A 121,896-nucleotide genomic window follows, 5' to 3' on the forward strand; every position below is an offset into this window, starting at 1 on the left:
ATAAATTCTCATCTTTAATTTTTGATATGTGATTATGAATTATTTTTATAATTTATTGAAAATAAATTATTTATATTGAAAAAAAAAAATGGAAATAGAGCTTATGTAACTAGTAGTTGAATATAATTTCTATGAGTTGTCAGTGCTAATTAAAATTCTTACTAAATAATATATCAAAATACCTTAAACTTTATAAGTTTTTACAATTTCATCTTATATTGATCCATTTTGTCAATTTTATCCTAATTTGTCATTCTGTATCAATAACACCCTCAATTATAATTAAAAAAGGAATTGCAAATAAAAAGAATATTCACATGACTTTTTAAATTATCATCCGAATTTGATAGAAAAAATCAGATTAAATTTTTTTACATAACACCCTAAAAAAATAATTGCACATTAAATTTTAATTTTTAATATAAATGTGCTAAGATCGTTTTTTATAATGTATTTTTATGTATAATAATGTAAATGTTTCACATAGATTTATGATATAAAATTTTCATTTTTATTTGTTGGAAAATAATATTTTAATCCTAGATTTTAATATCACTTTTAAATATTTATCTTTATTTATAATCATGTAAATATTTCATAAATATTTGTGATATAATAATTTCATTTTTTCAATGCATACAATTTTAAAAATGGAGAAAAATAAAAGAACAATTATATATAACCTGAATGTATATATAGATTTTTGTTACTGTGTGCACGAATGTATGCTATTAATACTATTCCAACTAACTATATTTGCAGCTGAACAAATAAGTGTTGGGCCTTTGTTTAATTAGTCCCATTAGAGAAGTGGACCTTTATTATTTGTTTGAGTCCATTTACTTGTGCCACGTTATACACTAAACTTAGGAACCCTAACTCCATCTTTTGTTTTCTCATTTTCTTAGAAACCTTTGAGCGCCGCATCCATGAATATCTGGTTCACCATTTCCACAATACTCCCTCCCCGATCCGAGCAAGATTTGAACTTGGGATCTACTAGAAGAAATTGCAACTGTTAGGGTGTCCTTGGACAATATAAGCTTCAACTTAATTGGCTCTCCTTGAAAGATGCCATTAAAGAAAAGTTTACTGTCCTTGACAATGTTCAGTGGTTTGAGATTCTTGAAGGCAAGTAAGGGAATTCTATGCCTGCTATTGAGTTGATGGGGCTCAGAAGATTGGCAAGAGAGAGGCAAGAATGCTGTCAATGAGCCAATGGAAGAGGCTGCAATTTGCAAGACTACTGGCCATTGACCGACCAATTTGGTTTCTGGATGAGCCTTCTGTTGCATTAGATGATGAAGGGGTAAAATTGCTCGAAACATTATTCCAGAGCATAGAAAGAAGGGAGGGATTGCGTTTGTTGCAACGCAATTGCCAATTGAGACTGCCTCTGAGGTTCCCTAGAAAGATGACTTTAGAAGATATGCTTGATCGAGTCGAGATCTCATAAAATTGCATCACTGCAGGTTAGGCTAATTAACTTGCTCTCCCCAAGTTACCGTGTGTATGTGTTTTTTTTTTTTTTTTATTGTCCTATGCTTTTAATGTGAGTGACAGTAGGAGAAGTGAATTTTACGCGTATGATTTTATTTACCAAATTACCTTTAATTTAGTGCTCTCCTGAAGTTACCGTTATGCTCCACCGCCCAACGAAGGGTATCGCGGAATAAAAGGAAAATAAGAAGTTACCATAAAATGCAAGATGCGTACAAATCAAGCACTCTTGAGAATGAGGCTTTGCTCTCAGAGAGGCGGCAAAGAAGGCGGTTGCTCTGCCTATCTGAACGACTGCGGAGCCGATGATTTCTCCGTCATTTGTGCAATAGCCGCCGTTTGTATGTCTGCATTATCATCATCATTCTCTTCTTTTTCGGGCTTTCTTTCTTTCTTTGTTACAAAGAGGCTGTGACGATTTTTGTTCTGTTTTTATTTATTTTTTTTTCTTGGACAAAAAATTTGCAATTGCTTTTGCATGAAATATGCTGTGTGAATGGTTAAGTACGAGGCTTTGCTCTCAGTGAGAGGCGGTTGGTTTCAGGATGGTTGGCTCGGTCCTCCCTGATAGCTAGCGGAGCCGGTGACTGCTAATTACATTTTTTATGTTGGCAACAGCCCTTATACCAATATATTTACTTTCTTTCTTGTGTGTGTGAAAGGCTGTCTGGCGACTGGCGAGGCTATGATGATATATTCTTTGAGCTTGAAAAGTTGGACTCGAGGAGAAATACTCAATTTCGTGGCAAGGCAACTTTTTGTTGTTGCAGCGCCGATGTTGTGGTGTTTCTGTCCTGTCCAATTTGAAGGCATATCTGATCTGAGCCTTCTCTTTCTCCAGATTTCTCTATTTCCGTTTGGGCCTCCATCCTCTACAATCTCTCTCTTCATTTTCTTCGATTTTTGTTGTGTTATTTTTTTTCTAAAATGAAAAATTGGCAATTGCTTTTGCATGAAATATGTTTACCTTAAGATTTCTTTGTGAATTTTTTAAGTACAAGGCTTTGCTCTCAGTGAGAGGCGGTTGGTTTCAGGATGGTGGGCTCGGTCCTCCCTGATAGCTAGCGGAGCCTGTGACTGCTAATTACGTTTTTTATGTTGGCAACAACCCTTATACCAATATATCTGCTTTCTTTCTTGTGTGTGTGAAAGGCTGTCTGGCGACTGGCGAGGCTATGATGATATATTCTTTGAGCTTGAAAAGTTGGACTCGAGGAGCAATACTCAATTTCGTGCAAGGCAACTTTTTGTTGTTGCAGCGCCGATGTTGTGGTGTTTCTGTCCTGTCCAATTTGAAGGCATATCTGATCTGAGCCTTCTCTTTCTCCAGATTTCTCTATTTCCGTTTGGGCCTCCATCCTCTACAATCTCTCTCTTCATTTTCTTCGATTTTTGTTGTGTTATTTTTTTTCTAAAATGAAAAATTGGCAATTGCTTTTGCATGAAATATGTTTACCTTAAGATTTCTTTGTGAATTTTTTAAGTACAAGGCTTTGCTCTCAGTGAGAGGCGGTTGGTTTCAGGATGGTGGGCTCGGTCCTCCCTGATAGCTAGCGGAGCCTGTGACTGCTAATTACGTTTTTTATGTTGGCAACAACCCTTATACCAATATATCTGCTTTCTTTCTTGTGTGTGTGAAAGGCTGTCTGGCGACTGGCGAGGCTATGATGATATATTCTTTGAGCTTGAAAAGTTGGACTCGAGGAGAAATACTCAATTTCGTGGCAAGGCAACCTTTTGTTGTTGCAGCCCTGATGTTGTGGTGTTTCTGTCCTGTCCAATTTGAAGGCATATCTGATCTGAGCCTTCTCTTTTTCCAGATTTCTCTATTTCCGTTTGGGCCTCCATCCTCTACAATCTCTCACTCTTCATTTTGTTCGATTTTTGTTGTGTTATTTTTTTTCTAAAATGAAAAATTGGCAATTGCTTTTGCATGAAATATGTTTACCTTAAGATTTTTGTGTGAATAGTTATAGTACGAGGCTTTGCTCTCAGTGAGAGGCGGTTGTTTAAGGGTGGTTGACCCAGTGCTCTCTGATAGCTAGCGGGGCCGGTGACTACTAATTACGGTTTTTATGTTGGCAACAACCCTTATACCAATATATCTGCTTTCTTTCTTGTGTGTGTGAATGGCTATCGGGCGACTGGCGAGGCTATGATCCTATATTCTTTGAGCCTGAAAAGTTGGACTGGAGGAGAAATACTCAATTTCTTGGCAAGGCAACCTTTCGTTGTTGCAGCGCGGATGTTGTGGTGTTTCTGTCCTGTCCAATTTGAAGGCATATCTGATCTGAGCCTTCTCTTTCTCCAGATTTCCCTATTTCTGTTTGGGCCTCCATCCTCTACAATCTCTCAATCCTCATTTTCTTCGATTTTTGTTCTGTTATTTTTTTTCTAAAATGAAAAATTGGCAATTGCTTTTGCATGAAGTATGTTTACCTTAAGATTTCTGTGTGAATTTTTTTAAGTACGAGGCTTTGCTCTCAGTGAGAGGCGGTTGGTTTCAGGATGGTGGGCTCGGTCCTCCCTGATAGCTAGCGGAGCCTGTGACTACTAATTACGTTTTTTATGTTGGCAACAACCCTTCTACCAATATATCTGCTTTCTTTCTTATGTTTGTGAGTGGCTGTCTGGCGACTGGCGAGGCTATGATGATATATTCTTTGAGCCTGAAAAGTTGGACTCGAGGAGAAATACTCAATTTCTTGGCAAGGCAACATTTTGTTGTTGCAGCGCCGATGTTATGGTGTTTCTGTCCTGTCCAATTTGAAGGCATATCTGATCTGAGCCTTCTCTTTCTCCAGATTTCTCTATTTCTGTTTGGGCCTCCATCCTCTACAATCTCTCACTCTTCATTTTCTTCGATTTTGGTTCTGTTATTATTTTTCTAAAATGAAAAATTGGCAAATTGCTTTTGCTTGAAATATGTTTACCATAAGATTTCTGTGTGAATGGTTTTAAGTACGAGGCTTTGCTCTCAGTGATAGGCGGTTGGTTTCAGGATGGTGGGCTCGGTCCTCCCTGATAGCTAGCAGAGCTGGTGACTCCTAATTACGTTTTTTATGTTGGCAACAACCCTTATACCAATATATCTGCTTTCTTTCTTGTGTGTGTGAGTGGCTGTCTGGCGACTGGCGAGGCTATGATGATATATTCTTTGACCCTGAAAAGTTGGACTCTGAGGAGAAATACTCAATTTCTTGGCAAGGCAACCTTTTTTTTGTTGCAGGCCGATGTTGTGGTGTTTCTGTCCTGTCCAATTTGAAGGCATATCTGATCTGAGCCTTCTCTTTCTCCAGATTTCTCTATTTCTGTTTGGGCCTCCATCCTCTACAATCTCTCGCTCTTCATTTTCTTCAATTTTTGTTCTGTTATTTTTTTTCTAAAATGAAAAATTGGCAATTGCTTTTGCATGAAATATATTTACCTTAAGATTTCTGTGTGAATAGTTTAAGTACGAGGCTTTGCTCTCAGTGAGAGGCGGTTGTTTAAGGGTGTTGACCCAGTGCTCTCTGATAGCTAGCGGAGCCGGTGACTACTGATTATGTTTCTTATGCTGGCGAACTTTGGGTGGGTGACTCGTGAGCTTTTAATTTTTAGCTCTTTTGTGATGTTCAGTCTTCTGATTGAAAAAGGCAAATCGGAGCCTCCTTTTATATGCTTAAATCAAAGCTGGCTTGTGTTTACTTTGGTGGGTGACCCGTGAGCTTTCGATTTTGAGCTCTTTTGGGATATTCAATCTTCTGCTTGAAAAAGGCAAATGTGAGCCTCCTTTTATATGCTTAAATCAAGGTTGGCTTTAGATTGCTTTGGGGGGTGAGCCGTGAGCTTCCGAATTTGAGCTATTTTGTGATATTCAATCTTCTGCTTGACTATAGGCGAATTTGAGCCTCCTTATATATGCTTAAATCAAGGCTGGCTTTAGTTTGCTTTCGGTGGGTGACTCGTGAGCTACTGATTTTGAGCTCTTTTTCATGTTCAATCTTCTGCTTGAAAAAGGTGAATCTGAGCCTCCTTTTATACATAAATAAATGTTGGGTTTATTTTTACATTCTGTGAATGTTGTTCGTATGTAAAAGGTCGGCTTTGGTGAAAGGCCATTTGTGAGCATCTATTATTGAGCTCTTTTCCAATGTTCAATCTTCTGCTTGAAAAAGGCGAATATGAGCCTCATTTTATGTGCTTAAATCAAGGTCGGCTTTAGTTTTACATTCGGTGAATGTTGTTGGCATGTGAATAACGTTTTGCATAATTTTAATACTTGTTTCTCATGTTGGCAACAACCCTTATACCAATATATCTGCTTTCTTCTTGTGTGTGTGAGTGGCTGTCTGGCGAGGTTTTGGTGGGTGACCCGTGAGCTTCTGATTGTGAGCTCTTTTGGGATATTCAATCTTCTGCTTGAAAAAGGCGAATGTGAGCCTCCTTTTATATGCTTAAATCAAGGTTGGCTTTAGATTGCTTTTGGGGGTGACCTGTGAGCTTCAGAATTTGAGCTATTTTGTAATATTCAATCTTCTGCTTGACAGTAGGCAAATTTGAGCCTCCTTTTATATGCTTAAATCAAGGCTGGCTTTAGTTTGCTTTCGGTGGGTGACTCGTGAGCTACTGATTTTGAGCTCCTTTTTCATGTTCAACTTCTGCTTGAAAAAGGTGAATCTGAGCCTCCTTTTTTATAAAAAAATAAAGGTTGGGTTTATTTTTACATTCTGTGAAAGTTGTTCGTTTGTAAAAGGTCGGCTTTGGTGAAAGGCCACTTGTGAGCTTCTAATATTGAGCACTTTTCCACTGTTCAATCTTCTGCTTGAAAAAGGCGAATATGAGCCTCATTTTATATGCTTAAATCAAGTTCGGCTTTAGTTTTACATTTGTTGAATGTTGTTGGCATGTGAATAAAGTTTTGCATAATTTTAATACTTGTTTCTCATGTCGGCAACAGCCCATATGCCAATATATCTGCTTTCTTTCTTGTGTGTGAGTGGCTGTCTGGCGAGGTTTTGGTGGGTGACCCGTGAGCTTCTGATTGTGAGCTCTTTTGGGATATTCAATCTTCTGCTTGAAAAAGGCGAATGTGAGGCTCCTTTTATATGCTGCTTAAATCAAGGGTGGCTTTAGATTGCTTTGGGGGGTGAACCGTGAGCTTATGAATTTGAGCTATTTTGTAATATTCAATCTTCTGCTTGACAGTAGGCAAATTTGAGCCTCCTTTTATATGCTTAAATCAAGGCTGGCTTTAGTTTGCTTTCGGTGGGTGACTCTTGGGCTACTGATTTTGAGCTCCTTTTTCATGTTCAATCTTCTGCTTGAAAAAGGTGAATCTGTGCCTCCTTTTATACATAAATAAAGGTTGGGTTTATTTTGACATTCTGTGAATGTTGTTTGTTTGTGAAAGATAGGCTTTGGTGAACTTTGGTGAAAGGCCACTTGTGAGCTTCTAATATTGAGCTGTTTTCCAATGTTCAATCTTCTGCTTGAAAAGGGCGAATATGAGCCTCATTTTATATGCTTAAATCAAGGTCGGCTTTAGTTTTACATTCGGTGGATGTTGTTGGCATGTGAATAAAGTTTTGTATAATTTTAATACTCGTTTCTCATGTTGGCAACAGCCTTTATACCAATATATCTGCTTCCTTTCTTGTGTGTGTGAGTGGCTGTCTGGCGAGGTTTTGGTGGGTGACTCGTGAGCTTCTGATTGTGAGGTCTTTTGGGATATTCAATTTTCTGCTTGAGAAAGGCGAATGTGAGCCTCCTTTTATATGCTTAAACCAAAGCTGGCTTGAGTTTACTTTGGATGGGTGACTCGTGAGCTTCTGATTTTGAGCTCTTTTGTGATCTTCAATCTCCTGCTTGAAAAAGGCGAATCTGAGCCTCCTTTTATATGCTTAAATCGGGGCTGGCTTTAGTTTGCTTTCGGTGGGTGACTCGTGAGCTACTGATTTTGAGCTCCTTTTTCATGTTCAATCTTCTGCTTGAAAAAGGTTGAATCTGAGCCTCCTTTTATACATAAATAAAGGTTGGGTTTATTTTGACATTCTGTAAATGTTGTTCGTACGTAAAAGGTCGGCTTTGGTGAAAGGCCACTTGTGAGCTTCTAATATTGAGCTCTTTTCAAATGTTCAATCTTTTGCTTGAACAAGGCGAATATGAGCCTCATTTTATATGCTTAAATCAAGGTCGGCTTTAGTTTTACATTCGGTGAATGTTGTTGGCATGTGAATAAAGTTTTGCATAATTTTAATACTTGTTTCTCATGTTGGCAACAGCCCTTATAGCAATATATCTGCTTTCTTTCTTGTGTATGAGTGGCTGTCTGGCGAATTTTTGGTGGGTGACCCGTGAGCTTCTGATTGTGAGGTCTTTTGGGATACTCAATCTTCTGCTTGAAAAAGGCGAATGGGAGCCTCCTTTTATATGCTTAAATCAAGGTTGGCTTTAGATTGCTTTGGGGGTGACCCGTGAGCCTTTGAATTTGAGCTATTTTGTGATATTCAATCTTCTGCTTGAGAGTAGGCAAATTTGAGCCTCCTTTTATATGCTTAAATCAAGGCTGGCTTTAGTTTGCTTTCGGTGGGTGACTCTTGGGCTACTGATTTTGAGCTCCTTTTTCATGTTCAATCTTCTGCTTGAAAAAGGTGAATCTGAGTATCCTTTTATACGTAAATAAAGGTTGGGTTTATTTTTACATTCTGTGAATGTTGTTCGTATGTGAAAGGCAGGCTTTGGTGAACTTTGGTGAAAGGCCACTTGTGATCTTCTAATATTGAGCTGTTTTCCAATGTTCAATCTTCTGCTTGAAAAGGGCGAATATGGGCCTCATTTTATATGCTTAAATCAAGGTCGGCTTTAGTTTTACATTCGGTGAATGTTGTTGGCATGTGAATAAAGTTTTGCATAATTTTAATACTTGTTTCTTATGTTGGCAACAGCCCTTATACCAATATATCTGCTTTCTTTCTTGTGTGTGAGTGGCTGTCTGGCGAGGTTTTGGTGGGTGACCCGTGAGCTTCTGATTGTGAGCTCTTTTGGGATATTCAATCTTCTACTTGAAAAAGCGGAATGTGAGCCTCTTTTTATATGCTTAAATCAAGGTTGGCTTTAGATTGCTTTGGGGGGTGAACCGTGAGCTTCTGAATTTGAGCTATTTTGTGATATTCAATCTTCTGCTTGACAGTAGGCAAATTTGAGCCTCCTTTTATATGCTTAAATCAAGGCTGGCTTTAGTTTGCTTTCGGTGGGTGACTTGTGAGCTACTGATTTTGAGCTCCTTTTTCATGTTCAATCTTCTGCTTGAAAAAGGTGAATCTGAGCCTCCTTTTATACATAAATAAATGTTGGGTTTATTTTTACATTCTGTGAAAGTTGTTCGTATGTAAAAGGTCGGCTTTGGTGAAAGGCCACTTGTGAGCTTCTAATATTGAGCTCTTTTCAAATGTTCAATCTTTTGCTTGAACAAGGCGAATATGAGCCTCATTTTATATGCTTAAATCAAGGTCGGCTTTAGTTTTACATTCGGTGAATGTTGTTGGCATGTGAATAAAGTTTTGCATAATTTTAATACTTGTTTCTCATGTTGGCAACAGCCCATATACCAGTATATTTGCTTTCTTTCTTGTGTGTGAGTGGCTGTCTGGCGAGGTTTTGGTGGGTGACCCGTGAGCTTCTGATTGTGAGCTCTTTTGGGATATTCAATCTTCTGCTTGAAAAAGGTGAATGTGAGGCTCCTTTTATATGCTGCTTAAATCAAGGGTGGCTTTAGATTGCTTTGGGTGGTGAACCGTGAGCTTATGAATTTGAGCTATTTTGTGATATTCAATCTTCTGCTTGAGAGTAGGCAAATTTGAGCCTCCTTTTATATGCTTAAATCAAGGCTGGCGCTCCTTTTTCATGTTCAATCTTCTGCTTGAAAAAGATGAATCTGAGCCTCCTTTTATACATAAATAAAGGTTGGGGTTATTTTGACATTCTGTGAATGTTGTTCGTATGTAAAAGGTCGGCTTTGGTGACAGGCCACTTGTGAGCTTCTAATATTGAGCTCTTTTCCAATGTTCAATCTTCTGCTTGAAAATGCGAATCTGAGTCTCCTTTTATATGCTTAAATCAAGGTCGGCTTTAGTTTTACATTCAATGAATGTTGTTGGTATGTGAACAAAGTTTGGCATAATTTTGATTTTTGTTTCTCATGTTGGCAACAGCCCTTACACCAATATATCTGCTTTCTTTCTTGTGTGTGTGTGTGAGTGGCTGTCTGGCAAACTTTGGCTGCGTGACTCGTGAGCTTCTGATGTGAGCTCTTTTGTGATGTTTATTCTTCTGCTTGAAATTGCGAATTTCAGCCTCCTTTTGTATGCTTAAATCAATGTCGGCTTTAGTTTTACATTCAGTGAGTGTTGTTGGTACGTGAACAAAGTTTGGCATAATATGGATCCTTGTTTCTCATGTTGGCAAGAGCCCTTATACCAATATATTTGCTTTCTTTCTTGTGGTTGTGAGTGGCTATCTGGCGAAAATTGGGTGGGTAACTCGTGAGCTTCTGGTTTTTAGCTCTTTTGTGATGTTCAATCTTCTGCTTGAAAAAGGCGAATCGGAGCCTCCTCTTATATGCTTAAATCAAGGGTGACTTGAGTTTACTTTGGTTGGGTGACTCGTGAGCTTTTGATTTTGAGGTCTTTTGTGATGTTCAATCTTCTGCTTGAGAAAGGCGAGTTTGAGCCTCCTTTTATATTAAATCATGGTCGGCTTAGTTTTACATTCACCGAATGTTGTTGGTTAGTGAATAAAGTTTTGCGTAATTTTCATCCTTGCTGTTGTTAGTATGTTATCAGTGTTTGACATAATTTTGATCCTTGTTTCTCATGTTGGCAACAGCCCTTGTATGAATATATCTGCTTTCTTTCTTGTGTGTCTGAGTGGCGGTCTGGCGAACTTTGGGTGGGTGACGCGTGAGCTTCTGATTTTGAGCTGTTTTTTGATGTTGAATTTTCTGCTTAAAAAAGGCGAAACTTAGCCTCTTTTTTTTGCTTAAATCTAGGTCGGCTTCAGTTTTACATTCGGTGAATGTTGTTGGTATGTGAACAAAGTTTGGCGTAATTTTGATCCTTGTTGTTCCTGATATGTGAACAAAGTTTGGCATAATTTTGATCCTTGTTTCTCATGTTGGCAACTGCCCTTATACCAATATATCTGCTTTCTTCGATGTGTATGTGGCAGCTGACCATGATTTTGTACTTTTTTGTGATGTTCAATATTCTTCTTGAAAAAGGCAAATTTGAGCCTCGTTTTATATGCTTAAATAAATGTCGTCTTTACTTTTACATTTGGTGAATGTTGTTCGTATCTGAACAATGTTTGGCATAATTTTGATCCTTGTTTCTCATGTTGGCAACAGCCCTTATACCAATATATCTGCTTTCTTTCTTGTTTGTGTGAGTGGCTGTCTGGAGAACTTTGGGTGGGTGACTCGTGAGCTTCTGATTTTGAGGTTTTTTCTTATGTTCAATCTTCTGCTTGAAAAATGCGAATCTGAGTCTCCTTTTATATGCTTAAATCAAGGTCCGCTTTAGTTTTACATTCGGTGAATGTTGTTCGTATGTGAATAAAGTTTGGCATAATTTTGATCCTTGTTTCTCTTTTTGCCAACAGCCCTTATATGAATATATCTGCTTTCTTTCTTATGTGTGTGAGTGGCTGTCTGGCGAACTTTGGGTGGGTGACTTGTGAGCTTCTGATTTTGAGCTTGTTTGTGATGTTCAATCTTCTGCTTGAAAAAGGCAAATTTGAGCCTCGTTTTGTTTGCTTAAATCAAGGTTAGATTTAGCTTTACATTCGGTGAATGTTGTTGGTATGTGAACAAAGTTTGGCGTAATTTCGATCCTTCTTGTTGTTGGTACATGAGCAAAGTTTGGCATAATTTTGATCCTTGTTTCTCAAGTTGGCAACTGCCCTTATACCAAAAAATCTGCTTTCTTTCTTGTGTGTGGCTGTCCGGCGAACTTGGCGAACTTTGGGTAGGTAACTCGTGAGTTTTTTATTTTGAGCTCTTTTGTGATGTTCAATTTTCTGCTTTAAAAAGGTAAATCTAATCCTCCTCTTATATGCTTAAATCAAGGTCGGCTTTAGTATTACATTCGGTGAATGTTGTTGGTATGCGAACATAGTTTGGCATAATTTTGATCAGTCTCTCATGTTGGCCACAGCCCTTGTACTAATATATCTGCTTTTTGTCTTGTGTGTGAGTGGCTGTCTTGCGAACTTTTGGCGGGTGACTCGGGAGCTTCTAATTTTGAGCTCTTTTGTGATCCATTTTTTGCTTAAAAAAGATGAATCTTAGCCTCCTTTTATATGGTTAAATCTAGGTTGGCTCTGAGAGGTGGATGGTTTCGGGGTGAGATTTTTTATCATTAATTTGAGAATTAGTTTGCCCTGTGAGGTGGATGGTTTCGGGGTGATGGACTAGATTTGATTACAGCAGAGAGAGGTCAAAATGAAAACAGATCTCTCTAACAGCTGGTATGCATATTTTAGATCAAAAACGTAGAAAATGATACCACTAATGATAAAATTTTTCTTTAAAACTGTGACGATCTAACTTAATGCAGCAACGTGGTCAAGTATAATTAACTATAGTTGTTTAGTTTATGAACTTAATTAGTAGTTAATTGGCAATGTTTGGTAGTCTTTATGTGCTTAATTACATGTTACCATAGATAACTCTAGTTAATTAGTTATGTTACTAGTGAACTAATTAACTAAGTTGTTCAGTTTATGAACTTAATTAGTAGTTAATTAAAGTTAATTGGTAATGTAGAATTAACTCTAGTTAATTAGCAATGTTTGATGCTTTAGCTATTAATATATGAGCTTAATTACTAGTCAACTATAGTTAACAATTTTAGATAATCTTCTTAACCGTAATGACTTAGATAGTCTACTTAGTTTATGTAGTTAATTAATATAGATAACTATAGTTATCTAGTAATTAACCATAGTTGCTTAGTTTATGAACTTAGATACTCTTCTTGAACGTGGAGACTTAGATTAGTACAATTAGAAAATCTAACTCAATAGAGTAAGTAAGATATATAATTCTAGTTAAGAATAGGAGTATATTTGCTCATTTTTAATTGTTACATTTTTAATTATTAATAATTGTTAAGCTCTCAATTTTTACACGTCAGTAAATATGGGTACAAAAATCTGTTAGATTGGACAAAATAGGCACACAACAAATCTATTGTTCAGAGCCGAGACGCAAATTGGCTTTTTGCGTTCGCCTTCCTCACTTACGCCACAACTATCACCGTTTCCAAACTCTGCGTTTTGTTCCGATTTCCTTTTTTTTTTTTTTTTTTTTTTTAGATTGGCAATAGTATAAAAGATTTTATATTGCATGCGGTCAGTATTGGCTAAAATCGGAAGGAAGTATCAAAATTACTAAGCTTTAGGGTCCAATTTGGAGATAAAAAAAAAAAAAAAATCCCGTGTAATTGGTTGCTGTTTGGGCTCATTTTTTATTAATTGATTATTGATTATCTTCTACAGGAAAATGGAAGATCAGAAGGTAATTGTTTGTACGTGTTGACAAAATTAACTATTTTGATAGTCATTAGTTGTTTTGTGAAAAACTACTCAAATTGCCAGATACTCTCAAACGCTTTAAAATAAGTTACAGCTATCAAAATAGTTAACTTCACTAAACAAATAGCTAAATTTTTCTGAACAAACAGCTACCAATTTTAACGAACAACGTTATAAAATCTTGTTAGCTAGAAATATATAATTATTTTTGTTTGTGCGTCCAACATTTAATTTTGGAAAAATAATAATGCTAATTAAAGTTTCCTTCTTTGAAAGTTCTGAATTTTTTGCTTATCTTTCATATAATACAACATCATAAAAAATATATATACACAATGTTATGCTGGAATTTACTTACTGCTGCTGAAGTCCCCAAACAAACATTTGGCTTTTGTTTTTCATGCTAATTTAACTGTTTTAAGGAAGATTGAGTTGTTAGTGTGTTAGACATATGATGTGAATATAAAAATTCTATATTGATTAAACATAAAAATATAGAGAACTTATATGCATATAAATTCTTAAATTTAATTTTTGATATGTGATTATGAATTATTTTTATAATTTATTGAAAATAAATTATTTATATTGAAAAAAAAAAATTGGAAATAGAGCTTATGTAAGCAGAAGTTGAATATAATGTATATGAGCTTATACCAATATATCTGCTTTCTCCGTTGTGTGTGTGGCTGTCTATCGAAGTTTGGGTAGGTAACTCGTGAGCTTCTGATTTTGTACTTTTTGTGATGTTAAATCTTCTTCTTGAAAAAGGCAAATCGGAGCCTCGTTTTATATGCTTAAATAAATGTCGTCTTTACTTTTACATTTGGTGAATGTTGTTCGTATCTGAACAATGTTTGGCATAATTTTGATCCTTGTTTCTCATGGTGGCAACAGCCCTTATACCAATATATCTGCTTTCTTTCTTGTTTGTGTAAGTGGTTGTCTGGAGAACTTTGGGTGGGTGACTCGTGAGCTTCTGATTTTGAGGTTTTTTCTGATGTTCAATCTTCTGCTTGATAAAGGCGAATCTGAGCCTCCTTTTTATATGCTTAAATCATGCTTGGCTTTAGATTTACATTCGTTGAATGTTGTTGGTATGAGAACAAAGTTGGGCACAATTTCGATCCTTGTTTCACATGATGGCAACAGCCCGTGTACCAATATATCTTTTTTCTTTCTTGTGTGTGTGAGTGGCTGTCTGGCGAACTTTGGTGGGTGACTCGTGAGCTTCTGATTTTGAGCCCTTTTGTGATGTTCAATTTTATGCTTGAAAAGGCAAATCTGAGCCTGCTTTTATATGCTTAAATCAAGGTTGGGTTTAGTTTACTTTGGTTGGGTGACTCCTGTGTTTCTGATTTTGAGCTCTTCTGTGATGTTCAATCTTCTGCTTGAAAAATGCGAATCTGAGTCTCCTTTTATATGCTTAAATCAAGGTCCGCTTTAGTTCTACATTCGGTGAATGTTGTTCGTATGTGAATAAAGTTTGGCATAATTTTGATCCTTGTTTCTCTTGTTGCCAACAGCCCTTGTAACTCGTGAGCTTTTGATTTTGAGCTCTTTTGTGATATTCAATTTTCTGCTTTAAAAAGGTGAATCTAATCCTCCTCTTATATGCTTAAATCAAGGTCGGTTTTAGTATTACATTCGGTGAATGTTGTTGGTATGCGAACAAAGTTTGGCATAATTTTGATCAGTCTCTCACGTTGGCCACAGCCCTTGTACTAATATATCTGCTTTTTTTCTCATGTGTGAGTGGCTGTCTTGCGAACTTTTGGTGGGTTACTTGTGAGCTTCTAATTTTGAGCTCTTTTGTGATCCATTTTTCGCTTAAAAAAGATGAATCTTAGCCTCCTTTTATATGGTTAAAATGAAAACTGGTATGCATATTTTAGATCAAAAACATAGAAAATGATACCACTAATGATAAAATTTTTCTTTAAAACTGTGACGATCTAACTTAATGCAACAACGTGGTCAAGTATAATTAACTATAGTTGTTTAGTTTATAAACTTAATTAGTAGTTAATTGGCAATGTTAGGTAGTCTTTATGTACGTAATTAAATGTTTCCAAAGGTAACTCTAGTTAATTAGTTATCTTACTAGTCAACTAATTAACTAAGTTGTTTAGTTTATGAACTTAATTAGTAGTTAATTAAAGTTAATTGGTAATGTACTATTAACTCTAGTTAATCAGCAATGTTAGATGCTTAGCTATTAATATATGAGCTTAATTACTTGTCAGCTATAGTTATTAAAATTCTTGCTAAATTATCAAAATATCTTCAACTTTATAAGTTTTTACAATTTTATCATATATTGATCCATTTTGTCAATTTTATTCTAATTTTGTCATCTTATATCAATAACACCCTCAATTATAATTAAGAAAGGAATTGCAAATAAAAAGAATATTTACATACCTTTTTAAATCATCATCCGAATTTGATAAAAAAATCAGATTAAAATTTTTTACATGACACCCTAAAAAAATAATCGCTGCGTCAGTAGGTGGTCGCATTAATTAGGCGTCCCCTTCTCCTATAAATAGGAGAAGTTCGCAGCTCACAATACACACTAGCAAGAAGAATGAACACAAAAGAGAGAAAAATATGTGTTTTGAGAGGGAGAGAGTTGTCTAGTTTTAGAAAGGGTCCTAAGATAGGGAAAAATAATGAGGATAATTTTTGAGTCCTATTATTTTTGTATTACTCTCTTTGTAAGCCTAATATTTTTAATAGTGGAAGAAATATTCGGACTTGGTCCCGTGGATGTAACCCTAAATAGTTAAGGGTGAACCACGTAAATTATGTGTGTCGCAATTTTATTTTTCAGCTGCCGTAATTATTCTCGTAGTTTATTGTCGGGACCCTAACAAAAAGATCGTCGATTAATTTAGCATTGGAGTGTTGGGTTTGAGTCTAACAAATTTAGCATTATTCTTTACTATGGTTACTATGTCATGATCCACCAAAGTAAGAAATATAACAAAGGTATTACACTTTCTAGTTTTGAATTATACTTGATTAAATTTTCTCTGTTTTCAAAATTTTGAGTTTTCTCAAATCTTGCATGGCGAAACTTCTATGATGTTGTCTTGGACTGTCCTTACTGGTGCTGAATTGTTTAGACAAGTGTCAATTATGTTAGGCCTTTGTTCTTTGCCTGCTCCAACATTTATTTGACTATCATGAGGCAGCATTGACTTGTCTGGCCCTTTTTAACAGAAGCATCCAAATTTCATATTGATATGTATTAATTTTACAACTCTTGCAACCTACAGATTTTGTTGGACATCTGCTATCATGATCTGCAAATTACGATATTTATAAGTTAAAATCATCTGGTTTCAAAATATGGCCTTATGTTTATGTGGCAGAACAATTTATGCGGGAAATGCGCTTTGTACTGTTCGGTATACTGGCGCCAATCCTTGTATGTTGACCATTAGATCGACCTCTTTTCAAGTACCAGCTGTCTCAGCTGATTTAAAATCCAATGAAGCCCCAATTTCCCAGATTGATCTCTCAACCTTTGGTGAAGGTCTGTTTACCTTTATCTAATAATTTTGTTGGCTAGCACCTGCTTCGTGATAAGGCTCATGACCCTCTTCATAGTTCTTGCAAATATTTTCCATGCTAATTGATTATTTTTGTGGGTAAAATTACATATTTGTTTTATATGGAAGAGAAAGGATTTGTCTTATGGTTTTTCACAATTCTGTTGTAGATTCTATTGGTAAGTCTAGGTATCTGCAGCATACCTCTCAGGATACAGAGCGCCCTGACCTCGGAAGTGCAAGAATTGTGGTGACAGGGGGCCGGGCGTTGAAAAGTGCAGAGAACTTCAAAATGATTGAGAAGCTTGCAGAAAAGCTCGGTGCAGCTGGTACTGCGTTTTCCATTTGTTAAATTATTGGGGATTTCGCTCGCACACTGCAGAGAAAGCGAGAGTCTGTTCGAGCTCTCAAATCTGAACAAATTAGCACACAACAAATCTATTGTTGAGAGCCGAGACGCAAATTGGCTTTTCGCGTTCGCCATCCTCACTCACGCCACAACTATCTCCGTTTCCAAACTCTGCGTTTTGTTCCGAATTTTCTTTTTTAGATTGGCGATAGTATAAAAGAGTTTATTGCATGCGGTCAGTATAGGCTAAAATCGGAAGGAAGTATCAAAATTACTAAGCTCTAGGGTCCAATTTGGAGATAAAAAAAAAAGCCACGTGTAATTGGTTGCTGTTTGGACTTATTTTTTATTAATTGGTTATTGATTATCTTCTACACAAAAATGGAAGATTAGAAGGTAATCGATTGTACTTTTTGATAAAATTAACTATTTTAATAGTTATTAGTTATTTTGTGAAAAACTATTCAAATTGCCAGACACTGCCAAACGCTCTAAAATAAATAACAGATGTCAAAATAGTTAAATTTATTGAACAAATAGCTAAATTTTTCTGAAGAAATAGCTATCAACTTTAACGAACAATGTTATAAAATCTTGTTAGCATAGAAATATATAATTATCTTTGTTTGTGCGTCAAACATTTAATTATTTTGGAAAAATAATAATGCTAATTAAAGTTTCCTTCTTTGAAAGTTCTGAATTTTTTGCTTATCTTTCATATAATACAACATTATAAAAAATATATATACACAATGTTATGCTGGAATTTACTTACTGCTGCTGAAGTGCCCAAACAAACATTTGGCCTTTGTTTTTCATACTAATTTTACTGTTTTAAGGAAGATTGAATTGTTATTGTGTTAGACATATGATGTGAATATAAAAATTCTATATTGATTAAACATAAAAATATATAGAACTTATATGCATATAAATTCTCATCTTTAATTTTTGATATGTGATTATGAATTATTTTTATAATTTATTGGAAATAAATTATTTATATTGAAAAAAAAAATGGAAATAGAGCTTATGTAACCAGTAGTTGAATATAATTTATATGAGTTGTCAGTGCTAATTAAAATTCTTACTAAATAATATATCAAAATATCTTAAACTTTATAAGTTTTTACAATTTCATCTTATATTGATCTATTTTGTCAATTTTATCATAATTTTGTCATTTCGTATCAATAACACCCTCAATTATAATTAAGAAAGGAATTGCAAATAAAAAGAATATTCACATGACTTTTTAAATCATCATCCGAATTTGATAGAAAAAACCAGATTAAATTTTTTTACATAACACCCTAAAAAAAAATTTCACATTAAATTTTAATTTTTAAAATAAATGTGCTAAGATCATTTTTTATAATGTATTTTTATGTATAATAATGTAAATGTTTCAAATAGATTTATGATATAAATTTTCATTTTTATTTGTTGGAAAATAATATTTTAATCCTAGATTTTAATATCACTTTTAAATATTTATCTTTATTTATAATCATGTAAATATTTCATAAATATTTGTGATATAATAATTTAATTTTTTCAATGCATACAATTTTAAAAATGGAGAAAAAGAAAAGAACAATTATATATAACCTGAATGTATATATATATAGATTTACAGCTGAACAAATAAGTGTTGCGCCTTTGTTTAATTAGTCCAATTAGAGAAGTGGACCTTTATTATTTGTTTGAGTCCATTTACTTGTGCCACGTTATACACTAACCTTGGGAACCCAAACTCCATCTTTTGTTTTCTCATTTTCTTAGAAACCTTTGAGCGCCGCATCCATGAATATCTGGTTCACCATTTCCACAATACTCTCCCTCTCTGATCCGAACAAGATTTGAACTTGGGATCTACTAGAAGAAATTGCAACTGTTAGGGTGTCCTTGGACAATATATTGCAATTCTTTGCTCTATCTGTTTATATATTTCAAATTTTTATTCAAGTAAATTGTTGTACACATCCATGGCTCAATTAGCCTTCTAAAGCTATTTTCTTTTAGTTTTCCCCCTTTTTCCGGTCCACCTTCAAACAAATGATTTGTTTTCATTGTATATGATGCCCGGTTTCTTTTGTTTTTCCACCGATATAAGCTTCAACTTAATTGGCTCTCCTTGAAAGATGCCATTAAAGAAAAGTTTACTGTCCTTGACAATGTTCAGTGGTTTGAGATTCTTGAAGGCAAGCAAGAGAATTCTATGCCTGCTATTGAGTTGATGGGGCTCAGAAGATTGGCAAGAGAGAGGCAAGAATGCTGTCAATGAGCCAATGGAAGAGGCTGCAATTTGCAAGACTACTGGCCATTGACCGACCAATTTGGTTTCTGGATGAGCCTTCTGTTGCATTAGATGATGAAGGGGTAAAATTGCTCAAAACATTATTCCAGTTGCAACGCAATTGCCAACTGAGACTGCCTCTGAGGTTCCCTAGAATGATGACTTTAGAAGATATGCTTGATCGAGTCGAGATCTCATAAAATTCCATCACTGCAGGTTAGGCTAATTAACTTGCTCTCCCCAAGTTACCGTGTGTATGTTTTTTTTTTTTTTTTTTTTTTTTTTTGTCCTATGCTTATAATGTGAGTGACAGTAGGAGAAGTGAATTTTACGCGTATGATTTTATTTACCAAATTACCTTTAATTTAGTGCTCTCCCCAAGTTACCGTTATGCTCCACCGCCCAACGAAGGGTATCGCGGAATAAAAGGAAAATAAGAAGTTACCATAAAATGCGTACAAATCAAGCACTCTTGAGAATGAGGCTTTGCTCTCAGAGAGGCGGCAAAGAAGGCGGTTGCTCTGCCTCTCTGAACGACTGCGGAGCCGATGATTTCTCCGTCATTTGTGTAATAGCCGCCGTTTGTCTGTGTGCATTATCATCATCATTCTCTTCTTTTTCGGGCTTTCTTTCTTTCTTTGTTACAAAGAGGCTGTGACGATTTTTGTTCTGTTTTTTTTTTTCTTGGACAAAAAATTTGCAATTGCTTTTGCATGAAATATGCTGTGTGAATGGTTTAAGTACCAGGCTTTGCTCTCAGTGAGAGGCGGTTGTTTAAGGGTCGTTGACCCAGTGCTCTCTGATAGCTAGCGGAGCCGGTGACTACTAATTACGTTTTTTATGTTGGCAACAACCCTTATACCAATATATCTGCTTTGTTTCTTGTGTGTGTCAGTGGCTGTCTGGCGACTGGCGAGGCTATGATGATATATTCTTTGAGCCTGAAAAGTTGGACTCGACGTGAAATACTCAATTTCTTGGCAAGGCAACCTTTTGTTGTTGCAGCGCAGATGTTGTGGTGTTTCTGTCCTGTCCAATTTGAAGGCATATCTGATCTGAGCCTTCTCTTTCTCCAGATTTCTCTATTTCTGATTGGGCCTCCATCCTCTACAGTCTCTCACTCTTCATTTTCTTAGATTTTTGTTCTGTTAATTTTTTTCTAAAATGAAAAATTGGCAATTGCTTTTGCATGAAATATGTTTACCTTGAGATTTCTGTGTTAATGGTTTTAAGTACGAGGCTTTGCTCTCAGTGAGAGGCGGTGGTTTAAGGGTGGTTGACCCAGTGCTCTCTGATAGCTAGCGGAGCCGGTGACTACTAATTACGTTTTTTATGTTGGCAACAACCCTTATACCAATATATCTGCTTTGTTTCTTGTGTGTGTGAGTGGCTGTCTGGCAGACTGTCGAGGCTTTGATGATATGTTCTTTGAGCCTGAAACGTTGGACTCGAGGAGAAATACTCAATTTCTTGGCAAGGCAACCTTTTGTTGTTGCAGAGCCGATGTTGTGGTGTTTTTGTCCTGTCCAATTTGAAGGCATATCTGATCTGAGCCTTCTCTTTCTCCAGATTTCTCTATTTCTGTTTGGGCCTCCATCGTCTACAATCTCTCACTCTTCATTTTCTTCGATTTTTGTTCTGTTATTTTTTTTCTAAAATGAAAAATTGGCAATTGCTTTTGCATGAAATATGTTTACCTTAAGATTTCTGTGTGAATGGTTTAAGTACGAGGCTTTGCTCTCAGTGAGAGGCGGTTGGTTTCAGGATGGTGGGCTCGGTCCTCCCTGATAGCTAGCAGAGCCGGTGACTACTAATTACGTTTTTTATGTTGGCAACAACCCTTATACCAATATATCTGCTTTCTTTCTTGTGTGTGTCAGTGGCTGTCTGGCGACTGGCGAGGCTATGATGATATATTCTTTGAGCCTGAAAAGTTGGACTCGAGGAGAAATACTCAATTTCTTGGCAAGGCAACCTTTTGTTGTTGCAAGCCGATGTTGTGGTGTTTCTGTCCTGTCCAATTTGAAGGCATATATGATCTGAGCCTTCTTCTTTCTCCAGATTTCTCTATTTCTGTTTGGGCCTCCATCCTCTACAATCTTTCACTGTTCATTTTCTTCAATTTTTGTTCTGTTATCTTTTTTCTAAAATGAAAAATTGTATGTTTACCTTAAGATTTCTGTGTGAATGGTTTAAGTACGAGGCTTTGCTCTCAGTGAGAGGCGGTTGTTTCAGGGTGTTGACCCAGTGCTCTCTGATAGCTAGCGGAGCCGGTGACTACTGATTATGTTTCTTATGTTGGCGAACTTTGGTTGGGTGACTCGTGACCTTCTGATTTTTAGCTCTTTTGTGATGTTCAATCTTCTGCTTGAAAAAGGCAAATCGGAGCCTCCTTTTATATGCTTAAATCAAAGCTGGCTTGAGTTTACTTTGGTGGGTGACCCGTGAGCTTCCGATTTTGAGCTCTTTTGGGATATTCAATCTTCTGCTTGAAAAAGGCGAATGTGAGCCTCCTTTTATATGCTTAAATCAAGGTTGGCTTTAGATTGCTTTGGGGGGTGAACCGTGAGCTTCTGAATTTGAGCTATTTTGTCATATTCAATCTTCTGCTTGACAATAGGCGAATTTGAGCCTCGTTTTATATGCTTAAATCAAGGCTGGCTTTAGTTTGCTTTCGGTGGGTGACTCGTGAGCTACTGATTTTGAGCTCCTTTTTCATGTTCAATCTTCTGCTTGAAAAAGGTGAATCTGAGCCTCCTTTTATACATAAATAAAGGTTGGGTTTATTTTTACATTCTGTGAATGTTGTTTATATGTGAAAGGTCGGCTTTGGTGAAAGGCCACTTGTGAGCTTCTAATATTGAGCTCTTTTCCAATGTTCAATCTTCTGCTTGAAAAAGGCGAATATGAGCCTCATTTTATATGCTTAAATCAAGGTCGGGTTTAGTTTTACATTCGGTGAATGTTGTTGGCATGTGAATAAAGTTTTGCATAATTTTAACACTTGTTTGTCATGGTGGCAGTATACCAATATATCTGCTTTCTCTCTTGTGTACGAGTGGCTGTCTGGCGAGGTTTTGGTGGGTGACCCGTGAGCTTCTAATTGTGAGCTCTTTTGGGATATTCAATCTTCTGCTTGAAAAAGGCGAATGTGAGCCTCCTTTTATATGCTTAAATCGAGGTTGGCTTTAGATTGCTTTGGGGGTGAACCGTGAGCTTCTGAATTTGAGCTATTTTGTGATATTCAATCTTCTGCTTGACAGTAGGCAAATTTGAGCCTCCTTTTATATGCTGCTGCTTAAATCAACGTTTGCCTTAGTTTGCTTTCGGTGGGTGACTCATGAGCTACTGATTTTGAGCTCCTTTTTCAGGTTCAATCTTTTGCTTGAAAAAGGTGAATCTGAGCCTCCTTATAATAAATAAAGGTTGGGTTTATGTTTACATTCTATGAATGTTGTTCGTATGTGAAAGGTCGGCTTTGGTGAACTTTGGTGAAAGGCCACTTGTGAGCTTCTAATATTGAGCTCTTTTCCAATGTTCAATCTTCTGCATGAAAAAGGCGAATATGAGCCTCATTTTATATGCTTAAATCAAGGTCGGGTTTAGTTTTACATTCGGTGAATGTTGTTGGCATGTGAATCAAGTTTTGCATAATTTTAATACTTGTTTCTCATGTTGGCAGCAGCCCATATACCAATATATCTGCTTTCTTTCTTGTGTGTGAGTGGCTGTCTGGCGAGGTTTTGGTGGGTGACACGTGAGCTTTTGATTGTGAGCTCTTTTGGGATATTCAATCTTCTGCTTGAAAAAGGCGAATGTGAGCCTCCTTTTATATGCTTAAATCAAGGTTGGCTTTAGATTGCTTTGGGGGGTGAACCGTGAGCTTCTGAATTTGAGCTATTTTTTGATATTCAATCTTCTGCTTGACAGCAGGCAAATTTGAGATTCCTTTTATATGCTTAAATCAAGGATGACTTTAGTTTGCTTTCGGTGGGTGACTCGTGAGCTACTGATTTTGAGCTCCTTTTTTATGTTCAATCTTCTGCTTGAAAAAGGTGAATCTGAGCCTCCTTTTATACATAAATAAAGGTTGGGATTATTTTTACATTCTGTGAATGTTGTTCGTATGTAAAAGGTCGGCTTTGGTGAAAGGCCACTTGTGAGCTTCTAACATTGAGCTCTTTACCAATGCTCAATCTTCTGCTTGAAAAAGGTGAATATGAGCCTCATTTTGTATGCTTAAATCAAGGTTGGCTTTAGTTTTACATTCGGTGAATGTTGTTGGCATGTGAATAAAGTTTTGCATAATTTTAATACTTGTTTCTCATGTTGGCAGCAGCCCATATATCTGCTTTCTTTCTTGTGTGTGAGTGGCTGTCTGGCGAGGTTTTGGTGGGTGACCCGTGAGCTTCTGATTGTGAGGTCTTTTGGGATATTCAATATTCTGCGTGAAAAAGGCGAATGTGAGCCTGCTTTTATATGCTTAAATCAAGGTTGGCTTTAGATTGCTTTGGGGGGTGAACCGTGAGCTTCTGAATTTGAGCTATTTTGTCATATTCAATCTTCTGCTTGAAAAAGGCGAATCTGAACCTCATTTTATTTGCTGCTGCTTAAATCAAGGTTGGCTTTAGTTTTACGTTCGGTGAATGTTCTTGGTATGTGAATAAAGTTATGCATAATTTTGATCATTGTTTCTCATGTTGGCAACAGCCTTTATACCAATATGTCTGCTTTCTTTCTTGTGTGTTTGAGTGGCTGTCTGGCGAGGTTTTGGCGGGTGACCTGTGAGCCTCTGATGTTGAGCTCTTTTGTGATATTCAATCTTCTGCTTGAAAAATATGAATCTTCTGCCTGATAAAGTCGAATCTGAGCCTCCTTTTATATGCTTAAATCATGGTCGGCTTTAGTTTTACATTCGTTGAATGTTGTTGGAATGAGAACAAAGTTTGGCATGATTTTGATCCTTATTTCTCATATTGGCAATAGCCCAAATACCAATACATCTGCTTTTTTTCTTGTGCTGCTAGTAGTGCTGCCTCTTGCCATCCTTCAGTTTCACAGGCATGTTATTCTTTTCCATTTTTTTATTGGGCTAGGTTTAATTGTGTCATATGTTGTTTTTGTAATTGGTATGTTTTGTGTAGGTTCTTGTTGCTGATTCAGATAAATTTACTCATTCTTTAGCAGAACCATGGGCTAGATTAGTCCATTTGGTTCAGCAGAAAGGTGGCTACTCACATATAGTTGCTGCTTGAAATTCATTTGGAAAAAAACATATTGCCTCGTGCAGCTGCCCTTTTAGATGTTTCTCCAATAACTGATGTTGTTAATATTTCTAGTTCTAGTCAATTTTTCAGGTACTTATCATTGTCTTTTGGTTCCAATTATCTTATTAGTAACTGCTATTTTTTAGGGATAATTGATTGTTTGCCTTAGTTGAATTTTCCTGACACTGTAATTTTTATTCGAGTAAGCATCTCAGTGATATCTTTATGTAGGCTTGTGCAATCCTAGTCAATTAGTTGATACGATTAATCTTTATGCATACTTTTGTAATTAAATTTTATTCACATGCAGTCCGTGTGCTGTCAAGAGACATTAGCTTTTGTGTGTTAGGTTTTGAGTCTAACAAATTTAGCATTATTCTTTACTATGGTTACTATGTCATGATCCACCAAAGTAAGAAATATAACAAAGGCATTACACTTTCTAGTTTTGAATTATACTTGATTAAACTTTCTCTGTTTTCAAAATTTTGAGTTTTCTCGAATCTTGCATGGCGAAACTTCTATGATGTTGTCTTGGACTGTCCTTACTGGTGCTGAATTGTTTAGACTAGTGTTGAATATATTAGGCCTTTGTTCTTTGCCTGCCTGCTCCAACATTTATTTAACTATCATGAGGCAGCATTGACTCGTCTGACCCTTTTTAACAGAAGTATCCAAATTTCATACTGATACGTGAAATATAATGGAAATTATAGTTTCATGTGTGGGCGTTTTATGGGTGCAGTTTATGATTTGTCAAATGTTTATGACTGACTTCACTGTACAAATAAGTCGAAAATGTTGCAATTGGTTATAAATTGAGTAGTTTCAGTAAAAGGCATGGTGTCTGTCAAGTGATAAAGCTGACACGATAGTTTACAAGCTCTATTGCTCTCAAAAAGAAAAGAGAGAGAAACAAAGAAGAAAAAATAATTTTCAAAAACCTAAAATATGTATTAATTTTACAACTCTTGCAACCTACAGATTTTCTTGGACATCTGCTATCATAATCTGCAACTTACGATATTTATAAGTTAAAATCATCTGGTTTCAAAATATGGCCTTATGTTTATGTGGCTCACCAATTTATGCGGGAAATGCGCTTTGTACTGTTCGGTATACCGGCACCAATCCTTGTATGTTAACCATTAGATCGACCTCTTTTCAAGTACCAGCTGTCTCAGCTAATTTAAAATCCAATGAAGCTCCAATTTCCCAGGTTGATCTCTCAACCTTTGGTGAAGGTCTGTTTACCTTTATCTTTAATTTTGTTTGCTAGCATCTGCTTCGTGATAAGGCTCATTGACCCTCTTCATAGTTCTTGCAAATAATTTCCATGCTAATTGATTATTTTTGTGGGTAAAATTACATATTTGTTTTATACGGAAGAGAAAGGATTTGTCTTATGGTTTTTCACAATTCTGTTGTAGATTCTATTGGTAAGTCTAGGTATCTGCAGCATACCTCTCAGGATACAGAGCGCTCTGACCTTTGCTTTGGGTGACCCGTGAGCTTCTTATTTTGAGCTCTTTTTTATGTTCAATCTTATGCTTGAAAAAGGTGAATCTAAGCATCCTTTTATATGCTTAAATAAAGGTCGGGTTTAGTTTTACATTCGGTGAATATTGTTCGTATCTAAACAAAGTTTGGCATAATTTTGGTCCTTATTTCTCATGTTGCTAACAGCCCTTATACGAATATATCTGCTGTTTTTTATTTCTTTTGTGTGTGAGTGTCTGTCTTGCGAACTTTGGGTGGGTGAATCGTGAGCTTCTAATTTAGCTGTTTTGTGATGTTCAATCTTCCGCTTGAAAAAGGCGAATCTGAGCCTCCTTTTACATGCTTAAACAAAGGCCTGCTTGAGTTTACTTTCGTTGGGTGACTCGTGAGCTTCTGATTTTGAGCATTTTTGTCATATTCAATCTTCTGCTTTCAAAAGGTGAATTTGAGCCTCCTTTTATATGCTTAAATCAAGGTTGGCTTCAGTTTGCTTTGGCTGGGTGAGTCGTGAGCTTCTAATTTTTCAGCTCTTTTTTTATGTTTAATCTTCTGCTTGAAAAAGGCGAATCTGAGCCTCCTTTTATATTCTTAAATAAAGGTTAGACTTTAGTTTTACATTCGGTGAATGTTGTTGGCATGTGGACAAAGTTTGGCATAATTTTGATCTTCGCTTCTCATGTTGGCAACAGCCCTTATACCAATATATCTGGTTTCTTTCTTGTGTGTGTGTGGCTGTCTGGCGAACTTTGGCTGGCTGACTCGTGAGCTTTCAATTTTGAGCACTTTTGTGATGTTCAATTTTATGCTTGAAAAAGGCGAATCTGAATCACCTTCTATATGCTTTTAAATCAAGGTCGTCTTTAGTTTACTTTGGTTGGGTGACTCGTGAGTTTCTGATTTTGAGCTCTTTTGTGATATTAAATCTTCTGCTTGAAAAAGGCGAATCTGAGCCTCTTTTATACGCTTAAATCATCGTCGGCTCTAGATTGCCTTGGGTGAGTGACTCGTGAGCTTCTGATTTTGATCTCTTTTGTGATGTTCAATCTTCAGATTGAAAAAGTCGAATCAAGTTTACTTTTGTAGGGTTACTCGTGACCTTCTGATTTTGAATTTTTTTGTGATGTTCAATCTTCTGCTTGAAAAATGAGAATCGGAGTCTCCTTTTATATGCTTAAATCAAGGTCGGCTTTAGTTTTACATTCGGTGAATGTTGTTGGTATGTGAACAAAGTTTAGCATAGTTTTGATCCTTGTTTCTCATATTGGCAGCTGCCCTTACACCAATATATCTGCTTTCGTTCTTGTGTGTGTGATTGGCTGTTTGGCAAATGGGTGACTTGTGAGCTTGTGATTTGAGCTCTTGTGATGTTTATTCTTCTGCCTGAAAATGCGAATTTCAGCCTCCTTTTTGTGTGCTTAAATCAATGTCGACTTTAGTTTTACATTCAGTGAATGTTGTTGGTACATGAACAAAGTTTGGCGTAATATGGATTTTTACTTCTCATGTTGGCAACAGCCCTTGTACCAATATATTTGCTTTCTTCTTGTGGGTATGAGTGGCTGTCTGGCGAACTTTGGGTGGGTGACTCGTGAGCTTCTGATTTTTAGCTCTTTTGTGATGTTCAATCTTCTGCTTGAAAAAGGCGAATCTGAGCCTCCTTTTATATGCTTAAATCAAGGGTGGCTTGAGTTTACTTTGGTTGGTTGACTCGTGAGCTTCTAATTTTGACCTCTTTTGCGATGTTCCATCTTCTGCTTGAAAAAGGTGAATTTCAGCCTCCTTTTATATTAAATCAAGGTCGGCTTTAGTTTTACATTCATCGAATGTTGTTGGTTTGTGAATAAAGTTTTGCGTAATTTTGATCCTTGTTGTTGTTAGTATGAGAACAATGTTTGCATAGCTTCCCATGTTGGCAACAGCCCTTATACCAATATATCTGCTTTCTTTCTTCTGCGTGTGTGTGGCTGTCTGGCGAACTTTGGGTGGGTGACTTGTGACTTTTTGATTTTGAGTTCTTTTGTGATGTTTAATTTTATGCTTGAACAAGGCGAATCTGAGTCACCTTTTATATGCTTTTAAATCAAGGTCGTCTTTAGTTTACTTCGGTTGGTTGACTCGTGAGTTTCTGATTTTGAGCTCTTTTGTGATATTAAAATCTTCTGCTTGAAAAAGGCAAATCTGAGCCTCTTTTTATACGCTTAAATCACGGTCGGCTCTAGATTGCCTTGGGTGGGTGACTCGTGAGATTCTGATTTTGAGCTCTTTTGTGATGTTCAATTTTATGCTTGAAAAAGGCGAATCTGAGCCTCTTTTTATATGCTTAAATCAAGGTTGGGGTTAGTTTACTTCGGTTGGTTGACTCCTGTGCTTCTGATTTTGAGCTATTCTGTGATGTTCAATCTTCTGCTTGAAAAATGCGAATTTGAGTCTCCTTTTATATGCTTAAATCAAGGTCCGCTTTAGTTTTACATTCGGTGAATGTTGTTCGTATGTGAATAAAGTTTGGCATAATTTTGATCCTTGATTCTCTTGTTGCCAACAGCCCTTATATGAATCTATCTGTTTTCTTTCTTGTGTGTGTGAGTGGCTGTCTGGCGAACTTTGGGTGGGTGACTCGTGAGTTTCTGATTTTGGGCTGTTTTGTGATGTTCAATCTTCTGCTTGAAAAAGGCAAATCTGAGCCTCTTTTTGTTTGCTTAAATCAAGGTTAACTTTAGTTTTACATCGGTGAATGTTGTTGGTATGTGAACAAAGTTTGGCGAATTTTGATCCTTCTTGTTGTTGGTATGTGAGAAAATTTTGGCATAATTTTGATCCTTGTTTCTCGTGTTGGCAACTGCCCTTATACCAAAAAATCTGTTTTCTTTCTTGTGTGAACTTTGGGTAGGTAACTCGTGAGCTTTGATTTTGAGCTCTTTTGTGATGTTCAATTTTCTGCTTTAAAAAGGTGAATCTAATTCTCTTATATGCTTTAAATCAAGGTTGGCTTTAGTTTTACATTCGGTGAATGTTGTTGGTATGCGAACAAAGTTTGGCATAATTTTGATCAGTCTCTCATGTTGGCCACAGCCCTTGTACTAATATATCTGCTTTTTTTCTTGTGTGTGAGTGGCGGTCTTGCAAACTTTTGGTGGGTGGCTCGTGAGCTTCTGATTTTGAGCTTTTTTGTGATCCATTTTTTGCGTAAAAAAGATGAATCTTAGCGTCATTTTATATGCTTAAATCTCTGTTGGCTTTGAGAGGTGGATGGTTTCGGGGTGATAGACTAGATTTGATCACAGCAGAGAGAGGTCAAAATGAAAACAGAACTCACTAACAGTTAATTGGTAATGTAGAATTAACTCCTAGTTAATTAGCAATGTTAGATGCTTTAGCTATTAATATATGAGCTTAATCACTAGTCAACTATAGTTAATAATTTTAGATAATCTTCTTAACCATAATCACTTAGATAGTCTACTTAGGTTATGTAGTTAATTAATATAGGTAACTATAGTTATCTAGTAATTAACTATAGTTGCTTAGTTTATGAAGTTAGATATTCTTCTTGAACGTGGAGACTTAGATTAGTACAATTAGAAAATCTAACTCAATAGAGTAAGTAAGATATAATTATAGTTAAGAATTGGAGTATATTTGCTCATTTTTAATTGTTAAAAGTTATACTCATTTTTAATTATTAATAATTCTTAAACTCTCAATTTTTACATGTCAGTAAATATGGGTACAAAAATCTGTTAGATTGGACAAAATAGGCACAAGCTGATTTTGTGGCCCATGCAAAATCGAGTACCCCAGAGTCAAATCTGCGTAGATGATAGACGCCTGTTTACGTCAAACTGGACAACCTAAAATTCTGCTTTTACATTTATATAACCTTCGCTGTACGTTATACTTGTCTGTTTTACAGAATAAAGCATGCCCCACTTATTTTTTATTTTTAGTATGATATTACCTGAGGATGGTTCGCTTCGAACTATGTCATTGGCTTATTATTTTATTTAGGGTGAGAGGCGACTTGTCTTTGTTTACTTTTTTTTAAGAAGCAACTATATCATTAGCGTTTTTCTTTTATATAGGGTAAGAAGCGGCTGCTCTTTTATATCTTCCATCATTTCAAAAATTTTCCTTTATGGATTCTTCGATTGCTTTTCTGCTGAGAACATTACATCTTTTCAAATTAAAATTAATAATAACCATCTTTAGTTTTATATATAAAACAGAAAGCTTGTTTTGATATTTAGTTAATCCCACTATTGAAATAATAGTTTTTATGTTTTTGCAGCCATTTAAAAGTTTTTATGTTTTTATGTTTTTGAAATAATAGATAGTGACTTTTTGGATCAATTTAGCTATTGAATTTGTATAAAATGATAAAAGAGATTCCATTTCACTTTTTAGGTTAATTTAATACCTGAATTTATCTAAAATGACAAAAAAAAAATCATATTTGACATTTTGAGTTAATTTAATTTTCAATGTTTCATTGCACTTATAATTAAAAAATTAATTAAAAATATAGAAAAAAAAAAGATATGTGAATAGATTGAAGTTAGAAAGAATTTTTATAAATTTAATATATTATAGAAAAATATGTTTTATGAAATTAAATTTATATTCATAATTGTTGGAAAAGTTTGATCTTAGTGTTGGTAGTGTAAAAATGGCTAAAAAGTCATTGATGTTAAATTAAATTAATTATTTATTTATAAAAAATCAAAATAAGTTCAAAGATTAAATGGATTATATATATATATATATGTTGCTCCCTTAAATAGTTTCTTGATGATGATAACTTAAAATACGGTCTTGTCAAAGAATCTCGTGGATGATTGTTATTTTAATCTGCCGTTCATGGTTCAATTAGAAAGTCATAAAAATATATATATATATATATATATATATATATATATATATATATATATATATATATATATATATGTTGCTCCCATAAATAGTTTCTTGATGATGATAACTTAAAATACGGTCTTGTCAAAGAATCTCGTGGATGATTGTTATTTTAATCTGCCGTTCATGGTTCAATTAGAAAGTCATAAAAATATTAATATATATAAAAATAATTATAATATGATTATAAATAATTAAAAAATCAAAGAGTAGGTTTGAGTCGATTAGAACAATGCAGATCAATTGGTTCGACTACGATTCACTCGTTTAATTCGATTTTCTTTTTTAAATAATTCAAAAGTAATATTGATTCGATTTTTAATCTAATTTAATTGTTTCCAAATTGGCCATTGAAACCAAGTCGGATTCAATAATCATTCTTAAAATTATGATTTCATGTCACTTAGAAGTTTTTATTCAGGACTTAAAACTATAAAAATACCCTGAATTTTGTGACCTGTTGCAAAATTACTGTACTTTGAATTTTATATTTCAGGCACCACGATCTTGAAATTTAGATATATCGGCACCTCAAATTCAAAAGTAACAGATTTTTAAATAATATATTATATTACTAAGACCCATTAGTTATCTTTGGATTAACTTAATCCATCAAACTAAAACGCAACGTTTCCCTTGCTCCATCTCTTTTTTTTTTTTTTTTTTTTTATGTTTTTGAATTGTTAGTCTTGTTCCTTTCTTTTTATAATTAAGCCAAGTGTATGGTTGATTCCATATAATTAATAAAAGAGTCTTTTTTTTTTTAAAAAAAATGATATCATTTTGTTTTTTTTCTTAGTACATGGTCAAAAATACGCTCATTTAGAAAAAAATATTATTTATAATTGGTTTAGTGCATAGGTGAACTCATCCTCGGTAAGTCTTTCATTGCATTTTTAATTGGTTTATGGTTATGAATGTATAAATATATATTACTTAAATGTAAAATTAACTTCTATTATGTTAGTGCTTATGAAATCTATGCGTTTTTCATGGTGAATAGATTTTTCAAGGTGAATAGATTGAAGTTAGAATGAATTTTCATAAATTTAATATATTATAGAAAAATATGTTTTATGAAATTAAATTTATATTCATAATTGTTGGAAAAATTTGATCTTAGTGTTGGTAGTGTAAAAATGGCTAAAAAGTCATTGATGTTAAATTAAATTAATTATTTATTTATAAAAATCAAAATAAGTTCAAAAATTAAATGTATTAAATATCGAATATTTTTAATTATTTTATACAAGTTCAAGGGCTAATTGGTCCAAAAGGTCAAATTTGACCTTTTTGATTCTGCTAAACAAGTATATAGACTAAACTAACCTTTATTCCATAAATATACCTATACTACATATAAATGTGGGATGGGGAATAATGAATTATAGTTGTTTAGTTTATGAACTTAATTAATAGTTAATTATAGTTAATTGACAATGTTAGATAGTCTTTATGTACGTAATTAGTTATGTTACTGGTCAACTAATTAACTAAGTTGTTTAGTTTATGAACTTAATTAGTAGTTAATTAAAGTCAATTGGTAATGTGCAATTAACTCTAGTTAATTAGCAATGTTAGATGCTTTAGCTATTAATATATGAGCTTAATTACTTGTCAACTATAGTTATTAAAATTCTTGTTAAATTATCACAGTTTTTACAATTTTATCATATATTGATCCATTTTGTCAATTTTATCCTAATTTTGTCATTTTGTATCAATAACACCCTCAATTATAATTAAGAAAGGAATTGCAAATAAAAAGAATATTTACATAACTTTTTAAATCATCATCCGAATTTAATAAAAAAATCAGATTAAAATTTTTTACATAACACCCTAAAAAAATAATCGCTCATTAAATTTTAATTTTTAATATAAATGTGCTAATTAATAATTTAATAAAAATATTTTGTTACTTACCAAAAAGTCACCAACCGTTGCATGAAATTAAATTAATAAAATATAAGTTTCGATTACATATTTTATTAATATTATCTACAAATCCTAAATTTTGAATTGGTAATAGTCAAAATATTATTTTAAATACACATGTAGTTAATATCATACTTCTAAATATATAAACATATTACCCACTGGATGCGACTATAATTTGATATTCAAAATTTTACTTTTTATCATTAATTTCTTTAAAAATGGAAATATTTTTTTGTTTTCAATTCCTTCATTAATTATAATTGAAGGTGTTATTACTACGATATGTTGAAAATTAGGTTAAAATTGACAAAGTAAAATAGGGTGAAATTGTAAAGAAAACATAAAATTGTGGGTATTTTGATACATTGACCCTATATTTAATCAAATTGTTGGATGCAAATCAATCATCAATTGTATGAAATAATTAAATCGACCACTCTCTAATTACTTTTTTAATATTTGCAAAACCAAATACTTGTTTTTCTTCCTTACTATACAAAAAAAATTAACGTCTTCTAACTATTTTTTTTATATTACAATTAAAAAATTATTACTATTTAATTACTCATATTTAGTATTTAATTATCGTTTAGTCTTTTTGTTTAATAATAAAATATTTTTTTAATGGTGGACTAAATAGTTTAATGAAGTTAAATTTAATGATTGATTAGTGTATTTATTAAACAAGATGGATACAAAGATAATTATGGCCAACATATGTTGACTAAATAGTTATTTACTCTTATCCTTATCCAATCCAATTATTCCGACGTCGTTTGAGAATCTTTATATAACGCGACCAATTTTTGTCATCTGCATACCCATTTTCACATTCCGAAATCCGAACAGAAGTTGAATCAAACAAGAAATGGCAATGCTTAGAGCTTTCAAAACCACCACCTTCCGTCGATTTTCCTCTTCAATCTCCACGTTCAGATCTGTAAGCCCTTTCTGCTTGCCTGTCCACACAGAAAATGAAGCCCAAAAGATCGTCGATTAATTTTTAATGAGTTTCTCGATAGCAGTTATGCAATTTGAAGTACTAATTGATTATCTTGTTAATTATGTAGGTGAGCACACTAGTTGTAGCAGAACACGAAGGTGGTGCTATAAAGGCTCCATCTTTGAGTGCCATAGAGGCTGCAAAGGCTCTGGGTGGTGATAATTCAATTTCTATTCTTGTAGCTGGATCAGGTCCTTCTCTTCATGAAGCTGCTAGTAGTGCTGCCTCTTGCCATCCTTCAATTTCACAGGCATGTTATTCTCTTCCATTTTTTTATTGGGCTAGGTTTAATCGTGTCATATGTTGTTTTTATAATTGGTATGTTTTGTGTAGGTTCTTGTCGCTGATTCAGATAAATTTACTCATTCTTTAGCAGAACCATGGGCTAGGTTAGTCCATTTGGTTCAGCAGAAAGGTGGCTACTCACATATAGTTGCTGCTTCAAATTCATTTGGAAAAAACATATTGCCTCGTGCAGCTGCCCTTTTAGATGTTTCTCCAATTACTGATGTTGTTAATATTTCTAGTTCTAGTCAATTTGTCAGGTACTTATCATTGTCTTTTGGGTTCCAATTATCTTATTAGTAACTGCTATTTTTTAGGGTTCATTGATTGTTTGCCTTAGTTGAATTTTCCTGACACTGTAATTTTTATTCGAGTAAGCATCTCAGTGATATCTTTATGTTGGCTTGTGCAATCCTAGTCAATTAGTTGATACGATTAATCTTTATGCTTACTTTTGTAATTAAATTTTATTCACATGCAGTCCTTGTGCTGTCAAGAGACATTAGCTTTTGTGTGTTAGGTTTGAGTCTAACAAATTTAGCATTATTCTTTACTATGGTTACTATGTCATGATCCACCAAAGTAAGAAATATAACAAAGGTATTACACTTTCTAGTTTTGAATTATACTTGATTAAATTTTCTCTGTTTTCAAAATTTTGAGTTTTCTTGAATCTTGCATGGCGAAACTTCTATGATGTTGTCTTGGACTGTCCTTACTGGTGCTGAATTGTTTAGACTAGTGTCAATTATATTAGGCCTTTGTTCTTTGCCTGCTCCAACATTTATTTAACTAGCATGAGGCAGCATTGACACGTCTGACCCTTTTTAACAGAAGTATCCAAATTTCATACTGATACGTGAAATGTAATGGAAGTTACTTATTGGAAATTATAGTTTCATGTGTGGGCGTTTTATGGGTGCAGTTGATGATTTGTCAAATGTTTATGACTGACTTCACTGTACAAATAAGTCGAAAATGTTGCAATTGGTTATAAATTGAGTAGTTTCAGTAAAAGGCATGGTGTCTGTCAAGTGATAAAGCTGACACAATAATTTACAGCTCTATTGCTCTCAAAAAGAAAAAAGAGAGAGAACCAAAGAAGAAAAAATAATTTTCAAAAACCTAAAATATGTATTAATTTTACAACTCTTGCAACCTACAGATTTTCTTGGACATCTGCTATCATGATCTGCAAGTTACGATATTTATAAGTTAAAATCATCTGGTTTCAAAATATGGCCTTATGTTTATGTGGCAGACCAATTTATGCCGGAAATGCGCTTTGTACTGTTCGGTATACTGGCACCAATCCTTGTATGTTGACCATTAGATCGACCTCTTTTCAAGTACCAACTGTCTCAGCTGATTTAAAATCCAATGAAGCTCCAATTTCCCAGGTTGATCTCTCAACCTTTGGTGAAGGTCTGTTTACCTTTATCTGATAATTTTGTTGGCTAGCATCTGCTTCGTGATAAGGCTCAGGACCCTCTTCATAGTTCTTGCAAATATTTTCCATGCTAATTGATTATTTTTGTGGGTAAAATTACATATTTGTTTTATATGGAAGAGAAAGGATTTGTCTTATGGTTTTTCACAATTCTGTTGCAGATTCTATTGGTAAGTCTAGGTATCTGCAGCATACCTCTCAGGATACAGAGCGCCCTGACCTCGGAAGTGCAAGAATTGTGGTGACTGGGGGCCGGGCATTGAAAAGTGCAGAGAACTTCAAAATGATTGAGAAGCTTGCAGAAAAGCTTGGTGCAGCTGGTACTGCTTTTTCCATTTGTTAAATTATTGTGGATTTCTCCTATGTTATCTTCTTGTAATATGGGTCCTGACAGCTTCTTCATTTTTATTTAACAAATGACATGACATTTTGTGCTTCATTAAGTGGAGTGTTTTTTTCACCTTGTTTTTCTGTTTCTCTTTAGTTGGTGCTACCCGTGCTGCTGTCGACGCAGGATTTGTTCCAAATGATCTCCAGGTAACATTCATGGTGCTGGGTGCTTCTTTCCAACTTAAGCATAGGATATAACTTCAATGGAATATCAAATGTTTTAAGAATATATTAAATTACTGAAAAATGGGTATGCATTGTGAGGGTTTTACTGCTTCCTGCCCTTGTCATAGAAATGATAATATTGCAAATGTAGTTGAAAATGCATTCTGGCTTGAAATGAGCCTTTTGTTGAAGACCAAAGCTTTTTTTTGATATAAAGCGAAGGCTTTATTTCTGCCAGCCAAAATAAAATGAAAATACATCTATGGACATTGCAATTGGAATCTGAAGAGCTTTTGAAATGCGTTGCAATGATTGGAGGTGGCCATTTGTTCGTAGCCCATATCATAATTGGCAACTTTTGCTATTCCCAGGATTCGTACGTATTAATTACCCTGGTTTGGTTGTAACTGCTTTTCTTGCCAGGTTGGTCAGACTGGAAAAATTGTTGCCCCAGAATTATACATGGCTTTTGGTGTTTCTGGAGCCATTCAACACATAGCTGGCATGAGAGATTCCAGGGTCATTGTTGCTGTAAATAAAGATTCAGATGCACCTATTTTCCAGGTGATGGCTCTCTCTCTCTCTCTCTGAGATGTTGCCGGGTTTATAACACATTGAATATTTTTGTTTTCATGTGATATGAGTTTTCTCGTCTAGTGTGCTACAATGTAATAATCAGTGTCTAATGGGATTTGAGGCCTTTGTTACATGAACCCCAAATTCCATGTTAAAAGCCACAAGGAATGGTTGTCAACTTGTATATATGTGCAGATAGAGGTGAGGGGCTCCCTTTTAAAAAAATATAAGGAATTCATCCGTAGCTATCAAGGATATAACAACTTCCCTAAACCTTCAACTATTATACGCGTTGAAGCTCTTCTCCCATATTCCATTTTACAAGTGCCCAATTGTAACCATTCAAAATCCGAATATTGTAACTAAACTTTAAATCATTGTCATGCATTGATTTCATTTATTGCCTTAAGAGTCAAATTTTTGTAAATATATGCAATTTGCTATTTCCTAATCCTAAAAAGATTGCACTTGGACTGTTATATCTGTGGCAAAAATAAATATATGCCGAATGGTCCTCTAACAAATTGATAATTTATGCTATCTTGCTGGAAACCCCTCAATTCAATTCCCTGTGAGGAAGAAGGGGAAATAAGGAACAGGCCTAGGTTAAGCACCAGAAAGACCTTAAAGTGCAGAGAGAGTTATATTTGGAAAATGGAAACAAACCAGGAGTTTAGACAACCCTTCAAGGGATATTATATTTCTCATTGTATTTGTAAGTTGTGTACCTAGTTCTTCTCCTGGATGCAATGTGCTATAGCATTAGTATTTCAGTTTACATATAAATAACATAGCATGATGAATTCACGGTTGCCATTTTACTTGCTCCTGAATTGGTTGTACTTGACGAGTTCCACTTGGAGATGAAAGTGGTCCTTAACACAAAAATATGCAGGATTCTGTTATATTAACAAATTTGGGTATTACAACTGGGATCTATAATATAATTGGTTTCGAGAAGTGAAATCAATCATTTATGTTTTTTGCTTCCTAATTTACACCCGCTACTTTACGAATTAAGAGGATCCAAGTAGATTTGCATTCAATAGTTGATTCAATTTTATAAAATGTCAAAGTTTATCCATTAACTTTGTTTGCAATTCATTTTTTTCCTAAATGGATGGACCCTATGGCTGCAGGTAGCTGATTATGGACTAGTTGGTGATCTTTTTGAGGTGATACCAGGGTTATTGGAGAAGCTTCCTGAGAAAAAGTAGATCCTGTATACCTGAAAACTGAAAGTCTACATAAAGGAATACAATCTCTTGTTCAATAAGAATGTTTCAATTGGAAGATACTAAAAACAATAGCAATAATGAAAAGGGAATTTGATATCTATTTTACTAACTTGAACAATTCTAGTCTTTGGAAGAGCTGATTCTTTTTTTTTTTACCTTCTTTTCATTCTGGTCAGATATATTCAAGTTATGATATGCAATAATTTTTAAATCCTTTAGCTAATATCAGTAAGTTCTAGTGAAAAAGATAAATAAATACATAGAGGCTGTACCCTTTGGCATACAGCCAAACAAGTACACTTACAATGTAAACCAATTGATTCTTATTTAGAGATGTATGATAAGAGGACAATAAACAACAGACAGAGTAATAAATATGGATTTCAATGTTGTCCCTACAAATATCCCTTTCAAAGGCACTTCCAAAATTGGGAGCTTCCACTTTTTCCTTTTCCTTTTTTATCGCCTTATGCGATGAAGAAAATATATCACGAAAAAAAAGAGATCTTGGACCTATATTGAGAAATATAAATCAAAAAAAAGTACCAATGTCTCAAGCGCATCTGGTGTAGTGGTATCATAGTACCCTCCCACGGTACTGACCGGGGTTCGATTACCCGGATGCGCAAATTCGTTATATTTATTTTAATATTATATTTTCGGTAATTTCTAAATAAAAGAAATTTGTCATATTTCTTGACATATATCGGTATCAATTCCAACATTATTTTATTTGTTTTATTTGGCTGAAACATTTATATTTAGTTTTACTTCACATATTCTTATTTAATCAATTAGATATAGAATTATAAGTTTTAGATTAAAAGAAAATTATAATTGGTTTATATATTTTCAAAATATACTTGTATTTAATGCTTTTTTTATTTGAAAATAAAAAAAATAAGTCTTTTCATCAATAGATAAAAGTTTTTTCATAAAATTCAAAACCTAAGCTATTGGCCGTTTGGCCCTATGCCACACCATTCAAGCTTAATTATATTTTTTACCTTCGACGTGTTATCAATATAACAAATCGATATCAGTAGCAGTCCTTCAAACATTTTTTTTTTTTTTTAGCCAAATTCTCCATTGGCCACCGGTAAAATAAAGGTCTAAAAATGCATGGTGGATATTTAGAGCAGTAGACACAAATCCAAGAATGCCAAAAGTGGGGTTGCGGTCTTTTGGCAACTTTAAAATGCTGATAGAAAGAAACATTTGATTGGAAAATTGTTAACCCATATAAAAATAAAAACAGAAAGGTCTAAAAATTGCATGGTGGACATTGAAATTTTTGGAGGCACACCTGCCACCATTGAAATGACCATAGCCAAGCCAATCCATGGTGGGGTTAGAGCCAGAAGTTAGAGATCATATGGTGATCTTCTTGAGAGCATTTGATAATGGAGAAATGACTTTGATTGGACTTGGTTTGTGCTTGTAGCCACTCGAAGATAGTACAACGAAGATCGAAGGCAGGTAATACGTTTTTCTTCATAGATAATTTTTGAGCTTGGACTTGATGCCTTGATCTAACATAACATGTGTGTGTGTATTATTCCTTTTAGCATGTGAAAGATGGACCTATGACATGTTCAAATTGGTAGAAATATTGCCTTTTTAGCCTAATAAAGTTACTAGATAATAAGTTCTTGTTTCCCAAACAAAAACCATATGGGGACTCTGGTATTTGTTTTCTTTTTGGATTGATGAAAGACCTTGTGGACTTAGTTTGCACCAGAAGAGAACATTTTATAGAAAGAAAAGTAAGAAAATTTTTTCATTTTTTTTAGAAATTATAAAAAGAGAAGAGAATTATTCATTTCGAAGAGGGCAATTTTGAACTCAAGATCTGTTTTTCCTTTTATTTTTTTTTTTTATTTATACCAGGTACTTCTAACCCATTGAATTAAAACTGTTCCGCAATAACTTTTCAAATAGCTTTTAGACAAAACGCTAAATACTATTTTTTTACAATGTTCGGTAACATAGTGTTTGGACTAATTTTTAGAGGTTAAGCTACATTTTATGAAAAGTTAACCCATGTAACGTTTAACTTTTAGCATTTCATAAAAAATTACTCAAACAACTAAACGTTAAACGCTATTAAAACAGCTAATAGCTACTAAAACAACTAATTTTGCTGAACAAACCATAAGTCTCTAATCCTGTTTGCAACGCATCAAAGAGGGAAGTTGCCCTCGGTAAATATTTTCTCCATTTACAAAAATTGAACACTTAACCTCTTACTTAAAAATTCTGAATCATTTCCACTCAAATTTACCCATTGTTCAAACTCTATTTAATTTTTTTATATATAATTAGGAGGTGTAATCATTTTTGGACTGTACAACGTAAAAGTTTTTACCCTCCCAATAAAGCGTATTTTCGGAGATTAAACTTGTGTTATAATAGAAAATAGATTTCTACTTAATAATTCATTCCTAAGAAAATCAAGAAACATATTCGTCGCTAATATTTTTGAGGTTGACCATAAGAGGGAGAGGGATGATGATGATGAAGTGTCGGCAGTCGAGTCGGCTGGGTATGGGGTTTGGAATATTAATTACTGGCTGACAAAAGCATTTCTGACCCCTAAAATTATTTTGTGTTTGGTGTTGGCTTTTTTATTATGTTCATAAAATATTTAGTAGAAGTTCATCTTCAAATGAAACCTGAATGTACAGGCTGAGGTAATTATTATATAATATGCTTTTAATAATTTATACTTGAAGGTTAGTCATCTAGAAAAAGGTCCAAAGAAATTTCTTTATGCAAATGCAGGGTCTAAGGAACTCATTGAAATTTTTTAATTTTTTTTTCTCAAATCGGAGGCATTCAGGATCGTATTACCGTACATATAATTTGACTATTCTCATCCCTTTAGGAGGTAAGTAAAGTGCTAACTTCTAAGAGAATTTTATGTGTCGAGAATTTATGACGTCATAAATATCTCAATTGTGTTTAGCCATTATGTTATTTTCGTGGTTTATTGAAATTTAAAAATTTTTTTTTTTATATATAATGGAATCATTTAGGTTTGATTTTCTATATTTTTAACAGAATGGTCGTTTTCTAATTACCAAGAATATGCCTGAAATTTTATAAAATAGACCATGATTTAATCACATCACATGCATGATATTCAAAAAGTGGGACTTTGTTGCTTCCTGCTGTACAAATAAAATCAGCAACTCACCCAATTGTTCCACTATTCCAATTCTCATATTATTATTATTATTTTATAGTGGATTGCTAATAAAAACAACTAATAAAATTACATATACTTAAAAATAGTATTAATGTCTATAACCCGTCATGCTCTCCTAAGAATTAATCGTTCCTTGAAAAGAAAATACTAATTAAATAATTCTCAATTTTTTATATATATAGTGGTTAGTATTCACAAGTCAGTTATTTAACTAATCAAACACTAAAAGTTTAAGGAGCCAGAAAAGTTGAAATTTAAGTGTAAAAAGGAGAAATTAATTAAGCTAGATATACCCAACTGCGAAACTAATTAGTTTAATTGCTAGTTTGCGCCAAGCCCATAAAAGGGAAAATGCTCCCTTTTATAAAAATCGAACATTCAATCTCTTACTTAAAGAACTCGAATCATTTCCACTCAAATCAATTTTGTTTCGTTAAGGTACACGATTCTAACATTTCTAAATCAGGAGAAAAACGTTTATAATTACACAGTTAATCTATAACCAAATGCCTTACTTGTTTGGGTATAAATTAGGGCTCCAATCTTTAAAAGGAAAGGTTCCTCTATATATATAGCAATGCACGTATTAATTTTATGGCCTTTGACATAGAAAGCTTCCTAACATTGAAAACCATGTATAAGGAATATTTGTTTCGTTTGATGTCATTCTTTTAAATTATTTTTTAACATAAAAAATTGTCGTTTGTACATAATTAAAAAACCTACAATAATATTAAAATGAGCAGTGAAAATATCTCATTTTTTAAAAATTATATTTAAAAAAATAATCAAATTAAAGTCCGGTAAAAATTAAAACTAACTGAACGACTTTTAAAATAAATAATCAAAATAAATTTTTTTTTTTTTTGTTATTCTTCTGTGTAAAATAAAGTTTTCTTTTGTAGATAATGCTATTACAATAGTTTTGTCCAATGGCGTCTTTGTCGTTAACGTATTTTTCCTTGAAAAAAATCACGGGGAAGAGAAACTAGTTTGCATGAAATATACATATATTTCAAATGTTGCAGAAAATTTATGAAGGGTCTCAATCCTGCTATATACAAGAGAAACATCCATTTTTCTGCATGTGAATTTCACTGCCGTACGTACTGGTCTATTCTAATGGATAGAGAGACAGAGACGACTAATAATTAATTACGATATTGTAATTAATTGGCCAAAATAATTCACCGTTATAAAAAATAATAGGGTTTGAGTCGGTAGGCAATCTCCGTCCGGAAATATTATTTTCATTTCCAATCTCTATCTTTTATCCGATACCTTATCGAGAAGGTAATGTTATTTTTATTTTCAAACTCAATGGATTCAAGTGATATTAATAATGAATGCTATTTACCTGCAAGTACATATATGATCTATAACAAATAATTCATATCTAGCTATATATATTAAAGTATTAGAAAAAGGATTTGAATTTGGATTTATTACCGTATCGTACATGGAAGCTCTTAATTCAACTGTATAAAATTAATTATGTTATATTTTAAATTTATCTATTAAAATAAAATTTTGAAAATAAAAATTAAAATATATATAAAATTACAAAATATATATATATATATATATATATATATATATATATATATACAAATTTAGAGTGAAGCCATTTTACGTTATAATACATTGCAGTAAAAGTGCTATAATACATCCCAATAAAAGTAAAATTGTAGTTTTATACACACGGTTCACTACAAATATATATATATATATATATATATATATATATATATATATATATATATATATCTAAGTTTATGAAAAGTTACATGCTACAATCTTAAAAAAGTCACAGTATTTCTAATCTTGCAGGTTCTAGATTTCCAATTAGGGTATTTTCCATCTTCAAAAGTTTGGATTCGAATTTAGAATCGTGTTATCGGTACTCTATTTATACCCAGAATAAAACTCTGGGAATTTACCCAAATATAATCAAATCACAATTTTCAGATTTGAGTAGGTTCGGACTGAGTGCATACCCATTAGGATTAGGTCAGGTTGATTTTGCTATCCCTGACCATGGACAAAGGAACTAAACAAAGACCCCTTTTCCTCAGTTCTGTACTTTCTCTTTCCCTTCCAATAAAACCCAAATGATCACTTCTGCTCTCATCATCTGCTATGCCACTTATTATTCCTTTTGCCTGCAAAATTAATGAACAAAATTATTCAACATATGAAAAAAGAATTATGAATATTTACCTAGTGGGTGTTTAATAATTAATTTACCTACCTGTGATAATGAAATATCCATGTTGTTATGTCTCTGTTTTGTGCTCTTATTGAACTGATTCATCATATCATAAACCTGCATATTTATTTTCACATAAACAAAAAGAGAATAGTATAAGTAATATAACTCTTTCTCTTCTAAAATTTTCTGATATAATTATTAAAAAGAATATAATTGATAGGAAAAAGAAAAGAAAACAGAATATATATATATAACAGCTCTGACCTTGGGGCTATTGACAGGAGAACTAGCAGTATCCTCCAAAGCATCATCATCAACCAAAGAATTATTAGCAATGCCTTTGGATTTTCTCTTCTTGAAACTCAACTTGCTATAACATTTATTTGCAATGGATAAGGATAACCCAACAGATTCTTGTTCACAATTATATTTACAGTTATCAGGATTTTTCTTCAGAGCCAAAGAAGCAGCATCAGATACTAAAGAAGAAGAAGTTTCATAATCATCAAAAGAGAAACAACAATTTTGATGATCCAAATTGACATCATTATCATTATTATTCTTGTTGTCTTTCGCAAAGAAATCTTCAAGATACATAGTCCAACCACTCTCTTCAAAACTATCATCAACTACTGTTCTCATTGAATCCTCCATTATATATATATATATATATATATATATATATATATCAAAACAAGAAGAAGAAGAAGAAGAAGAAGAAGAAGAAGAAGAATACAAGAAAAAGGAGAGAGAGAGATGTGTTTGTGTGTGTGTGTTTGTATATATTTATATATATAAATGAAGCTGATTTGTTGGCTAGTTCTAGAGGAACCCTTTTGAGGAACTATATATAGAAAAGAGAGCACTGAAATTTTTTTTTGAGAATGATTAACTATGTGACGTGTTATTGTTGGAATCTTGGAATAAATGGGGCCATAAAGGAGGTTGGAGAAGATAATTATTTATCTATTTATTTAATTATTTATCTATGTGTGAGAAAAAGAGAGCTTGACCTTGTTGGTACATAGTGGATTAGATATGCACCAACATAGATTCATTTGCCAAGTTATTAGTATTTCTTTTTAAATTTTGGTTTCTGGTGTCCCTATAATTCCATTCATTTTAAATTTTATTATGTTGGTTCATATACGGGTCTATGTACTTAAGTAACGAGTGATATTCACAATCTGCTCAATAAAATTAACGATTTTGACAGTTATTAATTGTTTTAGTAGCATTTAACTGCTGGTTATTTGAGTAACTTTTCATGAAACGGTAAAAATTAAACGTTAAATGAGTTAACTATTCACGAAACGTTACCATAACCTTTAAAAATTAGTCTAAACATTATGTTACCGAACAACTTTTAAGTGCCGATTAAAATGTTAAAACTAGTTAAAAAACTGTTGTCTAATACAATTTTAAAACCGGTTGTTGATTATTTATCTCCTATTTTATATGATATTTATTTAATTCTCATTTGTTGGGACCATGTACATGTATTTATTTTCAAGAAATGGAGTACGTACATGTACATTAGTGTTAGGTATACAATCAAGTTCCAACTTACGAATTAAAGATTCATTTGATAAAAGCGGTTGGGAACAAACAATCTTTGGGTCTTTGACATTCGAGTTCTAAACAGAATGAGCTCTCAACCATTAATTTAAAGTATTTGATAAATATAAAAATGAATTTGACGTATGAAAATTTTAATGATTAATAATTTAAAATTAGTAATTAAAATTTTAAAATTTAAATATCAAAAATTAGATTTCTGGCTGTTAGTATTTGGCTCTTTAATATTTAGCTGCTAACTATGAATATTTAATTATTGATTCCCATAACTCTCAACAAACTATAAATAATCAATCCAAATCAAATTATTCTGAGATTATATTTAATTTCATATAAAATTTAATGAGTTTTCATATTTGATGGAAAAGAAAAGTAATTTTAAAATTAAATTTATAAAATTTCATTGCTGATGAGAGGTGATGACACAACTGCTGATAAGTGATAGCTAGTATGGAATATAATACAGCCACCACCGCACGTTTGCCTCAATCTAATTTTTTTTTTATTTGTAAAAAAAAAAAATTAAACTAAGAAAAAGAAAAAAAAGGAGAGGTGAAAATCAGAGATGTATATATATATATAATTTAACCCCAAAATTCAAGCTCAATTAGCTTGCTCTTAAGAGTCAGAACTGCGTAGAATTGCATAATTACATTTGAGACTTCTCTTTAGGTCATCATAAAAATTTTTATTAATCGAAATGGTTCAAACTCGAGACTTTTATTCTCTATTTTAATATAAAAAACAAACTGAATCACACTCGATTCGCAACTTAAATGCTTAATCCATAACCATGCATTATTCAATATTCTAAATAATCTATTTTTTATTATTATTATTTTGGTATAATACAACTATAGGTTAGGAAATTCTTGTTTATAAAGGAAATTTCATTTTTTTAAAAAATATCACAAAAGAAACATAATAAATTGTACTTTATTCCAATAAGCGGATTTGATATTCATCAATATATGCTTTTTTTTTTTTTCTAAATTAAGAAATCAAAAACATTCTTGAGCCTAATCATTAGGGTGGAATATATGTATAATAGCCAATTGACTTGAAGGAGAGATAATTTTTTTTTATTTTAATTAAAAGAGGCTAAAATGACAAATTATACTTTATTCCCTTGTTCCAAAATTTTTAATGACTTAGTTTGGTATGTAACTTATTCATAATTAAATTAATTAGCTTTGCAATAAGATGCTTAAGGTTGCTCACCTAATTAATTATACACTTCACTATATAATTCCACTTGAATTAAAATAAAAAAAAAAGTCAATTAAAAATCATTAACTTCTGTTTGAAAGGAATTTTATGCATTAACAAATAATTTTGTTCTTAGAATATGTCACTTTATACTTAATTAGCAAGTGCTGATAATTAATAACTAACTTAGTATTTTAAACTGGATTAAAAATAAAGAAATTTAGTCAAAGCTTCTATGTCACTGATCGAACCGAACCATTTTAGTTCAGTTAGTATACTCAAAGGAGTTCGATTTATTAAATTATTCGGTTTGAACTGAATCACTATTTGGTTTGACTCGCTTTTATATAAATTAATCAGATAGATTTAAAATCGAATTGAGATAACAAAACTTTGCAACGGAGTTGGAAAACATTCATTAATATTGTGTTCCATTGAAGAGAACCTACCTTAAAAACAAATTATTAAAGGCTAATAGCTATCATAAGACATGCTTTTACTTTCAATCCTTAGACAAGAATGAATAACTATGAGACACTAAAGAAAAAATGTTGGATTTAGAAGATTACAAAAATGACAGTGGGAGATGTTTGCATATGACATGGCAAAGGGCTTGTAATTGAGGGACATGGATAGACATGACCACTCAGTAATTGTCCTATGCAAAAACTTTTCCCAAATGAAACAATTATATATAGGATTCTTGCACCTTCACCATCGATTGAAATGGCTTTAATGGAAAGTTCTATCTATCTACCTAGCTTTAATTAATTCTTCTGCCTGGTATTCATTCCTCTTTGTCCTAAAAATTGAACTACTTAATTCATAGGTAATATATATATATATATATATTTTTCTATTTGTCCCATTTATAGTAATGTTTTTCCATAATTAGGTTATGTTTTGTCCCATTTATGAAAGTAGATTTTAACTTTTTGATTTTTTCTCTAAGAAATTTTTTTTAGAAATATCTAAAAGATCACAACTAATCAAAATCTTTAAATTCTAAATTCTAAATCTTAAATTTAAAATTAACATTGAAAAAATGTTATATAATTAGGAGATTAGAGATTTAATTGCAACAGTTTCCACTCCTTTAAAAATTTTCAATAATTTTTCTAAGAAAATTGAGATGTATATGTATGTATATATGTATGCATGTATATGTGTATGTATGTATGTAGAACTTTTTTTTTTTTTTTTTTTTTAAATATTATTTTCTTAATTTGTTTCATTGGCCTGTAGGTTCTATTCTTTATGATAGAAGATTTTGTAAGATATCATTTTAACTAAAAATACTTTCTGAATATAATTTATCAAAGGTAGATGGAGCTTAAACCTACTCCCATCCCATTCTCTTGTTTATTTATTGGGTATTGATGAAGTCACCCATGGGGGAACCAAACATAAATAGCTTAATTAATTATTTATTTATTAGAGGGAGAAGTATCTTATTTTGAATAATATGGACAAGTGAAATTGATGCCAATTGCTTGGTGGGTCCAGTATAAAATGATTAATCAGGGAAATTGCTAAATCTAATCATGATTTGGCTCTTAGAGCTAGTTAGATGAATGTCCTTTCAATGATCAATAATTGTCATTATCCTCAGACTTTTTTTTTTTTTTTTTGAAAATGTCATTATCCTCAGTCTTGGAAACACATATATATGAATAATAAATAATGTAGCACATGATAATTATGTTTGTTTCAGTAATATCCAAAGTTTTTTAAAAAGGGCAAGGCATGTTATTGAGTTTAAAACTTTAACCTCCTTTGGTATGGGATACATAACTCAGTAGCTACATTTTAATAATATAGCATTATATGATAAAACATAATTAGTCGAATTCAAGTTTATTTATCAATCTCGTTTAATAAATGAGCCGAGCTTGCAAATTTCATTATCAAGTTAGCTCGTGAACGTGTTCAGCAATAGAAAACAAGTTGCAATTTTTTTAACTCACAATTATAAATAAGTTGAAATTGAGCTTGAAATTTTTTAAACAAGGTGATCAGTCATAAATAAAATTATTTTAAATTATTAAAAATTAACTTAATATGTTAATAAATATTGAATTATTAGAAATTTAATTTGTTGTTAAAATTTTAATATGTTGATTAAGAAAAGAATTATCAGAAATTCCTAATATCTTAGTATTAAAATTCAAATCTAAATAAAAGATGTTCCTCTTTCAATTGTATAATTCAACTTTTGCCCTCTTAAATTGAACAATGAGTTGTTAACTTATAGTCTATAGTGAAAAGGGAAAGTAGCATATACCTAAAGTCAGTTAGAAATCAATTCATCAAATTAATTCTGAAAGAATTAATTGAAACATGTGATATTATTTTGGTGAAAGTTTCACTGAGATGTACATTATATAACACAAACTGATTCACATTTGTTAACAAGTTAAAAAACCTTTGTCCTAAAGTCTATGCAAGCATGTGTTCTTTTTTCATATATTCACATGTGTGTGTTAATAAGGACAATCAAAGTGTGCTTTCATTGTCTTGCTTAACATTTCCCGCAGTAATTAGTACAACTTCACTAAATTATTAGTAAGGGTAAAAACTTTTTTTTTTTTATTATTATTATTGTTATTGCAAAGTTTGATGGACCGAAATAATACTTCGGACTGCGTAATAAGGATAAATCTCCTCTGGACTCAACAAATTAGTGAACGAGAGGACTTAAACTTAAGATCTATCACTCCTAACATAAGTGAGAAGATTAACCAGACTACACTCTTTAATATGAAAGGCTCACGTGTTGGGTCACTTTTTGCATATCTATCTCCAACAAAATTCTTGATCCACAAAAAAGTTACATATATATACAAATATATCATATTAATGGAAAGCCCATGATGCCAACAATTTGGCCAAGATGGTACAAATATAATTCAAGAGATATTGGTATATTTCAGAATCTTGATAAGGCAGTTGGAATGCATATATACCACACAAAAATTTCTTCAAAAAGGCCTGCAATTTTTCAGGAATTCTATAAAATATATAGAGCTTGAATTGGATTTTTGATAGCATTTGGACCAAGAAATTTAACTTTTGAGCAACCAGCACATGTTTTACCCTTCTATTTTAGTGAATAATCCATGTTAAATAGGTATTGATACCTCAGAATGTCATTTTTATAATTATTACTGTCACATTACTTTACGTGATGAGGATATTTAACCTAATGATAAATAAAAATATTATAAAGTTATTTAGTGTGCTTAATTCAGTTTATGGTAACACTTCAAGAATAATATTCTCAAATTACATCAAATTTTAGTTGTCTATTTATGTAAACTTTTTATAATTTATTAGGAGGTCGAATGTTCGCAATAGGCTATACAACGGGGGTAGTGTTCCTTTCGGCTCATCAAATTAATGAAAATTTTTACGATTGAGAAAATTTGAATTCAAAACCTTCCACTCCTCACACCAATAAGAAGAACAATCAAACTATATCTAATTGATGTATTAATTATGTAATCTTTTAGTTTCGAAATTTTATAATTTTTTATATTTTGATCTGATCCTGAACAAGTGTGCTCTAAGTACACTTAACGAAATTATATCATTATAATTATTTTAGAAAAAAAGATTTATTTCAATGCATAAAGTAATAGTATTCTTAATAAAAAAAATTATAAATTAAATAATTAAAATGACAATGTGGATCAAATGATTTTTCCCGATTTTAAGCAATGGTGTACTAGATAATAATGACAACAGTCCCAAAAATCTCATACGTACACTGGTGTTTCGTGGTTAAGCACATGGGTAATTTATTTACATGGATGTCACATTCACATCAACAATATCCAGCCACTGCATATTTCATCAGCTCAACAATTGAATAGCTGACCTTATAGATTTTCACATTTTAATTAGAGTTTTGCATTTAATAAATATCGATTAACAATCGTAATTTTATATTTTGAATAGCTGACCTTATAGATTTTCAATCGTTTAAAAAATATAGTTGACTCCCGCTAATTTAACTGCCTATTAATCTTTAAAATATATATATTTTTAAATATTAAACGTTAATATAATATTTAATTGTTGTTAGTTATTAACAACTAATTACAATTGCTAAACTAAAAATAAAGCAAGTAATAATGTTCTAATTCAAAGAATAAAAATACAACAGAAAATTCACAAAATATATGGAACTAGGTCTTGCTCTCTCTACTGACATCATATTAAAATTGGGAGTTATTCTCTGAAAAAATAACAGAATAATAACTGCTGCAAATGGTGAAGCTTCTTCTCTATATCCACTATTTTACAAAGTTATTATTTTGACGTTGAAATCAATTAACAGAATAGCTGCTGATTTATATTTTTTATTAAATCAATTCTAAGTGAAAGATTTAATATTATATTTTTTTAGTTGCAGTTTCATTATTTAAAAGAATATAAATTTTTTTACTTCGTTAAAAGATCAGCAAACACCGTTAATTATTAATAGTAAAGTTCTTTGTTTGGTCTATATGTTTATTTGTAGTTCTTAATATTATTATTAATGAATTATATTTAAAAAAAAATGAATATATCGATATTAACTATTATATAAATGTTTCAACAACCGAATGACCAAAATTTAATTCCAAGCATTTTAAATTGTATCAGAAATTATTAAAGCAGATGATGAATTAATTTCAATTTTCATTATTTTGTTGTAAAACTAGCCCACTTCTGCAATGTCAGCACTTTCTGTCTAATATCATTATTTCAACTGTTAACAAAAATATTATATTTCTTGTAAAATTTGAATGAATTCTTATAGTGAGGTGGAAGTAATATTCGGGTGAAACTCGTTCGATCATAGTAAATCCTGTTTAAGTAACTCGTGATATCCAATTTTTCTAAAATTTGGATTTTCGCAAAATTCTAACACTATAAATGCAAATTATAATTAAAAAGTAGTATGTTATAGAATTAAACTTAATTATTTTTTGAGAAGTGATTATAATGATTTAGGCAGAGGGTAGAGAGTAAATTTATTTTCTGAGCAGTAAGTTTTTAAATATAATGTTGGGGCAGGACAAAGAAGAGTGGGGGGTCCAAAAAAAAAAAAAAAAAAAAAAAAGAGATATAAGGTTACTGATGGGAACTATATAATGTGTCGTTTGGTGTTAAATGTATATCTAAACATTTACACTATCATGGAGAAAAGAAAAGGACTATTTATCAGAAATGGACAATACTATCTTAAATGAAAATCTGCCCATAGCATAGCATAGCATGTTTCCCCTTTTGATTTAGAAGAGAGGATATTGGAATTCTAATATTAATCTTAATCATGAAATCGCTAGACTTTTGTAAGATTAATAAAAAGATTAATTGATTTCGTGTGAGTTCATACATTATATTATATTTTTTAAGAAAAATGTTTTCTTTCAAAATAATTTATTTTCCGTTGTTTGGTTGTAATATTAAAAATTAGTTAAAAATGTTATAAGATCACAAAAATATCTATAATAATAGAAATTTTTTTTATATTTTGAAACTTTTATTATGATTTGATTTTGGAAAAAGAATATTTCATTGAGTAGCCATAAAGATCTCTTACCGTAAAAAATAAATTTTTTAGAAGAAAGGTAAGCATAAGCTTGCAACCTCGGTCGGGTTGGGCTACTTGGGTTTGGGTTGCGTGGGGATCTGTCTTACTCGGGCCAATCAGCAACTTGAAACCCAAATCCATTTCAGCATATATATATATATATATATTATGGGACGAAGTATTATTGAATTTTTAAATGTTTAACACTTCATTTTTTTTTCCTAAACATTATTCTTACGTTTATAACTAAAAATCCTAAATCTTAACAATTATCTATTATTTTTTTATCTATTATTTTTTCTAAAATTATTTATTGCCAATGAATGAAGATGCAATTATTAATATTAGAATAATTAAATAAAAATATTGTAATTTTCTTTAATTCAATGGAGGCTTTTTAAGGGCCAAAGGACAATTACAGGCAATACAACAGGGGGTAGCCCTTCTGTTGGCTCACCAAATTGGAGAAAACAACTGTGGTCTAGAGGACTTAAACTTGAGACCTCTCATTCCTTACATGAATGAGAAAACTAACCAGACCACCACTTGATTGACAAAAAAGAGATTTATAATTTAGTCACAATATTTTGTTATAATTAGATGATTTAATTTAGCCATTCAACAAAACCTTAAATGATAGATAAGTGATTAAATGAAATAAAATGCAATTTAATCGGAATATTATATTATAATTAATTGATTTCATTGTTTCATTAATGACAACATAAAAAAAAAAAAAAAAAAAAAAAAAGTTTAAACCTCAGATAAGTGGTTAGAGGAATTTTGAAGCATTATATTTTCAAAAATCAGTTTAGTCTTGATTGGTAATTAATTCCATCTTAGAACATGTCAAGCAAAAAGAATCAGAAGAGTCCAAACAGATCACTAAAAAATCCACCTGAAGCCCGCACTCTCATGAAACTGACGCTATAGAAGAATAAGGAGTGAGGACCCCAAACAAATCCATAAATCAAATCACATTTCGCCACGTCATAAAGTCCTAGTGGGCCCCAATAAATACAGACCAAAACCCTCAAATGCTCTCTTTTCCTTTACTGCTACTATACAAAACCTGCCAGTGCAAATCCAGTCACTCTGCCAAATTCCAAACAAGAGTTACAAAACCCATTTGAGTATATCTTATAAACATTTCATTTCATATATAAAATTAGAAAATAGATTGATAAACCTCTGCTCTTCTTTGATAATTATTATCTCCATGTATGCATATTTGATATTTCCATATTCATAGATCTTTCAAATATATTTTAATTTTAATTCTTTTCTGGATTTCTTGATTTCTTGTTGTTTTTCTTTTTCTTTTTGGTGAAGGGTTTTGATTTCTAGTCATGTATGCACGAAATATTAGAATTGTTAATTTATTAGTAATTTCTTTCTTTTAGTTTGAGTTCAAAGTGTTTTTTTTTTTTTTTTGTGTGTGTGTGTGTGTGTGTGTTGTGTTTTTATTTATACGAATGAGGATGTTCAAAGTTTCCAGAAATTAATTTTTGTTTAACCTAATTACTCAAAATATCATGAACTAAAAATATATATATATTTATTAATTCATTACAGTTGAAAATGTCTGGATCATCGAGGGAAAGCCATTGTCAGAGGAGAAGAATTGATAACATTGATGAAGGAATTGTGGGTTATCAGATCTGTAATGGGGCTGCATCAAGAAATGGTGGTGGTGGAATCAGAGATATGTAAGCAATTAATAATTCTCTATATGTAAAACAAATGTTTATTAAACATTTTTACATATTTTTTTTATGCTAATGAGGAGTTTTTGCGCTTTCATTTTTCTAAAGTATGATCAGTTCTGTGGAAGGGTTAGCTGATGAAGGTGAAGAGATGGAGAATAGAGGAGAATTAGGGTTAGAGCCTGAAATAAATCCACAGGTAATTAACCTTAATTACAAGATATGAAATGTTTCTTATAGTTTGTAAGATCTTGTGATTGTTAATTAATTTTCATTTCTTGAAGAAGCATTGACTATCAGAAACCCTAAAACCAGCAATTCCATTTTTTCTACTGCCTCTAGATTCAATTATTAGCTTGATTTTGTGATTTTATGCTTTTTTTTTTTTCAAATTACAGGCTGATTATATAATTCCAAATAATGAAGAAAATCCCTTCCCTTCACCAACTTCTTCTCAATCTCCACAACATTCTCCTCAAAGTGTAGTTGACTCAGTATCATCTTCAAGCATGCCTGTAGAAATTAACCGAGCAAGCGATCTTTTAATGGCGGTATCACTTGCTGCTGAGCCAAACAAGATTAAAATTAGTGAGCTTGCTAATTCAGCCATGGAAGAGCTGGTAAGAAAGGCTTTTGGTGGAGATTTGTTATGGCAACGACAAGTAGATAGCGATATTGAGAGACTAAATGAAGCTGAATATATAAGGGAATTTCGCGCATTTGATGCAAGTCTTGAAGAGATAATGAGAATGATCGAAGTGGGTGATCCTCAATGTTTTGCAACCCTAGATGGAAATTACGATTTTACTTGTGCATTTCAACAAAAACCTACATTACCGCGAGAAATTGAACCGGGTGCTCTTCAAACTGAAGCTTCAAGAGAAGTAGGGTTTGTGAAAATGAATGCTACTAGTATTGTTGAATGGCTAATGGATTTGGTAGGTTCTTTTTTAAATACTATTTGAATAAAGTTGATATACTTGTAATGTGAAAATATATTTATTGAATATTCTTGTTTTTTCTTGATTGTTTGAATACTGTGTTTTGATGATTAAACAGAATCAATGGTCATTAGCATTTTCTAAGATTGTCTCAAGAGCAACCATACTTGGAGTTTTATCAACAGGAATGTCTGGAAGCTATGATGAGACATTACAAGTGGTAAACTACACTATTTTGATAATGATATATGTTGCCTTTCATTATTAATACATCAAATGAATATATAGATTACAAGAAGAGATCAATCTTATGTAAGTTGAGATTTTTGAGGTTTTTTTACTTAACATTTACGAGTTAGGTTGGGTGTATTTGGGGGTTCGGATTTAAAAACTTAAAAATGTTAAGTTTTTCTTAAATATAAATTAATAAAATAAACATATATGCTGATAAAAAAAAATATAGATTTCATTCAAGAAAAAATTTATTTTCTTACCACATAAATTTATAAGAGTGAAGTTATTGCATTACTCTTTAAATGAAGTAGAATTTAGATAGTGTTGTTTGATTATGTTCTTCTTTAAATCTATTCTTATGTAAAATTTCTCTTTTAAGTCATTTGGTTAGTAGCCCAAATAATTATGTATTTTCCTCATAAAATACGAGATAAGTAATTTAATTAAATTCTGATAGATTTTTCTCTTTTTAAAGTTCTCGATATATAAAAAGAAGTTTTCATTCTAAATTTGATATATATATATGAGAAAAAGAAGTCTCCATTCTAAATTATTATTGATTCCAAAAATATTTAGTTTCATCATTCAATGAAATATGTGAGAGCAAGAGATAGAACATCTTATATTTGAGTAAGGAAACTTTTTTTTTCCATTTAAATAAATGCATATATCTTCTTGTATAAATGCATATAATTCTTTCAGATGAGAGCAGAATTTCAAGTGCCTACACCACTCGTTCCTATTCGAGAGTGTCAATTTGCAAGGTACTGTAAGCAAGTAGGGTCTAGCACATGGGGAGTAGTCGATGTATCATTGGAAGATTTATTCCCTTATCCAATATTAAAATTTAGAAGAAGGCCTTCAGGTTGTCTGATCGAAGAAATGTCGGATGGGAATTCTAAGGTGAGACCTTTTAATAATATTATATTTAACTAAGTCTTGTTTGTTTAATTATGTTTAATTAATATTAATTGTTGCTATATATAGGTTACTTGGGTTGAACATGTTGAAGTGGATAATACACTTGTTCATAGAATATTTCAGCCACTAGTTCTATCTGGTATTGCATTTAGTGCAAGAAGATGGGTTGCCACTCTAATTCAACATTGTGAATGGGTTGCTACTGTAATGTGTCGAAATGTTCCTCTCCCAAATGGAGGTAAAACTATTACTCTTAAATACTTTAAAATAATTAAATTTTGGCGTATCGGTTCAGTTAGGACATGAATATCATCTCTAAAACTTACAAATATGGAATGTTTCGTGCATTGAATCACCTTTTATTTAAAATTTGAGATAAAATTTAATCTTTTATGTTGCACGAATCATATATGTTGTGATACATGACATTTGTTATATTGTTTATGATATTGCAATACAGGATTAAAAAGCCAAACTGGGAAAGAAAGGTTGTTAAGGCTAACAGAAAGAATGATGAGAAGCTTTTGTGTAGACATTAGTGCTTCTACTAGTAATTTTTGGATGCCATTACCTATAAGTAGAGCAGAAGATTTTAGGGTTATGACCAAAACCATTACTCCTTCTCCTGCTTCTCCTACTACCTCAATAGCCTTCGCATCTTCTCTATGGCTTCCAGCTCCACCAAGGAGCATATTTAACTTTCTCCGTCGCAGCGATTCAAGAAATAAGGTAACTAATTAAAATCTTTATTAATGGAACATATGCATTTCAATTTCAATTTGGTGCACTACATAAATGTTCAATTTGGTGCATTACATAAATGTTTTCCTTTGCAGTGGGATTTGCTTTCTCGTGAGCTTGTAATTCGAGAACTTACATACATAATCAAAGGAGACAATCCAGAAAACCGAATCTCAATCTTGCAAGCAAATGTAAGTAGTAATTAAATACAATTTCCTATAAATTATGCTTAATTAATTAATTAACATGCATTAACACACGAACTACTACTTAATTAATTATTTTGCAGTCTGATCCAAACCGGATTGAAATATTATACTTGCAAGAAAGCTACAGTGACCCAACCGGTTTCTACATTGTTTATGCACCAATGGACGTTATTTCCATGGCTACATTAGTAGATGGAGGAAATCCAGATTATGTGAATATTTTACCATCTGGGTTTGTTATACATCCAAGTCATAAGCCAATTACGAGTAATTATAATGGACATGGACATCAAGTTGATGGAAGTGTTCTTACGCTATTTTTTCATATTCTTGATGGTTGTTCAACAGAAGATAGCATATATATTCCTCGGGAATCTCTTGATACTGTTCACAGAATCCTAACAGAAACTTCTGTTTTGATTAAGGATGCTGTTGTATCTGGTGATAATCCGTAGAACTATGTTTTGGTCATTTTTAATCTTCTTTTGCCCCTGGTAAGTCTCTTATCCCTCATTATTTTCAATAGCTAATGAGTTTTGATTCGCTAGAAATAAAATCAAATTCAGAATTGAGAAGTTGCATTTATTTCCGAATTTGTGCCTAATTAACCAGAATTTTTCTAGGGTAGGGTTTAGCATGATATGCAGAAGGCGTGGTTAGGGTTTGCAAAAGTTTTCCTAGATAAACTGTATAATGAGTTATGAATTACTGACATTTTAGTTTTAGATCATACACATTTAAATCAGACATGACACCACAAACACTATTATTCTTATAAAAATTAAAACATAATGCTAAACTTTGTTGAACAAATATTGGACATTAAATGATTTATGAAAGTGTTCGATACTGCATAGTTTTATAAAGAAAACTTTAGGTTACTGAGGTTTCCATACCTAAAATGTGAAAAGATTTACATGCAATTGGTAATTAAGATGTCAAGTTAAACTGTAAATTTTGTCAATCTTAATTACTACTGTTTTTCTCTTGTTATTACAGTAAGAAAGCAAATGAAAGATGGAGCAGGAAGTGTAAATGACACAGTGTACTGATGAATGAAAAATCTTTTGGAAGACAGATTAGGGTTTTAAATGCCCTAAAGAAAACAGTAACAAAGACAAAATAATAAGAGGTTGTAAATATAGATATTCTCAAACAACTTTAAAACCCTGGTGGTGTTTGTGTATTTAAATGTAGTAATTAATTTAATAATGTTGTCTAATTCTAGCTGTTGTACTTTGAAGACGAGCTGGTTATAACTGATAAGGCGAACGTTGAATTAGCAAATTTAAGGAAAAAAAAATTAGAAAGGATATTGAAAAATTTTCAAATGCACCAGCCGGGAATCGAACCCGGGTCTGTACCGTGGCAGGGTACTATTCTACCACTAGACCACTGGTGCCTGTTGGGAAGTCGCTTCATTGTAGCACTATAGAAATATTAAGCTCCATTAGGTAATACTTTGCAAAATATTAATATTTTTCATTTATGAGATCATTTATTTCACATTTACAGAAATTTTATATTTTAAAATTTTATTATCTAATATTAAAATTTTATTATCTAATATGAAAAGTGATACACTTTTCATCGTCCTAAATTATCGGTGACTATAACTGACAAGTGAATTAATAAATGTATTTTTTTCAAGGTTATAACAAGTTTGTTTATAGTCAAAAAAAAAAAAAAAAATTCCTCTTTTGAAAATGAAAAGCCTTTTAAAAAAAACAATTTAATTTTTCCTTTGACTAGAAAAATATTTTTTGTTGATAGATTATTTTGAGCACCCTAAACATTAAAAAAATCTAAAAATATTTGTCAAAAAAATTATTTTTCGAAAATAAACTGGACCTTCAAAAATGATTTTAAAATTTTTTGGCAATTGACTTGATATAAGAATACAACATAAGAGGCATTAAAAATGGATTTACTACATCCAATCCAACCGCTGGATTTTTAATAATTTTAAAACATATCATCGAGTCCGTGATTATATGCGAATGAACGATTGTTAATGAAGTCAATATCAGTCGGAATAGTCAAAAGATTAACAGGTCTGTAAATAGCCCTTATAATATGGAACTCTTTGCTTATTCAAAGTATGATATGATATGTAACGCAAAACAAATGGAAATATACATTATTCAGTTCCATGACAAAAGAACTATCTTCATCCTCTTTCTAGGAGACAAAGAATAAGAAATAACAAACATTTTCTAATGCTAGAATTTGAATTAAGTTATTAAAAAAAGAAAAATAAAACATGCATTCTATTTTGAACAAGGAGCCATCATCTTTTTGGAAGGACATCTGCAAAGGAAAAATCGTGGAAAGGTGGACCTGCAACAAGAATGAATATTTATCAGAAACAATTTGTTATGTATATATCAAATTTCAGACTTCTAACCTTCCTGTTGGCCAAGAATGTAAAATGGAATGTGTGCAATCATCTTTGTGCCTCCTTCACTCCAGTTAACGGTGCCAGGCTTCTGCATGTGTCCATGTGGAGGTCTTGAAGTCCCAAAAATGGATAAACTAATAGCAGGTTCACTCAATAATCCCAAATAATCACGAGCACGCCTCCAGACTCTTGAATCCGAGATTCGAGATCGAGCTACCTGGGGATGTAAATCCAGTTACTATGATATTTGACAACAGGAAAGTTTTAGCAAAGATTCTATCAAAAATTTTAAACAGACCTTCCCCAAGGATACACGTGCCCTTGGTAACAATTCACGGTGACAAGTGGCAAGTTTTGTAATAGCTGTTACAACAAAACATAGAAGCCTTGATTGTGACAACTTTCTGGAATTTTCACCATTAGAGCTAAGAGCCGACTCCCTGAGGCCGAGGCGACTGACCAAATGCATGAGGAAAAATAAAATCAGCAAACGATAGCCAATTGTATAGCAAAACCTTAAGAGGTAATACAGAAAGCACAATTGAAAATCATACCTAGATGATAGGTTTTCATACAAAAGTAGCTCTAAATTCTCAAAGAGCTCGCGAGCTGCATCTTTGTGAGACTCACCACCCCCACCATGTTCCCCAATGGCCCAGCACAACTGCAATGCCAATTCTGTCTACGAAGAATACATATAAAGTGAAGATTTATCAAAATAAGATTACGGTATCTATTCCTTGGAAAGGAAAGCCTAAGGTGATTTTTCTTAAATACAACTTTAGTCAGCTAACCTTTGCAGGGCTGTCATAAGCTTCCCCAAGCCTGTCCATTATAGGTTTCTGCAAAAATGCAATAAAAAGATTCTCAGAAAAAAAAAAAAAAAAAAATTCTATAGAGAAATATTAACATGAGGCTATAGAAATGGTGGTAAGTGAAACCCATAATCAATAAATTATTCCTTCCTTTAAAAGTAGACAAGGCTTATAATAACTCTGAAAAAGCCAATCAAGCAACATTATCTGTTTGGCTTCTCACGGAAGATCTCTAAACATTAAGATTTTGTTGGAAACGAAGTTGTAGCATGAAAAGAGAACTCCAATACTAAAAATGACACCGAAGTAAAATTTGTCATTCCAGAGGTACTTCCGAGTTTTATATCATCTGAAACAGAAACGTTTCATTTTGTGGAGCCCTATGGAGACACCATGTAAAATGCCCACTTTGACACTGCTAATTGTACCAAAATAGCTATTCCATTATACACAACGTAAGGTCTTTGTGACTGACCTTCCATGGACTATTAATTGATGCCCAAAGGTTATTACTTCAAAAACAACAAAACTAACATTATGCACACAAGTAGATGTTGTCAAAATAAAACCTTCAAGAGAGCAATAAAATTTGGGGATCGTTGAAATGCAGAAAGCATGAACTCCAAAAGCCTCTTGCGGACCTGCAATCAAATAATAACTGAGAAGCATAAGTCACCATGATCCAAACATTTTGCTGCAGTAATGGATTCAGCATGGAAACATGAAAAGAAAAAATGAGTATTACAAATCAAAGTGCAGTTCCACAAGAAAACGTCCAAAAGAAAACTTTAATTATTGTCAAATATAAATGCACCTCATAAGTGAATCTTTTTTCTGGGAAAATTGTGTCGTTTCTGGACATAATTAGAGGAATCAATGCGCAGATTAAAGCTGCAAAGAACGGAACAATTTCAGTATGGGCATCAACTTAGAAGGCAAATGGATAGTCCATTTTTAATTAGAAAAGAACATGCGTTCTGCAGCAAATTATAATGCCACAGAATATTAATATGATGATATTGAGCAAAGAAAACTCAGGAAAGATGTAAACGTACAATCATTAACCTCATGTGAAGCTATAGCAAAATACATGTCAAGGAGCTGTGGGGTTATTTTGAGTATTTGCTTTAGCCTATCAGACTGAGGACTATTGACTGTAGCCTGCAAAATTGCAGCCATCCCGGGAGAAGTCCAGTGCCGCTCCTGAAACACAAAATTTATTAAAAATTGAAGATTGACATGCCCAAAAAGCATGTCCGATAATAACTGTAAGATCTTTATCAAGGATTGATTAATTGTATAGTTTTCAAAACATAAATACTTTCAACTTCGAATTTCACAGAAAAAGAACTACATGCTAAAAAAAGACAGATAAAGCAAATCAAAATCTAAATTCCTTCAAAGGAAAGGAAATGAGTAAAACTCAGGAAAGTGCTCCTCTTTTTAATAGGGGTAGCAACAAAGAGAAAACTTAGATAAAATAGAAAGAAAGGAGAAAAAAAGGTGGAGTATAAGATGCTCTTCACAGAGAGAACAAGAAAAAAAAACTGAAGAAAAAAAAAAGACCCTCTTATCTTCTTGTATACTAGCAAAAAATACACAGAGAGACCAAATGACAGCTATAGAGAGTCTAGCAATATATTTCCTCAAAAAGAATCACTTCTCCCTTCTATTTAGCAGTGACAGTTTGACTGAGCATTCTAGAATTGGCATTTATCCATTGGCAAGATAAAAATGAGATAGGAGCCACAAGGGACCATACAGCAAGCCCATCATTTTCATCCTTCAAAATTTCAAGAAACACAGTATCAGCTACATCTATTCTGCTGCTATCCTCAGATTCAGAATCTGCCCCACCATCTCCTATGGTTGAACCGGTATAAGCTTCATCCATGAGTGCAAGTAGCATCTGCATCCAGATATAATTGATTATCCACAGGTGTACAACCTGCTTTTGCTTCAAATTCAAGTAGTCATAAAAATAACCTCAGGAGCTGTACTCTTCTGGATCAAGGCTATGCTGTTTCCAATAAGTGGTCCTGAGCTGCGTTCTACCTTTTCTAGTGCCACTACCAAAACTAGTACAGACATAACGATAAATGTCAAATTTCACATAACTAATTTAAGACGAAATCGAATAAAATCAGATCACTAAATACGATACTTAAGCACATTCAATTATCTAGATCAAACAATTTCACTGAAATAACTGCCATAGAAAAGAAAAGGATGCTGATTTCAGAAATCACACTTGAAAACTTGTTCTTTTAACAGAAGAGAGAGAGAGAGAGAGAGAGAGAGAGAGAGATTTTGAGGGAGAAGTTACACTACAACCACAAGAACTACCTACAGCTGGTTCTATATATGCAGGCAAATATAGATACATAAAGATAATGAGAAATTAAACCCTACTCAATGGAATCTTATAGACACTTTTAAACAGGTGATAGAATAGAACCTACACAGCTCAGAAACAGATCACTTTATCAATCATATATACAAATTAGATCACATAAATGTGATAAAGCATTAAGTGAACAGAATCTTGTAGACACAAAGATAGCCAGCCAGATAAACTTACTAGGCAAATCCACTAAGGATGGAAACAATGGAAGAAATGAGCCAGGCGATATCAAGCATGGAAAAACCTTCAGAAATGCTTTTTCTAATCTGAAAACCAAACAGATAAATGACAATTAATTAGCTGATCTGCCACATAGCTGCCACTTATTTCATTTCATTAAATTCATTACCTACACTTCCTTCATATTGTATAAATTCATGCTTTATGAATGGTATCTCCTTGGGACTTTGGTTTGGCAAAAATGAGGAGTGGATGTTGCTACCTTCAGGTGAAAATTGCTATTATTAGCACTCTTTTTTTTTTTTTTCCATTTTAACAGGTGAAGAATTATGTTTTATTTATTTATAGAGTTTTGGGAACTTCTAAATTCATCTTTACTGTATTTCATGTTTTATTAACCAGCACTTCATATAAAAATCATAATTTAGTTAATATATTAACATATTTGTTTTTTAAAATTAAATAGAAGTTGATAATAAGAATTCTATCAAAAATTACAAGAAAATGCAATACTGAGAAATCTTTCCATGACTTCATGTGCAATAAATAGTTTTATTCTTTTTTTTTTTTTTTCACTCTCTTAACTATCTTACTTCAAATAAGATTTGTTAGTTCTTGTAATTTCCAGTCCATAAGTATTCCACATGCACATGTTAATGATATCTGCCTCAAATTGTGACAATCCTGAGACACTTTATCACATGCAGAATCCCTTTAGAATCCATGTAAACACTAATGCCAAACACCTCAAATGAATTACACAAAAGTGATAACTGCTATCTTGAAACTATTAGCTAAATTTGACAAGAATAGTTGCATTATAAGCTGAAATGTATCCAAGTATACAACTCAGTGAGAGCCCATAAATAGTGAAGACTGCATAGAAGCAATCATGCTTTTTAGATTAAGATTATGGTTATGAAAATTGAATTTATAGACTTTTTTTTTTTTTTCCTAACTACATTTTTCCAATACTAAATAAAATTGTAGAGTGAGTAGAAAACTTACTTTTCTCCATTCCATGCAATCAACTTCAGCAACAAAGGAAAAAACTGCAGAACACATTGTCAAAGTTATATAAAGATATATTAGATGGCACTTTAATCTTCATAGAGCTTTCCACCCATTTATTTATTTATTTATTTTCTGAAGGTATTGGCTGTCTCAAGTCAGCTTTCTCCCGTAGTTAAATATTTAGTATTTGTATTTATTTAGAACATAATAAAACTCATCAATAGAATAACACAACAACAAGCAACTCCTTCTCTGCCCTAAAGATGTACATGGAAATTGGGAATCACATGGCTTTAATGGGACAATAACACGTGAAATATGACCAATATATTTTCAAAAAATCTAAGTATTAAAAGATAACCTATCACAATTTGATGCAGGAAAAAGAGCTGACAGAAATAAAACAAAATGCAGTCAAAATGATTTTGAAACTTCTTTCCCAAAACTAACATACTAAATCTGATACTACAATTTATTATTGTTGACAAAAGATTTTGTAGATCACATTTCATACCTGAGGCAGTAAAGTGGAGAAGGAAGTTAAGAGCTTTTTCTTGTTTGCATTCAGAAAATCAAGAGTTGCTTCTGCAACAACTGGATCTGCAAATTCACTGCAATCAACATTAGAATGAGATGCATGTATGCTGATAATCAAATTATTATATATAAATTAAAAGCACTTAAAATAAGAGAGAGATATTATATTACAAATACCTATCATCAAAGATTATTTCAATTGCATGGAATTAAAATAATGTTTTTCAAAATAACTTTAACAAATTACAGAAAGGCATGTAGTTGTAGTTATGGCCAACAACAACAGTCACAGCCAATGCTACCATGGGTTTGATTAAAATAAATAAGTAAACAATTTGCATCAAAATTAATAAGTAAATAAAGAACAAGAAGAACTTGAACCAATAGGTTAACAAATAATAAAACCAAATATGCATTTGTCATAACTCCCAATACCCGAAACTTAATCATAACCAACCTTAAACAAATATAGCAACTAATAGAGAAATTTGCATAACTTGTATCTAAAAATCCAAAAATCCACACCAAAATTTGCACATTCAGGAAAAAATACATAATAATTTCATCAATCCAACAAATAACAATTCTACTAACAAATAATAGCTGAAGAAATTAACAAAAAGTAGCTTCACAAGCAAGACTTCATGAACTACTCAAAAATTAAATTTTGTTTTCAAACAAAGCTCTGGAGGCTTGAAATAAAGGTGAGGAAATGTTTCTTGGAACAAAGAAGTTAGCTGGAGTGTGAGATAAAGAAGCTGCAGAGATAACCAGGAAGAAAGTGGGGTGGAAAAGCAAGTTTTTGTTGTACTGCCATTGTTATTACATATAACCAATATACACCATATCAGTGATATCTATTTCAAAGGTGATTGCAAAACCACCACACCATCTGGGATGGTAGTGGAGGCACACAATGTAACAGCAAAAACGTTACATGCTAATCATTGTTCAAAACACTTTAAAGGAATTCTCGTGGTCTAGATATTTAGTCATCCAGCAGAAGAACAATTTATTTATCACTTCAATTCCAGCTGTAGGTCCCTCGTTTTCTAAAGGCAACCGAACAAGTAAATGGATATAAATTATTGATCCAAACGAAAATTAAAAGCCTACACTTGATTCTTAGTAAAAGAGCCACAGAGAAGATTTCAAATATCTATCAAACAAAAACATGACTTTAACTCTACACATTTAAACAATAACCGTAAAAATATCTGCATCATTACCGGCTCAAACATGAACGGAAAAACGTCTTTAGACTGGGATCAGCATCATGAAGAACCACCTCACCAAAATCAAGAAAAAATTGAAGAATGGCCTGATTAACAACAAGAAAGAATAAAAGCCATATGACCAAACAGTTAGAGGTACCCACGTTGGTAATTGATATAAAATATGATAATAGAGATTAACGTAATCTCTCCTCTCTTTTTGTGTTACCGTGCAAGATTGAACTTTGACAAGAAAAAGGCCAGGTTGTCATTAACAAAAACAGGAAAAAGAAAAGATGTTGCAGAGAATTGCACCCAATCAGTGTGTAACAACAGAACAGATACATCCAAATAACAAGTACTTAGGTATTATTTTCTTTCAATTCTTATTATCATTCTAATTTTTCTGCTCGAGACTGTTATATAAAACTCATACTCAGTGGAGTTTTGAACTTACTTAGGAATTTCTTTGCTTCTCTATGAAGTCTTGTTTAGAACTTTTCCTATTTGGAATAACAAATCCTAACAGATCATAAAAGTGATTATATTAGGCTCTTGATAGTGGAATTAGGAATAACAGCAACTACTAGACTTGTCCTCCATCACCTAGCAGATTGTTCTCCATAGGAAAATAAAAAACCCTTTCTTACAAATTAATGAAAGGAAAGTTAATCCACCGAAATCCCTATCTATAAATTAGTTCGAAAAAATAAATTAAAAAGAAGAAAAATCTCTTGCGGAATAAGATAAGTTAGTTGCTTCCATTTACCTCCACTTGTATACCATGCTAGAGCCAAAGAAATCCCAATAAACAATGTCGACTCGAGATTGATATATTATATTTCTAACCACTATAGAATTTCTAAAATGAGAATCTATCGATTCATATAATCAAACACATAGCAGGCCCCAACTAGTTTGGGACTAAGGCTTAATTGTTGTTGTATATGATCAAACACATGTGTCTCAACGCATGAATGCCTGCCCAAGAATTTACAATACAAAAGTCCAGAGTAGTCACAGACTCATTTAAAGCTCAAAAACTATTATATCTAAAATGCAACTTAAATAAATTACTTGTCTGTTCCATAACTTCATCAACACCATTTCAAAATCAAAATTCAGAACTCAAAAAAAAAACACTAACCAGTAAGAGAAGTCCATAAGAGGACTTAGATTGAGCAAGCGAATTAACAGAGCGTTGAAATAGCCTATTAATTTGAGGATAAACCCTAGCCACCAAATCCTCAGAATTCTCTTGCTTACACAACTCGTATAATCTTTTAATCTATTTCAAAAACAATTAAACAAAACAAATGATTAAAACTAATCTCAAAGCCAACAAGTAATATAAATGAGTAAAGAGAGAGATAAGCTTACAGATTGGAGAAGAGAAGGATCAGAGGCAGGGTCACTGGCCAAATTGGAATCCCTGGCGCTACTGGACAGAGTTCGGAGATAGAATTCCCAGTCTCCTCTGTCTCGATCGGCCATTAATTCAATTGTATGTTTGATTTGGATTTGACTGTTCAATTTAGATTGATGATGACTATATGAGAATTCAATTCTGATCTTATTTTTATCACAGATAAAAATGCTTTGGATATTTGCAGAAATAAAGCAAAAGAGAGTACACGCACTCCGCTGGTCTATGTCTCTCTCAATCAGACAATTACACCGTAATTAAACGCACCGTTTCATCGTTGGTCGAGACACAACGGTGCCGGTCGAGCCGGTTGACTGTTGATTGCAGGCCGGTCCAAACCAGATCGGGCTCAAAAAAGGTTACCCCAGCTCAACGGGTGGGTCGAGGAGATCCGTTAACAGTTACAATTCAAATTTCTCAAACAGAAAGGCACATACAATACAACGTTGTCTTCCTGCAGCAATAGGATAGCATGTAAAATTGTCGTTTAAGGATTCGTTTCCAAGCGAACGACATAAGTTCGTCAAACGCCGTGGCTAACCTTTCTTGCTTCGTTTAACTTAATCGTCGTTGAGGATTAGAACTTTCCCAAACCAGACCAAGGCTAACATCAAGAAGCTACTCGGAGAAGCAAATACGCTCATATGATTAAAATTTCCCTCCATTTTCTAAGAACCCCATTTTCTTTTTCTATTGACGAAATCCCAAATTTTTCTTTCTTTCTTTCTTTTCTCATTGATTTATCAGATAGCAAACGCTTCTCACCATCAGGTACCTATATTTTTAACCTATTTCTTTTTTCTTTTTTTTTTTTTGACAGAAAACCCATTTCGTTAATTTGAATTCTCTAGTTTTATTGATTTTTTGCATTTTGATTTTGAGGGGATATGGTTGGGGTTGCTTTGACTATATTTTGCAATTAATAAATAAAAGAAATTGACAAAAGCCTAGCAATTGTAGAAACTAGAAAGGATGCCAAATAGATTAAGCAATATTAGGGATAGTTACCCATGATTGTTTTAATAGAGGGAATAAGCAAGTTTATCAATCTTTGGCTGTGAACAATATTACAGAGAGTTTGCCTGCAAATTTTGAGGAAAATGGGTATATTTCAGTTTGGTCTGAATTTTATAAAATACCGGGAATTTTTGTATTATCTGATGTTTAATCTTATTTTATTAGGGAGATTCTACTCTCATTTCACTACTTTCAAACCATGTCAATACTGCTGAGAATTGATTTTGTCACTATATCCAAACAAGCTTTACTCTTATATTTAATTTGACTTATTATGAACAAACAAAGGAAATTTATGTTTCATATTTAACTATGACACTGTCAATCCTTCTTAATATTATATGCATAACTTTTTTACTCAAACAGGTTGTGCGTTTGTGAAATAAAATCTGATCTTTGTAATCACATGAAAATCTTAATTTTGCGTTCTATACATGGTTTTTGTTCACAAATCTCATGATTATGCGTTTCAATGCCTTATTTTAGGGAGTGGTAAAGATTAAGGAATTATGGATGATTCTTTTTCACAGCCAAGATCCAAAAGGCAGAAGCTTTTCATAGGACAAGACGCTGGTCGTGGAAAAGATATAATCAGCAATTTACCTGATGACATTCTTGGTTGTATCCTTTCTTTCCTTCCAACCAAAGATGTCATAAGAACTTCAACATTATCAAAAAGATGGAAACATCTCTGGATTACCGTTTCTGACCTTGATTTTAAGAATAAGCTGGGGTGTAACTGCACAAGTAAGCAGACCGTGGAGGTGCGCTACAGCTTCTTGAAATTGGTGGACAGTGCACTTCTCTTTCGCGAGCCTTATTGTATAAGAAAATTGCGTTTGGAGCCAAGGATGCCTCTCAGTGGATTTAGTGTTAAGTCTTGGATGTTTCGTGTTACTATGTGGGTATGTGCTGCATTGAAGAACAAAATTGAAAAGCTTAATCTTTCGTTACATGAAGTCATCTTTATACTGCCTGATTGCCTTTTTGCATCCAAGTCGTTGTGTAAACTGAAATTGACAATGTATTGTGTTTTGAGGGTTCCTGGTTCAATTTGCTTCTCATGCCTTAAGACCCTACATCTTAAATACATAACATTTGAGGGCGAATGGTCCACCCAACAACTGTTTTTGGGTTGCCCTGTCTTAGAAAAGTTGATTTTATACAATTGTGGTTGGAAGAATATTAGAAGGATCAGCATTGCTATTCCTTCTCTGAGGACATTGATTATTGATTACGACTGTTCATACCCTGATGATTTTCTTGATTGTGTGGTTGAAATTAGTGCAGTTAATCTCACATCTCTTAACTGCACAAATTACTTAATTTTTGAACTCTCTCTTTGTAATCTATCATCTTTGGTCTATGCATATGTTGATGTTCAACTTTTCGGAGCTCTACACAACCTCAAGCTGCTTTACGTGCTCTAAAATTGCTTGGTGGACTTCAGAGTGTAAAATCCCTTACACTTTCGGATTATACCCTTGAGGTACATTAGCTTCCATTTTACTATAAACATCTTTTTATCCTATATCTTTCTTACAGCAAATTCCGCACGCAGAACCTTTGTGGTTCCTTGATTGCACTGATATTTTTTTTTTTTTTTTCCTTTAGTGTCTCTTATATGTGGCAAATATTGAGGATCATTTGCCAACATTTGATAATTTAACCCGTTTAGAAGTTCAACTCTGGTGTTCTGATTCTTGTATCAAAGCCCTGATGGATCTTCTGCAAAAATCACCCAATCTAGAATCACTGAACTTTTTTTAGGTGGGAACCCGATGCCAAAGTTCTAATTGTTTTTTACATATTGTTATGTATATTATCAGTGATACGAACATATATTTGTTGTATAGGAGTTTGACCCAAACATCTGCTTCATTGGGGAAGGAGGGATATCGAGTAATGTACCTCATTGTTTTAAGCACAGGCTTAAAACTTTTTTCATATCAAACTTTAGTGGGAATGCCGCAGAAATACATTTGATGAGGTACCTGCTTGAGAATGCAACTGTTCTAGAGCGTACAAGAATCGTTTGTGTACAGATGTATCAGAAGACCCGAAGAAAATAGAAGAGATCAAAAATCAATTGCAGAATTTCTCTAGGGTCTCAGCAAGTTGTGAAATTGAAGTATTGTGAAGCTGGTTTTATGAAATTCTATTCTGGTTTATCTACTTCAAAATCTTGAAATCTTGTGCTGGTTGTGAAGTTCATAATTGAACATTCTTGGCAGCTCACTCGATTGAGTAGTTGACTGCACCTCTTGTTATGGATCTGATGATTCTATCATGTATTTTTACATACTGATGCGTTTATTTCTCTGAGAAATTTTTGGGGAAATTAGTGAAGGTTTCGATGCAGCAAGAAATGGACTGCTCTTCACTGATAGAAATAGAGATTCAATTTTGAGGAATGCACATGCTCTGTTTTAAATAGCTATATGATTAAATCACAAAAATAAAATTCTTGAGTATTTTATTGGACTATAATTGAGGTAGTAAATAATTATTTAATTTTTTATTTTAATTTAATTGTTTATGAAAAGAATAAATTGTATTTTTATTGTTGTTGAACAATTTGCTTTGATGTTTGATAATGAATGTATTTTTAACAGCGTGTATGCATGGCTTTATTTTTTACGGCTTATTTTAGAGGTATCTGACGCCTCCTTATCATATTTAATAATTGTCGTTGAACCGGTTTGTAATATTATTTATGTTCCATAATATTTATCGTATTTAAAAAAATAACTTGTTCTAAAATACTTGATATGTTTGTGGTTTTCAAAAATAATAAATGTTTTTTTTTCTATGTTGATTTTTTGTATATGTCTAATAATTATTACTTTAATTTAATGATTTTCTTAGATAATTAGTATTAAATTAAGTGTAATGTAGTAAATTTACTCAATAATTTATTGTAATTTAGACAAATTTAATGATTTTCTTAAGAAACGTGAAATTCTAAATGTAACAATTATTATAGAACAAAAGTAGTATATATACGACATTCGTATTGTAAGAGGATTATCGACCTTCAACATCTTTTTAGCAATTACTCTCTCTGTTCTATAATACATTAATACTTGTCACATTTAAAATTTTATATTTTTTAAAAAAAAACCATTAAATTTGTTTAAGTTACAATAAATTATTGAGTAAATTAACTGTGTTATCCTTAATTTAATATATCTAAACATCAAATAATTATTGGTCAAATACAAGGGTAAATATGAAAAAAAAAATTTATTACTAGTTGAAACCACAAACTATATTTTTAAATGTGACAAATATTACGTAATAGAGATAGTAATTAGATGTGTATTTGTAAACTTTCTCTCTTTCTCTTTTAAAATCTTAATTTCGATGTAAATTCTTGTTTTACCTTTTTTCCCCCTAAGAAGTTGGATTTTTTTGTTTTTATTCATTTCATACAAAGTTGAGGTGATAAATGATTGAAAAGTTAATTTTTGTGCAAATTATATATCTCAAAATAATAAGTTTAGGGGCAAATAAAATAATATTATTTTTATATGAAATGAATAGTAATTTTTAAAGAGCAAACTATATAGTCGTACTTTTATATTTTGTCGAAATTAAATACTCTATTTTTATATTTACTTTAAATACACTACTATATCTTGTATTTTAGCCTAATATCCTTTCCCGTCCAATTTTTGCATTTTCAGCAAATAAATCAATATAAATTATCACAGTACGAAGAAAGAGGAATTAAATATATGTCAAAATACGAAAAGAAATATTATATAGTTATACAACTTGGAGAGAACAAGTTTCTTTTTTTTTTTTTTTTTTTTTTTTGGTAGAGAACAGGTTCATACCTTTTTGCACTTCCAACAAACAAGTTGATGCTTTTTTGCACTTTCAACAAACATGTCCGCATAGATCATGACGGTCAAAAAAAAAAAAAAGAGAGAGAGAGAAATCAAATACGGGTCAAAAGAGAAAAAAATAGAATAAAGTTTAATTTGATCGATGAATTTATTTAACAGGATTAAAAGGATTAAATTTGACTTTTTGAGTCAATTTAGCTATTAAATTTATATAAAATTATTAAAAAGATTCAATTTTATTTTTTAAATAAATTTAACTTTTAAACTTGTTTTGATTTTTATAAATTAATAATTGATTTAATTTAACACGATTGATTTTTTTTCATATATTAAGAATACTCATATCAAAATTTTCTAACACTTATAAATATAAATTTAAAATCCATAAAAACATCATGTCTTGTAATATAATAAATTTATAAACATGCATTATAATTTTAATTTATTCAATATGAAAAATGCATAGATTTCATAAGTGATAACCTAGTAATAGAGGTTAATTTTAAAATGTTCAAATTAATATATATTTATAAACTCAAAACCATCAATTAAAGTAAAGAGAGATACAGTACATATCGTATATCATTTTCCTATATTTTATAATTAATTAATTTTCTAATAAATTAGTTAGATCGATCCCAATTATAGTTTTAATAAATGTCTATATAATGATCTTTACATTGTAAGCATAATAAATAACTAGATATTTAATTGACTCAAAATATCAAATATGATTTTTTAAAAATCATTTTAAATAAGTTCAGGAATTAAATTGACTTAAAAAGTGAAACCAAAATTTTTAATCATTTTATATAAAATTAAGGACTACATTAATCTAAAAGATTGAATCTGACATTTTTTATCCTGCTAAGCAAGTTCATAACCAAATTGGCTTTTATTATTATATATATATATATATATATATAGAGAGAGAGAGAGAGAGAGAGAGTTATAGTTATAGTTATACAACTGAGGGAACAACTTCATGCTAGACTCATATTAATTTCAACGGGTAGGATTACACTCCCAACCTCCACCCCCTTTTTTTTTAAAAAAAACATTTTTCCCTTTTAGATTAAAATTAGATCAAGCACGCGGATTTCTTTTTTACTTAATTATTGTAAATTATAAATTATATTAGATGTTACTTTTTTTATTGTACATACGAAAATAAATATTTCTAAAAAAAAATCCTACAACTTCAAAAAACGAAGAAGTAAATAAATAAATAAATAAATAAAAAAAAAATATATATATATATATATATATATATAAACTAAAATGGGGTAAATATATAAAATACAAAAGTTCTAGACAAGAAGTATTAGTTAAATTATTTTTGTAGAATTATAAATTTGAAAAACATACTAAAAAAATCCTATCCATAAAGATGATAATAATAAATATATAATTATTATAAATAAATGGATACAAAAAATTAAACAATTCATTCTAAACTAAAAAAAAAAAATCAAATATTTAAATATGAATATGTTAATTATTTTAAATTTTTAAGTCATCTAATAATTCAAACTTGAAAATAGATATAAATAATTATTGTTAATAAATATTAATTTTGAAAATTTGATTCCTTAAATATAATTTTTGAATATTTAGATAAAATTTAAATTACAAGAATATTGTTTTAACTACAAATGATAAGGTATTTCAATTCCTTTTTATTTCTTAAATATATTTATTTATAAAATTCTTTTATTATTTTAAAATATATTTATTGAATATATATATATATATATATATATATATATATATATATATATATATATATATATATAAATGCAATAGTAAAGGGATTTCTCTTTGATCTAAATGGCAAATTAATAATAATAATAATAATGATAATAAATAATAAATAAATAAAAATTATATTTATATTTCTCTCCTCAATTTATTAATTGTTATCCAGGTTTAGTGAAACTCTCTCAAAACTCAAAAATTCAAATCATATCAAATACTTGAATGTATACAATATAACAATAAAAGCATATATTATTATATTAATAATTACATGAATTAAAATATTATAAATAATCAAAATTTCCATATATATATGTATATGAAGCAATAAAAAAAATTTACAGTTTTATACCATTTGCTAAAAATAGAATACATTTAAAAAAATACATAAATAAATTTATATTTAGTTTTTCCTTCATTCATCTCCATCAACATTATATTTCTCATACCTGTAGCATATGACAGATAATAAAGAAAATATTATTAAATAAATAAAAAAAGACTATAGAAAAGATTAAAAAAAAAATCAAAGAGTTAACAAGAAGAAAATACAATAATATAAAATAAATAAATAAAGCACAACCAAAACTCAAAGAATAAAAAAAAAAAAAAAGAAGGAAATCACTGTAAAAGAAAATAAAATAATTGGAATTGATTAATATGAATATATACATATATATATATATATATAAAAGAAAAAAAATTCAAAGGAAAAGTTTCAATTTCAAAATTCAAAAAAATTCAAATGTAATAAAAATTTCAGTTTCAAAATTCAAAAATCTTAAAGAATTAAATATTTAAAATTTTAGACATGTGTATATATTATATTAGATTATAGGAAAGAAATGTTTAAAAATTTATAAAAAAAGAAAAAAGGAAATACTCAGAAATGAGAGAGTGTCAAGTAAAATTTTTGAATTTTTTTTTGAATTTTTGATTCACGATTATATATATGATGACAAATTTCCCTTTCATTTTCGAATAGTTCTGTGATGCCTCTTTTTTCGCTTTGAGTCTCTCTCCATCACGGCGCTCTTGTTGTAGTCGCTCTAACTCTCTCTCCCTTAACGACTTAATTTCACTCATGGCCGAACGGAACCCTAGTTTCTGAAGAACGGATATCATTAACTGAAGGGGTTGAGCAAATCGGCCGAAAATCATAGACGGCAAAGAAGTTCAAATACTCTTAAGGTTCTCCTTTCTTTTTCCCCTTGTCGAATTGAGATTTTTGGTTTGTGTAAGTTATGAAAAAAAAGCAAACCCTAACAACATCCACACACCAAATCGACTCAACCCACTGACTCAGAGACAGAGTCTAGAAAGCCTTCTAGTTCGTTTTAAATCTTTTTATTCTATAGCGAATTACCTTATTTTTATATATTTTTTTCAATTCTCTTCTCATTGATTGATTTTAGGAGCTTGATCGAAGAGAGTGGAATTTGGAATTATAAATTAATTATTTTTTCTGAAAAATGGTATACATTTTCCCTCAATTTCTACAGCAGCTTGCATTTGCTCCCAGATTTCCAAAAGAAAATTAGGGTGCAATTGCAACAATTCGAAAAGCTCAGGGTAGTTTTGATTATTGAACTTATATGATTTGATCAGATTTAAATGGAAATTTATGTTTTTTTTTCCATGTAACTCTATGACAAAAAGAAATTAAGAACTTTCCTATTTGAATTCTTTTCTATGGTTGAGTACTTTATCTTTTTCAAATCTTATGATTACTGCATTTGAATTTTCCTTTTAGGCAAAGACAATGGACGTTGCTATTTCACTGCCTCTCAATAAACAGAAACTTGCCATGCGACAACATGTAACTGATGGGATGGATATAATTAGCGTATTACCAGAAGAGGTTCTTCATTACATCCTTTCTTTCCTTCCCATGAAAGACATTGTAAGAACATCCTTATTATCAAAGCGATGGAAATATAAATGGAAATCAAATCCAAGATACGATTTTGATGCAATGTCAGATGATTTTAAGAATAATCGGAGTCAGGGGATGGAAATGAGTTTGCAGCGTTCTGTTCATCAAGTACTTAGCTGTGATAATAGTGATTGTATTGAGAAATTCCGCCTGAGACTGCGGGGTTCTGTTATTGAATCTGATGTTTGTCGCTGGATATCTAATGCAGTGAAACGTAAAGTTCAAGAACTTGATATTTCACTACGTCTAGGAAAACGATTTCCTTTACCACATATTCTTTTTACCTCTGAATCATTGATAACATTGAAATTAGAAATGCGTTGTGCTTTACATATTCCTCGTTCCATTTGCTTCCCTAAGCTTAAGAGTTTGTATCTTTCTCATGCTGTATTTGAGGATGAAAAATCTTTAAATCTTCTGTTTTCTGGTTGTCCTGTCCTGCAAGAACTGGTTATTTACTGCTGGTATTGGGAGACTGTAGAGAATGTCACAGTTTCACTTCCAACGCTTAGAACATTGACTATTTATTATGACCCTTTTTGTCCAAAACATTTACTTGGTTGTGCGGTCAATATTTCTGCAAGAAATCTTATATCTCTTCATTGCACGAGTTGTTTGACAATAAATTTTTCTTTCTGTGACCTATTTTCCCTGGTCGATGCATATATTGATGTTCCTTCCTTGTGGCCATCCGAGGGGCAAAAAGTTGCTCTTTGTGCTGCAAAACTACTCCATGGAATCTTGAGGGTTAAGTCTCTTGTACTAACAGAGCATGCAACTGAGGTAGTTAAGTTTCCTAATCGTTCTTTGAATCATTCACCTAGTAGAGATTTATGTTGTAGGTTCACATATGCCTGTGCAGGTGCACACACATACACAATGCATATGAGGACATTGCATAGACCTACTCAACTCAACCAAAGCCTTAATCTGAAACACAATAACAATTGAGAACTAATATTCTGTCCTTATTTTTTGTGTCAAGGTGCTTCGATATTTAGAAAATTTCCGAGCTCCTTTGCCGATGTTTTCCAATTTGACTCATTTGAAAGTAGAACTGGGATGGTGCGATTATATTGATACGAGGTTGATATACTTTCTTCAGAAATCACCTAATCTCAGATCTTTGGAAATTCCTGAGGTAGGTTTTTGAAGAGTGAATATTCACTTGCTTTGTGGTTTTCTTTCAATACTTGGATTGTAAAGAATTTAGGAAGTTCTGAGTTACTTTCATTCTTTTTTGTGAATAGTTTTGTTTACTGTGCAGGGACACAAGCCAAGAACTCATTTTAATATTGTGCCACATTGCCTAACATCGTGCCTCAAATTCCTTAGAATCTCATATTTTAAAGGGGATGTAGGACGAGTGAAATTTCTTGAATATTTTGTCAAGAATGCAGCTGTTTTGGAGAGGATAACTTTTTTATGTTCTGGAGACTTCTTGGAAGATTTGGAGAAGCAAAGGGACATCAGTCATCTGTTACAATTAAGTCGTGGAGGCTTAGCAAGCTGCTTGATTGAGTTTATTGATGGTTGATTTCAAATCTCAATTAGTTCGTCTCAATATTTGTAAATTGACTATGTTTTTGTTTGCTGTTTACACTGGAGAACTGCTATGCTTGAGTTTCTGGAAAATTGTAATTCTTGCTTCTATGACGTGTAAAGGTTGATGTATGAATCTGACATGATCGTGATCTGTCTGACTTAATCATCTTCTTCAAAATTGAATGTCGTTGATTTGCTATGCAACAATTTGGACCAAGGAACTTGCTTTAAGCCCAACCCAAAACATTGATTACAACATTAGGCCCAATCGGCCCAAAAACCCACCTCGGACACAATACAGGATAAGAAAAAGAAGTATATACCAATAAAAAATGAAAATATTTTAAGAGCAGGATTTTGTTACTGTAACCAGTGAAATCTTCCTGGGGTTTTACGAACAAATATTATTATCTCTGGCTTAGAAATATGTCAACGGCTTACCCTGCAGGAGGAGGGTAATTTGCATTACCACAACCCCAAACCCAACCAATTTACTTTGCTCACATGATCATTAGTATTACATCCTAGTAGGTCCTTCTCACGATCCTCGCTCTTTTTGCATTATATATGCGCATGTGAAACTCTGTGTGTGGAAATTTTGATTTTGCATTTTTTTTTTTTTCTGATGTTGGATGTATGTTTATCCTTTTTTTCTTAAGGGAGATGCTGACCCTTCACAATGGGGACTTGAAGAAATGTTCTTTCGCATCATATGGCATGTGTAACTGTTTATTATGTGTGGAAAATTTGATTTTGCTTTTGTTTCTTTTTCTTTTCTTTTTTTCTGTTTTTCTTTTTGTCTGATGTTGGATGTGTCTGTTATCTTTTTTTTCAGGGAGATGTTGACCCTTTAAAGAAATGTTTTTTTCTAGTGGGTTTCAACTTTCAATTTGTGTTCAATGCTAAAAGAAAGAAATCGTTTGTCAGTCTTTGCAAGTTTCGGGGAATTTTTAGATGTTCTCTTTAATTGTGGGTGTTTTCTTTTGTTTTGTCAATCTCAGAGTAAATGGATATAAACTTTCCAGTGACCAAATATCAGCACCGTTTTGGAGGTCACAGTGTTGGGGATAATGTGGACAGGATCAGCGAATTGCCTAATGAAATTCTGAGTCATATACTCTCATACCTTAGTACAAAATCAGCTGTTCAAACAAGCACTTTGTCAAAAAGATGGGAATACGTTTGGACATCAACCTCAAATCTTGATTTCTCCGATCAACTTCCTTTTCCTTGGGGAAATGCAAATGATTTCGTAGTTAAGCTCATATCCTTCAAGAAATATGTGGATAGACTGCTCTTTTATCATGAAGGGTCGGTTGTACAACAATGTTATCTGAATTACTATACCACACAAATTTCCCTTAATATATATGCGTGGGTTTATTCTTTGATAATGTGTAATGTTCAAGAATTGATTCTTGAAATTAGTTATGAAAGAGTTCAAGAACTGCCTTGTCAGCTTTTTACTCGTAAATCTTTAGTGGTTTTGAAAATTACAGGCAGGTTTGTCCTAGAAGTTCCTACCTATGTTTGTTTACCATGCCTCAAAATCCCGTCTCTTGGTGGTGTTGTGTATGTTGATGATGCCTCAGCATTGAGGCTTTTTTCCAGCTGTCCTGTTCTTGAAGATTTAACAATTACAAGAAGGGAATGGGATGGTATACAGATTATGAATCTTTCTATACCTTCACTGAGAAGGCTTTGCATTGATTCCAATCTTCACCATGATCATTATAAGTACATGATTTTTATTAATTCCAATCTTCACTATGCTCATTATAAGTACATGATCATTAGAAGTTCTTGTCTTTCCTGAGGCAAGTTTTGAGATGGTATCTTCTCTTTTGAAGTCTTAATCTTTTATAACTTCAAAATGCCTGACTTTTTAAGTATTTTCCTGCTCAGGGACTTGTGGTGCCTAAAGAGAGTGGAAGAGATTTTTATCGCTTCTATAGGCATCCGCTAGAAACTGTGCCTGAATGTTTGCTTCTGCATCTTAAAACAATTGAAATTTTCAAATTTGTGGGACTTCCGGGAGAGCTTTATCTTGTGGAGGATTTGCTGGAGTGCGGTGAAGTATTGGAGAAAATGATAATTCACGGTTATGATTATGGTACAAGGCCAAGAATGCAAAAGAAAATGCAAGAAGAAGTTCTAGTACTTGTGAACTTCTTTTCACCATTTAAAGTTCTATGTTTGCTTCATCTTGAGAAAGAATGTCAAGTCTAAAGCCTTAGCAATTGGTAAGTATCTGTTTTTGCCCTTCATATTTTTCGCGTGGCTTGTTTTCTGTAGGTTGTAATGTCCTCAATTCCTCATGAATCTTTCAAAAACATATTGTTTGGAATATATATTTTCTTTTTTCATCCTCTTTTATGTTTTTGAGTTATATAAGGATTTGCTTATTTAGCACATTGCATGAAAAGCATAGTAGCTTATCATGTTTAACTTGTGTTTATCATCCTTAACTGGCATTTTTTTCGATTATTCCATATGTTTTGATTATTCCGACGTACCAACTAGTTAGAGTTATGAAATTAAATTGATTCTCTGTATTCCATATTCATTTTATTTGCAAATAGATTTACTTTGGCTATTATATATTCATATTGCCAATGGTCGGTCCATTTGGGGGTATTCCAAATTTCATGTTTGGAATATTTACTTTTTTATATTCACTTCTTATTTGGCTATTGTTGACAGCCTGTAATGTATCCTCTGGCTTTTTTCCTGATTTGAAATAATATGATTTTTCATTTGCTCCTTCCCTTTGAGTTTTGTTTGGTAATGAAAAAGATGTTTATGATTTCCTACCTCACATAATTTATCAAATATAATAATTGATATCTATTAATCCTTTTATATATATATGACAATTTTATTTCTTTTCTAAATTATTATCTTTTTTTATTTTTTCTATAATAAAAAATTATTTCTTATAAAATTGAAATGAAAAGCCAGAAGAAAACTTTCTTTTTTTAGAACATAAATATTCGCTTATCCTTATTTTAAGACAATAAGAAATAACAAAATGACAATTAATTAAAATGCTCTCTGTCGAGCAATTATATTTAAAAGCTTCACTTGATCTTGCAATTCCTATAATGGAATTTTGGACATCTTAATCACTAGATCAAACTATTTTAAATAGAATTTATATGTTTTTAATAAATAATATTTTTTTCTTTTTTATAATAAATTCGTTGATATTTCTCTCTTACAAAAAGATAGCGGTACTTGAGAACAAAGGACAGTTAGTTACTACAGAAGTGTAGGTCACCTAATACTCAAATTTGCGAAATATATATATAAAAAGTAAGTTTTTGTTCCCTGGAAATGTGATACGCGGCGTATTTATTTGACATTTTAATTTGACGCCAATGTGTCGTTTTCTTTCAATTACACTTCCACTTAGCATGATTTGATTTAACTATTTAATATATTGATATATTGGCTTGGTTTGGTGTGGTTTAAATTTATTTTTGAATTAATATTTTTGGTTTGATTTTGTCACGACCCGATTCCATGGGCCGGACCGGCACTAGGGCTCAGGTAAGCTTAAGGCCCCCGAGGCCCATAGTAAGCCTGAAACACTAAAATTTTACTATCTCAATATAATATTAAACATTCAGCCCATGTTTATAGGAAAATAAATCTCAAGATTTTATTAAATCTCGGCCCAAATTTATCAGCTACAACATTCCACAGTTTGGGTCCAATTAACAATACACCACATTTTTAATATGGGCTCACATAGTTATATTGTCTATGTTAATACATGACTAATTGTATACAAATTATACAACTGCGGAGTCACTAACTAATAGATATACATAGATTTTTATACATCTAGATACATAGCAAAATATTTATTGGTCTAGAAAAATTTTCTTTCTAGCTCTGCGACGAAAGAACATAGCGTAATCGAATTTAAAGAAAAACTTACTTCCTGAAAAATTAAACAAGATATGTGAGCTTTCTAAGGAGTAACTATTATTGCACAACACACACATTCACACAAATGTGTAAATATATATCAATCTAGTCATCCGACTAGTTATATGCTCACGCAGCGAGTCACACAAATGGCATGTCACCAGCACTCACAAACAATATCACCTTCAAATAATCACATCACGTGGAAATTAGTCAGTGGAGTCACCGAACCCCCGATGAGCCGTCCTCCCACATGGCTCATCCTCTCACATGTGCACCAGGGAGCCGATCCCCCATACTGGCCGACCGGTCTAATCCTCACTTGACCAGCCCTCTCATTGTTTTTCTATCCTCTCTTTTCTTTTTCATACCAACAGGAGGCAACCCGGTCGTCTCCATCAAATCTAGATCATCAGGCGCTCACAACAGGAGGCCACCCTGCGGGCTGCGATCAAATCTAGATTATCAGGTGCGCCCAATAAAGAAGCCAACCCGTGGTTAACAGTAACGGTAACAGTAGGTGCACACGGGGGCGCCGATCTCCCATTTACCCGGCTAACAGAAACAGAATCGGGATCCATATAACAGAATCAGAATATAACAGAAATCAGAATCAGGATCCGTATAACAGAAACAGTCTCACAAACCCATGGTGACCCACTTCATCCCAATTCCACACAAACAAAGCACAGCAATATCACAACACAATTAATCAAGTATTGCAATTAAATGCAAGCATATTAATCAATTAAACATCGTAATGCAATGCACAACTAGACAACCATTCTCAAGTGCAATTAAATAAATAAATAAATAATATTAAGAATACAAACAATTAATTAAATTATAATAATGGAAGTAAATAAATAATTGAATAATTAGATGAATAATAATGAAAATAATTAAATAGTTAGAGCACTCTATTTCTTATTTGTTAAGTTATAGAATTAATCTAAATAAACTTATTAATTATGTTGTTAAATAAAAATTAGTCTAAGTTCTATCAAAATTTCGGCAGCACCTCCCCTAAAAATTGGACTATCTACCTGTTAAGATAATGTCAATACTCTCCCTGTATTCATTCAATCCACAAGCCCATCCATCGGGCAATCAATCAAATCAAATGTCCATCCTCTTTTACATAGCTATACCAATAATTAACGATTATTATTTGTTACTCTTTGCTCAACAACTCACTTTCAAAAACTTAAACTCATTATTTGCCAAATCTATATCTAAGAAAAATTTAAGCTCATAATTTAATATATTATCAAAATCTTTAGCTAGACATCATATCTTTGTTCCCATCAAATTAAACATCAACTTATAATCTTAAATAGTCTCTAAGCATATTACAATTTAGAGAGCTGAATAATTCGGTAACCATTTAGACGATTCTAGAATTCTACTATTTATTACAGAAAAGTTAGCTAACTATTAGTTCACAGCTGCTGCCACCATGAGAACTCTTCGAGTTTTCCACTTACACTCATGATTTATACACTACTTAACTTCATTCCTTACTATAGAATTAATATGCAACTTTATTTTCATCAAATCATTACAAAAATTTATAGGAACATTTAATATTGGACTATCATAAAAAAAAAAATTAGGTTCTTACTCAACCCTTCAAGTTCTATAAACTAAGTCTTTCATTTATATATTCGTCAAGAAACTTGCGTATTAACCAATATCCAACTTTATTGCTGCAAGAAATAACATTCAATTAAATTTATTGTCATCCCAAACTATAGTTCACATTTCTTTGTCAATCACATCCTTAATCCTTAGCAACAACAATGTTAAATACGAATCATAAATAAATATATATAGCAATAATATGAACTCATTTTAGCAAAACTCATAAAATTTTATCAACTAGCCACTGCCAAAATAAAGAAATCAGATTTCTGAATATAGCCGGTACATTACAGGCCAATGAACTCCTTTCTCAACAGGAAATTAATTAATAATATTCTATATCTGATATCAAGGCAATAACTTAAACAAATGGTTAGGGTAGTTACTGCCATATCAAATTTGTTCTAATACCTCAATGAAAAATTGTAATAACCAAACATACTTACCAATAACGAATCATCGTTTCCTTACAAAAACTCATAATAGATTCAATAATCTAACTATTCTATATGTGAATTCAATTTATAGCTTCCATTTATATTTTTATTTATCAAAATTTCTTAGTTAATCTTCATAACAGTAGCTAAGAAATTCTATTTCTATATCACTTCTCCTATTCAGGATCAAAATTCATGAAATGTATTGAAAGGGTTGAAAATAACTTACTCTACTTGCCGGAAATTCAAAAGGAAAGCAGATAGCGCTTGTCCAGATCGCAAACCATGATCGCAGCTCCGCTAGCTTGCTGTGTCTGCCGGAACGGGAAAGGATGGAGCAAAAAGGGAGACCCAAGCTTCGTCGTCGAAAGAGAGAGGCTGGTGTCGTCGGAAAATCGAGGAGCAGGAGGCTCAACGCGACTTTCCGATCGAAGGATGTCGCGGCTCTCCTGTGCCTTCTGCGTACGCCAGAAACGAAAGCAAGGAGAGAAGGGTTGCCGGAATCCGCTGCGTCGAGGAGGCTAACTAGATCGGCTCCGGTGGCTGGAATGGGGAGGGGAGGAGGAGGAGGGGTCGCGCGCTGGTACTGGCGCCAGGAAGGAGAGGAAGAAAAGGAGAAAAAGAAAAAAAAGAAAAAAGAAAAGAAAAGAAAAAAAAAGAAAAAAAAAGAGAAATCTTGGAGCTTCTAGACCATTCCGGTTCGATTCGAACCGGTTTGGTCTAATTCAATGATTCGGCTCGATTTGCTTGGTTTTCTAATCCGATTTGATTTATTTTGATTCTTTTAGTTAGGTTCTAGAACATTGCCTCAATTTACTGAATAATAATAAGAATACTAATAGATTTTTATATTAATTAATTTATATAGTAATCACACACATATACATATATATTTTTAATAAATTAATAATTAATGCTCCTTAGTTACTCTTAAAAATTTCTAAAGATTCTCCACTCGACAAATATTTAATAATATGATTTGGGCTTGAGCCCAACTCCGTAAACTTGGGCTCGAATTAGAATTAAACAGTATTTGTAGTCCAGACAGTCGAAAATTCAGATTTTTGTTTTAATAAAAATTCAAAAGTTTCGAAAATAAAAATTAAGGGTGTTTCAATCTCCCCCCCCTTAAGACAATTCGTCCTCGAATTGAAATCTAACAGGAGGTAACAAGAATAGAGGAATAGGTGATTCTAAGGTCATAAGAGATACTCCAAATACTAAAAAGTCGGCTCAAGAGCAAATAAGATAGACCGAGTAAAGGGAATAGGTAGGGCGTTCTGATTGTACTTCTACCGTCAATCATCCTACTTAGTGCCACCCAGCTGAAACTTACAAGAAACTCGAGTTTATTACCTAAATCTCCAATTACTATCTTCAGACAGCTACTGAAATCTTTAGAAATCTTTATTGAATAAAATCTTACAATAAAACTGGATTTAATAAGAAAACAAATATTTAACCTTTCACGAGAAATTTCTTCATGAAAACTTAACACATAGTTTTCAAACACAAAACAATTGAAATTTAATTCGTTTATAATAATAAGAAGTAACTCGTGTAATTTACATATATTATTACTAAAACTTTTCTTAATCAAAAGTTCAGAAACTGCTACTTTAATCCAAAACTTTCAAGAAAAATCGTCTTATAACCTTCGTTGTCTTTTAGTATCACGGGGCGACTCGAGGTCACTCTCTCTCAGTTCTTATCTATGCAAGTCCTATTCTTCCTATGATATTCTTATATTATACCAATTCCACTATTCGATGACTCCTGGTCTAAAGGACCTCATTGCACTCCATAAATATCTTACCTTTACAAAGATTCTCATGCTTTTGACTCAACCATCAACTTCTCTTTAACTTAATCTCTTAAATTACCCTAAAACTTATCACCTAATGGACTTTCATAATAACACCTTTTATCTCTCCTAGCTCTTATATTTTTAATAACTTTTCATTCCACAAATGTTGCTATTAGTTCGTCCTAAGGAGATTAAATACTCTAATTAATTATTTGTCCACTTGGTTTCTTTCATACTACTAATCATCATCACTAATAACTTACCTAATCACCGACATTTTAAACTACCATTTATTACATGCCCAATGCATTTACCTTATACCTAATACTCATCAATACTAAGGTAGATCATCAATTAGATAGACCACAATAACCCAACTTCCTTTACCAAATTCTTTAGCTAGATAATTTATTCGTTTCTATATGAAATTTCCAATTCATACTTCAATCATGAAACAATAACAAGTCCCTAATTAGCACCTATCATACATAAATTAATTGTTTTATTTTCCATCCTATAACCTATATATCTCCAAGTTTAAGATATACCATCCATCCATTCACCTTATATCAAAACTCAAGCTAATGACTAGACAGTTACTACCATACCAAATTTTCAATAGACGCAATAATCTACCTGTTTCTAAACCTTTATCAATAATATTTGCAATAAGAATCCACTCCATATGTCAACTTACTTATTTCATCTATCTTTAACTTCATATTTGACTTTAGGATTTTCAACCAATCTTTTCCTCATCTAAGTCTAGTAGGTATTCATGAATTCTTCCAATTTTTTATCTACCACTTGCTCCTCATAGATATATTACAACTCGTTATATATATCATTTCTATACCCTTAAATCATTCAAGTCCATTCCTATTGTTATTTCTTCCATTTATTACATCAAACAATCCTATACTCCAAATCTAAGTGCCACTTAACTTCTATACCAAATCGGCTACCCGATATTTCCAGCGTTCATGTTCTCAACTTGTCTACTAACTACCTACTTATTTATTATTATCACCACCATTTGTCTTATTCTTCTTTTCAAAACTTTCCTTTAGATTCTAATTACACCCATGATCACCTCACTTTGTTGTTTTATTCAATTGGCCCCGTGATATAAATAGACAACTTTCAAAAATAATTTTCTATATAAATAATCAATTTCAAATTATTTATCATAACACAATTTGAATTCAAAATAAAAATGAAGTTTTAAATTTTAAATATCAAATATCAAGTAAATAAAACAATTAAAAAGATTATCTTTTGAATAAATTCTAAAGAAATTCAGTAGCCGAGCTGAATACTAAAATGCCGATTCCTAATTATCCAAAATTCATCAATCCACTATACAATTGGAAAACCTATTTATTCTCTACACTATCCTATTTACTGTAGGAATAGAGCTCACATGAAAAGTAGTGTACTGGGTGATCAGGCCAATCCACTACCATCAGGTATTACTCTATTCCCTAGCTTAAGGGCTCACACCAACTCTAGCCCCTATATTGTGATGGGTTCATCCTATTATCCACTACTTTCACTCAAATCCTCAATTAGTTCTTCTATAGTTTATAGATTTTTACACAATAGGTGTGGGTTTTCCCACCTCATAGGGTCTAGTGCGTCCACCATCCCTAAAGGGGGAAATCACAAAGTTTCCTTCCTTATGTTGGTTACGGCCGATCCCAACATAAAGAAATTTCCTATACTCCGCAGTTGTGTCCTAGAACCCTAACCTAAGCTCTGATACCAACTTTGTCACGACCCGATTCCATGGGCCGGACCGGCACTAGGGCCCAGGTAAGCTTAAGGCCCCCGAGGCCCATAGTAAGCCTGAAACACTAAAATTTTACTATCTCAATATAATATTAAACATTCAGCCCATGTTTATAGGAAAATAAATCTCAAGATTTTATTAAATCTCGGCCCAAATTTATCAGCTACAACATTCCACAGTTTGGGTCCAATTAACAATACACCACATTTTTAATATGGGCTCACATAGTTATATTGTCTATGTTAATACATGACTAATTGTATACAAATTATACAACTGCGGAGTCACTAACTAATAGATATACATAGATTTTTATACATCTAGATACATAGCAAAATATTTATTGGTCTAGAAAAATTTTCTTTCTAACTCTGCGACGAAAGAACATAGCGTAATCGAATTTAAAGAAAAACTTACTTCCTGAAAAATTAAACAAGATATGTGAGCTTTCTAAGGAGTAACTATTATTGCACAACACACACATTCACACAAATGTGTAAATATATATCAATCTAGTCATCCGACTAGTTATATGCTCACGCAGCGAGTCACACAAATGGCATGTCACCAGCACTCACAAACAATATCACCTTCAAATAATCACATCACGTGGAAATTAGTCAGTGGAGTCACCGAACCCCCGATGAGCCGTCCTCCCACATGGCTCATCCTCTCACATGTGCACCAGGGAGCCGATCCCCCATACTGGCCGACCGGTCTAATCCTCACTTGACCAGCCCTCTCATTGTTTTTCTATCCTCTCTTTTCTTTTTCATACCAACAGGAGGCAACCCGGTCGTCTCCATCAAATCTAGATCATCAGGCGCTCACAACAGGAGGCCACCCTGCGGGCTGCGATCAAATCTAGATTATCAGGTGCGCCCAATAAAGAAGCCAACCCGTGGTTAACAGTAACGGTAACAGTAGGTGCACACGGGGGCGCCGATCTCCCATTTACCCGGCTAACAGAAACAGAATCGGGATCCATATAACAGAATCAGAATATAACAGAAATCAGAATCAGGATCCGTATAACAGAAACAGTCTCACAAACCCATGGTGACCCACTTCATCCCAATTCCACACAAACAAAGCACAGCAATATCACAACACAATTAATCAAGTATTGCAATTAAATGCAAGCATATTAATCAATTAAACATCGTAATGCAATGCACAACTAGACAACCATTCTCAAGTGCAATTAAATAAATAAATAAATAATATTAAGAATACAAACAATTAATTAAATTATAATAATGGAAGTAAATAAATAATTGAATAATTAGATGAATAATAATGAAAATAATTAAATAGTTAGAGCACTCTATTTCTTATTTGTTAAGTTATAGAATTAATCTAAATAAACTTATTAATTATGTTGTTAAATAAAAATTAGTCTAAGTTCTATCAAAATTTCGGCAGCACCTCCCCTAAAAATTGGACTATCTACCTGTTAAGATAATGTCAATACTCTCCCTGTATTCATTCAATCCACAAGCCCATCCATCGGGCAATCAATCAAATCAAATGTCCATCCTCTTTTACATAGCTATACCAATAATTAACGATTATTATTTGTTACTCTTTGCTCAACAACTCACTTTCAAAAACTTAAACTCATTATTTGCCAAATCTATATCTAAGAAAAATTTAAGCTCATAATTTAATATATTATCAAAATCTTTAGCTAGACATCATATCTTTGTTCCCATCAAATTAAACATCAACTTATAATCTTAAATAGTCTCTAAGCATATTACAATTTAGAGAGCTGAATAATTCGGTAACCATTTAGACGATTCTAGAATTCTACTATTTATTACAGAAAAGTTAGCTAACTATTAGTTCACAGCTGCTGCCACCATGAGAACTCTTCGAGTTTTCCACTTACACTCATGATTTATACACTACTTAACTTCATTCCTTACTATAGAATTAATATGCAACTTTATTTTCATCAAATCATTACAAAAATTTATAGGAACATTTAATATTGGACTATCATAAAAAAAAAAATTAGGTTCTTACTCAACCCTTCAAGTTCTATAAACTAAGTCTTTCATTTATATATTCGTCAAGAAACTTGCGTATTAACCAATATCCAACTTTATTGCTGCAAGAAATAACATTCAATTAAATTTATTGTCATCCCAAACTATAGTTCACATTTCTTTGTCAATCACATCCTTAATCCTTAGCAACAACAATGTTAAATACGAATCATAAATAAATATATATAGCAATAATATGAACTCATTTTAGCAAAACTCATAAAATTTTATCAACTAGCCACTGCCAAAATAAAGAAATCAGATTTCTGAATATAGCCGGTACATTACAGGCCAATGAACTCCTTTCTCAACAGGAAATTAATTAATAATATTCTATATCTGATATCAAGGCAATAACTTAAACAAATGGTTAGGGTAGTTACTGCCATATCAAATTTGTTCTAATACCTCAATGAAAAATTGTAATAACCAAACATACTTACCAATAACGAATCATCGTTTCCTTACAAAAACTCATAATAGATTCAATAATCTAACTATTCTATATGTGAATTCAATTTATAGCTTCCATTTATATTTTTATTTATCAAAATTTCTTAGTTAATCTTCATAACAGTAGCTAAGAAATTCTATTTCTATATCACTTCTCCTATTCAGGATCAAAATTCATGAAATGTATTGAAAGGGTTGAAAATAACTTACTCTACTTGCCGGAAATTCAAAAGGAAAGCAGATAGCGCTTGTCCAGATCGCAAACCATGATCGCAGCTCCGCTAGCTTGCTGTGTCTGCCGGAACGGGAAAGGATGGAGCAAAAAGGGAGACCCAAGCTTCGTCGTCGAAAGAGAGAGGCTGGTGTCGTCGGAAAATCGAGGAGCAGGAGGCTCAACGCGACTTTCCGATCGAAGGATGTCGCGGCTCTCCTGTGCCTTCTGCGTACGCCAGAAACGAAAGCAAGGAGAGAAGGGTTGCCGGAATCCGCTGCGTCGAGGAGGCTAACTAGATCGGCTCCGGTGGCTGGAATGGGGAGGGGAGGAGGAGGAGGGGTCGCGCGCTGGTACTGGCGCCAGGAAGGAGAGGAAGAAAAGGAGAAAAAGAAAAAAAAGAAAAAAGAAAAGAAAAGAAAAAAAAAGAAAAAAAAAGAGAAATCTTGGAGCTTCTAGACCATTCCGGTTCGATTCGAACCGGTTTGGTCTAATTCAATGATTCGGCTCGATTTGCTTGGTTTTCTAATCCGATTTGATTTATTTTGATTCTTTTAGTTAGGTTCTAGAACATTGCCTCAATTTACTGAATAATAATAAGAATACTAATAGATTTTTATATTAATTAATTTATATAGTAATCACACACATATACATATATATTTTTAATAAATTAATAATTAATGCTCCTTAGTTACTCTTAAAAATTTCTAAAGATTCTCCACTCGACAAATATTTAATAATATGATTTGGGCTTGAGCCCAACTCCGTAAACTTGGGCTCGAATTAGAATTAAACAGTATTTGTAGTCCAGACAGTCGAAAATTCAGATTTTTGTTTTAATAAAAATTCAAAAGTTTCGAAAATAAAAATTAAGGGTGTTTCAGATTTAATTATTCAACGTATTAATGTATTGGTTTAGTTTGAGTTTATTTTGAGTTAATATTTTTGATTTGATTATTTAATATATTAATGTATTGGTTTGATTTGGATTTATTTTAATATTTTTGGTTTGGTTTGATTTGATTTGGTTATTTAATGTGTTGATGACTTTAAATAATTATTATTAATTATTAGTTTTTAAAAATGATAAATGTTAACATACAATAATAAAACATATTAGAATAATAATATTAAACTCCTAAATAAACTATAACTAATAGATAATATAGGATTGATAGTCCTTATCCTAATACAATAGTCCTGAATACTGTATATATACCTTTTGTATTAAATTAAATTATGTTAATATAATTGATTAATTATAGTATTAATAATATGATAAGTTGAAACTTTATAAAACTTTTAATTATTTAAAATAAATTATTTATTCATGGATTTTAATGAAATAATGAGTTTATTATTTTTTACATTAATTTAAAATAAATCAAATTAATGAAATCTACCACCTTTCATTTTACATTTTTTTTATTTATCTCTATAAATTTTAATATTTTTAATTTATATTCCTGAATATATGCCTACCTACTAATTTTTACTTAATAATAAAAAATCACACTATATTTTCTTTACTATTGATATATCTTTATTATATTTTTTAATAGTATAATAAAAAAATTTTCATTTAAGAATCTATAAATTTTATATATATTCTCTCAATTTTACTTTATTATTATTTTTTTAATCGTGCATATCACAGGTATATTGCTAGTATATATTAATAACTGACATTAAATTAGAGGGACGGATATACCTACATTAAATTGGTCACTTTTTATAAAAATAAAAAAAAAATTAAAAATTTGAATTCATTATAAGAATTTTTACTTTTTATTCAGTCTAAAAAAGATTATTTTTATTATATAATCTACAAATTTTTTTTTTTCATTCATTTGACCTTGCACTAAATAAAAAAATATTTTTTATTTTTGCAAATATAACTTGTTAGGTTTTTATGATTCGCCTAATGTATCAAATACAGGTTTTTGCAATTTCACTTTATTTTTATCTTTACGGTAATTTTAACTCGTTTTCAATGTTTTGTAGTAATAGTACCCTCAATTATAATTAAGGATGAAATTGCAAATTAAAAGGTAATTTCATTCTTTTTTTTAAATAATGATAAAAATAAAAATTTTAAATTTTTTGAATATCAAATTATATTCACATTTAGTAAATGACACATTTATAGAATAAAAAAATATGATATTCGAGACATGCATAATTGAAATAATTATGAAATTGTTATATACTTTTATTAGATGAAAAATAATTTGACTATATTATCATTCAAAAACTTGCTAGGATTTTTACCCTTAAAATATAGATAATATAAAATAAATTACATAATTAAAAAATTATGTTATATTAATTTAATTTTTAAACCATGCTTGGAGATTTTTTTTGGTAAGTAATGGAAATTTATGTTATTAAACTATTAATTAGCACATTTATATTAAAAATTAAAATTTTATCTATGAAATATTATTTGTTTAGTCTAATGGATTTTTCAAAAAAATTAAATTAAATTTTTATCAGAGTTATATGGTGATTTAAAAACTATGAAAATACTTTTTTATTTGTAATTATATCCTTAATTGTAATTGAGTGTGCTATTACTAGAAAACGTTGCAGTTGGAATAAAAATTGACAAAAAAAAAAAAAACATCAAAATTATAAATGTCTGCAAAGTTCATAGTAGTTTGATACATATGATTACAATGTTATATGATAATGAATTATTATAAATTTTTTTTTTAATACTAAGGAGGAGATTCAAATTTATATATATTACCAGATTGCATGTACATTTACCATAAGGGTTCAATTGTCAAATAATTATTTTATGAAAATTCAAAATTAATTTCTAAAATACATGAACCGCATTCAACTGTTGAAATTATTTAAAGATCAAAATATATGAAAATACTAATTTACCATAGTCAAATGTTTAATATAGTAAAAAGAAAGTTAGAAGATCAAAATCTCTATAAGAGTTATTCTTTTAAATTTGTTACTAACTTATCAAGCTAAACATTTAAAAAAATACGATTAAAATAATATAAATCTTTATCTGTAGAATATTTTCTAATTAATTAGTTGACTTTCAAAATCAATTATCATGCTGTTTTGCATAAACATTTAAATTTCAAAAAATATGAATTTTATATAATATTTTAGAAATTTGCTAGAGTAAGCATGAATGCAACTTCTAAGAAATAAATAATTGTTAGAAAAAATTAAATTTAAGCAGGTTATAATTTAATTTTTTTGAGAGAAGAGAATCCAATTTGAATAATTATTTCTACACCAAGAATTATGCATAAGAAAGCTAAATTTAAAAATGAATATATATATATATATATGAATAAAATTATTAAATAACAAAATTTTGGTTTAGTTAGTTCACCTAAAAATTCAATTTAATTTTTCAACCAATCAATCGAATTTGATTTTGAAAATACTGATAAGAAGTCAAAAGCTCTCCAATAATATTTTATCCAAATATAAACAATCAAAATTATTATTATTATTTTGCAAACCTCTTATGATAAATATAAATTATTTTATTGTCAATCAGATGTGATCTGATTGATGAATTAAAAGGAACTATGTGTTATTTTGATCCATTAAACATTGTAATTAATTAAAATATGAATTATTTTGCATTCGATTGGGTTTTACGGCAAAACATAATGTATTAAAAAAAAAAACTATTTATTGTGAGTTGGTTTGCAAACTTCTTATAAAATATTTTGGGTATAGAGTAATTTTTAATACATCGAAACCCTTAGTCAAACTAGTAATTTGAATTTTTTATTTTTTTTTATCTTTTAAGAAAATAGCATGAAATTTCATTTGATATTGTCAATTTATAGTGGATTGAGGCTATGAACTTTGAAAACTACTTTTCATATAACATTATTTTAAAAAATTATTTTATTTTTACATTATTCTGATACAAAACCATTTGATTAGCTCATAAATTAATATGATCACAATGGGAAAAACTGTGTGTAATATTAAGAAAAAAACAGCAAAAAGGGAGATAAAATGTAGAAAAATAAAAATGTTTATAAACCTAAAGTAAAAAAATGTTTGTTTGTAGTAAATTTATTTAATAATAATAATAAATAATAAAAAAAGCTAACCTGAAATCATGGCTACTTAGAAGGGTTAACCAAACACAAGATCTGAATTTAATGGGAATTTCTAAAAATAAATTATTTCCAATTTTAGTTTAACCAACAATAAAATCTTCCCCTAATTTAAAAGTAAATAAAAAAAAAAAGGTAATTTTCAGTTGGCAATATTTGAATTTTGACTTTGACTATATCTACAAAATTGTCACAGTAAATACATTACTTGATTGACAGTTAGAACATCAAGCTTATAAAAACCATACCACACCATATTTTTACCTCTTTCCCATAAAACCAACTTTCCTTTTGTTTGTTAGAGAGAGGATCTTTCTTTTCAAGTGGAAAAGGTTATAAAGATCAAAAATACTTTAATGCAAAAAAAACATCCATTCACATGATCATTTGTTAACATCATCAAATTTATAGTTTTAGACTGAGATTTCAGAGCACTTTTCTTTCTTCTTAGCAGGTTTCAAAGCCACCTCTTCTTGTCTTCTCTCTCTGCCCACCAAACCCATTAAAAAATTAGTATAAGAATATTTGGTATTGTATTTGTACCTCCTTTGTTAGCTCCGTAGATCATCGCAGCAGTGATTTTATTGTTTAGAAGCTTTGTTATTGTGATTTTGTTTTTATTTGTTTAAATCCTTCGAGATCTTCGTTTTTCCACCTTTTGACATATAGAATAGGAAGTCATAAAAAGACTAGCTTTTTATATATATTTCTTGTTGAACTCTCCTCTTTTTGTTCTTGATCTTCAAGGGTTCGTTGTTTTGAGTTTTTCTTGTGCTTACCCTTTAAACCCTTTTTGATTTTAGTTTATAAATTCGGAGTTTTTTCATTATGATTTGCACTGTTAAGCAATCTGCTTTATTACCAACGATCAATGGATCTGAAACCATTTTTCGCCGAAAAAACCCGTTCACAACACAGAGATCTTTGTTTTTGCCTTCTCTTCCAGCAAAGAAGAGCCCAAAAACTGTTCTTGCTGTGTCAAAACCTTTACATGTCTCTTCAATTGAATCTTTTGCACTACCAAAACCCCAGAAGGAATCGTTGATCACATGTAAGGCCTATGAGGCAGACCGATCGCAGCCAATAGATGCAGCGGAGACGAAATCAGAGGCTGCGAGGAAGGTCAAAATTGGAATTTACTTTGCAACATGGTGGGCTTTGAATGTTGTGTTCAATATTTACAACAAGAAGGTGTTGAATGCGTTTCCCTTTCCATGGTTGACCTCTACGCTTTCTCTTGCTTGTGGATCTCTTATCATGCTTGTATCTTGGGCAACAAGGATTGCTGAGGCACCTAAGACTGATTTTGAGTTTTGGAAGACTTTATTCCCTGTAAGTAGATTTGTGGGTTTTGTTTGGTGTGTTGGAAAGTGAAGGATATTATGGGAAAGTGATGTTTTTGTTTTGGCTTGCACCATTTCGTTGTTTTAGGCTTTATAATTTTAAGCTGAGAAAATTACCCTTTGTTTGGTTGCAGATGAGAATGAGTGACGAAAAAAATTGATGGTCTTCTGTTTGAGCTTTAGCCTTTATATGTAGTTTTAGTTTATATATATATTTTTTATTACTAAAAATACCCTTTGGTTGTTTGCTGGGGAAAGCCTAGAAAATGAAAGCTTGATTGGTGTGATTATATTTTGGCTGGTTTCAAAGGGATTACCAATTCACTTCAGTTAAATTAGATTCAATTTTATTAGGGTCTTGGTTTCTAGAGTTTAAAACTAGGAAAATAGATTAAAAACTGTTATCACATTTATTTAAGCTTTTTCTGTTCAATTAGACAAAGAATTAGGGTTTTTGGCATTTGTGGTGCCCAAATTAAATATGTTGTAAATTTGCTTGCTAATTGCATTCTTGGCACTCTCTAATTATCTGTTCTCCTAAGGTTGCTGTGGCACATACAATTGGGCATGTAGCTGCAACGGTGAGCATGTCAAAAGTTGCTGTTTCATTTACCCATATCATCAAGAGTGGTGAACCAGCTTTCAGTGTCTTGGTCTCAAGGTTCATCTTGGGTGAGAGCTTCCCTGCTGGGGTTTACATGTCCCTAATTCCAATTATTGGTGGTTGTGCACTTGCTGCTGTTACTGAACTCAACTTCAACATGATTGGTATGACTATTCTTGTCCTTTTTACCCTCTTCCTGAGTTTAGAATCAACCACTGTGCCATACTTTGATCTGCTAATCTTTAACTGGAAATGGTGAGAGCAAAAGCTTGAACGTTCTGTTAGGCTGTCTTGTTTGAAAACAAACAGGCAGTACACTTGCTTATATTTATGTTTGGGATTGGTTTGTTATTTTACTGAGTATATTTTATTGGTTTTGTTCAGTCATGAATTTGGTGGGTTTGTTGTTGGCTGTTTGTTTCAGGTTTTATGGGGGCTATGATCTCCAACTTGGCTTTTGTTTTCCGGAACATATTTTCAAAGAAAGGCATGAAGGGGAAATCTGTTAGCGGAATGAACTACTATGCTTGCCTCTCTATGCTTTCTCTCTTGATTCTTACACCTTTTGCTATTGCTGTGGAGGGACCGCAGTTGTGGGCAGCAGGATGGCAAACGGCGGTCTCACAGATTGGACCACATTTTGTATGGTAAGTTTCTGACAGTTAAAAACTGGTTCTTGACTGATTGCTAATACCCAAGATTTTTCTCTATGCACTTGTTTTAGAATAGTAGAGAAGTGAAAAGAGCAGCACAGTTAAATCATAAAGAGACTTTTTGATCAATCACAATGAAAAAGACTTAGATGGGTGCTTCTTGCTAGATAGCTTTTTGGGAAATGCATAGTATGTGGTTGAAGTTAAGTTGACCTTAAAAGTAATACTTTGTGATGCAGTTGTACATGATGATTTTGCTTATTTTAACAGTCTGTTGCATTGTTGAATTTACCTTGTTTTATTTGCTATTCTAATTTCAAAAAATGAACAGGCATATGTTTTCCTCCGTCTTGTGCTGAACATATTATGTGTGATTGTTATTGTGCCTGATAGGTGGGTGGTGGCTCAAAGTGTGTTCTATCATCTATACAATCAAGTGTCATACATGTCCTTGGATGAGATCTCTCCCTTGACATTTAGCATTGGTAACACTATGAAACGTATATCTGTCATCGTCTCTTCTATTATCATTTTCCACACCCCTGTCCGGCCAGTCAATGCTCTTGGAGCCGCCATTGCTATTCTTGGAACCTTCTTGTATTCCCAGGTAATTGCCCATTTGTCTTTATGAATTTGGTATTGTGCTTTGGCATTCAGTGGCTTCACTGAAAACACGTATATGCATCCCGCATCCTTTCCACTTTATCTCTTTATCATATCAAGAAAAACTGAAACATTTCCTGTCAAAAATAAATAAATAAAACAAAAGCAGTCTCATTATAGTATTGAGATTGTAAGGTTAGTATACCTTTTTTATCCTGTGTAATTTTCTGAAATATTACAGCCTTCCAACCAAAACAAATGTGAGAAACATTGGAGTTCTTGATTTTGAACACTCGAGATGGACAGATGTAGGATGTGAGGTTAGGTGAAGCCATGGACCAAGACCAGCTAAAACGCTGATAACAGAGATTCACTAGCTAATTAGAGAGTTGCATTCTTGGTGTTGATATTTAGGTTGGACTTTAGCTGCCAACCTAGTAGTTGAATTTCCCTGTGTTCGGTGCCTCTTAACCTTGCCTTTTTTTTAGTTGGATATGAAATTGACCATTTTAATCTGAGCCTACCTAACTCGAGGAATCTTAAAAGATTCTCATCTGTTATTCTTCCATGTGAGTCAAAATTCTTCCATGATGTTTCATATTTTGACGGCTGAAGTTTGGAATATGCTTTGGTTTCTTCCTTTAGGATAACAACTTTATGCTTAAACAGACAAAGTTTGATTAAACAAATGTTGGGAATGTGACTGTATGCATATATTGATAAAATCTTTTTTGTGTGGCAGGCTAAGCAGTGATAACACGTCGGCACGATTAAACATTCATCATGTAACCTAAATGATGAGACAAATTGTGTCAAGAACGAAGAAGGTTCGGCTTAAGGTTCGGCTTAGAAGTTGAAAGTTGCTGTCTTTTAGGATGCGATACTGCTGGTTTTTGGATCGATGAACCAGCCTTGTCTTTCTGTAGATATAATAAACTACATAACGAGCGGTACTGCTCGTATATAAGTCATTATTACTGAGTTTTTCTTATTTTAGTGAGGCTGGGTAGAAAATGTTCAATAAAAACTTTGGACAAATGTCCAAATCTTGTCTGTTTCGACGACAAACTTGAATAAAATTTTGGTATTGGTATTGAAATTTGTTTGCATTTCAGGCTGCTATATGATGGAATGAAATTCAGTTAAAAGAGTGGCCAAAATCTATTGCATCTTTTTAAGTATTAACTGTATTATTTGGTTTCATATTTTTTCACAGAAGCATTATATATATTGAAGTTACCAAAATAGAAATGAATTCTTTAAAATGGTTTGCTTTCAATGTAGCAGTAGTAAGCTGACCCTAGGGAATAACATAATGGCATATCGGCTCTTCAACAGCATGGGAGGGCATATTCGATTATCTTTTCCTTTTTTTTTTTTTTTTTTTTGTAATATTGTCCTAGACAGCAGCCAGGTTTATTATATATGCTTGTTCCCCATAATTATAATTATAAATATAAAAAAAAAAAAATACAAAACTTACTTGCTCCTTGAAAACAATGGTATTTTTATTTTTTTAAAATATAATACGGTATAAAGTATATCTCACAATACCATGACTTATAATTATACTCTAAAAAAGGCAGTGGACTTACAATTATAAATATAACAGCAATTATTAAAGCACATTAATAATTTAGGGATGAAACTTGAAAGGACTTTAGGATTTTAATGTCAAGAAATAGTAAATATACGTGGATTGCCCATTACCCTTTATTATTAATTTAAATTATATAATATAGGCAACACCTTGGTATGTGCAAAGGCAAAGGAAAGGGGACCAATCGTTTCAACGGTCAGAAATCCTTGAATTAATTGAGAACTTATTATTATACTTTTGAAATCTTATCTGGACTTACATCCTTGTGTTTTTTCTTTTTTTCATAATATACTATTTTCAAAAGTTTTTAGCTCTGTGGGTTGGATTTCTCCACATGCAATTTTATTTGTGGGCCTGTGGGTTGTACTACCCTTGGATGCTATTACAATGAAGTTTACATATTTAACCCCCACCTCTCCCCTTTCCCCTCCCCTTCCAGAAAATAGAAAAAAACAAAAAGAAAATCCACTAGCAAACATTTTTTCCCCACTTGAGAAATGATTCTATATCTCTCCAAATCATTAGAATAGTACTTTGAGTATGACAGCACATGAACTAAGTAACCATGCAATTTTTTGAGATTCAATTCGTAAAAATTACATCAACTAATAAACTGAACTCGAAACCTATTTATCAAGCAAGCTCGTATAAGCTAAACTTGAACGCAGTTATTGAACTCGTTTTGTAAATGAGCTCAAGCTCAAGCTTAGCACATTACTGATGAGCTAAAGAGAGTTTTGTACTAAACTATTTAGATTCAATTGGTTTAATCTTGAGGAACTTTGATTTTAAAGCTAGTCAAGCTTAATACTTCGATTGAGCCTACAAATACAGAATTAAATCAATAAAACTTTACAATTTGATAGACACTTCTTTCTAAAAATAAAATAAAACTGCATCATATAAGTTTTCCTTTCAATACTCATAAACAAACCAAGTAACAACAATCTACATATTTTCTTTCAACAAAAAAGATATGAAATATGCTCTAAACCAATTTGTGATTAATGCATGTTCCAGCACATTCATCAAACACAAACTCTTACATAAAATCCAGAAATTCAGCTAAGTGTTCGCAACTCAACTCCCCGGGAAATTGATTTGGTCCCAATCATTCAATAAATACATCCTTTCAAGTCTTGAAAGGAAAAGAACTCTCAAACTTACAATATGAGTAACTCCTTTATTGTCAAATGAGTCATCATCATCAAAGTTGCAGAAATTTGAGGGCAGTCTGAACATCCTTATCCCCTCTGCCACTGCAGTTAAGGACAACCTTAGTTCCATTTGGAAGAGTTGGGCAGAGCTTCTCCAAATAAGCAACTGCATGAGATGTCTCCAGAGCAGGGATTATGCCCTCTAATCGTGATAATCTCTTGAATGCTGCCAGTAACAAAAAAAATTAGTAGCTACAAAGATATAACACTAAACTTGTTATATAAATAATAATAATAATGACAATAATAATAATTATTATTATTACTAGTGAAAGGTGAAAACTGGGGGGTGGAGGAAATACAATTATGTGAATTGAGCCAGCTAATGATGTGTGAAGAAAAATAATAAAGCATCCACCCCAAATTTGAATGAAAATGGATTGGAACATAAAATGGGGAATGAGCCAAAGACTGATTACCAGGTTCAGAAATTAAATAAATTGAATAGCATCTCCATGACAACAAAACCATTCATACACATTAACACAGAACACATAGTTTACAGGTAGACAATATGCAACAAGCAGTAATCAAAATGAGGAATGTCAAATCTTCTAAGCATCAACCCAATAATAATAAATGGACAAAAGGTAGAATTTCATACCTTCCAATGCTTCCTCATCTGTCACAGAGTAGTATTCAGCACGTCCTTTCTCTTTCAGAAAACTATGTTCAGGTCCAACTCCAGGGTAATCCAACCTATGCAAAAGGAAAGACGATGTATAATGCAAGAGAAAAAGAGGAACACACCACATCAATAACAAATTACAGAATTTAGTTAAAACCCTTACCCTGCACTAATAGAATGAGGTTCAATTATTTGACCATCATCATCTTGTAATAAGTAGCTCATAGCTCCATGCAGGACCCCAACTTCTCCTTTGGTCAAAGTAGCTGCATGTTTACCACTGTCCAAGCCTAAACCTGCAGCCTCCACACCAATCAACCTAACATCCTTGTCGTTAAGAAAATCCTCAAAAAGTCCAATGGCATTGGAACCTCCACCAACACAAGCAACCAGAACATCAGGCTTTCCACCCCATTTTTCCATTGCTTGTTTTCTTGTTTCAATACCAATAATCTTATGGAACTCTCGGACCATCATTGGATATGGATGTGGCCCAGCAACAGATCCCAGAATATAATGGGTTGTCTCCACATTAGTCACCCAATCCCGTATAGCTTCAGATGTAGCATCCTTCAGTGTGGCTGTTCCAGAATGGACTCCTCTAACCTCAGCCCCAAGAAGCCGCATCCTGAAAACATTAAGTGACTGTCTTTCCATATCCTGGGCACCCATATAGATGACACACTGCAAACCAAACCTTGCACATACTGTAGCAGTAGCAACTCCATGCTGACCAGCTCCAGTTTCAGCAATTATACGCTTTTTGCCCAAACGTTTAGCAAGCAAAACTTGGCCAATGGCATTATTGATCTTATGTGCCCCCGTGTGGTTTAGATCCTCTCTCTTGAGGTAAATGTGCGGCCCTTCACCATTAGGACGCTTATAATGCTCTGTAAGTCGCTCAGCAAAATAAAGAGGAGTTTCCCTACCGACATAGTCTTTCAAAATCCCATCTAGTTCTTTCTGCAAAGATAAATACTTTCATGTAAGATTAAGAGAGAGAACACTAAGCACCATTTTTTTAAAAAAAATAATAAAGCTTCCATTAATCGCAAAAAAACTCAATTATTCAGTAAATTTTATCAGCGCAACCATAGATCGATTTCTATACAGTGTAGCAGAATTATATAAATGTTAGCAAGATACCCGAGTGTAATGGACATTCGATAAATAAACCCGAAATCCACAATAGCAAAATAAAATTCCATTGTTTGTCCAGAAAGCTTCTAAAACCCAAACAAATTAGAACTCTTGAATTTAAAAAATGACTAAACTGAGATAGAACAGAAAAAATGACTAAATGATATAGAATCAAAAAGAAAATTAGAAACACATCCAATGACCAAAAATCGAAAATGAACAAGAAGAATAAAGTACCTGAAAATCAGAGTCATCTTTGAGGGAAACGAAAGCGGATTCAAGCTCAGAGAGTGCATACATTAAGGTTTCAGGCACATACTTACCACCAAATTTACCAAACCGCCCATAAGAATCAGGCCTCAGCCACAGAGAAGGATCAGAATCCTCCTTCTCCTCCATCTTCACAGCCGCCTCTTTGGTCAAAGTGCAAGAGACTGAAAATCTAGTATTGGAAGAAGGAGGTGATCGTAAAGCTGTAAATTGGTTGAACTTCAAGGGCAAACGAGAGGCAGAAAAGGGTTTGCAGATAGTAGTAGAAGAAGAAATGTGGGATTGGCAAGAAGCAGAAGAAGCAGCCATTAGGTATTGTATTTTTTTATTTTTGCCGTTTTTTTGATCGGAATTTGTGATTTTATAGTTGGGTTGCACGTGAGGTGAGTTGGTGACTATCCATAAAATTTTGTAAAACTATTTTAATTTGTATATTATTGCAATTTCACGTTCTTTAAATTATTGGTTGTAATTAAATTTTGTAGGATGTTATAAAAAACATTCTATTTCTTTTTTCTTTTTTCCTACTCTGATTGGCAATTATAGTTAATTTTTAGATTTTATTTTAAGATAATACTTATTAAAAAATAAAAAATAGGACGAGTGCAACAAATTCCCTTTATTTATGGATGACTACGAGAGAAATGAAATATTATTTTCAGACATCAATTGATTTTCTATCTTTTAATATAGCTAGGGTGTAAATTTTTTTGGAATATATCAATCCAAATCAAAATTGCAAATTAAATTTCAATTTGAAATGTAATTTTAGAATATTAAATTTAAAATGAAATGTAGTTTTTAAAATTTTGTTATATGGATGATCTGAACAGAAACATGATAGAAAATTCTTATATGTGTAACTTTTAATTTTAATTTTTTAGATTTTAATTATACATTTAATATAAAATATTAATCTTGAGTAAAATATTTTTAAAATTTAATAATAAAAAGTTCTATTTCATTCTAAAACTATACACTCCTTCCTTCCCATTTGCATAATTTAACAAAGCACGCATATCAAGAATTTAATTAACAAAAGTTATTTTGTCATTTTTACTCTTAATAACTCATTAAGATACTAATAGTCCTTCATTTAATGAATAATTATAAAGGTTACTATGGGATAAATAATTATTACATATCTAAATTTAAAAACTTTTCAAATATTATGGGATATCTAAAAAATAAATAATAAGCAAGCAAAATAAGATCGAGAGAGTATTTTAATGAAATACTTTAGTTAATAATTAATATAGACTTGAAAATCTAAGAATCAAAGTAAAATAAAACAAAGAAGTCATCATGATGCAATCACAATTTACATGTTTCTATCAATTTTGACACTTATAGAAAATTCCATCAATAAACATAATATGTCATAAATTTATCCGTTGTTTGGAATAAAAAAATTCCACAAAATTTTATGGAATTCATTCAAAAATTCATATTTTTGTGCTTGAAATGAAAAAATGTAGATTTTTAAAAAATTTATTTTTTTTAGAAAATCATTATTGTGCTTTTATTTTAATATTTTTAAAGCATTTTTCTACTATCAATGAGAGAGATTCAAGTTAAATATCCATTTATCACTAAATTAAATGCAATAATTTTATTAATATTATTTTTTATTTTTATATATTTATTTTTGCGAAATTAATATTTCAAGGATATTTTATAAAACAAAAGCAAATGAATTTTCAATTATAAATTTATTCTACGTGTGTATTATATAGAATTCAATTGAATTACATGTTTTAAATTAATCATACTAAACATGAATAATTCATTCACAAATGAATAATTTAATTCAATTACAAACTAATTTCATATTTTAAATTCATTTATACCAAACAGAGTATTAAAATAATATGAGAGGATAAACATCAAGAAATGATGAATAAAACGTATATTTCTAAATATGCCAAGTAATCCTTATTTCTAAATATGGCAAATAATAAAAAATTGAGAAAATTTATATTCTCGTATCTTGTCACAATAGATGACTGTATTAATGCTTTTTTTTAGAAGATATTAATGCATTTTTTAAAAATACATAATTTTGTCTCATTATTTTGATTCCGTTTTATTATTATATCCTTTTATTAATTCTTATACTTCTTAAATTAAGTATAATGATAAATTAGTTAATTTTGATAAAACACGATAGCAAAATAGACAATAAATATATTGACAGATAAATTAATTTTGGTGAATATAAAAATAAAATAGTAATTCATTGACAAAAACTAGAAAAAAATTGATAGAATAACATAATAATCTTGCTGAAGTAAAAAATAGGACAAAACTATGAATTTTTAAATACAAGGGTAGTGTTGTAATAAAAATCATAAATTTCCCCAAAAAATTAGAAAAATCTCCACAGCAGAATCCCCTTGGGCCGGTGTTGGGTTGCTGTGTTGTTCAAAACCAATGAATTGGATCGGGCAAATATGTAGTAGTGTAATATTGGACTCGACAGATCCGAACCATTTGCAACCCATTGATTTTAGCCTTTTCGGTGAGTGTGGCTTATCGGATTTGTGTTAAGCCGCGAAGAACCCAGCGAAAACTCCTAGCGTTTCCGCTCCAGCAATCTCACTCGCTGATTCCGCAACTGCAACTGCAACTGCAACCCAACTTAAGCAATCATTGGTACTGATTCTCCGTGTTTATTTCGCCAGAATACTTCTTAATGCATTTTCTTTATGTAATTTTTGCAAATTTGGTTTTATTTTGTTTATGAAATTTAGGGTTTAAGTGAGGTTTTGTTTTGACAAAGCATTTTTGCTATTGGTAATTTAATTTTCAGTAAACAAAAAGAGAATGTGAGACTCAATTTCTTAGAGTGTCTGACAATTTTAGCTTCCATGTTTAATTTTTAGGTCTTTTATGAGATACTCAGTGTTGCTCATATTTGCATTCCGAGAAAGTACGACAAAGTAGAATGTAGAACATTCAAAAATTTTCTATCTCTGTGTTTTGTATTCTTATCTTGATTGCTATATCCATTAGCTCATTCCAGTCAATGTAGCTTTGCTATTTGATTTTTTTTTCTTTTACAACTGTTTGCAATTTTGCCTTCTATAATTTGGAGAGGGTGTAATTTAGCATTTCTTTTAATTGCTAAAGTTGTTTGCTTTAACACATTTTACCAATAAAGTTTTTGCTGCTCTGGCGTTGTATTTTTGTTTAAATTCTTGATTTTGACCATGCTTACCTAACATTTGATTTCTCAATATTTAGACAGTTCATAACTGCATAGACAACCGCCAATGGGGCGTAATTTGTCTAATCATTCACAATCTCCAGTTAGAGGTCGGGGCTCTCCTCATAGGAAGAGCCCATCTCGAAGAGAAAGGTCACCTGCACGGCACCGTAGCTCCCACAGGGATGGTTCTCCACCAAGAGAGAAACGTTCAAGTCATGCTAAATCTCCAAAGCGTCAGATATCTCACTCTCCTTCTCCTCCTGCATGGCGTAGGAGCTCCCAAAGAGAGAGCCCTCCACAGGCAAGGGAGAAAATTTCTAGTCAAAAGTCTCGATCTCCTTCTCCCAGGACAAAACGCTTGAAGAAGGCTCAAGCTGAGAAAGAGGTTGAGACACTGAGGGACCGTGAAGGGAATCATGGCAAGGGAGATGATAAAGGTTCGCGAAGGGAAAGAGAGACAGAGAAGTTGTCTGAGAGAGAACATGAGAAGAGTCATGGCAGGGGAAATGATAAAGGAAAACATAGAGAAAGAGAGGCTGACAAAGTGGCAGATAGAGAATATGAAAGGAATCATAGTAAGGGTAGTGACAAGAAAACACAAAGAGATAGAGATGCTGACAGGGAAAATGGAGCTGAGAGAACGGAAAGAAGGTCAGGGAGAGATGCAACTGATAGCAAGTCTCTTAGAGCCAGAAATGGCCGATCGATCTCTCCATCAGATCACCATCACAGGAGCAAGCATAAATCACGATCGCCACAACGAGATGCCTACAAGAGAGAACGTGACGAGGTGTCTGGTGATATCCACTACTTCTAATGCTTTTCTATTTTTTACTTGATTATCTTAAGTTGTTTCTGAGAAAAACTCTCTCTTACCTTCATCACTTACTATTGCTAGAAAATCCTATTTTTTCTATGGTAGTTTTTCAAATTGCTATAAAATTGTGAATGGACTCTGCATATCTTGGCTGTAGTGTCTGTATAAGAAATTTAGGCTCTGAATCGTTGTTGCACGAAATCATACAGATTTGTACCTCTGCAGATTTATATTTTTGTGATTATTTTTGAACTTGCTTTTAATTAGGAAAATAATGAGCATTAATGTTTTCTAAACGCTTAAACATTTTTTGGATATTAGGAATTGATTTTTTCTATTTTAAGTTGATACTTAATTTGAAGTGCCTGACAAAACTTTGATCTTCTCAGGTGACAAATTCAAGAGGAACAGAAAGGCGGTAAGCTGCTTCTTGTCTTTTCTCCCCCTTTAATTTTAGACCCGAGTGTTGGTAACATATATCTGGCATGGATTGACATATTTTATAACAAGTTCACTAGATTCTCTAGGTTTTAGAGGAACAATAGGAACAATATCCAAATTCTACACATAAATTTATGAATAAAAGCACTGGGTTAAGAAAGCATATTTTTTGGTGCAAGTTGCTCATTTGAAGTGTTGATATTTTCTTCATAGCTTTACACTTCATACTATAACACAAGGAGAATGGCATCTGCACAATGTCATTGTTTTCTTCTCCCTGAAATCAGTTCCTTCTTAGAACAGCAGGGAGTTGCATGTTGATCGGGTTTTTTATCTGATAATCCTGGGGATGCGTTGTGAGACTTTAGCGATCCTTGACATTGCTATTTTGCCTGGGCAGGAATGATAATGATGATCCAGTGGCTAAGATGAAGGCAGCTGAGGAGGCTTTGGAAGCAAAGCAAAAGGTAAAAAACAATTTTTGAGGTTCTTTCACTTCCTTCCGCTGAATGCTGAGATCTTATTTTGTTTGGCTATTGAAAAATAGACATTTTATGTAGATTTTGTTGCCTAAGTATGATTATTGTCATTCCAACTGCAGCAACAACCTTCATTCGAGCTATCTGGAAAACTTGCCGCAGAAACCAATAGATTTAGAGGTAAGTGGCAAAGGCACTGCTTTCCGTTACAATATAGAGAAATGACACAACCTTGATTATTTGGTAGTATTCTTGAATCTCCTCTCTATCTCTCTCATATTCGTATGTTTATGCAAGTGTGTAAGGACTGCTTTATAATTTGTGACATTATGATTCAAAAAGTATACGTGCTTTGCTGGTTCATAAGTGTAATGCATTAATGGTTGAGGGTGCTAAGTGGGAAAGAGGTAGAGTTAGAACAATATGGAGGGAAGTTGTTCCAAAAAGATTTACTGTTTTTGGACATTATTGCGGATTTGGCACATAATTAGTCGAACAAAAACCATCAAAAGTGGAAATACTCAGTTCCTCTGTATCCTTTGGGCAAAAACTAGGGGGTGGAACTGGAGATTTGGATGCTTTAAATTTAAATGCACTATTGGAACTGGGTCATGTTGAATGCATTTATTGTTCTGGTAGATATGACCAAAATTTGAGGTGATTGAGACTTTACTTTTACTAAAAAATCATCTTTCTTTTCTCATTGTAGAGTGTTTGAAATTTCTTTTATCATTCAAGAGTTCTTTATTGGTAACTTTGGATCTGTTTTAAGTGTGATTTTTTTGGGGTTCGAACATATTGTAAGCCTTTGTGATAGATAGTGAAACTAATCTCCCTATGTAATTTGCTGAACTAGTTGAGATTCTATTTTCTATTGCTTGCCTTCTTATTTTATTTTGTGTTTAGTGTTTTATATTTTATATGGTTTAGAACTTCTTTTCTTTTCTTCATCAACTGCTTTTGTCTTGAAGTGAAGTGGAATGATCTGGGCAACTTTTAAGTAATAGCTTTTCAGTTTTAGCATAATTTTCCTTTTCTTTTTTTTTTTTTTTTGGTTTTGTTGTAGGTGTTACACTACTATTCAATGAGCCTCCAGATGCTCGCAAACCTGATGTAAGATGGCGGCTCTATGTGTTTAAGAATGGAGAAGTTCTGAATGGTAAGTCCTGGAGAACCTCTCCTGTCAACTTGATGTGTAGGCTGCAGTGATGCAGTTTTATTCAAATTCAGTTTATTTGGTGTAACACGGAATGTGGAACTTAAATTGTTTAATTAAGTGTATGCACAGACACGCACACATATCATGGTTAATTTTAAGCATATATAACCCAAAGTTCTGTTTGTTTGTCTGGGATATTTCTTGCTCTCCTGCAATGCTTGAATTTCCCATCTCTGTTTGTTCTCTTAATGGTCGATCTATTGATGAAATTCTGGATCATGAAAGAAAACTTTTAATTTATTCATTGGCTTTTAACCTATGATTATATTGCTAATGTACGTGATGATAAACAGAGCCTCTTTACATACATCGCCAGAGCTGTTACCTTTTTGGGAGAGAAAGAAGGGTTGCAGATATTCCTACAGACCACCCATCTTGTAGCAAGCAACATGCAGTCATTCAATTTCGGTAGATTTGTTATGAACAGTTTTTCCTTTTCTGTTGATGCTATGGACGTTTTTTTCCCGACTTCTAGTTTCTGCTTTGCCAGGCAAATAGAAAAGGAGCAGCCTGATGGTACCTTATCTAAGCAAGTAAGGTGAGGATTCAGTTGTTTTGTATTCAATGGAATGAATGGCATCTGTTGGGAGCATATTGTTTTGGTTCCTTGTCTAACCTTTTGATTTCTATATAACATGGCAGGCCTTATTTAATGGACCTTGGAAGTACAAATAAAACTTTCATTAATGTAAGCAATATATATCTTGATATCTAGTTGCTATATATTCATCTTTTCCCTTATTTATTTATATAATATTTTCTTGCAGAGTTATCATTCTAAACTATTTTCTGCATCTGCAGGATAATCCCATTGAGCCTCAACGTTATTATGAGCTTTTTGAAAAAGATACAATTAAATTTGGTAACAGTAGGTAGGCAGCTAACTAATGATCCATTCCTCCATTATATTGGGCAAATTAGTTTCAGTTTAATTGCTATTCATATGAAACATCTTCTCTTGCTTCTTCATTCTGATTATACTGGTAAAGTAGTTTCATTTTACTTGCTGTTCTGCAATTGCACTGTGTTTTTCTTTGGGTTCCTGGCATTGATTTTCCATGATATGCAATGTGTTATCTGGGCAAAGTTGAAACCAGAGGAATAAGTGGATCCTTGAACAAATTCTGTATCATGGAGGATATGATTTCACGAGGTAAAGTTAAATAGTTTCTTTGTAGGCTTTGGTTACTGGGGGCTTCATGTTCCCCTCTGATTCCATTTACAGACCTGTGGTCATGAAATGGCTGGCCAGGAATTATGTTCCATAGAGACAGATATTCAAAATATTGCTCTTTACTGTTCTTTGTTACACAGTTGATCTCTTTTTATACACTTTGAGAAATCCTTGGGTTGAAAAGTTACATGAGCAATGTGGCGCTTCAATTTCATGAGTTTGTGATGATGAAGTGAAATATCATGCTGGTATTGGTAACATCAAGGGAGTTTGAGTTTGATTTATATGGTATTACTTTGAAAATGCTTGCATTTTAGAAATTATTTAAAATAGCTAGATTAGATAATGGGTTTTTGCCTTTCTGGAATTAGTGAGGAAATAGTAGGGTTCTACTTGTTTGGAGTGGCTTAAAATGGAGAAGTGGGTGAGTAAGGAGAGGAGCATTGTAATGCTTGTGCTTTGAATAGTCTTATCTTAGGCAGAATATGTTGCATTTCCGTGGAAGAATGTCAAATGATATAAAGTGGATGTGATTTTTTAGTTTTTATCATTCAAATTGAATTTGTTCTTAGTTTGTTCAATGGTTAATGTGGACGAGAGTTTGTTTGAGGAAGATCTAAAATTGTACATTATTTGTCTACATTTACAAAAATATGACCTGTATTCATGAATTTAATAAAATGCAAATCTCTGTTTCGAATTCCTCTCTATAACTGCAAGATTAGAGTATTCAAGATGAATTGAGGATAGAGATTTTTTTGGATAACATATAAGGTTTCTTCTGTTTAAATTCCTGAAGGAAAGTTAAATTTGAAATAGGTGAGGGTATTCAGGATGAATTCTGATTAATGAATCAAGGATGTAGCAAGTTTATAACAAACATGTGCTCTGAACCCAAAACAAGAAGAGCAAACTTCAAGGTGTTCATACTGGTAAAATGGTACTGGATTTGCATCATCTGTTAATACATTATATTTACAGGCAGAATATAATGGATGAGTACAGTTGAGATGAAAAGTTGTTGTTGCTAGTACTACATATTTGCTATGACTTGCTTGCAACTCTGTAAGAAGATAATGGAAATTTATTATGAAATTTTTTTTTGGGGAAAAGAAAATTGTTGAGTATGATTGCTGACAGAAAGAGAGACGGTCACTCTCAGCTTTCTTTATTTCACTTTCATACGGCATGAATGATGACCATATGGTTATTTCACGTTGCAATATTTATTTATTTTGCTAATACAAATGGTGTTATGAGCACAAAGTAGTTATTCTTGTCACTTCATCTGCTAATGAGATTTCGAGTTCTTGTTATGGATCTCAAATTTTAGAGGTTAATCTCCTTATCAATTTAGTTTTCTAGTCAAGATGATTCATTTAGAACTTGCTTATATCAACATTAAATGTTCAGTGATTTGTGTTGTTTTTTTGTTTTTTTTTTCTCTCTCTCTCATGTTTCTTTTGATCGTCACTGTTTCTTTTTTTTTTCCCCCCCTTATTTTAAGTGAATAATGCCTGGAATTTTTGCAGCCGAGAATATGTATTGTTGCACGAGAACTCAGCCAGCGGATAGGCATCGATTTACACCATTATGTTTCTCCATCTTCAGCACGTAAGAGATTCAAGAACATTTTGCTTGTCTATGATGGTTTCGTTCTAAGAATTATGATACCTTAATGTAGTGTTCATTTAGTTTTTAATTGGGATTGGAGGCGTCTTGTATAAAATTCAAGTACCCTTTTGGCATAAATTAATTATTTTCATACCATCATTCAAGGTTCTTTATCTCAATGCTCATCAGGTCTTTTATACTTCAGTCTGTTCTAGTCAGACGTTTATGTATGCATTGTGGTACAATGGCCAAGAAGTGCCTAAAGCTGTAGGAATAGTGATAACATTTGGAAACTTGTACTTACAATTTAACAAACGAGAAAAAAAAAAAAAAAAAAAAAAAGAAGTTTTGGCATTATAATTTTGATTTTGTTTTTAAAATTTATCAATTGATAGACAGTGCTGCTTGGAAAATCAGTAAAAGAAATAAGAAGGGTTAAGTGATAATTTAAAAAATCAATCATCAATAAGAAATTGTTAGAATTTTCAGCCATTGAAACCAGAATTGTTGTGTTTGTTAACCAGAAAGGTGAGAAAAAATTTAAAGGGGAAATAACAGGAGAGAGAAGACAGATTGAGAAGATTAGTGAGAGAGAGAAACAAAGATTGTAGTTTTATGTCCGAGTTAAAAGTAGCGTTCACACTTCAGCATTTGTTCCAACTCAACTCTGCATGAATGACACATCAACGCCACATAAGCAATATTTGCCAAGTCAGCAACTAAAGAGACAGAACAGAAACAATTCAAAATACATTTTATTTAGTCAATTACAACTATTTTTTTCTATGATTGAGGTGATTTAGGAATTTCCTTCTCAAATGTAATAAAGGGATTATTTTCTTCGGTTTCAGATGGCCACAGAACCCCAAATAACAAAACTTTGCAGCAATGGATAGATGCCCTCCACAAAATATCGTTAGAGAGCCAAAATAGAAATTTCATAAAAGATTACACGTGTATTCATGCTCTTAGACTGCATGACATATGGAATTATGGACTAGAATAAGCACTACTTTCATGACGCAACAATTTCACTTTTGTTTTATAATTTTTTTTCCTTTTAAGTATTATGATAAAACGTAATAAAAAATAATAATAATTAATATTTTTTGCTTTTATTTATTATTATAATTAACTATTTTTATCTCTAATATTTTAAAAAATAAATGGTTTTATCTAAATATTTCATTACATCAAACCATATTATAGTTTTCTTTTTTGAAAAAACAACATATTATAGTTATTAACATTTTGATTTTCTGAAATAATAATTCAAAATATTACAATGAAGGCTTAAAATTAATTTATTTAATTATTGTCAAATTATATTCATGAGAAACTGAAGATAATCTTCAAGGAAAGAAAATGACAAACATCACAGATATCTTTCCTATCTTTCTTTTTTATATGTAGTAACGTATTGATGGTTAGGATTTTCTTTAGTCAAAGGTATTAAAGTTTACTCCAAATGTACATATACATTAGTTGTATGTTTTCCTTTTTTTTTTTTTTTAGTTTAAATAAAATTGAATTTCAAAATTATATAAATATTTTTTAAATTATATTTTTATATTTTGTCTTATGCAGAACAAACACACCGTTTCACCAATCATCTTATAGGGAATCTGTATATAACTGCAACAATTGTCTAAAAGTTTCTTACTGTTTCTCATTTTTCTGTATAGAAAGGCAATTCATGCAGCCTTCTCTTCACACAAACTGATAGCCATGGAAAATAGCAACATGGATATGTTCACAAAACTCTCAAGCTCTTTGCTTGTCCTGATCATTAGTTACTTACCCTTCAAAGAAGCCGCAAGAACTTCTATTCTGTCCAAGCAGTGGTTCAATCTCTGGAAAGAGACCACTGTTCTTGAGTTCAACGAGAGTTTCTTTGTTGATCGTGACGAAGATGAAGACAATCAGAAGGCTCAGAGACATGTCTTCATTGATTTTGTTAAGCAGATTGTTATGAACTACCCACGAAAGGCAATTCAGAAGTTTTCTTTTGTATATTCTAAACCAAAAGAATGCCTTTCTGACATGCAAAACTTTGTCCTTTTTGCTGCGTCTCGAAATGTAAGAAACCTTGGATTGGATTTCTCTGATCCTAGATGGATAGAAGATGACATAGAGCGATACCCATCAAAGTTTGAATTGCCTTTACAGGTTTATCAACTTTTTGGCCTTGAATCTTTGTTGTTATTCTCATGTTCTTTTGATGTTTCCAGGTTCACTAATTTTAGTGCCCTGAAGACTGTTTTCATCGGATGGATTGAGATAACTGAAGTTACTGTAAATATTTTGATTAGAAATTGTCCCCAGATAGAGACTTTGTGTTTAAAGAAATGTTGGAGTTTGGAGCATTTTGAAGTCTCTGTTCAGAACTCAAGTCTAAAGAATTTGATTCTTGATAAGTGCCATTTTATGAAAAATATGATTTGGGTTGAAGGACCAAGATTACAATTCTTTAAGTACTCTGGTGAAATTAATCAGTTTTACCTTATGAATCCAATGGATATGGTAGAGGCTGATCTTGACTTTTCAATGGAGCCTGAGTTTGATGAACTTGGAACCATTCTTTGTGATTTCTTACAGGAATTTTATGCTGCTCGTGTATTGACAGTTTGCAGCGTTTTGCTTCAGGTATTTTCTCTCAATGTTGATCAGATTATTTTTGCCTCTCTTAAAACAGATTTATGTGTTATATTTTATTATTATTATACACTAATCATGTTTATTTTCTGTAGATTTGGATATTGGGAAGAGCTTTTTAAATTTTGTGTCACATGTAGTTTATTAATTTACTCACTTTTGATTATTCATTACACATGCATCATAAATATAATTCATACTTTTATTCTATTAATTTGTCGTATATACGCCAGAAATTTATAAATAGATCAAATCATATGGCAAGAGATTTAGTACTTTATTTAGCAGTTTAGATCGATCAACCGCATATCTTGTAATTACTCTTTTTATAACTTCATTTATTTGTTTTGTCGTGTTTATGTCGTAAATCAATTAATTTGTCGTATATACGCCGCAAATTTATAAATAGATCAAATCATATGGCAAGAGATTTAGTACTTTATTTAGTAGTTTAGATCGATTAACCGCATATCTTGTAATTACTCTTTTTATAACTTCATTTATTTGTTTTGTCGTGTTTATGTCGCAAATCAATAAATAGATTTTAATCACGTGCATGTATTCTAATAGCATTTGTATCTAATCGTTTATGATTATTTATTACACGTGCATTATAAATATAATCTAAATCGGATAACGACATTTCTCATGATTAATATTTTCGTAACTTCATTTATTTATTTTTCGTATTTATGTTCAAAATTATGAATAAATTCAATACATTTATGTACTAAACTTGCAGATTATTCCTGAAGGGGATGACCCTCTTGGCTTGCCGGCCCCTATCAATACCCGCCATCTGATCGTGAAAACTGCAATGCATGAAAATGAGCTTGTAGGAATCAAGTTTATGTTAAGAAGCTGCCGCTATATACACACACTCACCTTCGACATAGTCCCTGGAAAAATATTCCCTGTAAGCACTAAATCCAAGATTTAAACCTGAGACCTCATAATACATTTACCTTAAATTTTGTAAGTATAATGTAAATACTAACGTGGTAGGTTGTTAAATTTTATTTCAGGATTATACTCCTCCATTCGAATTAGCACCCCAAGAACTTTGGACGAAGAAGTACAGGATGAACACATGTATCAATCATAACCTTCGAGTGGTGAATGTGAAAGGGTTTAAAGGCTCAGATAATGAAATTTATGTCCTGAGGTTCATAATTCAGTTTGGTGCGAATCTTGAACAGGTGAATCTCTATATCTCTGATGAAGAAACCGAAGATGGAGAGAACAGAGACATTTATATATCAAAGATCCGTTATATTATTACTGATGATGGCGCTCTCTCCAAGAAGCTGCGCATATTTATCTTCTAAATGAGTTTTAATATATGTTATGTTATGTTATGTTCTGTTGAGTTTATTTGGATGTTTGCTTTTATTTTATGTTGTAATAATATAAGATGTTTTAGTTTAATCCTTATGACTCTATTTTATGTTAATCATTTTGATTATTTTTAATTATTATTATGTTACAAATTATTTAGTTTTATAATGGATTATTAAAAGGGATAAATATGTTATTTTTTAATAAAAATAAATTACCATTCAAATATAAATCGAATATTGAAATTGGCTGAAATTAAATAGTTCGCGAACCAAAATTATAATTAAGTAATTAAATCTCTCTAATATTTTAGTATTTGTATTATTTATTTAAAAATTTTTTAACATTTCTTTTTTTTTTATTTTTTTTTCTCGCTTATCATTTAATTATTTACTGATAATTTGCTCAAGTTTTAAAATTCAATTATTAAATTATTTCAATTGCATATTTTCGAGGTTTACCCATTTGTCTATTGGGAACATGTTGCTCACGTAAGACCTAAGTTAGTAACCGTCGTTTGACTTTAATTGTGTTTGGCAACAGGTTTACACTAACCTTATCCACAAACCCTAACAAGATTATGAGTTTGAACACATGCTTTAAATTTTGGAATTCAAATATATATTCATTCCAAATTCCTACTTGTCCACTTTAATAATCAAAAATAAAATGTCACATGCTGCAACAGCTTATTAAAATAAAAATAGCACAAAACACATTGATAACATTTTTTTATGGGAGCAAGAACAGTATTGCAGTGATTTGCTGGCAATTAACAAATAAAAAACAGCAAATTACTTATTTTTAATAATTATCTTAATTAAGAACTTAAATCTTATATTTAGTATAATAATACTATAATTCAAAGCAGTAGCTGGACTTTACTAGCTCAAGCTGGCATGCTGTATTCTGATGGAAGGGAATATATTGCAAGAATGGATTCTTTCTTTTTCTATAAAAGAAAACCAAGAATTCAAAAGTGAATATAAAGCAAATAGGAACATTAATTTGACTTGAAATGGGAGTTTTCTTGGTTTTATTTAAAATTATTAAATGGATAAAACCAATATTAGAATTAGAAATATTTTTTTCTCATTATAAAATATAATAAACAAAATTACCTCCTGTTTTATATCATTTGGATCAAGAAACTCCCATGCTACAACCATGTTACTTACACAAGTAAAGTTAAAAGGAAGAAAGAAAAAGAAAATGTCAACAGATGAACAATCAAAGAAAAAGAAAAGGTCTCTGCAGGAATCAATCTGCTGCTGATTAGCTTGAATTTTCTTCCTTCTTTTCTTTTTTCTTTTTTGTTTTTGTTTCTTTAATCATCTCCTTTTTGCCTATGTACATGAAAATTAGAAGTCAATAATGGGTTCTCCAATTGTCAAATTTCTCTCTACTGTCCAAGGCAAGTTAAAGAGCTTGGCCATGATAAATTTGAAGATCTTGTTCACATTTATATTATGTTTAGAACTTGAAAAGAAAAGGGTTGCCTTCATAGCTTTAGCATATGCCCTTGCCTGTAAAACAATTTGAAAACAACAATCAATTATCAGAAAATAACATTAGGCTCGGTTCGGTTCGGTTTGATTCAGTGAATCCTAACGAAATATAATGTAATGTAATTGAATTTATTCGTAATATATATATTCCCTTTAAAGAAAGTTATTTTCCATCTTTAAACTTTGAATTTGTGGCCCCTTTGTGCTTATCTTTAAACGTGCAGAGAGGAAAGCAAACGTCAAAAATGTCAATTTTTCAAAGAATTGACAAATGAGGACTCAAAAGACTATAATAAGAGTCATCTCTGAGTCATTCCACAGACGTTCTACAAATTCCAGAAGCTTACAAATGGGTCTGTCATACGCATTGAAATTAAATTAACTAAGACCAGCAAGTTGTTAAATGCAGATAGCTAGCTGCAAACCATACTTGACCTTTTGGTCACAAAAAGACATTAAAATGGAAGGCAGACAGCTAGAAAACGTTACATTATCAAATTAATAGTTCAACGAACGAGTCTGTCTTTAAGAGACGATGAACTGAATGATATGTAAATATAGAAACTAAGTTACCTGAGTCACTATTGGCCATTGCAAATTTGGGGGAAGCTGAACAAAATCATCAAATTTAGTCCCTATTAGTATAGGAATTGCTGTCTGCAAACACAAAAGGACACACAGAAAGTTAGAAATATATAGAACCACCATTAAAACAGAGTGGTCCAATTATTAACTTTAAGGCTCCACTTAAAAAAATAAAAAGAAAAAGAAAAGAAAGGTTTGAGCCAAATCAACATACTGATTTTCGAACCATCCAATTAAATAAAAAGAAACCAGAAATATACACAAAAGAAACTTATATAGAAGAAGATCATCAATTTTGGGCTCCACTCTTCAACTGGATTTCGGTGATATAATTAGAACAGCACTAAATTATATGGGCCAAGCAATTGAATTCTTGACATCAGTTCCGTTCTTTTCCTTTCTGGGTTTGAGTACTAAAAATTGAACAAACACTCTTTCCCCTCTTTTAATGCTAATTATTGTTCTATAATTGCCACATTTAAAGCCTCAACAGAACTTAATTACAAAGTTTTTATAGCCTTTTTAGCTAATTACTACTACTTATTTAACAAAGAACACAACCGAATTGGTTATCAAAAAGCAGAATGTTTAATTTGTTAAGTACCTGATTCCATTTTCTGGCTTCATTATACCAGTCAATAACACTGTAACATCACAAAAACGAAAAAAACTTTAGTAAAGTAGAGGAATAATCCTTAATTAGTCAATCTGTAATTGTATAATTACCTGTTAAGAGTACAACGACTAGTAAGATCAAACATGAATAGAATTGCTACTGCATCTTTACAAGCAATGGGAACATGATCAAGTGACCTACTATCACCTGCACTCAAAATTGATTATCTCATCACAAAAATATTGGAAACAAAGAATTAAAAGTAATTAACTTTTTTAATTAATCAATTAATCAATCGATTTGATTACCTCCTACATCCCATATGCTAAATGTAATCCTTGCTCCTTGAACAAATAATGTTTTATCCATTAAATTCAATCCTGTCATCTCCAAGCTTTTCTTTTCTTGCTCATCTCCAACATATTTGATCTTCAAAAGTTCAAAAAGTAACTAATTGATTAATTAATTAATTAACAATGAATGAAGAAAAATTAAGTTTAAATATTATGCATATGCTTACCACAAAGCTTGTCTTTCCAATTTGGCAATCACCCAGCAAACTGATCTTCAAAGTGACTAAATCGGAATCTGTACTATACCCACTAAAACTGGTGGTGGGATCTATTGATGAGTCCAATCTACCGGCTTCAATAACCTCTGGCGGCGGAGAAGAAGAAGAAGAAGAAGAAGAAGGCCGGCGAGTTAACCGGCGATACCTAATAGGCTTACCTATAGAACAAGCAAGAATCCTGTCCCAAAGAAACTGAAAAAACTGTCTAAAAACTGATACACGTTCAAAAAAGCTCCACCTGATATTTACATGAACAATTTTTCGACAAATCTGTGTCATTTTCTCATGAACAACAATTTTCTCCATGAAAACGAAACAAGAATAGGTTTGCTTCAAGCTTTTTCATAGTACATGTGCCTTATGTATGTATGTGTATCTGTGTTGTTTTATGGGATGTCTGGTTTTTTTTCTTTTAACTAACCTGATTAAGCCAAAGGTAGGAAGGTACTCTATTTCTTTGTGTTATAGAAGGAGACGGTTGACCGGTATTATTTTGCTATGCCCAAACAGTCCAAATTGCCGGCTTCTTGGGTCTAACGTATTATAGCGCATTAGGGGTCAATTTTAGGGTCCTCAAGCCCTAGAAGGCGATGAGAGGGGTATTTTAGTCATTTGAAGAAAAGGGTATGTTTGTCATTTTGATATAAAAAAAAGGGTATTTTGTGAATGGTATAAATACATGTTGAAGCGATTAAAGCAAGTTAGAAAGATAGGACTTCGTTTATATACCCAAAAGCACAAGCATCCTGTGAGATGTTTTAAAATTATTGTTTAAAAAAAAGGAAATTACATTAGTTAATACAGATTGCCTATTGGAACTAACCATTCCACCATTGTTATATGTTGTTCTGAGTAAGATAATATTATAATGTATCTCTTTGATTGATCAATGGTTTAGTGAAGTGCAAAATGTTGCTCTTTGATTGGTGGATCCAGATCAAAGGGACTTTAAGCCTTTTTGGAATTTGGAATAAAGCAAGACCTGCTAAGATCACCACAAGATGTCTTAACGCCTTGGTCCAAGCCATCGCCTCTTTCCATTAGTTTATGGTATCATTTACTATTAGATTGCCATTTACTTTGATATTTAGCTATTCCAATTCGTATTTATTTTAACGATTCACGGTAAATCTAATTAATTCTAAGGAGAGTTTATATTACGGATGATTGAATTCATGACTTAAGTCATAATAATTAACTTTTTGAACAAAAAATATTTTACCTGATCTTACTTTCAATATATGACTTTATTCTCTTACAAATAATTATATTCATAGTTAAATAAGGTTATTATTGTTAGTAATAATAGTTTCTTTTTGCTAGTAAAATTGAATTATTATTACATGTTTATTAGTGTAAAATTGATTAATAATAAAAATCAAATTGCAAATGATATCTCTAGTGAAGAAATAAAATTACTCCTTAACTTTTAATATAAAAACTTATTATTAGAAACAATAATGGCAAACAAATCCTTAATAATATTATTTATGTCCTTAAAAATTGAATATTTTGATTTTGTGAATAAAAGTCATAGCAAGAAGAGATGAGAGCTTACTAGTTGCCACTTTGAGCTATTCCTTTTGGTGGCATTGAGGTTGGTTATAATGGCAATCAATCTTATTTTTAAATCAACCTATAATAATAATAATAATAATAATAATAATATAATAACTCCCTCTATGATGTGTTATGATGACACTACTAGTAGTCGTAGATGGCTCACAGTTTTGGCAGTTGCTCGAGAACAAAACTTATTGGATAATAACGTTTGGCTATGGCTGCATCCAGTTAGTTCGGTAAAGCCGACCAAATTTATTAAATCAGACCGACATTATATTTTTAGAAATCATCTAATTTCTGAAGACTACATGCGCACGACTCATTTGAATTTTATTAAATAACATCACCAAGCCGCTTAACAAATTTTAAAAGTACTTCATATTTATAATTTAAATTCAAAATTTTTAATTAAGGGAAATGAATCTTGTTAAATTGATTTAATTAAAATTTATTTGATTTTTATCATATTCAATTTTAATTTTAAAAGAAAATATAAATTTAACTTGATTTTAATTTTAAAAATACTTCCATTTGATTTTAATAAAATTTAAACTTGTTCAAAAATAATTAAAAATCCAATTAATGTGATTTTATACGCTAGTCGATTCGATTTAACTTTTATCGTGAAAAAAAGATTAATATATTTAGTTTAATTGGAATTGAAGCAATAGCAGGAGTGCATTTCCAAACATGCCCCTCACAAAGATACATTGAAATTTATATTTTGATCCTAGTTGATAAGAACAAAGTGATGGTCAAATTTGAAAATTCCAATGTTTCTAAAAAGTGGAGTCTGTATTCAATTACAAAACTCCAACCATAAGCACACAGTAAAAGTGATGATCGTTCATCGATTTGGCTCTTTCAACCTGTTTTTGTATCACGGCTTTTGAGATTTAATTTTACTCTATTCTCTCTCCTTTTTTTTTTTTAATTTTTAAATCCTTTTTCTAGTGTATAGTAAATTATTAAAGAAAAATATTGTGAATTTAAGTTACGAATTATTATATTACTAGATAAAATTATTCCCAATAATGTGATTCCTAGTTAATATAAACTATTTTCTCAAAAAAAAAATATAAAATAAATTTAGTTAATCAATTTTCAAATTTCAAAAGAATATTTCTTATATTATAAATGAGTTTATAATATATCAATCCACGAGCTTGAGTTTGAAATCTGCCGAAATTGCATATTATAAAATATAACATTAAACAATATTATCTTTGTAAAAAAATAAAGTTTAATAATTATTTTTATAAGTCAATCAGGCGTGGTCTGATTAGTCTCGAATTCGAGTCTTCTTCACTAAAAAAATTATCACAAATACAGTGAATGTTATTCAAAAGGAAGAATTGTCTCTACTATATACCACAATTTTATTTCGATCTATCGGGTCTTTCGTATCAAAAAAAAAATTTATGTCTGTACATTAGGCCCGGGCAATTGTTTACTGATAGATAGATACATATTTAACTAAATATACATTGTAATTTTGTAAAATATTGTTTTATAAAAATAATTGTGTTTGCTTTTGGAGGGTACCTACCCCTCAATTGAAAATTTAAACACTATTGATCTGATGTGACATTTGGTAAGGGAGGAGCTTGAGGGTGGACACCTAGTCACCTAGGACTAAAACTACCTAACTACCCATTATATATTATGTTGTTGGGCGGCTATATAGTCCATTAATTGGTGGTGTTGGTTAGGACATAACAAAGTAATGCCAAACTATAATTAATCATTAAAGAATGAAGTTTATTCTTATCAAGCTAGTATGTGCAAACAATGTCAAAGCTTATAGATAATTTAAATATCTTGTTTCATTGATTAAGAAAAATTTTAATTGAACACCTCAACTAAGCATGATTAGGTATGTTTTCTTTTCTTCTTCATTGATTACAATTTGAGTTTTGTTGCCGAGCTCTTTTCAATATATGTTCAATTTGTTAATCAGGTGGTAGTTTTATTGATCTTCTTATTTATGTAAAGAGTAAAAAGTCTTCAGTTCGAGTCATTTCGATCATAATTGCATTTATTAATTTGGTAAATTAAAGGGGACGATTGCCCTTATTATATAATCTGTAATGATATATCAGCATTTGTTATTAAGTGAAAAAATTTAGAATTTTTAATCTATTTGATCCCGTTAAAAATCAAATTAAATAATGACTTCACTGCAAATTATTTTTAGTTCCACCGCTGCACTCGATCTACAATTTAGTTCAAAATTAATTTTTGAATTAAATTAAATATAAACTCTGAATTTGTGATCAATTTATTGATTTTGGGCGATACGTCTTAAATTGATTAGAGTGAATTTTGGGTCACATTGGTTAGATATCTAATGAAAATTTAAAGGATTAAATTAAATATTTATTCAAGTATTCAAGTGATTTGGATTGTGTCAATACACGTGTCGGCATATGAAAAGGAGATTGAAAAGCTTAGGAATCCATATATCCAATCATGGCAGGCAAAAGGTTAGCTATTAGCTACTAAAGTTTCTTGAGTACAGAAATTAAATCATCCAATTTAACCTTTCTTGGGGGGAATTAGTAGCAACACACAGCAGCCTAGTGGGAAAATCATGATTGTTTCTGATATGATTGATATCATTTTTTCAGAATCAAGTCATTTTAAAAAATTAGAAGTCCAAAATTTATTATATTATAAAAAAATAACATTATCATTAGACCAAAATCATAAATTTAATTGAATTTAAGTACTCCTTATCTGAGATCATCCTAGTCAATTTTCACTCATCTAGTTTAAATTGCAACAAGTACCAAACTGTGTTCTATTTTATAAGAATCAATATAAGAAGAAAATATAATTTTTAATTAATATTTTATTTTAATATCAATGTAAAACTATTTAAAAGTTGACATTAAGGTTCAAATCTCACTTATATATGCAATAAAAAATTTTAATTAATTA

General features: G+C 31.9%; 13 protein-coding genes, 1 long non-coding RNA gene and 2 other non-coding genes across 43 annotated transcripts; 11 read left to right on the forward strand and 5 right to left on the reverse strand.

Moving 5' to 3' along the window:
- Window positions 1-13,515: 13,515 nt before the first annotated feature.
- On the forward strand, window positions 13,516-17,443 carry LOC105632899 (electron transfer flavoprotein subunit alpha, mitochondrial). Its single transcript, XM_089723954.1, has 3 exons — window positions 13,516-13,781; window positions 16,455-16,618; window positions 16,805-17,443. The coding sequence occupies exons 1-3, from the start codon at window positions 13,714-13,716 to the stop codon at window positions 16,984-16,986; spliced, it is 414 nt and encodes a 137-aa protein (XP_089580080.1). The 5' UTR covers window positions 13,516-13,713; the 3' UTR covers window positions 16,987-17,443.
- Window positions 17,444-18,666: 1,223 nt separating this feature from the next.
- LOC105633256 (uncharacterized) lies at window positions 18,667-29,986 on the forward strand. Of its 20 annotated transcripts, XR_016321710.1 has the most exons (5): window positions 19,541-22,024; window positions 22,105-22,218; window positions 22,306-23,495; window positions 23,619-24,343; window positions 24,427-29,986. It is a non-coding gene; the product is annotated as an uncharacterized LOC105633256 (long non-coding RNA). The 20 variants fall into 20 exon arrangements; XR_016321709.1 differs by adding an exon at window positions 18,667-19,498 and having other exon boundaries at window positions 21,518-23,495; XR_016321719.1 differs by lacking the exons at window positions 19,541-22,024; window positions 22,105-22,218 and adding an exon at window positions 18,668-19,498.
- Window positions 29,987-33,681: 3,695 nt separating this feature from the next.
- On the forward strand, window positions 33,682-38,138 carry LOC105632900 (electron transfer flavoprotein subunit alpha, mitochondrial). Its single transcript, XM_089724334.1, has 8 exons — window positions 33,682-33,838; window positions 33,969-34,151; window positions 34,235-34,446; window positions 35,448-35,611; window positions 35,798-35,956; window positions 36,121-36,173; window positions 36,615-36,755; window positions 37,907-38,138. Exons 1-8 carry the CDS (start codon window positions 33,767-33,769, stop codon window positions 37,982-37,984), a joined length of 1,062 nt encoding a protein of 353 aa, XP_089580460.1. The 5' UTR covers window positions 33,682-33,766; the 3' UTR covers window positions 37,985-38,138.
- Window positions 38,139-38,562: 424 nt separating this feature from the next.
- Window positions 38,563-38,633, forward strand: TRNAG-CCC (transfer RNA glycine (anticodon CCC)). Its single transcript has one exon. It is a non-coding gene; the product is annotated as a tRNA-Gly (tRNA).
- A 4,465-nt stretch (window positions 38,634-43,098) lies between these two features.
- LOC105633257 (CTD small phosphatase-like protein) lies at window positions 43,099-44,232 on the reverse strand. The gene is made up of 3 exons (XM_012215832.4): window positions 43,693-44,232; window positions 43,468-43,542; window positions 43,099-43,378 (listed from the first exon to the last, which is right to left on the reverse strand). The coding sequence occupies exons 1-3, from the start codon at window positions 44,080-44,082 to the stop codon at window positions 43,223-43,225; spliced, it is 621 nt and encodes a 206-aa protein (XP_012071222.1). The 5' UTR covers window positions 44,083-44,232; the 3' UTR covers window positions 43,099-43,222.
- An 8,531-nt stretch (window positions 44,233-52,763) lies between these two features.
- Window positions 52,764-58,059, forward strand: LOC105632903 (homeobox-leucine zipper protein PROTODERMAL FACTOR 2). 3 transcript variants are annotated; one of them, XM_037636571.2, is made up of 11 exons: window positions 52,764-53,020; window positions 53,375-53,508; window positions 53,623-53,704; window positions 53,904-54,443; window positions 54,565-54,666; window positions 55,383-55,583; window positions 55,668-55,839; window positions 56,062-56,330; window positions 56,438-56,533; window positions 56,632-57,045; window positions 57,551-58,059. In XM_037636571.2, the coding sequence occupies exons 2-10, from the start codon at window positions 53,381-53,383 to the stop codon at window positions 57,004-57,006; spliced, it is 1,965 nt and encodes a 654-aa protein (XP_037492499.1). In that variant the 5' UTR covers window positions 52,764-53,020; window positions 53,375-53,380; the 3' UTR covers window positions 57,007-57,045; window positions 57,551-58,059. The 3 variants fall into 3 exon arrangements, with proteins under 3 accessions (XP_037492499.1, XP_020534605.1, XP_020534606.1); XM_020678946.3 differs by having other exon boundaries at window positions 52,766-53,020; window positions 53,614-53,704; XM_020678947.3 differs by having other exon boundaries at window positions 52,766-52,932; window positions 53,614-53,704.
- On the reverse strand, window positions 57,883-57,953 carry TRNAG-GCC (transfer RNA glycine (anticodon GCC)). Its single transcript has one exon. It is a non-coding gene; the product is annotated as a tRNA-Gly (tRNA).
- Window positions 58,060-58,614: 555 nt separating the features above from the next.
- Window positions 58,615-66,741, reverse strand: LOC105632904 (AP-5 complex subunit zeta-1). 2 transcript variants are annotated; one of them, XM_012215369.4, is made up of 16 exons: window positions 66,497-66,741; window positions 66,264-66,404; window positions 65,132-65,223; window positions 63,880-63,976; window positions 63,360-63,403; window positions 62,349-62,437; window positions 61,754-61,845; window positions 61,530-61,676; window positions 60,823-60,970; window positions 60,582-60,658; window positions 60,337-60,408; window positions 59,747-59,794; window positions 59,507-59,634; window positions 59,251-59,407; window positions 58,959-59,169; window positions 58,615-58,891 (listed from the first exon to the last, which is right to left on the reverse strand). In XM_012215369.4, the coding sequence occupies exons 1-16, from the start codon at window positions 66,608-66,610 to the stop codon at window positions 58,842-58,844; spliced, it is 1,707 nt and encodes a 568-aa protein (XP_012070759.1). In that variant the 5' UTR covers window positions 66,611-66,741; the 3' UTR covers window positions 58,615-58,841. The 2 variants fall into 2 exon arrangements, with proteins under 2 accessions (XP_012070759.1, XP_037492537.1); XM_037636609.2 differs by lacking the exon at window positions 65,132-65,223 and having other exon boundaries at window positions 66,497-66,655.
- A 236-nt stretch (window positions 66,742-66,977) lies between these two features.
- Window positions 66,978-70,049, forward strand: LOC105632905 (F-box/FBD/LRR-repeat protein At4g26340). The gene is made up of 4 exons (XM_012215370.4): window positions 66,978-67,313; window positions 68,046-69,048; window positions 69,174-69,329; window positions 69,416-70,049. Exon 2 carries the CDS (start codon window positions 68,069-68,071, stop codon window positions 68,987-68,989), a length of 921 nt encoding a protein of 306 aa, XP_012070760.1. The 5' UTR covers window positions 66,978-67,313; window positions 68,046-68,068; the 3' UTR covers window positions 68,990-69,048; window positions 69,174-69,329; window positions 69,416-70,049.
- Window positions 70,050-74,105: 4,056 nt separating this feature from the next.
- LOC149495031 (F-box/LRR-repeat protein At4g14096-like) lies at window positions 74,106-76,815 on the forward strand. Of its 2 annotated transcripts, none has more exons than XM_089723827.1 (4): window positions 74,106-74,362; window positions 74,925-75,890; window positions 76,093-76,248; window positions 76,358-76,555. In XM_089723827.1, exons 2-4 carry the CDS (start codon window positions 74,934-74,936, stop codon window positions 76,418-76,420), a joined length of 1,176 nt encoding a protein of 391 aa, XP_089579953.1. In that variant the 5' UTR covers window positions 74,106-74,362; window positions 74,925-74,933; the 3' UTR covers window positions 76,421-76,555. The 2 variants fall into 2 exon arrangements, with proteins under 2 accessions (XP_089579953.1, XP_089579952.1); XM_089723826.1 differs by having other exon boundaries at window positions 74,121-74,362; window positions 76,375-76,815.
- Window positions 76,816-77,250: 435 nt separating this feature from the next.
- On the forward strand, window positions 77,251-78,881 carry LOC149495032 (F-box protein At4g09920-like). Its single transcript, XM_089724489.1, has 3 exons — window positions 77,251-78,389; window positions 78,475-78,484; window positions 78,558-78,881. Exons 1-3 carry the CDS (start codon window positions 77,659-77,661, stop codon window positions 78,879-78,881), a joined length of 1,065 nt encoding a protein of 354 aa, XP_089580615.1. The 5' UTR covers window positions 77,251-77,658.
- Window positions 78,882-93,382: 14,501 nt separating this feature from the next.
- On the forward strand, window positions 93,383-97,406 carry GPT1 (glucose 6-phosphate/phosphate translocator 1). The gene is made up of 5 exons (XM_012215374.4): window positions 93,383-94,436; window positions 94,990-95,215; window positions 95,476-95,698; window positions 96,098-96,311; window positions 97,050-97,406. The coding sequence occupies exons 1-5, from the start codon at window positions 93,933-93,935 to the stop codon at window positions 97,059-97,061; spliced, it is 1,179 nt and encodes a 392-aa protein (XP_012070764.1). The 5' UTR covers window positions 93,383-93,932; the 3' UTR covers window positions 97,062-97,406.
- A 1,628-nt stretch (window positions 97,407-99,034) lies between these two features.
- On the reverse strand, window positions 99,035-101,507 carry LOC105632908 (tryptophan synthase beta chain 1). Its single transcript, XM_012215375.4, has 4 exons — window positions 101,130-101,507; window positions 99,916-100,715; window positions 99,729-99,823; window positions 99,035-99,290 (listed from the first exon to the last, which is right to left on the reverse strand). The coding sequence occupies exons 1-4, from the start codon at window positions 101,469-101,471 to the stop codon at window positions 99,115-99,117; spliced, it is 1,413 nt and encodes a 470-aa protein (XP_012070765.1). The 5' UTR covers window positions 101,472-101,507; the 3' UTR covers window positions 99,035-99,114.
- Window positions 101,508-103,636: 2,129 nt separating this feature from the next.
- Window positions 103,637-110,276, forward strand: DDL (SMAD/FHA domain-containing protein). Of its 5 annotated transcripts, none has more exons than XM_089724508.1 (11): window positions 103,637-103,817; window positions 104,409-105,170; window positions 105,580-105,608; window positions 106,032-106,098; window positions 106,233-106,290; window positions 107,177-107,269; window positions 107,623-107,737; window positions 107,820-107,867; window positions 107,972-108,017; window positions 108,131-108,201; window positions 110,036-110,276. In XM_089724508.1, exons 2-11 carry the CDS (start codon window positions 104,790-104,792, stop codon window positions 110,076-110,078), a joined length of 951 nt encoding a protein of 316 aa, XP_089580634.1. In that variant the 5' UTR covers window positions 103,637-103,817; window positions 104,409-104,789; the 3' UTR covers window positions 110,079-110,276. The 5 variants fall into 5 exon arrangements, 4 of the variants coding, with proteins under 4 accessions (XP_089580634.1, XP_020534484.1, XP_012070767.1 ...); XR_016321870.1 differs by having other exon boundaries at window positions 103,638-103,817; window positions 104,409-105,163; window positions 107,820-107,862; window positions 110,036-110,105; XM_020678825.3 differs by having other exon boundaries at window positions 103,638-103,817; window positions 104,413-105,163.
- A 1,501-nt stretch (window positions 110,277-111,777) lies between these two features.
- On the forward strand, window positions 111,778-114,200 carry LOC105632910 (putative F-box/LRR-repeat protein At1g56400). The gene is made up of 3 exons (XM_012215378.4): window positions 111,778-112,763; window positions 113,515-113,688; window positions 113,798-114,200. Exons 1-3 carry the CDS (start codon window positions 111,846-111,848, stop codon window positions 114,098-114,100), a joined length of 1,395 nt encoding a protein of 464 aa, XP_012070768.1. The 5' UTR covers window positions 111,778-111,845; the 3' UTR covers window positions 114,101-114,200.
- A 1,013-nt stretch (window positions 114,201-115,213) lies between these two features.
- On the reverse strand, window positions 115,214-117,909 carry SGP1 (Ras-related small GTP-binding family protein). Its single transcript, XM_012215379.4, has 6 exons — window positions 117,340-117,909; window positions 117,128-117,248; window positions 116,930-117,026; window positions 116,808-116,847; window positions 116,192-116,275; window positions 115,214-115,636 (listed from the first exon to the last, which is right to left on the reverse strand). The coding sequence occupies exons 1-6, from the start codon at window positions 117,694-117,696 to the stop codon at window positions 115,472-115,474; spliced, it is 864 nt and encodes a 287-aa protein (XP_012070769.3). The 5' UTR covers window positions 117,697-117,909; the 3' UTR covers window positions 115,214-115,471.
- Between the last annotated feature and the right edge of the window lie 3,987 nt (window positions 117,910-121,896).

The sequence above is a fragment of the Jatropha curcas genome, chromosome 7, assembly GCF_041381405.1.
Source record: "Jatropha curcas cultivar XTBG-Jc1 chromosome 7, XTBG_Jcur_1.0, whole genome shotgun sequence".
Classification (NCBI taxonomy): Eukaryota; Viridiplantae; Streptophyta; class Magnoliopsida; order Malpighiales; family Euphorbiaceae; genus Jatropha; species Jatropha curcas.

Coding starts and splice junctions, on each gene's coding strand:
- LOC105632899 (XM_089723954.1), top strand. CDS start 13,714: ATGTATATGAGCTTATACCAATATATCTGCTTTCTCCGTTGTGTGTGT. Junction 13,782..16,454: donor GGCTGTCTATCGAAGTTTGG/GTAGGTAACTCG, acceptor TTTATGTGGCAG/AACAATTTATGCGGGAAATG. Junction 16,619..16,804: donor TCTCTCAACCTTTGGTGAAG/GTCTGTTTACCT, acceptor ATTCTGTTGTAG/ATTCTATTGGTAAGTCTAGG.
- LOC105632900 (XM_089724334.1), top strand. CDS start 33,767: ATGGCAATGCTTAGAGCTTTCAAAACCACCACCTTCCGTCGATTTTCC. Junction 33,839..33,968: donor CAATCTCCACGTTCAGATCT/GTAAGCCCTTTC, acceptor TTAATTATGTAG/GTGAGCACACTAGTTGTAGC. Junction 34,152..34,234: donor GCCATCCTTCAATTTCACAG/GCATGTTATTCT, acceptor TGTTTTGTGTAG/GTTCTTGTCGCTGATTCAGA.
- LOC105633257 (XM_012215832.4), bottom strand. CDS start 44,082: ATGGAGGATTCAATGAGAACAGTAGTTGATGATAGTTTTGAAGAGAGT. Junction 43,543..43,692: donor CTCCTGTCAATAGCCCCAAG/GTCAGAGCTGTT, acceptor ATAAATATGCAG/GTTTATGATATGATGAATCA. Junction 43,379..43,467: donor TGGATATTTCATTATCACAG/GTAGGTAAATTA, acceptor TTAATTTTGCAG/GCAAAAGGAATAATAAGTGG.
- LOC105632903 (XM_020678946.3), top strand. CDS start 53,381: ATGTCTGGATCATCGAGGGAAAGCCATTGTCAGAGGAGAAGAATTGAT. Junction 55,584..55,667: donor TGTCGGATGGGAATTCTAAG/GTGAGACCTTTT, acceptor TGCTATATATAG/GTTACTTGGGTTGAACATGT. Junction 55,840..56,061: donor TGTTCCTCTCCCAAATGGAG/GTAAAACTATTA, acceptor ATTGCAATACAG/GATTAAAAAGCCAAACTGGG.
- LOC105632904 (XM_012215369.4), bottom strand. CDS start 66,610: ATGGCCGATCGAGACAGAGGAGACTGGGAATTCTATCTCCGAACTCTG. Junction 66,405..66,496: donor ATCCTTCTCTTCTCCAATCT/GTAAGCTTATCT, acceptor TTTTTGAAATAG/ATTAAAAGATTATACGAGTT. Junction 63,977..65,131: donor TTCCGTTCATGTTTGAGCCG/GTAATGATGCAG, acceptor TGTTGATTGCAG/TGAATTTGCAGATCCAGTTG.
- LOC105632905 (XM_012215370.4), top strand. CDS start 68,069: ATGGATGATTCTTTTTCACAGCCAAGATCCAAAAGGCAGAAGCTTTTC.
- LOC149495031 (XM_089723826.1), top strand. CDS start 74,934: ATGGACGTTGCTATTTCACTGCCTCTCAATAAACAGAAACTTGCCATG. Junction 75,891..76,092: donor TAACAGAGCATGCAACTGAG/GTAGTTAAGTTT, acceptor TTTTGTGTCAAG/GTGCTTCGATATTTAGAAAA. Junction 76,249..76,374: donor GATCTTTGGAAATTCCTGAG/GTAGGTTTTTGA, acceptor TTTACTGTGCAG/GGACACAAGCCAAGAACTCA.
- LOC149495032 (XM_089724489.1), top strand. CDS start 77,659: ATGGATATAAACTTTCCAGTGACCAAATATCAGCACCGTTTTGGAGGT.
- GPT1 (XM_012215374.4), top strand. CDS start 93,933: ATGATTTGCACTGTTAAGCAATCTGCTTTATTACCAACGATCAATGGA. Junction 94,437..94,989: donor TTTGGAAGACTTTATTCCCT/GTAAGTAGATTT, acceptor TGTTCTCCTAAG/GTTGCTGTGGCACATACAAT. Junction 95,216..95,475: donor ACTCAACTTCAACATGATTG/GTATGACTATTC, acceptor TGTTTGTTTCAG/GTTTTATGGGGGCTATGATC.
- LOC105632908 (XM_012215375.4), bottom strand. CDS start 101,471: ATGGCTGCTTCTTCTGCTTCTTGCCAATCCCACATTTCTTCTTCTACT. Junction 100,716..101,129: donor AAGATGACTCTGATTTTCAG/GTACTTTATTCT, acceptor TTATCTTTGCAG/AAAGAACTAGATGGGATTTT. Junction 99,824..99,915: donor CCTCATTCTATTAGTGCAGG/GTAAGGGTTTTA, acceptor CCTTTTGCATAG/GTTGGATTACCCTGGAGTTG.
- DDL (XM_020678825.3), top strand. CDS start 104,438: ATGGGGCGTAATTTGTCTAATCATTCACAATCTCCAGTTAGAGGTCGG. Junction 105,164..105,579: donor ACAAGAGAGAACGTGACGAG/GTGTCTGGTGAT, acceptor TGATCTTCTCAG/GTGACAAATTCAAGAGGAAC. Junction 107,868..107,971: donor ACCTTATCTAAGCAAGTAAG/GTGAGGATTCAG, acceptor ATAACATGGCAG/GCCTTATTTAATGGACCTTG.
- LOC105632910 (XM_012215378.4), top strand. CDS start 111,846: ATGGAAAATAGCAACATGGATATGTTCACAAAACTCTCAAGCTCTTTG. Junction 112,764..113,514: donor TTTGCAGCGTTTTGCTTCAG/GTATTTTCTCTC, acceptor CTAAACTTGCAG/ATTATTCCTGAAGGGGATGA. Junction 113,689..113,797: donor TCCCTGGAAAAATATTCCCT/GTAAGCACTAAA, acceptor ATTTTATTTCAG/GATTATACTCCTCCATTCGA.
- SGP1 (XM_012215379.4), bottom strand. CDS start 117,696: ATGGAGAAAATTGTTGTTCATGAGAAAATGACACAGATTTGTCGAAAA. Junction 117,249..117,339: donor TTGGAAAGACAAGCTTTGTG/GTAAGCATATGC, acceptor GAACTTTTGAAG/ATCAAATATGTTGGAGATGA. Junction 116,848..116,929: donor AGTCGTTGTACTCTTAACAG/GTAATTATACAA, acceptor GTGATGTTACAG/TGTTATTGACTGGTATAATG.